Below are 144,179 nucleotides of genomic sequence, written 5' to 3' on the forward strand. Positions count from 1 at the left end.
GAGATTTTCCTAAGTCATGACGTAAAGTCATGATTTTATTAAAGACACGGAGGCGAGTATTTGCTTAACTCTTTCTTTACTGAAAAATAGCAGCAAAGACAATTGAAGAAAAAACCATAAGAATATCCATGGTAACAGCTCCACCCCTTCTACCCCTATATAAGGGACATCACTGGCTGGACACTTCCTCTTTCTTTGCAGTCTTCAACGGCGAAAACTGGACTCTGGAACGGACAGTAACAACCGGAACAGCAGCCGTAGAACAGTCAAACGGAACCTCTGGAAGGTGAACATCAGACGATGGATGACCAAAGTGCATCAACCTGGAGGGAAGAGAAAAACAAACATCATGGCAGCAACTCACCCAACTGCATTGCTTCCGAACAAGCACCACAGCCCAAGTACTTCACATGCCGTAACAGACAGATAAATAATATGGAACAGTATAAAGACTCTAAAAACCCAGCAGGGAGGGTGAAACAGCAATGGGCGGGAAATACTCGCCTCCGTGTCTTTAATAAAATCATGACTTTACGTCATGACTTAGGAAAATCTCTAATTTTATTACAAGACACGGAGGCTCATATTTGCAAGTTTAAAGCTGGGCAATAACTGAAGCAAACACGTGAGGATCTGGCCTGAAATAGAATTCCCGAAAGGTAGAGACTCGGGACCAATCTGCCAACCGCATGACATCCTCCAAACGGGCACCAGCCACCGACAAAGAAGTAGCCGCTGCTCCCCGCACCGAATGCGCGGTGAAGATGGAAGTATCAACACCAGAGAGGGAAAGGATCCACTTAACCCAACGGGAAAGCGTAACACTGGTAACCGGGGAAAAAGGGCGACGAAAAGAGATGAACAACTGCGGGGAATCCCGAGAGCGAAAAGCTACGGTGCGAGACTCGTACTCCCGCAAACAAGCCACGGGGCACAGCTGCAGAGAAGAAGGAAAAGACGGGTAAGTAACCGACTTGATACCCGTCTTAGTGCGACGGGATATATTGAACAGTACCCCATGAGGCGTAAAATAACGCGCGTCAATATCTAAAGCTCGTACGTCCGAGACGCGCTTACAAGATACTAAACAAAGAAGGGTCACCAACTTGGCAGATAACTGCCGAAGAGACAGCAATGAATTGACGGGCCAACCCTCCAGAAACCGGAGAACCGTCGCCACGTCCCAAGTGGTAAAAAAACGCGGCCTAGGAGGACGCGACAATCGAGACCCACGCAACAGACGACAGATCAACGGGTGTTGACCAGCGGGGCAACCATCAAATCCGGAATGTCTAGCAGAAATCGCCGAGCGGTAGACGTTCAGGGTACGGTAAGCTTTACCCGCCTCAAAGAGAGAAGTGAGGAACTGAAGAACCGCGACTACAGGGGCGTGAACGGGATCCAAGTCCCGTGGATCGCACCAACGAACCCAGACATCCCAAGCCGCCTGGTAGGCTCGTCTAGTGCCTGGAGCCCAAGCCGACTCCAACAGTTGTCTGGTTGCTGTGGAAAACTCAGAGGAATCCCAGGGCCCCCTGAAACCCGGCAAGCTAGAAGCTGCAGAGAGCCGTCTAGCAGAAGAGGGTGAAGGCGACCAAAAGGGTCGAGCAAAAGCTGTGGAAACGACGGTAGGAGTCGAGGCTCCTCCGCAAGAAGATGCAGCAACTGAGGAAACCACGATTGTGTTTGCCAGAAGGGAACCACAAGGACCAACTGAGCCATCTGGCGACGGACCTGGGCGAGCACCCGAGGGATGAGAGCGAACGGAGGAAAGGCATAATGGAGAGGACCCCCCCAGTTCTGGAGGAAAGCATCCACGGCCTCTGCCTGAGGATCCGGACGCCAACTGAAGTACCTGGGCAGTTGCGTGTTCAGGCGAGACGCGAACAGATCGATGCAACATGGGCCCCAAAGAGACACAATATCTCGGAAGACCCCCGGATCCAATCTCCAGTCGCTGGAGTCCGAAATGCAACGAGAACTCCAGTCGGCCAATGTGTTGTGGAGTCCAGGAATGTACTCCGCCACCACCGAAATTCCCCTGGAAAGACAAAACTCCCAAAAATCTTTGGCCAGATAGGCCAAAACCCTGGACCGCGTTCCCCCCAGGCAATTCACATAACGGACCGCAGAGACGTTGTCCATACGAAGGCGAATACACGCCCGTACGGACCCCTGAGCAAAGCTGCGGATCGCGAAAGAACCCGCTAAGAGTTCGAGGGCATTGATGTGAAGATGAGCCTCCTCCGGAGACCATGCTCCACCCGTGGATACTCCCTGACAGTGTGCTCCCCACCCCCTCAGACTGGCATCTGACTCGATGACCAGATCTGGAAGAGGACCGAATATCGCTCGACCATTCCATACCGACAAGTTGTGTATCCACCACGTCAATTCGTCCCTGGTCTCCGTGTCCAAGACAAGAGTGTCTGAATAAGAGGCCCCTGCCCGAAGGTGAGCAATCTTCAGCCTCTGTAGAGCCCGATAATGAAGAGGGGCAGGGAATATCGCCTGAATGGAGGAAGTGAGGAGACCGATCAGTCGAGCAAGGTGACGGAGAGATAACTGAGGAAGCAAGAGAGCATGCCGAATTTCCTTGCGTATTGATTTGACCTTGGCTAAGGGCAGACTGAGGGACTGATCCAAAGAGTTCACGGAGAAACCGAGAAACTCTACCGAGGTGTCCGGGACCAGACATGATTTTTCTAAGTTGAGAACAAAACCCAGCCCCTGAAGCAGGGACTTGGCCATCTCTAAATGATACAACAGAAGGGAAGGATTCTGGGCCATGATCAGGATGTCGTCCAAATAAATAATTAGACGCACCCCTCTCGCCCTGAGCCAAGCCACTACCGGCTTCATGATCTTCGTAAAGCACCACGGGGCGGATGACAGGCCAAACGGGAGGCACGTAAACCGCCAAGTCTGGCCGTTCCATAAGAACTGCAGGAGATCTCGAGATGGAGGAGCTACAGGGACCGTTAAATACGCATCCTTCAGATCCAGTTTGACAAACCAGTCTCCCGGCAAAAGCATATCCCGGAGCAGATGGATGCCCTCCATCTTGAAATGCCTGTAGCGAACGAAGACATTGAGATGTTTGAGATTTATGACTGGCCGAAACTGGCCACCTTTCTTTTGTACCAGGAAGATACTGCTCAAAACCCCCGAGAAGGGATGGGGAGACAATTCTATGGCCCCTTTGAATAGAAGGGATGACAGTTCTGAATCTAGGAGCGACTGGTCCGAGGTCGGACCCCCCCAAACAGCGGGAAGGCCCTGAGGGGTGGATACTAGCTCGATGGTAAAACCCCGGACCGTAGACAAGACCCACTGGTCTGAGGTGATTCCTGACCACACATGGAAAAAGTGACGGAGTCTTCCCCCAACCTGCTGGGAACTCAGGGGCGGCACACAAGGAGGACTTACCATATGGGCGCCTTGAGCCCGGAGTGCCACGGAAACCTCTGGAACGGGAAGGACCTCCGTGAGACGGAAAGAAGGTGGGTTGGTACCTGGAGTCCTGCAGCGACTGTCGATAAGTATAGGAGCCACGGCCCGTGCCTTTGGGCTGAAAGTTGGAGCGGCCGGACAATCGGCCCCTAGGATTGCCGGCCCTGGAGGAAAAACGCGCCTGAAAGACGCGGCGCATGGAGCTCTGCGCTTTATCAAGGGCCGTAAAGGCGCCAACATACTTCCCCAACTCTTTTATGAAGGGGTCCCCAAACAATAGGCCTTGCGCCTCTTTCCCGGATTCAGTCAGGGATAAATTTTCATTAAAATGGCCTTTCTTCTTTCAATGGCTATAGAAGTATTAACATTGCCAGCTAGGCAAATTGCTCTTTGGGCCCAACCGCTAAGATCCTCAGGATCTACCTGGGTGCCCGCTGCCTTAGCAGATTCGGCTAGGTCAAAAATTTTGGCCAGCGGACCTGTCATATCCAGTAATTTATCCTGACAGGCCTTTAATGCAGAGTCTAAGCCTTTACGCGGGTTGAATCCCGTTTTGGCTAGAAATTGCACCACTTTTGGGTCCACACTAGGTGTCTCACAAATTTTGTGGGGGATCAGGGGACGTGGGCACTCTGCCCGAAGCTTACTGCGAGCTTCCTTGGAGAGGGGAGTACGAATCCTTGCTTCCAAATATTGCGCCACATGAGTGGCGGGAAGCCATTCTGAGGACCTAGGATGGTGTAACTGGTCCGGATTAAATAGGGGGTCACCCATGGGATCCAGAATAATGTCCTTGCCAGACTCTAAAGGGTCTGTATCGGTCCCCGCTGATTTAGACGTGTCCTCCTCAATAGCAGGATCCACTGCCACATCATGTAAATTATCTTCCCCAGAGTAAAGGGGGTAATCATCATACGCCTCCTCAACGGACTCTGCGTCCGAATCAGATACCTGCTCCGGTAAGGACCGGGCGGTCTTCCATGCACGTGCCCTTTCTGCCGGGCGTGAATTAGCTCTTTTGCGCGATTTGACTGCGCATTCATTGGATGGGCCAGAACCCACATTCACATTTGTTCTGGAGGCAGGAGGGGGCATTACAGGGTTAGTCTGAGCCCTTAGGGCCTGGGATATAGTGTGCGATAAGGACTCTGAAACTGTCCCCATAGCAGCAACTATTGCATCAGAAATAGACTGCTGGAGATTAGCAGCCTGCAATTCCTGAACAGGGGCATCATTAACCCTATGAGGGGGGGAAGGTGAGACCTGACTGGATCTTCTCACCGGTACCGAACTGGCAGGGGACACAGGGACCAAAGACATTCTTTAGATATGTACCTGAGGAGTAGGTCACCCCAACAGATAGCAGAAAAAACGCTGGTAAGAGAGCAGGAACCCGAACGAGCGATGCGGACAGCACTGTGGAGCAATGTAGCCGACGAGGAGCGCAGGAGCAAGAGCCCTCCCCTTCCACAGAAAGACCAATAGGAAGAGAGGGAGGAGAAAGATGGCGTCCGAGAATCTCGCCAAGAAACGCGAGATCTCGGCGTCTGAGGGGAGAAAAAACAAAGATGGCGCCTGAGAATCCCGTGCAACGAGACGTGAGGCGCCGAAGCCCGGGAAAACAGCGCGGGAAGGCACAGGTAAGGAGAAGGAACAATGGTAGTTAAAATGGCCGAAATATGACTAAGGGCTATGAAAAAGCGGCACCGAACAGCCGGAGACTGACCCGGTGTCACAGGGGTGAAACGGAGGGGACCGCAAGCGGCACGATTAACCCCTACAAGTCGAGACAGACCGACAGGGTACACAATAAGAAAATGGCCCTGAAAGATACCACTAGGACCCCTGTTCCCAAAGGGACTGGGGTAAAGGATATAATCCAAACACAATCTCCAAAAGGGGTACCCCTCAGAAACTAAAAAGGAGAAATCAATAAGACAAATAACATGAAAGAAATTGTAGACCACTTATCTGAGCTGGAGCAGCAAAGAAAGAGGAAGTGTCCAGCCAGTGATGTCCCTTATATAGGGGTAGAAGGGGTGGAGCTGTTACCATGGATATTCTTATGGTTTTTTCTTCAATTGTCTTTGCTGCTATTTTTCAGTAAAGAAAGAGTTAAGCAAATATGAGCCTCCGTGTCTTGTAATAAAATTTTAAATTCTCAATGCACAAGATGCTGATTTTTTCTGTGCGGATTTTAAAATCCGCAACATGTCAATTTATTTTATTTTTCCTGACCGGATTTTCTTCATTCACTTAGTAAAATCTGCATGCGGAAAATCTGCACCGAATCCGCACGCAAATACGCACCAATTGATTTGCCTGCGAACACCTGCGGATTTCAGTGCGGATTCGTCGCACATGAATCCTGAACGTGTGCATGTACCCTAAATAGTGCCTTTAGAAAGTGCCATCTCCCTTGTAAAACAAGCCCACGTGAACGGAGAAAAGGTGGGGAGGAAAAAATGAAAAATAAAAAATAAAATAAGATATAATAAAAAAAATGTTTGTCAGGAAGGGGTTAACTTGGGCTACTACAAATGTATTCTACACAAGTATTATAATTCTACATATTACAGACCCTAATTGTCAGCAGTGAAAAGGTTAAGTTTGCCCTCAGTGCGGGGCAGCTTCACTATCAGCTCTCTGATTGGCTGGATGGTCTCTCCTTTCTCTCGCGTACTTTCTTCCTATTGGTCCGCTGTCTGGTCACTCTTCGCTGCGCCCCGCCCCCTATGGACGGGCTATGAGGGGACAGATCACACAGAACAGAACATGGAGCTCTCCTATCAGGCGATAAAGACGGCGTCCCAGACCAGAGAGGCGGTAAGGCACCAGCGGCCATGGCGGCTTCTTATCTGTATGGACAGCAGGGCGCTCAGCATCTCTGCGGCAGATGATGTACTACCCGGGGCAGGCTGGGGCTTGTAGTCCCACAAGTGCTGCGGCGCTGGAGGCTTTTTTTTTTTTTTTTTACCGGCCTCTCATTTAGTTTCTGTTTGTTTGTTTTTAACCTCTAATGTTTTCTCTGGTTGTCATGGTAACGGACCGGCTATTTGCCACTCTTCCGGCCTGGCGCGCATGCGCGCTCTGGTCACGTGACCGTACAGGAGGCGTCACTGAGCCTGCGGCTCGGCTGGGAAGTGGTTAGATATGGACGTCTGTCTCCACTTTCTTTTTTTTTTTTTTTTTTGCGAAAGCCATTTTTATTGAAATTTTTTTTTCCACTATTCTCTGAATATTATGCCAGTTACGTCTGTGAATAAACAATATATCTTTTAAATTACACATTTAGACACATAAATGTGGACATAGATTTCTAGACAACCCCTTTAAGCTTCGTGTCATATGTCAAATGTGACAGGGGGAGTCCTACTGCCTATTACAAGTATGTGCAGGGATCAGCAATCTCTGGCTCTCCAGCTGTGGGGAGACTACTACTCCCAGTGTGCTCTATTTACTTCTATGGGCGTTCCAAGCACGGGTGCATGCTGAGAGTCGTAGTTTTTAGCGCTGCTGGAGTGCCGCAGGTTGTAATAGGCGGCAGGACTCCCCCTGTCACATATGACAGAAAGCTTAAAGGGGTTGTCCAGAAATATTCTCCAGTTCCATCTGACATCGGAGGTGGAGAGACGGAGCTGCGCGCTGGTTGGTCAGGTTGCCATGGCAACTTTCCGAAGCGCAGCGAGTATTGTGCACTGGTCTGCATTAAATTGAAGCTATGTACAGTACTTGCCGGCTGCGGGGCGGTTGCCGTCAGCTGAGAGTACGCCCGCTTAGGGTGTACCGGCTGAAGATTTTCCATTGCAGATGGAAAATCCGCAGAGTTTCACACGTCAGAGGGTCTGTGGCCCCCCCTATTGATAGACTGCCCCTGCTCTCTACAGCGCCACCTAGTCACGCCACTCTGGTTGCGACAGAGCATTCTAATTTTTTCACGGACGGAGGTCGTACTGATGCCATTTGCGCGGAAATAAAGGAACAGACGGAACGCAGTCGGCGACAGTACTGATTCCAGACGGAACACAGAGAAGTTTTACGTTGCTTGCCTGAATAAGCCCTTAGGCGGTGTTCACATGTTGCACACGTCACCTGTTTTGTTTCCCACGGTTTTCTTCAATTGTGACTGCAGTGCATCCAGAAAGTCTTCAGACCCTTGTTATGTTTCTCCTTGAGCTAAAATTATAAAAATTCAATCTTCAGTCTGCACTTTGTCAGTGCCTGATAACGAGAAAGTGAAAACAGAATTTTAGAAATGTTAGAAAATTTGTTAAAACGGAAAAACAAAAAATCATGCATGGACATAGGTATTCAGACCCTTTGTTGTGACACTTGACATTTATCTCTGGGGGCCTTCCATTTCTCTAGATCATCTTTGAGATGTTTCTACGCCTTGATTGGAGTCACCTTGTGGTAGATTCAGTTGATTGGACAGGATTTGGAAAGACACAGCCCTGTCTGTATAAGGTCTCACAGCTGACAATGCATATCAGAGCGAAAAACCAAGCCATGAGGTGGAAAGAACTGCCTGTAGAGCTCAGAGACAGGATTGTGTGCAGGCGCTGATCTGGAGAAGGGTACAATTTCTGCTGGAGCACAGTGATCTCCATAATTCTTAAGAAGCTTTGAACAATCAAGACTCTTCCTAGAGCTGGCCGCCCCACCAAACTATGTAATCAGGGGAGAAGGGCCTTGGTAAGAGAGGTGACCAAGAACCCTAATTCTGGTTGGAGCAAAGTACAGAGATATTCTCAATGAAAACCTGATCCAGAATGCTCTGGACCTTAGATTGGGCTGAAGGTTCACCTTCCAACAAGACAATGACTCTGAGCACCCAGCCAAGACAACACAGGAGTGGCTTAGGGACAACTCTGTGAATGTCCTTGAGTGACCCAGCCAGAGCACAGATTTGAACCCAATCGAATATCTCTGGAGAAACCTGAAAATGTCTGTCCACCAAAGGTCCCATCTAGCCTGAGAGAGCTTGAGAGGATCTACAGAGAAGAACTGCAGAAAATCCCCAAATCCAGAGGGTGCAAACGTTGTGGCATCATCTCCAAGAAGACTGGAGGCTGAAATCACTGCCAAAGGAGCTTCAACTAAGTCCTGAGTAAAGGGGCTCGATGCAAGATTTTAGTTTCTCCTTTTCAATAAATTAGCAAAGATTTTAAACATTCTGTTCTCACCTTCTCATTATGGGATATTGAGTGTACAAAGAGCAATGTAACAGCGTCTGCTTACTGCCGCGGTCCCGGGCGCCGTGTTCAGTGTTAGTGAAATATCCTTCACCTGTAATTGTTGGAATCCAAATTAAAAAGGATACGAGCGCTCGGGAAACTGACACAAACATTGGATATAGTTATATCAGATTTCTCTTTATTTAAAGACAAGCTCACAATAATATAGGCTCGAAACAGAAAAAAACATCACATGACAAACATGACATTTTCGGTGTCAAGGTTCTTGTGTCCTGCTAAGGTTCCTGATAGCCGCTTGTGTTCCTGGGCTCTGCTACCTGTTTGATCCCTGCCTGCTTGCCTTGACTCTGCTGTTGCCTATCTGGATTGCCTGACCTGCACCTGTGCCACCTGCCCTGACCTATTGCTTGTCTGACTTCGCCTCTGCCTCATCCTTTTGGTCCTGCACTGTTGCTCCTGGTAACGCCTGCCGACAACGCCTGTACCTCTGGTACCTTTCTCAGGTGCCTCCTGGTCCCACTGGACCAGCTGCCTCGTGTGGCTATCCTCCTTAAGAGGTAGCGACCTGGGGTTCCTTTCGGGAAAGTATATCCCCACCATCAGGAGTTTTGAGAAAATTGAGGGGTTCACTTAGACAACGCCCTTAGAGGAAGTAGGCCACGTGGCACAGTGGGTTCACACCCTCTGGTTCGTGACAAGCAACATAACAAAATGTGGGAAAAGTGAAAGGGCCTGAAGACTTTCCGAATGCCCTGTACACATGTCTCAGTGTCAAATATTGCTAAGTGTGCAGTGCAGCCACTGACCACAAGACGGACTCCTGCTCTCCACGGTGTCCTAGGTTCTGTTGGCTCTTCCTATGCGGTCAGATTATTTGTATTTCTTTTGGAGTGTAGCTTGGCTACAAGAACGCGGCCTCCATTGTGTTGTGACAGTCGCCTTGGGCCTCGAATAATCATGAACGTTTGCAATTCTTGTGTTTTATTGATTCTACCACATGAGACTTGTAGACGGAGATGACTCAGACTCTGCACCATTGTAACATGGCGAACAAAGGATAGAAGATGTATGTGACCTCAATCCAGTCATATGCACCAGTGTCAGCTGAACCCAACTGTCAGGGGAGAAGGACGAGGCTGATGGATTGCAATATGCCTGATCCTTTTGGTCTTGGGGGAGTAGAGTCACCACCAGGGGTATCTGGCAGTGGGTTCTTCCCTTCTGTCTATTGAGAACACATGCACACTCGGCTGAGCCAAGGGTGCATGTGTATGGAGGTGTTGGGGAGATAGCTGTCAGCCAAATCCAGCGTTTCAGCCTCACCCTTTGCAAACTGTTGGAAAAAAATCCAGCGCACAGTCACGCAGTCTACCATTGTCAAACACTGGCGGTGGTCTGGGTCAGTACTGAGGAGCTCAGTGAGCTATAAAAGTAGCACTATCATAGGATGCCATCTCTGCCACTAGTCAAATTTCCAATATCCTTGGAAGTGGAGTCACCTCGGTGTAGCAACAGACCTTGGAACTAGTCTTGAAATGCGTGGCACTTAAAAATTCTTTATCCTCTACTCTATCACTTACTACAGAGATCTAAACTGCCCCTGGAAGTAACATCAGCACATGAACTGAGCGTCAGGAGCTTCATCCATGGTCAACAAAGGTGCACAATGCCAGGTGTCTGGTGTAAAGCGTGTTGTGACTGGAGCATTGGAAACATGTTATCTGGAGCAATGAATCACCTTCGCTGGCAGTCTGATGGACGAGTCTGGGTTTGGTGGAGACCCAGGGAAGGCTACCGACCAGAATCCACAGTGCCTACTAATTTGAAGGGGGGGCGGGTTAATGTATGGAGATCAGGATTCAGCCCCTTATGTCCAGTGAAGAGTAATGTTACTGCTACAGCATGCACAGACATAAGGCCCTTTCCTGTTCCAGCATGATGTTTCCCCTGCGCACGCAACGAGCTCCAGGAAGGGGCAGATGCGCCCGAATTCTAGTGCACAGGCCTTGCATTACTTTTAATAAGTGGCTTAGATGGTTTAAAATGCGCCAGTTTGCACCACATTTTGCGACAAGGTCTTCACTTTGGTGAATGTGGGCCAAGCTGTTCTAGGTCTGCATGGGAGCTGTATACACAAAACTGTGGTAGATTTCTGATGAAGATCGCAGAGTTGCTTTTTTCTACGTGAGAAGCACTGCAGCCTCTCCAGTGAATGTACACGGCTCAACGAGTGGCTTTTTGTCCCTTTCTGCCTAATTTTTGTGTGCTAATTATTGGTAGCAGTTCTGTTTAGTGGCTTCATTAGTTTCTACACATATTATCTTAGTTAACGCTCACACGTTTTAGCATCTATTTTCACCGTAATCATTACTGCTCTCGTCGCGCTCGTTACACACGCTGATTGTACAGTAGCTCAAATTGGTTTCTTACAGTTAAGGCAAGACAGAGATTTCCTGCCTCCAACTGCATCTAAAATAAACCCCCTGAAAATCGGAACCCCCCCCAGAAATGAAAACCCCCCTAGTTAAGAAACCCTTACCATAAAAATGTTCCTCTAGAGCTGTGCTGTCGCTGCGGTCCCCAGCGCTCTCCGATTCCTGCTTAATTGGCAGTGATGACGTCACATTCGTCAGTCCCCTGACTGCTAAAGCCAATCACTGCCCCCAGTGGTCATGTGCGCATACATTTCACTTCACCACTGAGACCAATGACTGGCTGCAGTGGACACGGGAACAACTGATGCCACATGTCCACTGCAGACCCAGCAGGGATTAGAGCGGTGGGGACCCGAGAGGTGGTGGAGGACATTTTAAAGCAAGAGTACTTTTTTTTTTTTTGGGTGTTTTTTTAAGCTCTACACAGCCCACTGCCAGATTTCTTGCAGAACCCCTTTAATTCTCTGGGAAACCTAGGTGGCAGCCTACACAGCCGCCATTAAATCTTATCCTGAGACTGTCATCCAGCTTTTCTATATTCCTAATGGACAAATCTACCAAAGTTATGCTGCAATGAGTCCCCTGTCCCAAATCACTGCTGAACTAGGAACACATTTTGTAGTGCTCTGGAGCAGGGACACTCTAAAGTCTGGACATTTGCCTGTTTCTCCTATGCAAAACAGGTTATTGAAGCTCTACTCTATGACAGACGAGAGTGGTAACTTTGTAATTGCTTGGTCTGAGTTTCTCCACTCCACCCCTCCCACTAGAAGGTTCTACCTCAGCCAGAAACTGTATATAAGGAGAGCGGTCAGAGCCCCTAGTGTTCTGCAATTGGGGAACAGTGCTTAGAAGAGGAGACTCTGCCAGACTACTGAGTGACCAGAAGAAGACGCTGAGACCGGGATACTCTGCCACAGACCCTGGACCATCAGCCTTTGTGTCACGGATGGTGTAACAGAAAACAAGAAGTTACAAATAAGGATCCGACTGGCTTGATCCGAAACTAAGGAACAAAAGGGTGACCCCTATTAAAGCCCTGAAGCTCTCCCTGTCTTCTCAGCCCATACAAAGATCTCTATGATAGATAATTGCATGCCCTCGTGCCTCGACTGTATGACACCTGAACACCCTATAATAGTGAGGGGACACGACCACCGGCTCCCTACACTTAATACAGAGGGAGTCAGGATCACCTAGGATCAAGGCAACAGGAAAACACAAATAAATGAACAGACTTATCTGTAGAAGCATCAGTTGCAGCTTGCAGCATGAGCACACTCCAGGAAGTTGTATAAACCGCAAGGTGAGGCAGTATGGGGAGGAGATATATAGGGAGGCAATCACTGCTAATAGATGACAGCTGGGAGAGGGAGGAGAGTTGTCAAAACGAAAGCAAAACAAAAGAAGATCATGCAGGAGGTACTGAAGAACGTCTATCAGAACTTCTCAAAGATCTGGTGGTGACACTTTGGCCAGGGACCAGCTTTCTGAGAGAGAGAGAGAGAGAGAGAGAAACAGCTAACTTAGGCCTTTCCTCAGCATGAAAGCCTTCTTCTGCCAGGGAGGAGACTGGAGAAGCCAGCCCTATGCCTTCGCAAGCAGCAACACGTGGTGACACCTCAACGGTGTCCGGGGACCCAGCATAGCATTGGGGCCACCCCAAACCCGGCCACTGCAACTTTATTTGCGAGTCTATATAAGACTCTGTTCACATTTTGCTCCGTGACAAATTCTGTCATATTTGCCCAAAAAATGAAGTGTGTGTGTGTGTTTTTTTTTTTATTTTTATTTTTTTCTGTAAAATTATGGACATCATGACTGAAAAAGATACCCCATCATAAATCAGTGGAGTCATGTGACTGATCCGGTTCACCATCATTTTATTTTATTTTAAATTTTGTGAAGGAGCAGAAAATTTATGTGAAAAAGATGTGAATAGAGCCTCAGCTTTGCGACTGTACTAACAATGTATCTGATGTTCTTCTAGGATGAGCAGCGGACGGAGGCTCGGAGGAAGAACCTGCTCATACTCGTCATGCACTACATGCTGCAGGAGGGGTGAGTATTGCACTGTAGTCACGTATACGTACTGTAGGTTCCTGCAGTGCAGTTTTTGACGTGGATATATTGCACCCAGCTGTACTCCCGTCTCACTATGCCGTTATTTGCTGTTTTTTCACAGTGTTTTCCCTTCCATTTTTTCTAGCTCAATGATAAGTTTGTTACAATGTATCAGTGCAGGTAAAATGCACCCTGTTTAGCTCACAGATGATCGTCTAGACTGGATACAACAGTAGCAGACCTTCAGCTGTCAGAAGTATTACGTCTCTACAGGGATTTTAGCCTCTGGATGTGCATAAGATTGTTCCCACTTACTGACAGCAAGCAGAGATCTTAAAAATAGTGAGGAACTGAAATGCATTGGGGCATGTTTTTCACTGGAGCACAGTCATCCCCCACCTTGTGATACAAATCTCTGCCCTGATCCTGCGGCATCACCCCTAGTATTCATAAAGGGGGGCAGGTTTTCTCACACTGTAGTGCTGGACACAGGGGTGCAACTAGAAGGTGCTGGGTCTCTTAGTGGTTTACCCTGAATTGGTTTCACCTGTACTCAGGGGCGTAGCTATAGGGGGTGCAGAGGTAGCAGTCGCTACTCAGCCCAGGAGCCTGAGGGGGCCTAATGACCCTTGTGGTGCATAAGAAGACACCGGTATTATAGAAAGTGCATGCTGGTCAAGTTACACCTCTGGCTGGAGGGAAGGGGTTAGGTCAAGAATTTAGCATGGGGCGGGTGGGTGGGTGGGTGGTGTTCTGTCGTTTTAATTTTCGCCTTGGGCAGCACGAAGGCCATGTGCTTCCCTGCCCCTGGCACAAAGCACTGAGGGAAGGGGGACCCAGGCTGAACTCTTGCACCAGGGCCCATGAGCTTTTAGCTACTCCTCTGCCTGTACTTCACCATAATCTGCGGTAAGACCAATTGCGGTTTTTGCGATGTAGTGTTTGTGCAACAACCAGTCGCACTGTGTGACTATAACCACAGGACTGCACCCAGACATGAAGGGCGAGCCTTAACAGAGTCATGCCATCCTGCACACAGTAATACGATATGTTGGCCTTTCTTCTCAGACCACTTTACTGTGTTCACTTCCACAGACCCCCCAAATCTCTGTAACCTTCTGTCTCCAGCCTATAGAAATTGCTGTTCTAGCTGCGTGGGTTCTTGATCCAGCCATAGTCTGTTCTCTTCATGCAGGAGAACGTGGTGGCTGCTCGTGTCCCGCTCCATCTCCAGGGCCCATACACCTGCCAGTCCGGGTATACCAGCGCAGCATTAAAGGGAACCTGTCACCTTGATTTTGGGTATAGAGCTGAGGACATGGGCTGCTAGATGGCCGCTAGCACATCCGCAATATCCAATCCCCATAGCTCTGTGTGCTTTTATTGTGTAAAAAAAAACGATTTGATACATATGCAGATTAACATAAAAGAGTCATATCTTACTTGTGTGACCAGAGAAGAGTCATATTTTCAAGCTCTGACTCATCTTAGGTTAATTTGCCTATGTGGGGACTGGATATTGCGGATGTGCTAGTGGCCATCTAGCAGCCCATGTCCTCAGCTCTATGCACAAAATCCTGATGACAGGTTCCCTTTGAGTAGTAGCATCTACACATAGTCACTGCTCCACAGAGAGTTGCTGCCCCTCCAACATCATCCATGTCAGGTTTTTATTTATTTCATGCATTTATATAGCGCTGACATATTCTGCAGAGCTGTACAGACATTAGCATCACTCTGTCCCCAGTGAGGCTCACAATCTAAGTTTTCCCTATCAGTATGTCTTTGAAGTGTGGGAAGAAAGCGGAGTACTCAGAGGAAACCCTCGCAAACACGGGGAGAACATACAAATTCCATGCAGATATTGTCCTTGGTCAGATACGAACCTAAAACCCCAGCACTGCAAGGCACCAGTGCTAACCACTAAGCAACCATGCTTTTCTCCAGGAGAATTCTTTTGTTCTGTTCCCGCCTCACACAATGCGCCAGCTCCCGCTCCATCTCCCTTGAATTGGCTGCCAAATCCGAAGAAATCCGCTGATGCAGGGGGCGTCGAGACAAGCAAGAAGCCCTCCAGACCCAGCGTGTCTAAGCTCGTCACCAAAGTCGTGTCTGCCTCCAAAGAGGCAGGAGGATGTGATGTAGACAAGAATAATAGCTGCCTCAAGCTGGCCATCAAGGTTCTTGTCGCCAAGAGGACCATCACCCAGGTGAAAGGCAGCGGCACCTCCGGCTCCTTCAAGCTCAACAAGAAGGAGCAGGAGACCAAGGACAAGGCGGCCAAGAAGAAGAAGCCGGCACCCAAGAAACCTGCAGCTACTGCGGCCAAGAGAGTCGCCAAATCCCTGAAGAAGCCCAAGAAGGCTTCGGCCAATAGCCCGAAAAAGATCAAGAAACCCACATCAGCCGCAGTCAAGAAAGCAGCCTCAAGAAGCTGAAGGCTTCCCCCAAGCCCAAGAAGCTGGTCAAAAGTCTGGCTAAGAAGGCGGCCAACCCAAAGTTGCCAAGAGTCCGGCTAAGCCAAGTAGAGTGTGGCTAAGAAATGACCGGTGCTGCCCTACACTTTTCCCACTCAGATCACCACTGGATGACATCCACCACCCAGGAGGAGGGGATGCGAAGCAGCTTGATGTGGTAGGGAAGCCTGAGGGTCATCTGGATTATGAGAAACTGTTGCAACTGCTTTGACACCTATAGTTACACTACTGGCTGGACCTAAAGAGCATTTACCCCCAAAATCAAGCTGTCATGAGTGGTCCTGTTAAACATTTATGCAGCTGTTTCTTAGTCATATGTGTTTCTGGCAGAGCAGTGTGCCAACTACTATGGCTGCCATTACAGGCGTTGTCACCCAGCTTTTTCTCACATCTTCTGCAGTAGGTTCCATATCACCCCATAAAACAGACAGATCTTCATTTCAGGCTCTAGGAAAGCCAGCTGCATCACATCTCACATATTATAAGCCGTCAGTATATTTCTGGTCCCTGTCCTACAACTGTCCCCATATAACTGTCCATTGATTTCACTCTGTTCCAGTTACGTGGATTCGGCAAATGCTCTAGAACAGGAGAGCAAATTAAACCTTAGAAGATTTGAAGTCTGTGATAACATCGACCTGGAAACCATTCTCCAGGAATATGAAAGTTACTATTATGTCAAATTCCAGAAATACCCGAAGATCACCAAGAAAGTTGGAGATAACGGTGAGTTCTGTGGAGGAAGGACTCCTGCTCGTTATGTGTCATGGCTTAAAGTGAATGTCCCTTCTTTGAAATCCTTGGGCATTAGAAATTTGCTTTTAATTAATTTATATCGGAGCTTTGTTGTTGCAGAGCTCCAAATCCTCTGCCTAACTACAGAGTTAAACTATAACATTCTGCCACCACTAGATGGAACTCATTGCATTCTGTTTACACATCGGACTCCAGTACTAACGCAGTATGCTCCTACAGAGCTCCCTCTAGTGGTGGAAGAATGTTATAATTTAGCTCTTTATGGCTGGGCAGAGAAATTTGAAGCTGATGGTGTTAAAATATCGATAGTCCGGGGGTGTGTGGCCAGCAGCTAAGATGGCCAGACGCATGTAGAGAGAGCTCCGTGGCTGGCAGCACAGACTAGGATAAATCCTGGCTAATCCGTAGCCATCTGTACCCAAACAACCTCCTGATTGAGCCCTGCAGTGCACAGTCTCCGGTGCGGTGAGGACTGAACGGGTATAGCGCAAAGGAGACGCGCGGAGAGCCGCTCGGAGGACCTGAACAGGAGCCGCTCGGAGGACCTGAACAGGAGCCGCTCGGAGGACCTGAACAGGAGCCGCTCGGAGGACCTGAACAGGAGCCGCTCGGAGGACCTGAACAGGAGCCGCTCGGAGGACCTGAACAGGAGCCGCTCGGAGGACCTGAACAGGAGCCGCTCGGAGGACCTGAACAGGAGCCGCTCGGAGGACCTGAACAGGAGCCGCTCGGAGGACCTGAACAGGAGCCGCTCGGAGGACCTGAACAGGAGCCGCTCGGAGGACCTGAACAGGAGCCGAGTGCAAGGTCAGAGTAAAAGGCCCGTGGCATGCTCTACTGCACTAGACCTGGCGAGGCACACGGGGATAGGAGCGGGAGTCGGCAGGCAAGATACCTGGGAAGCAGGGAAGGGAGGCCATCCTCAGAGACTGCTCGTTGATATTTCCCGCCAGGCAGCCATCTTGACGGCATCTCCGCCACGCTGGAGAGAGAAAACACTCAAACCCCTGTGGCAGTACATACAGGACTCCTCCTGACTACCCCTAAGCCTAGATATAGTTCCCTGCATAGAAATCCAAGAAGGCAGGATCAGATTGAGACAAGTGCAAAAGTGTCAGACATCCTGGGACATTATAATCCCTAACTCTGCTATCAACCTTACTATAAGTATATAGTATGCTACATCTTCAGGGCCTTGAAAGCTGCTCAGATTATTGCAGAACTGTTTACCCTTTTTGATACAACAATGGGGCCACAAATGAGTCAGAGCGCTGCTGATAAATTGCGTGAATTTGCTAGACAACCGGAAGATGGAGTGCGGTCACCATTACCACAACGGAATACGCACACTAGAGCAAGTACAGCGTCGGACGTACCGACTCAAGCAACTTCCCGTGATAATGAAGAACCCACTCTTAAACAAGTAACCGCTCAGGTTCTGGAAGCCATTACTGCGTTTAAGACTTCCCTCACAGGAAAACTGGACGAAGTTAAGATCTAGGACTATTACGTCAAAACCTGCATAATCTGCGAGAAAGGGTTCAGCACACTAAAAAACGCATATCTCACATAGAGGATTCCACCGCCTCTGTCCCAAGAGCCATTTCTGAACTTAATACCAAAGCAGAGCAATGGAGGCAGAAAGCAGACGACTTAGAAAATGGGCATCGCAGAAACAACATCAGAATCATCGGATTGCCTGAAAGAGCCGATGGCCGGGCACCAGATGAATTTGGATGAAGGAGCTTTTTCCAGATGCAAATTTTTCTTCAGCATATGCGGTAGAACGGGCACGTAGACTGCCAGCAAAACCCCCTCCACCAGGGGCACCACCTAGCCCCATGCTTGCAAGATTCCTCAACTGCAAGGACAGAGACAGGATACTGGCTCTGACTAGAAGGCGACAAGAAATTAAATATGAAAATGCGAGAGTCTCCATCTTTCCAGATTTCTCTATGGAATTACAGAAACAACGCCCTACTTTCATGGATGTCAAGAGACATTTTGAGAGAAGCTAACATCCCGTACTCCATGGGCTATCCTGCCAAGCTCAAAGTGTTAGACGGCGACAGAGTGGTCTTCTTTACCTCCCCTGGAGAAGTCTCTGAATGGCTGGCCCTACGGTGAAGATCTCCACGACGCTGAGACACCGAGCTCCTCTAGACCCCGGTCACCATACAACATCAACGAACTACCCCCAGGTTCCATGCAGGTTTTACATATGGCGGCTACTTTTGCAGCCACGTATCCACAAGCTAGGGTCATCTGCATGGGAGATCTCAACATGATGCTGGACCCCTCTCTTGATCGCTTTTTGGGACAATGCAGATCCAATAACCGCAGGGAAATCCTCCCGACTCAGCAGGTTTGTGATGGAATTTAGATGGTTGGACCACAGACAGGGTGTACTCCTGCCACAGTAGTGGTCACAACTCCCTAACACGTATAGACTATATGTTAGGTAATGAGATAGTGATGTTAAACCTTTGTGCGATAACATACCTACCCTGGGGGATATCAGATCATTTGCCGATACTGGGCACTCTGATGCAGGGCGCACCCTCAATAATGTATAGGATGAATATACATCCATTCTGACTGAACCTTTTGGGATCAGCGGATGGAATCCCTTACCAATTGCAAGAGTTTCTGGAACTACACACAAACGAGTCTAACTTAGCACTTGTGTGGGACACCTTAAAGGCATTTCTTCGAGGGTCCTTGCACCTTTTAAAAAAGGATACCAAACGTTCAGAGGTGGAGCTGAAGGCCTTATGTACTACATTAGAAAAGCAATATACAGGGAGTGCAGAATTATTAGGCAAGTTGTATTTTTGAGGATTAATTTTATTATTGAACAACAACCATGTTCTCAATGAACCCCAAAAACTCATTAATATCAAAGCTGAATATTTTTGGAAGTAGTTTTTAGTTTGTTTTTAGTTTTAGCTATTTTAGGGGGATATCTGTGTGTGCAGGTGACTATTACTGTACATAATTATTAGGCAACTTAACAAAAAACAAATATATACCCATTTCAATTATTTATTTTTACCAGTGAAACCAATATAACATCTCAACATTCACAAATATACATTTCTGACATTCAAAAACAAAACAAAAACAAATCAGTGACCAATATAGCCACCTTTCTTTGCAAGGACACTCAAAAGCCTGCCATCCATGGATTCTGTCAGTGTTTTGATCTGTTCACCATCAACATTGCGTGCAGCAGCAACCACAGCCTCCCAGACACTGTTCAGAGAGGTGTACTGTTTTCCCTCCTTGTAAATCTCACATTTGATGATGGACCACAGGTTCTCAATGGGGTTCAGATCAGGTGAACAAGGAGGCCATGTCATTAGATTTTCTTCTTTTATACCCTTTCTTGCCAGCCACGTTGTGGAGTACTTGGACGCGTGTGATGGAGCATTGTCCTGCATGAAAATCATGTTTTTCTTACCTTGCAGACTTCTTCCTGTACCACTGCTTGAAGAAGGTGTCTTCCAGAAACTGGCAGTAGGACTGGGAGTTGAGCTTGACTCCATCCTCAACCCAAAAAGGCCCCACAAGCTCATCTTTGATGATACCAGCCCAAACCAGTACTCCACCTCCACCTTGCTGGCGTCTGAGTCGGACTGGAGCTCTCTGCCCTTTACCAATCCAGCCATCTGGCCCATCAAGACTCACTCTCATTTCATCAGTCCATAAAACCTTAGAAAAATCAGTCTTGAGATATTTCTTGGCCCAGTCTTGACGTTTCAGCTTGTGTGTCTTGTTCAGTGGTGGTCGTCTTTCAGCCTTTCTTACCTTGGCCATGTCTCTGAGTATTGCACACCTTGTGCTTTTGGGCACTCCAGTGATGTTGCAGCTCTGAAATATGGCCAAACTGGTGGCAAGTGGCATCTTGGCAGCTGCACGCTTGACTTTTCTCAGTTCATGGGCAGTTATTTTGCGCCTTGGTTTTTCCACACGCTTCTTGCGACCCTGTTGACTATTTTGAATGAAACGCTTGATTGTTCGATGATCACGCTTCAGAAGCTTTGCAATTTTAAGAGTGCTGCATCCCTCTGCAAGATATCTCACTATTTTTGACTTTTCTGAGCCTGTCAAGTCCTTCTTTTGACCCATTTTGCCAAAGGAAAGGAAGTTGCCTAATAATCATGCACACCTGATATAGGGTGTTGATGTCATTAGACCACACCCCTTCTCATTACAGAGATGCACATCACCTAATATGCTTAATTGGTAGTAGGCTTTCGAGCCTATACAGCTTGGAGTAAGACAACATGCATAAAGAGGATGATGTGGTCAAAATACTCATTTGCCTAATAATTCTGCACGTAGTGTATTAATCACCCGACAGACGCCAACAGAACTGCTGACAATATTTAGCGACACTTAAGGACAAAGCCGATAGGAAACTATTTTTCATGAAGCAGACAGCGTTCCCGCTGGGTAGTCAGTCAGCTAAATTACTGGCTCAATTAGTTTGTCAAAATTCATCCTCCTCAACGATCTTAGCAGTTAGAGACCCCGCAGGACACTTACACAACACACAAGAGGCGATTCTCCGCACCTTTACACACGTCTCTCAAGATTTATACAGATCTAGTATAACAGCGAGTGGGGCAGAGATAACTGCATATTTGGAGGGCATATCTCTGCCCACTCTTACTACATCACAACGTGCCCAATTGTATCAACCAATTAGCTTAGAAGAAATAACGCAAGCAATATCAGACCTTAATAATGGGAAATCGCCTGGCCCAGATGGCCTCCTTTAAAGAAGTGTATGCGAAATATGTGGAGGTACTAGCCCCTCAACTTGTATCCACTCTCCAATTCTCCTTTGAAAGGGGACTCTTGGCCGAGACTTTTATGGAAGCCACTATTGTACTATTACTTAAACCTGATTAGGACCCTTTAGAGTGTGGTTCATATAGACCCATAGCATTATTAAATGTAGATTACAAAATATTGACCAGAATTTAAATAAGGTAATCCTATCGTTGGTTCATCCGGATCAGATGGGATTTATGCCTGGGAATTCCACCACTGAGAACATCAGACGGGTTCAGGTAGTTACACAAGTTGGATTCTCTCTAAATGAGGATTGGGCCTTGGCTTCGTTAGACGCTGCCAAGGCATTCGATTCTATAGATCTGATTAACTGCCTGAAACGGTTTGGGTTTGGCCCACAATTCCTCAAATGGTTTACTATACTGTACAGTAACCCAATCAGGGACTGGTGAATGAAGATATCTGGGATCATTACATGACAATATTTTTGAGAGAGTCATTGTTCATGGCCCGTAAATGAGATGGTACGACCCCTATACACCGACCCCATCCATGTGGAAACTACAGATAAATCAAATCATGTGTTGGTGTTTAAACACTGTAACTAGCCTCAAAAATTTGAAAATGTCTGGGGCTTGTGGTGCAACTCTCCAAATACGTTATACTCAGCCTCGAGATTGCGACAGGAGTTGTGGGATCAGCCGGTATAGTGGAGTCACAACAATGCTTTATACAAACTTCCAACAAAGGATGAGGAATTCTACAGTAGTGCAGTGGATGACTAAAATGTATTTGCAATTTACATTTTTTCTACCCGTGTGTATTATGACATGCAATATAATTGTATGCTGTTGATGTTATTTCTCTTGTATCAATAAAAGAGTTAAAAAATAATATATCGACAGTCATGTGCAAAATAGTCATCTGAAAATCCAGTGAACCTCTGGTTTCTTCCTTGGGTCTGCATACTGATAAGCCCCATTGAATAGGGCTGATCAGTGTATGGCCACTCGCTGCGGTCTCAGCACTGGTCCCAGCACATAAACTGCAGCAGTTTTTCCACGCTGATTATAAAGTGTCGTAAACAGCATAAAATTATCTGTGTGAACTAGCCCTGTAGCCCTGTTGGCCCCAGTGCAAAATCTGTATCAGGGTCCATGTCCTGTTAGTTATGTGCTGTATGTGCATGAGGGATCCAGAGTATCTGGTCACATACCGCTCCCCCCAACTATTCAGCAGAGATGAGGGGGGTTACATACTTCCTTGCAGCCTCTGTTTTAGTAGTTTTTTTTATCAGCTGCACTTTCCTATGATTCCTTCCTACTTGTTTCAAGATAATCTTTACATTCATTATATTTTTGTTACAGATAGTAAAGTGTATGCAAAGCCTCGAAGTGGAGGAAGACTGAGAAGGTAACTCTTGTTAACCAGTCCTGTACAACAGAGGCCATTATCAGCACCATAAGACACACTGGACCATTAGACGCACCTAGATTTTAGAGGAGGAAAATAAGAAAAAATATTTTCCATCAGACCCCCTAATCTTCATCAGACCCCCTAATCTTCATCACACCTCACATCAGACCCCCTAATCTTCATCACACCTCAGATCAGACCCCCTAATCTTCATCAGACCTCACATCAGACCCCCTGCTCTTCATCAGACCCCTAATCTTCATCTAGACTTCAGATCAGACCCCTAATCTTTATCTAGACTTCAGATCAGACCCCTAATCTTCATCTAGACTTCAGATCAGACCCCTAATCTTTATCTAGACTTTAGATCAGACCCCCAATCTTCACCAGACCTCAGATCAGACCCCCAATCTTCATCAGACCTCAGATCAGACCCCTAATCTTCATCAGACCCCTAATCTTCATCAAACGTCAGATCAGACCCCTAATCTTCATCAGACGTCAGATCAGACCCCTAGACTTCAGACGTCAGCTCAGACCCCTAATCTTCATCACACCTCAGATCAGACCCCCTAATCTTCATCAGACCTCAGATAAGACCCCTAATCTTCATCAGACCTCAGATCAGACCCCCAATCTTCACCAGACCTCAGATCAGACCCCTAATCTTCATCAGACCTCAGATCAGACCCCTAATCTTCATCAGACCTCAGATCAGACCCCTAATCTTCATCAGACCTCAGATCAGACCCCCAATCTTCATCAGACCTCAGATCAGACCCCCAATCTTCACCAGACCTCAGATCATACCCCCAATCTGCATCAGACATCAGATCAGACCCCTAATCTTCATCAGACGTCAGATCAGACCCCCAATCTTAATCAGACGTCAGATCAGACCCCTAATCTTAATCAGACATCTGATCAGACCCCCAATAAAAGAACTTCTCTCTCCTGCTCTGGACGGCACCGCCACCCAGGAGATCAGCGCGCTCTTCTTGCTCTGCAGCACTGACATTGCACAGCATCAGGTCACACTGCGCTTTTATGCACACTACATTCTTATGCTGTCAGGGCACAGAGTGGCGTCTGGAGAACCAGGGAGAGGTGAGTAAAGCCAGTGTCGGCTATATTAATTGCTCCCTGGTCCTACTGTACTAATGAGTGCTTCCAAAATGGATGCGCTCATTAGTTTTCCCATTATAAGACGCACTGCCATATCCCCCCACTTTTTGGGGGAAAAAAGTGCACCCTATAGTTTGGTAGATAATTTTATGTAGCATACTGTTATAGGCCTAAAGCAGCACAGAGTACTACAGCTGAGGAGTATGCTGGCCTTGTTGGAAGCACTAACCAATCTACTCATGCGTTTGTGTTATTGAGGACAGGATTTCATGTGAAAGGGGCCGATTCTCCAGAACAGTGCAGAGTATTTCAGGAGAGGAGTGTGCTGATCCCTAAAACAACAATAATGATACAAACCTACAAAAGTCATTTAAAAATCAGCTGTAAATAGATAGAAATAAGTTTATGTAAGTGACTGTGATGGCTATATTACATCTGTCTCCTTTCTTTCCTCAGAACAGCCAGTAACTCTTCCCAGGGGCTTCCAAGAATCACCAACCATAGTATCATCCAGCGCCCAGTGTCCAGAACGTACCCAAGGGCGGCAGAGAGAGTGTCAAACAGAGAGATCGCCAGACAGGTGTGGAAAAGTAAAACCATGAGGGGGCGCTCTGTTGTCGGGTATATAAAGCAAATGCTTTATATAAATATAAAGAGTTCAATCGAGAACCTGATTATTTTGTGCAATCAGTAAAACAGGGTACAAGCGTCTATGCAAAAATATAAATGCTTTATTATGCAATAGGTTAAAATACAAACAAAAATGAATCAACATAAATTTCAATAATATACAATGATATGTAGTACCCAGAATTCGCCACTATATGATACCAACAAAACACTACTCAACCAACACAAGAATATTATGCAATACAGCTTTAAATCTGTGAGAGATATACAATCAATGGATTATGCGGAAAACTCAATCAAGAAGATGACAGATACCAGCCCTTGCTCCGCCCAAAAATGATGACCAATCTCAGATATGGGGTAGTATTGCAACAAAACTTATAAATTATTGGCTTGATATCAAACTAGGGAATTCAAAGATTCCCAACAAAGAGTTTCTCCAATATTATGCCCTTTTTTCAGTTATATGCATCGTAACTGAAATCAGAGAAAATACTGATGTAGCAACTAACGTTACACGTCCGCAAGTGAGCGGGTATCTGGCTAAGTATCAAGCCAATTAATTTAGATCAATACTACATAAAACAAAATATACATTACCCAAGGGTCAAGTGATGTGCAGAGTCTTGGGGCAGCCAGCTCTCAAGAGTTTTTCCCGATAATCCAAATGATTTTCCAGAGATCTATAATCCAAATGTTTGTTTCTCTTTTTTTCCTTTTTCTCCTCTTTCTTTTTCTTTCTCGTAACTGGTTTCTTAACCCAAAACTTATCAGATGAACACGCCCTCCGAGTTTGGAACTTTCCAATCATTGTTGGAGGGGTGTGTGCATGGATAAGGAGCATGGCGTCATAATACTACCCAGAATGCAATTTTGCTACTGATGTAGTATTAACCGCTTATATCTAGATGGCACTGTTGTATAAGCAATAAGCATCATACCATTAAGGGTTAACTCATACATGCCTAATATTTTCAACACTTCACACCTCTGACATCTGGGGCCTTGTCTCAGGGCTGAGGGACAAACTTTGATACATGCATATATACTTTGAGGAACATCTAGACCATTCTCACACTGTGGAATTCATGTTCAGATAGGAAAAACAATAAAGCCTCAGAATCTACAGGTGCGGTGTATCTTCTAACTTTCTAAATGTATAATATATTGATACAATAACAGTAGCTTTTGAACGGCACAGTAATCTTCTCATGGACTTACTTTGGCCTACATGAAACTTCATACAAAACAGTGAATATAAACCAACATTGCTCTTAAAGGCAATGAATACCCATTATAACTAAAATAAGTAAATATAACTGTTTAAACTTATGAAAAAGCACAACACTGTAGACCTTGCATTGTTGGGATGTGTTGATGGTTCAAAGGGGTTCACTGTTCATCTTCTATGGCATGGGCACCAGATTGATTAGTGGTTGGGGTCTGAAAATGTTAGAGTTTTTTTGTGAAATTTTTAGACTGATATTTTAATTCTTATCCCATTTTGCAGGAGAATGGAAGTAACAGTCCTCCGGAGGTCACTGAATTTGGGTTGAATGTTTCTGCCATAAATAAAAATGGCGGAGGAGAAGGCGTTTCACAAAGGCGGGTCAGTCAGAACATGGAATGACTATAACTGTAACTTGTATTCTCAAATATATATATATATATATATATATATTGTGAGATAGTGACAGATCTCACAGAGGCGAGAGGCAAGGAAGGGGTGGATAGTGCGGTCCACACCCCTATTCCACCACAGGTGAGACCAGCTGGAGGTGCTCGGGCTGGCATAAAGCACCTCCCAGGGGGTCAGTCTAGGGCGAGGAGATTCATTGTGCAACAGGGTCCTGCTGGAGGCTCTGTATTAGTGGTCTCTGCCGGGCTGGCTGAGGGCCCACAGGGCTAGGTGCTAGCCGGATCATTGGGGGACGCTGTGACGCCTGTGCGCAAGGGTCACAAGGCCGGAGTCGGAGGGACTACTGGGCCACACTCCCCCATAAAGGTACTGGATGTGAGACCGTGTGTGAACAGGGCTCTGTACAGCCAGGCGGCTGTGGGACACTGGGCTGGGAAAGCCGCTTGTAATTACTGTGTGCGAACGGTCCTTTAAGTAAGATAGGAAGATGCCTTGTTTAGTTAGAGCCCAGCCGGGCAGGTGTTTACTTTGACTGGCGAAGATACTTGTGTGAATGACCCCCGGAGAAGAGCTAACCCCCTTCCCCCCACACACACACAATATACACTGGCGTGTTTTTTTGCAAGCAGTGTAACCACAGTAAATTTCTAGAGATGCCATCACTGTCCAAGCGGTGGCGGTCTATGACCGTAGACACAACAAAAGTGTCATAGTTGACCACCAGTCTATCATTTACCCCTTAAAGTGGCATTCCAACTTTTGGGTATTGATAACCATCCAGATTGGTCATCAGTATCAAATTGGTGGGGGTCTGACTCCAGTCACCCCCACCATTTAACTATTTTTGGCAGGTGCCAAAAACTATACAGTGGACAGAGCCAGAAGCAGTGGCCCTACTGGTGTATGGCTGCCGAAAACAGCTGATCAGTAGGGGTGTGTTGGACCCGCATAGGCCTTGTTGTAAAATGCACCACAATTTGATGCGTCTACTTACAGAAAAATCCACTCCACCTAGCTCACCAAGGGGGTGTGGCTTAGCATAAAATGGGTGTGGCTTAGTGTTTAGGGGTGTGGTTTAAGATGCAACATTTAGTGCAAAATTGCAGCAAAATCTTGGCACAAAATTGTGTTGTAAAGTAAAGTCAGCCAGTAGGTGGTATAAACAATAACTGTCCGAATTTCTTGTCACGGTATCAAAGGGGATTTCCACTCTGATGCAAGTATCCAAAGGCTGAGAACTCCTTACAGCTGGGAGTTTGCTACACTTGCATCCAGTCCAAGAAGTCTTCAGTAAGGCAAGCGGTCTGGACTTCACGACGATGCACTCTAGCAAACTATTAGGACATGTGTAGAGCCCTCTGGATGTATGTATGTAATGTTTCCATTCAATGACTGAAAACATAGATCTTTATAATTTATTTGTTATAATTATAATAACGATTATTTCTTGAAAGCACATTTTTTTTTTTTTTTTACTGTTTCCGTTCATTGCACAGGGACAGATCATTGACTTTCGTGGAATGATCCAAGACGCAATAAAGGGCGCATCGAATGAAATCGCTATAAATACCCTAAACTACAACCCTGACCCTTCCGTAAGTTGTTCCCAATCTGAAGTTTAGAAAAGATGATGGTATATTCGACAAACAAGTTAACTTCAGATTATATTAGGCAGTTTATAGGACTTGTGCCCGCTCGTCCACAATGTCCTGTATCTGGGTTGGACAGTGGTGAAGGACACTGTGTGTTTTGCCATTCGGCAGAAGAACCCACTACCAGTCCCAGGACAAGAAATGTTCCAGGTCTCATCCACTTTGCTCTTAGGCTAGTTCCACACTAGTGCTAAAATGTTCCAGCAGAGGAAGCGCCTGCCGGAGCTCATCACATCTGGCAGAACCAGAAACTACCCGCCTCTTTGCAGCATAAGTGTCCATTCACACGTCCATAAGTGTTTTGCGGATCCGCAAAACACGGACACTGGTAATGTGCATTCCGCAATTTGTGGACCACACATCGCTGGCACTATAATAGAAAATGCCTACTCTTGTCCGCAATTGCGGACAAGAATAGGACATGTTCTATTTTTTTTGCGGAAACGGAAGCATGGATGCGGAAGTTCGGATCCGCGGATGCGGACAGCACATTCCGGCCCCATTGAAAATGAATAGGTCTGCACCCGTTCCGCAAAATTCGGCCATACAAATACTGCCGCAAGCAGACTTTTTTTATCCAGCCGAATCCCAGCACCAATGCCGTAAACGAGCCGGATCCCCAGCAGATCCCATTATAGTCAATGGGGCCTGTCGGTGCTCCGGCAGAACAGCATGCCGGAACATTTTAGCGCTAGTCTTTAGATTTGACTCCACTTTCTACACCACGACTTTACTGGAGTAAGATTGTGACCATTTTGGCAGCTTGTTAAAAAATTTGTAGTTGCTAAATCTGGCTTATATCAGCTTGACAGGCTAAGGGTGGGCTCACATCACTTTTGATGCCTCCGTTTGATGTATACGTTACAAAAAAAAGATACAAAAACGCAGCCCACCACTTTCTTGTATCCTGCACAGTCCGGTAAAAAAAAATTGGAACTCTATGGTGAAGGATGCCACTGTATGGCATCAGTCTGAAGCATCCGTTTAACGTATAAGTTTACGTTTTTTTTGTATGCTTTAAGTGGATGGGAAAAACGTGATGTGAACCCAGCCTAACCACGACCACGTTCCCACCTTCTCTAAGCTACAGTGAGTGGTGTAAAACTGCTGCGCATATAAACCCAAATATTTGCAAAACCCATTTTTGCCACTTTTTGAAGCCAGATTTCTGATCAATTTTTGTGTCCATTATATGAACCAGTTTTATGCAAAGAAAGTAAACAGTGAAGGTTCCTATTAAATGACAGCAAGTGGAGGTATTGAAAACATGAGGCACTGATATAGAAAGTATATCGGAAACTTGTATTTATACATTATAACTTTTATTTGCCGAAACCATAAAGGCTCTATACTTCTTACTTTTATTCCATTTCATAATTCATCTGAATTATGGATAGTAACCCTTTATTTCCCAGGAAAGACTGCTGAAGCCGGTCAGCGCTTTTCTCGGCGCCAATAGCGAGATGAGAGAACTGGCTGCAGTGATAAGCCGGGTGAGTTTATTCTTGTTATTATAGAATAAAATAGTAGGGTATTATATTGTATGCGGTATAGATGTTTGTATAGATCAGGGATGGCCAACCTGAGGCTCTCCGGCTGTTGCAAAACTACAACTCCCAGCATGCCCAGACTGCCTACAGGTATCAGCCTACAGCAAAGCATGGTGGGAGTTGTAGTTTTACAACAGCTGGAGAGTCACAGGTTGGCCAGCCCTGGTATAGATGGATGAATAGATATAAGAGAGCGATACAGTCGAGTCCCATTATTATGACCACTTCCTACTTTCGATGTCTGTAGCGCGTAAGAGGTCACGTGTGCTGAGCTGGCTTGGTGGGTATATTAGGTGTGCGATAGGCTGTCTGCCACATATCCCTCGCTGCTGTCATAGATAAAAGCGGTGATTTAACAGAGTTGCAAAAAAGGATGATTATTGGCTTTCGGGCCGAGGGTGGGGGTATTTCTGAAAGTGCGCAGTGTGAACTGTACAGTGCTACTGTGGTGAAAGTGTATCATGAGAGGACAAATGGCACCATTGTGAATAAGAGATGTGGAAACTGCAGAGCACCACGTGCCACTGATGTGAGAGGTGATGGTTAGCGAGGGTTGACCGACACGCTACAGTGGAACAGCTCGCCAGCAAAATGAACCAAGAGCTACGAACAGTTTAGCGAACCAACTGAGTATAGGGCTCCGAAGCAGATAGACGGTCCCTGCACCTCTGCTAGCGAAATTGCATTGGCGGAAAAGGCTTCAGTTTTCGTGGCAGTATCTCGCTGATTAGTAAAGGGTTGTCTTCTCCCATGAGTCACGTTTTCTGCTTCATTGAACGGATGGACGTTGGTGGGTCAGGTGAGAAACATCAGAGAACAAACACCCTGCAGCCATTGCTGGTGGTGGCAGTGTTATGGTCTGGGAAGGTTTTTGTGGTATTCTCTGGGCCCACTTATCCGTGTAGATGGCACTCTCAACCAATCTGGGTATGAATCCATTCTTGCAGATCAGGTACACACACCCATACATGCTGATTGTCTTCCCTGGGGCAGATGGGATCTTTCAGTAAGAAATTGCGACTTGCCATATGGCTAGAAATGTCTCACATTGGCTGGAAGAATATGACTAAGACTTCCACGTACTACCCTGTCCTCCTAATTCCCCAGACCAGAACCCAAATCGGCATCTGTGGGACCACCTCGATCATCGTGATCGCTCTTTGGATCCCTCCCCCTCACCCGCTCCAGCAGCTGTGGGATGCACTGCAGTCAGCATGGCTCCAGATACCTGTGAAGACCTACCAGGACCTTACTGAGTCACTCCCAGCCCGTCTACCCGCTGTCCGTGCTGCACAAAGTGGTTACTCTGGATATTAGCTGGTGGTCATAATAATGTGACTCTGTAGATAGATAGATATAAGTTAGATTAGATATATACACTGTACACTCTCAGACATTAGAAGGATACATGAGTTCCCTATTTTGGCAAAAGGTGGGGGCCCCACCAAACTAGCATTAATCACCTATCCAGTGGGTGAGTGATAAATGCTTCAGGTTGGAATACCCCTTTAGGCATTACTATGTTTTGATTGTATTTTAATTTGTTCAATGTTCTGTGCTGCTTAAAGAGGACCTTTGGGTCCAGGGATTATAAAATAAGTAGCAGGTTATGTAGGGCATAAAGCAGGGATCTAATAGCGCTTACTATTTTTCCTGGGTGCCGCTCCGTTCGGCCTGGTATGCTAATGAATAGCACCGGTACAAGGAGGAGGAGACTGTCCTGTTTCTCATTGGGTGTCCCCTTCTACCTGGCTGTAGCGCTGTCTAATCACAGCAGAGAGCGTCACAGGGAGAAGGTGAGCTTTTTTTCTCCCTGGCTGTGACGCTCTCTGCTGTGATTGGACCGTGCTACAGCCAGGGAGAAGGGGACGCCCAATGAGAAACAGGACAGTCTCCTCCTCCCTGTACCGATGGTACTCATTAGCATACCAGCCGGGAAAACTGCTTGGGGCACAGCGTGCGAACGGAGCGGCGGCCCCACACAAACTAGCAAGCGATCTAACATCCCTGCACTATGCCCTACATAACCTGCTAGTTATTTCATAATGTCTGGAGCCATGAAAGGTCCTCTTTAAAGGAGCTTAATGGGAAATCATTTTTTCTTTCTTTCAGGACATTTATCTTCAGAACCCCAATGTAAGGTGGGATGACATCATTGGGCTTGATGCAGCAAAGCGATTAGTAAAGGAGGCAGTGGTGTACCCTATTAGGGTGAGACAATGGCACAATCCATTTTTATTAATTCCTATAATTAAAGTGGTTCTCTGGGAATTAAAAAAATGAAAATACTTAAATATTACTTTATTATAAATATATTCTCAAATACCTTTCATTATTTATAATGGCTTGTTTTGTCTAGGGAGCAACCTTCAGAAGAAACAAAATGGCCGCTGTCCCATTAGTTCACACAAAACCTGTCCCGATCACACATAAGAACAAGTTACTTTACAACACTGAGATAAAGAGCTGCCTCATCCTCCTCTCTACTCTGCTTGTCAGGGATTATGATCCTGAATACAGCTGATAAGATCTTTAGCTGAATCTCTGGTGAATTTAGTTCATGAAGAGACATGAAGTACAGAGAGGACGGACAGGAAAGGCTGTGGTAATGGAGACTGTATACAAGAGCTGCTTCTCAGTTGCCACACCTCACCTCCTCTCATGTCTCCTCATCTTCTCCATTCCCACAGAGATTCACCTGTATTCCGAACCATGATTCCTGACAGGCAGAGCAGAGAGGAGGATGAGGCAGCTCTATGGCTCATTGTGGTGAAGTAACTTGTCCTCCTGTGTGATTAGGACAGGTTTTGTGTGCACTGATAGGACGGCGGCCATTTTATTTCTCCTAATGATTGCTCCCTAGACAAAACAAGCCATTCTAAGTAATGAAAGGCAGTTGTGAATATATTTATTATAAAATAATATTTTAAGTATTTTCATTTTTTTAAATTCCTGGAGAACCCCTTTAACTTAAGAATCCCACTCAGTGCTTAATTTATTTTGTTATTGTCCGTAGTACCCGCAGCTCTTCACTGGAATTCTGTCTCCTTGGAAGGGGCTCTTGTTGTACGGCCCACCGGGTAAGGTATACGTTGTTTATTGGCGCAATATTACTGTGCATCACACCTGGTGTTGATGAATGATATAGCTGCACAGAGCCAGTCTAAAGCAGGTTCAATAGCTGTTGGCCAAACGCTGATTTGGCTGATGGCTATTCTCCCTCTTTTTCATACCGCTCTGCTCGGCCAAGAGTGTATTTATTTTAAATGGTGAAACGGGAAGAAGCTGCTGCAAGACACCTGTGGTGGTGACTAGGGATGAGTGAACTTGTGTTTTCATGTTGGGCGTACAAGGTTTGGGTTAGGGTTAGCTAAGAATTCTGTTATGGATTCCCCTACCACGGACCATAACTTATGGTCCTTGGTAGCGTCATCCATAACGGAATTCTTAGATAACCCGAACCTTGAAAACACAAGTTCGCTCATCCCTAGTGGTGACATGTCTCCTGGAGAACAAACATCAGACGAACATTTCATACACATTAGATTGTCAGCTGGTCCTGTCTACAGTCGTGGCCAAAAGTTTTGAAACGTGACAGAAACTTTGGTTTTCACAAAGTATGGTGCTTCGGTTTTTCTAGTGGCAACTTTGTTTTGAAGAGTGACTGATTCACAAAAACCTCATTTCCACTACATTTCAGCCCTGCCGCAAAATGTCCTGCTAACGTAATTTCAGTGATCTTCTCGTTAGCTCAGGAGAAAGTGTCAAAGAGGACCTGTCACAACAAAATTCAGTGCAGTCTGCAGGCAGCATGTTATAGATCAGGAGGAGCCGAGCAGTGATATATATTGTTCATAATAATAAATTCAGTCAACTTCCTTCAAGAGCAACTTCTCCCAACCATCCAGGAGAAATCTAGTGATGGACAATGCTTTTACTAGCATGATGTACACCATGACAGAAGGCAAAAGTGAGAACGAAGTGGCTCGATGAACAAAAAAATTTAAATTTTGGGTCCACGGACAGAAAACTCCCCAGATCTCAATCCCATAGAGAACCTGCAATCTTCAAAAAGTGGATGGACAAAAACACTGATTAGACAAGAGTAGGTCACCATCGGTCAGGATTTTGCCCAGATGCTGATATCCAGCATGCCAGGGCGAACTGCAGAAGTCTGGAAAAGGAAGGGTCAACTCTGGAAATATTCAGCCTTTGCATAAACGTGATGGCTTTGTCAACGACATCTGACAAAAAACTCCAAAAATACTGAAGCAGCAAACGCTGTGAAAATCAAAAAATTTGTGTCAGTCTTAAATCTGGCCATGACTGTAAATCGGCGAGGTCAGCCACAGTCTGATGTGTGTGGCCAGTCTGGACAGAATAGACATGAGTTATTTGCTGGCACATCTAGTCAACTTCCTTGGGATGTGGACAGTCTAAGGCAGGGCATGCTGGGAGTTGTAGTTTTGCAACAGCATGAGAGCCGCAGTTTGGTCTAAGGTATATGACCCATGTGCGAATTCCTGCCCTTTCAGGAAAACCACAAGCTGTACTCCCCAAACCCTGTGCCCTTATTACATAACTGTACCCCAACAGATTGTCCTATGCTGGAATTTACCCTCATTTTGAGGCAATTCAATTTGGTAGGTCATTCTTAAAGAGGAGCTGGTAACACCCAGTTGTCCGTTTATTCAGACATTTCCAGGATGAATAATAGAGGAATGACACAACGTAGAGAGAAAAGACGCTTCATAGTTTTTATTTCATGGGGAATACAAGTATTTTCTAATCCAGACACGTCAGGAGAGGTGACAGGTTCTCTGTAAATCTTGGAATGTTTCTAATTTCACTTTTATAGGTATATTTTATATGTTGTCTTTTAGGCACTGGAAAGACCTTGCTGGCTAAAGCGGTGGCCACTGAATGTAACACCACATTTTTCAACATTTCCGCTTCTACAATTGTCAGCAAGTGGAGAGGGGATTCGGAAAAACTTGTTCGGGTAGGAAGGTGACCCTGTTATCACGAAAGCCCTCTGTATATGTTGTTTGTAGGCTATTAGTTGTGTCTGTCCAGTCATTTTATGGCTGAGCCTGCCACGGCTGATGGCGGTTTTGCACATGTTGTGCTCCGGTCCAGAATCCGTTGCTGGATATAGCTAGACAGAAAAATGCGGCATGCAGCGTTTTTCGATATGGCGCAAGGGAGAGATCCGTTGTTACAACTGATGCACAGGATTCCCGAAAGGATCCCATAGAAAACCATGAGATCAGTTCTGACATCAGTTTACCTCCTTGTTTCTGTACCATGCCAGCAGGAAAAATCAATGGATGGCCGGGTTTATGGAAACCCAGCCTTAAAGGGTTTTGCAAGATTTAGATATTTATGATCTATCCTCAGGAAAGGTCATTAATATCAGATTGGTGGGGATGTGACACCTGCAGCGGACAGCAATTTGGGTATACTCCGCACTAGAAAATCTACAGGTTCCCTTTAATATTTGCTGATACATACATAGACACTGTGGCAGCAGTATGTCCACGGCACTCTGCACCCCAGGAGCTCACAATCTAGCCTCCCTGTACAGTATACCACACACGTATACACTGGGGACAATTAATCTCTGCGTATACAAGAACTTTGTAGAGCCTAGAACATATAAACTACATAATGCAATTTGCTGGTCCAGCTATCGCCTTCATTTACAAAATGTATTAGTTCACATATTATTTTCAAAAATTCCTAATGAAGTGTTTTGTTTTTTTTGTTTGTTTTTTCATTTCAGGTTTTATTCGAACTTGCCCGATATCATGCTCCGTCCACCATTTTCCTGGATGAACTTGAATCTGTGATGAGTCAGAGAGGAGCAGGACCGGGGTAAGTAATTTTAAGCCTGTATTACACCTGCTGATTTTTCGGCAAATGATTGCTAATGAGCGTTCGTATGAACACTCATTAGCGAGCGATTATCTGGCAGTGTAATACTGCCGCCGATTGCCTGATGAACACGCTCGATCACCGGGCAATCCAAATCTTTTGACAGGTTAAAAAATAAACGTTTGCAGCTGGCAAATCGTGGTGTCTAATAATTATCTGCCACCGGGAAACCACTATACAGCATGGGGATGAGCGATGGCATAGTGATCGCGCCTACAGACGCTGCGGAAGAGATCGCTGCATGTAATGGCAGCGGTCTACTCCACTAGCAAGCAGGTGATTGTCACATTGGGCTGCCTAATACAGCCTTAAAGGGGTTCTCCGGGAATTGAGAAAATTTAAAAACAAAAATTTTACTTTATTATAAATATGTTCCCAAATACCTTTCATTAGTTACAATGGCTCATTTTGTCTGGGGAGCAATCATTAGGAAAAATAAAATGGCTGCCATCCTATTAGTGCAAACAAAACCTGTCCTAATCACGCAGCAGGACAAGTTACTTCACAACACTGAGCTAAAGAGCTGCCTTATGGGTATTATGATCCTGAATACAGTTTAATATGATCTTCAGCTGAATCTCTGTGGGAATGGAGTTCATGAGGAGACATGAAGGACAAAGAGGATGGATAGGACAGACAGTGGTGATGTGCGGCTGTGGTAATAAAGACTGCATACAAGCGCTGCTGCTCATTACCACATCCCCATCTCCCCTCTGTATTTCATGTCTCCTCATGAACTCCATTCCTACAAAGATTGAGCTGAAGATCTTATCATCTGTATTCAGGATCATCATTCCTCACAAGCATTGCAGAGAGGAGGATTAGGTAGCTCTTTAGCTCAGTGTTGTGAAGTAACTTGTCCTACTGTGTTATTAAGACAGGTTTTGTGTGGACTTATAGGACAGCAGACAATTTATTTCTCCTCATCATTGCTCCCCAGACAAAACGAGCCATTATAGCTAATGAAAGGTATTTGAGAATGTATTTATAATAAAGTAATATTTAAGTATTTTCATTTTCTCAATTCCCGGAGAACCCCTTTAACCTCTTCCCGACCTTTGACGTACTGCTACGTCATGGGAACCACGGAGTTCCCGCAAATTTGACGTAATAGTACGTCATAGTGATCGCGCGGGCATCGGAGCGGTGCACGCGCGATCACTGCAGGGGCCCGGCAGTCTGTGGTAGCCGGGCCCCTGCTGTATCCACCGGCATCGCTGTAAAAGCCGATGCCGGCAGATAAACCCCTTCTATGCCGTGGTCCGCGCTGACCGCGACATAGAAGAGGTTTGCGGCAGGTGAACAATTGCATCGAGTCCCCGTGCTGCTCTGGTGGGGACCCGATGCGACACAAGGCAGCCCGATGCCGTGCAGAGGCTGCCCAATGCCTTGCACGGCATCCGGAACTGCCTTCTACGGGAGCCGAGAAGATCCAGTCTCAGGCTGGGTCTCCTAGGCAACCTGTTAGTGTATGACTCAGAGTCAGGCACTAACAGGCAATGAATTACAATACAGATGTATTGTAATGCATTGCAGAGGGGATCAGACCCCTAAAAGTGAATGTCATAAATAAAGTAAAGTAAAAAAAGTAAAAAAAAAAAGTGTTTTTAATAAAATTAATAAAGTAATAAAATTAATAAAGTAAAAAAGAAAAAAAACGCCCCTTTCCCCTTATTTTATAAAAAAAAACATGATCTACCCTGTCCGATAAACACCATAAAAAATAAAAACAGTGTTAAAAAAAAAGCTATTTTTTGTCACCTTACATCACAAAAAGTGCAACACCAAGCGATCAAAAAGGCGTATGCCCCCCAAAATGGTATTAATAAAACCGTCACCTCATCCCGCAATAAATGAGCCCTTATCTAAGACAATCGGCCAAAAAAATTAAAAGACTATAGCTCTCAGAACATGGAGACACTAAAACATCATTTTTTTTTGTTTCAAAACTGCTATTATTGTGCTAAAGTGAAATATATACATATTGGGTACCGCCACAAATAGCTCTATAAAAATATCACATTACAATGTTACAAGTGAGTCTATATCTGTAATCACTTTTTGATGATTATATACATTCTCTGTATTTGTTGTATTGATAACAACTTACTCATTGTTACTTTATTCGCTGGACCCTAATGGTTCTATTGTAATACTCTTGTATGTCAAATGTCACTAGCTATTTTTGAAATTGGTATTTCCAATAAACTAAGAGTAAACATAAAAATATCACATGACCTAACCACTCAGATGAACACCGTAAAAAAAAAAATAAGGTATTTTTTGTCACATTACATCACAAAAATTGCAACAGCAAGTGATCAAAAAGGCGTATGCCCCCCAAAATAGTACCAATCAGACAGTCACCTCCTCCCGCAAAAAATGAGACCTAAGCGAATCGGTCAAAAAATTAAAAAGCTATGGCTCTCAGACTATGATTGTGTAAAACGTAAATAAAACCAAATATTATAAAGATAAAAACAAAATAACAATAATTTTATTAGGTATTCTGCATTAAAATAAAGGGTGTCCACCTATCAGTGCCACGGTCAGCACTGACTAAAGTTATTAGCTGTGAAAACCTGCATCTAAGTCCAGGATATCAACCCGGAAGGTGTGCAGGCGTCACACACTAAACCCACCAACACAAAGGGGGCTTATTTCACCAAGGGGTCTAAAGCAAGCAACCCAGGTGAAAAACTATCTAGGAGGATCCGTGGTGCTGTGAAACCACCCAAAGACACTCCTAACAGTGAGTGTAAGCGCGCATGCACTCACTGCACCAAGATAGTAACGGTGCAGGATTGTGGCAGAGCATTAACCCTTCCTCCAAAGTGGTGTATGGAGAGGGGATTGCACTGACACACACCTATATGTTATCAGCTCATAACATCTGCACCGTTACTATCTTGGTGCAGTGAGTGCATGCGCGCTTACACTCACTGTTAGGAGTGTCTTTGGGTGGTTTCACAGCACCACGGATCCTCCTAGATAGTTTTTCACCTGGGTTGCTTGCTTTAGACCCCTTGGTGAAATAAGCCCCCTTTGTGTTGGTGGGTTTAGTGTGTGACGCCTGCACACCTTCCGGGTTGATATCCTGGACTTAGATGCAGGTTTTCACAGCTAATAACTTTAGTCAGTGCTGACCGTGGCACTGATAGGTGGACACCCTTTATTTTAATGCAGAATACCTAATAAAATTATTGTTATTTTGTTTTAGCGCCTATCTTTATAATATTTGGTTCAATTGTATAAATAGGCGTACACTAAGTATACCACAATAGTTTTTTGTTAAAACGTAAATAAATAAGAAAAGTAGACATATTAGGTATTGCCACGTGCGTAACGATCTGCTCTATAAAAAAAGTCACATGAGCTAATCCCTCAGGTAAACGCTGTAAAAATAAAAAATAAAAACGGTGCTAAAACATCAATTTTTTTGATACTTTGCCTCACAAAAAACTTAATATAGAGCAATAAAAAATCATATGTACCCCAAAATAGTACCAATAAAACTGGCACCTTATCCCGTAGTTTCCAAAATGTGGTCACTTTTTTGAGTTTCTACTGTAGGGGTGCATCATGGGGGCTTCAAATGGGACAAGGCATCTAAAAACCAGTTCAGCTAAATTTGCCTTCCAAAAACCATATAGCATTCCTTTCTTTCTGCGCCCTGCTGTATGCCCGTACAGCAGTTTACGATCACATGTGGGGTGTTCCTGTAAACCGCAGAATCAGGGTAATAAATATTGAGTTTTATTTGGCTGTTAACCCTTGCTTTGCTACTGGAAAAAATGGCCCAAAAAAAAAGAATCTGCCCAAAAAGTGAAATCATCTCCATTTTCCATCAATTCTTGTGGAACTCCTAAAGGGTTAACAAAGTTTGTAAAATCAGTTTTGTATACCTTGAGGGGTGTAGTTTCTAAAATGTGGTCATTTTTGGGTGTTTTATATTATGTAAGCCTCACAAAGTGACGTCAGACCTAAACTGGTCCTTAAAAGTGGGTTTTGGAAATTTTCCGAAAAATTTCAAGATTTGCTTCCATACTTCTAAGCCTTCTAACGTCCCCCAAAAATAAAATGTTATTTTCAAAATGATCCAAACATGAAGTAGACATATGGGGAATGTAAAGTAATTACTATCTTTGAAGGTATTACTATGTATTATAAAAGTAGAGAAATTGAAATTTGTAAATTTGCTAATTTTTTAAAATTTGGTAAATTTGGTATTTTTTTATGAATAAAAATGTTTTTGTTTTTTTTACTTATTTTTACCACTGTCATAAAGTATTATATGTGACGAGAAAACAATCTCAGAATGGCCTGTATAAGTAAAAGCGTTTTAAAGTTATCACCACATAAAGTGACACATGTCAGATTTGCAAAAAATGGCCTGGGCAGGAAGGTGAAAACAGGCCCGGGGTTAATGGGGTTCTGCAGTTTGTTTAAACCAGGCATCCTCAAACTGCGGCCCTCCAGCTGTTGCAAAACTACAACTCCCAGCATGCCTGAACAGCCTACAGGTATCAGCCTACAGCAGGGCATTGTGGGAGTTGTAGTTTTACAACAGCTGGAGGGCCACAGTTTGAGGATGCTTGGTTTAAACTGATGATCTATCCTCTGGATAAATCATCATCTGATCGGCGGGGGTCCGACACCCAGGACCCCCGCCGATCAGCCGTTTGAGAAGGCAGCGGCGCTCCAGGAGCGCTGCGGCCTTCTCACTGTTTACCGCAGGCCCAGTGACGTCACGACTAGTATCAACTGTCTTGGGTGCGGCTAAGCTCTATTCACTTGAATGGCAGTCAGCCCAGCCCAGGCCAGTTGATACTAGTCGTGACGTCACTGGGCCGCTGCCTTCTCAAACAGCTGATCGGCAGGGGTCCCGGGTGTCGGACCCCCGCCGATCAGACGCTGATGATCTATCCAGAGGATAGATCATCAGTTTAAACAAACTGCAGAAACCCTTTAAGTCTTGGACATAATCCCTCAGGATGTTGATGACCCTCAGGATAGGTCATCAATATCTGATCAGCTGTTAGAAGAGGGCAGAGGGCCTCTTCTTAGGCTTACTTCAATGCATAGTTCCAGTGAGTTACTGTATTTGTCTGTATTTTGCATTTGTTTCTTCCATTTCTCACGGCGTCATGTTTATTTGCGGTAGAGGTGAGCACGAGGGAAGTCGCAGGATGAAAACAGAATTGCTGGTTCAGATGGACGGCTTGTCCCGATCAGACGACCTGGTGTTTGTTCTCGCCGCCTCCAATCTGCCCTGGTAAGAGGTCCGCACGGTGGAGCCGAGCGAGCGCAAAGCCTCTCGGATCAGCAGAAAGGGCCTTAGTTTTGCTTAAAACATTTAAAGATTAATTGTGAGCTCTTCCCTCTAATGTTTATTCCTCAGAATAAAATATAATCTTTAATAACCTCGCGGCGGCGGCCATATGCCAGTATTTACCGAGCCTCCTCCAACTTTCCAGCCAAGTTATTTACTAGGGTTTTAGCTGAGAAGGGTTTTAACTTCCAAGTGTAAAGTACTTAAAGCTGTAGAAGTAGAAGCTAAATGTGAGGGCGGCTGTAATCTGATTTCTAGCTCTGTACATCTGTACGTAGCGGGGGAGGGGGGTCTCAGCCGCCCTATGACCCTGATCATCTCCCTATAATCTTATGTGGCAAATATGCTTTCTATAAGCAGCGGAGAGATGTCATTTATAAAAAGAATCCATTGTTCCCCTCCTATGACTAGGAGAACGATTACTGTGAATTTGTGAGCCCTGGGATTTAGAAAACCAGAGTATTCTGCGTCAGGGAGGGGTCCCCCTGTTAAGGATCTTCATGTATTGATCAGAGTGGACAGTGGTTACAAAGAGCTTCTGCAGGAGACCTGTCTTGTCCTGCATTACACAGACTGCCCCTCGATGTGTAATGCTTAGTTTACCCTGTGGTGGCGCTGCAAATTTAAAGGGGTTGTCTGCATTTTTTATATTGATGGTCTCTCCTCAGGATAGGTCATCAATATCAATCAGCGGGGGAGCCGACTCCCGGCACCCCCTTAATCAGCTATGTGAAGAGACCGTAGTGCTCATACAAGCGCTGTGTTCTCTTCAATGTTTACCTACTCGCCATTGCAACTGCAGCGGAGAGCAGTGTAATTAAGACTCCGCTGTCCAATTCACTTCCATGGGAAGTCCTTCCTGTTCAAGTGAATAGGAGGGAGCCTTCCCATTGAAGTGAAAGGGGAAGGAGCAGTTGTAATTACGATGGCGAGCAGTGAAGAGAGCACAGTGCTCGTATGAGCGCTACGGTCTCAGCTGATCTGCGGGTGCTGCGAGTCGTTCCCCCGCTGATCTGATATTGATGACCTATCAAAAGAGGACAACCCCTTTAACCCTAGAGTTAACAGCTGGTTGACACTTTGCAGTTAAAGGTCAGGGGACGCTTCACCTAAAAAGGGATTATTCAAGCAGAGAACCCCTTTAATGTTTCACTTCTCATAAATGACTTCACACAGCCCCAAGGTTATTATGATTGTGTTCTGTACTAAATATTAAAAGCACCGCCTGAGGACAGTAAAAATACCTCTTGGAGACAGGTCATGTACCCCCTGGGCTTACAGGTACCAGACCTGGAGAACCTAGGTTCATCCCATCATCATGGATGCCGTAGTGGCTCCCAATGTGACAAACATCTGCATGCGTGAAATAATGCCACCATACTATGCGTAGAGGATTTAAATAAGGCCAGGGCTGTACAGCGACTTTGGCTGTGATACACGTACGGCCTAAGATCGCTGCCTGCCAGCTAGTGAAAGTGAATGCGGTTGTGCCGCGACCCATAACTTACCATCGCCGTCACAAGAAACCAGACCCAGCAGTGCATTCCCATTCCCTTTCATTAGTTGTGCAGCGCTACGTTGAAGCCAAAGTACAGCCCTAGCCTAATGCTGCCATATAGTACCTAATAAGACCACCATCCAGCGCCCACATAATACTGCCGTACAGAGGCAGGAGACAGAGGACTGTGATTTCTCTATTGCTGGGCACACTGCTCGTCGTACTCTCCAGACGACTGGAATTGTCGCTCCTCAAAATGATGTTTGATTGCTTTGTCACGAGCAGCAATAACATCATCTTTATTATAGGGAGCTGGATCATGCCATGTTAAGGCGGCTGGAGAAGAGGATTCTGGTGGATTTACCCAGTAAAGAAGCACGAAAGTCCATGATCCAGCACTGGCTGCCACCAGTGAGCAATAGCGGAGGAGTGGAGCTGAGAACCGAGCTTGACTACAGCGTGCTGGGAGAGGTAACTGCACAACCAATCAGATTCCACCTTTCATTTTTCAGAGCTCCTTTGGAAAATAAAAGATGGGATCTGATTGGTTTCTAAGGGCAACTGAGCTACTTTTCCGTTATACCAGTTTAATAAATACCCCCCAATATCTTTGACTGCTGCTGAACTAGAGGGAGTATAATCATAAAGGACAATTTCAATTTATTTGAATGATTCTTTTCCTTTAATTATCTTTAAAGGAATATTTTTCTCACTTCACACCCAGAACTAGGGCTGCAGCTATCGATTATTTTAGTAATCAAGTATTCTATCAATTAATCCAACAATTAATCGAGTACTCTAATAAGAAAAACGTGAATTAAAGGAACATTTTCCTTTATAAAAACTCATCAGCCCCCCGTGCCATCAGTCCTCAGCGCCATCAGCCACCTCCATGCCATCAGCTCCCCCCAGTGCCAACAGTCCTCTGTTCCATCAGTTCCCCCAGTGCCATTAGCTCCCCCCAGTGCCATCAGTCCTCTGTGCCATCAGCCCCCCATGCCATCATGTCCCCCACTCCCCCAGTGCCATCAGCTCCTCCATGCCATGTCCCCCACTGACATCAGCCCCTCCATGCCATTCACTTCACTCACTCTCCCTGTGGTCATATGATTAAAACGAATCCTCGATGCAGGGAAATTGAGGATTTTTTTGTATCGATTACATCGAGTAATCGTTGCCGCCCTACCCAGAACTAAAGTAAAAATTGTGCTGGACCTTACTTTGGGTGCTCATGCCCACGAGCGTACTGGCTCAGTGCCCGTATTGCGGACTGTAAACAGCCAGTCCGCAATATATGGGCACTGGTAGTGTGCACTCCATGGTGGGGATGCAGCCCCATTGACTTGAATGGGTCCACAATCTGCAACATACAGCCAAAGATAGGACATGTTCTATCTTTTGTGGAGCGGTGGCACGGATTGGAAGCCTATGGAAACACTACGAAGAGATTCCGTGGGCTTCCAGTTCATGCCTCCGCACCGCAAAAAGATCTTTGGCTGTATGGTGCGGACCGCGTACCCATTCAAGTCAATGGGTCCATGTCCGCACCACGGCCAGTGGCTGGGCACTGCGGACCAGGCACTGAGCGCTTACACTCTTGTGCATGTGCCCTAAATATGTATGTAGGTTAGGCCGGGTTCAAATCTGCGTTGTGCACTTTGGATCTCTGATTCGGTCACGCTATTTGGCATATATGGCGGCTTTTTGGGCAGAAAAAAAAATACTACATGCAGCATCTTTTGTCCAGCCGAAAGACTGCATATATGCCAGGAAGTGGCCGGCCACCACCACAACAGACTGCCGGAGTTCACATCGCATATGTGAACGCGGCCTTATCTGATTCCCGATTCTCCCTGAGAGAAAAAATATGCAAGTGAGCTCTTCACTAAAGGGAAAAAAACTGCCTGCGCGCTAGAGCGAGCAGCCGAGCTCCCACAATGCACTGCTCTCTGGTAAAAGAAACCCAGCAGAATTGTAAATGTCGCTTTCTGTGTGAATGGAGAATAAAACGTTTTTATAAAGCCACACAGGATTAGAAAAGCAAAGTATTTGCAAAGATATTCAACGTTTTATGTAGATTATAACTGTAGAATGCTAGACTAATGCAGAGATGGGATCGGATCTTTATCACTTACATATTACATACATATATATTCATACGTGGAAAATATTGTACAGGGAGTTTCACTTTTGTCATAAAAGTTTGATTATCTAAAGAGACAGTTTTCTAGATCTCTGCTTGTTGTCGGTCTTACATCCTAAGGGTGGCGTCACACGTTGCAGAATTTTCAGTAAAAAAAAAAAAAATCCACAGGTGCAGATTTTTCAAAGTTGCGTTTTTTGTTGCGGATTATGCTGCAGATTTTGTGTGTGAAATACTCAAGAAAACTTTATTTGCGTTCTGAATGCGGAACACATGATCCCCATAGGCTAATACCTGGGAAGCCTTTATGGTGCGCATTTCGTTGCGCAAAAGTGTGAAGGCACCCTAAGGCCTCTTGCACACTAACGTATTTTCATTCCGTGTCAGTTTCGTTGTTTTTTTTGCGGACCGTATACTGAACCATAAATTTCAATGGGTCCGTAAAAAAAACTGAAGGTACTCAGTGTGCATTCCATTTCCGTATGTCCGTTCCGCAAAAAAATGGAACATGTCCTATTATTTTTCGCATTACAGTCAAGGATAGTAATGTTCTATTAGAGGCCAGCTGTTCCGTTTCGCAAAATACAGAATTCACACGGATGTCATCTGTATTTTTAGCGGATCGCAAAATACATACGCTCGTGTGCAAGAGGCCTAAGACTGCACACCTGCCCTTGCCCTGATCATGTCCAGGTGACACTGGTGCAGGACACGTTACAATTTATCAGAGACTCCCTTGTAATGAGTCGTGACGCTGTCAGTTGGACATAATCAAGATTTATTTTCAGGTCTTGGTTGGACAAATTCACTGACAGCAAGCCAGAAATCTTTGCTGTCAAAAGTAGAAATACAAATGACATATGAAATGTGTAGAAAGAATTTGGAAACTGTGTCTCGGGGCATTAACGTGTGCAGGCCGTGCCGTATTGCAGTCCGCAATACATGGGCAGCGGCCTTGTGCGCACCGTATCACGGATTCGGACCCATTCACTTGAATGGGTTTGCAATCCGGAAGGCCACAGAAGCGCTTCCGTGGCATTTCGGTCCGTGCCTTCGCACCTAAAAAAAAAATAGAACATGCCCTATTAATTTTTTTGGCGGTGTGGACAGATCGCCGACCCATTCAATTGAATAAGTCTTCATCCGTCAGTGCAGATCACACGGACAGTGCGCGTGCATTGGGGGAACGCTCCCATGGTCCCGGCCACCAGAGAGGCCATCGCCTTATCCTATAGTGTGCACGACCACATCTACTGGATTGCAGGGTGGTCACAACCATGGAAATGACCTTTATATGTTAATTGTTGCTGCAGTAATGTGTACAGTATACTGCATGACATTTTATCCCTTTACTCTTCTGTCCTGTGTGTAGGAGACTGAAGGTTACTCAGGATCAGATGTTAAGCTGGTGTGTAAAGAAGCCGCCATGAGACCCGTGAGGAAAGTGTTCCACGCCCTAGAAAATCACCAACAAGGTAAAGGTGTGCGGCACTGTCTGAAATACTGCACCTCCAGCGATCCCCCATAGATACACATACGCTGCCCAAAGAGTCCAAATAGAAGATATGTTTAAGGGCTCATGCACACGACTGCAAACACTGATCCGCAAAAAGAAACTGATTACCTCCGTGTGACGTCTGTGTTACATCCGTTCTGTTTGCGGATCCATTGTAACATTGCCTGTCCTTGTCTGCAAAATGAACAAGAATAGGACATGTTCTATTTTTTTGCGGAATGGACATGCAGACATACGGATACGGAATCCACATGGAGTCATTTCCTTTTTTTTGCGGCCCCATTGAGATGAATGGTTATGCACACGGGCTGCAAAAAAAAAAAAACGGAACAGACATGGACAGAAAATACATTCATGTGCATGAGCCCTAAGCCTTTTTTTTTTTTTTCCAGGGTGCCAGGACTTGCCCTTCATTCGTCTGGACACAGTGACCACATCCGATTTTCTGGACGTTTTAGCACACACAAAGCCATCAGCCAAAAGTCTGGTGGAAAAATATAGCGCCTGGCAGAAAGAGTTTGAGTCGGTGTGAGAAAGAGAGGCTGGCGGACACAACTGCTGCTGCACTACACAGGGACCAAACTGCCCTCAGACCTGGAGCCCAACATGCTCTGTGGCATGGACGTTTATTGTGGCGAATTTTGCACTGTATGAACTATATAAAAAAAGGGAAAAAAAAAATACATAAAATAAAACATTATTTTCCTGGGTTGGATTTGCGAGCAGGAAATAAGTTGTCAGCAGCTTTCCTCCCACAATGTCACAGGGCCAGGATGAATTGTGCTGACAAGGGTGCCTGCAGAAATTTGGCAAGGATGGTATGTTCAGGTCCTTAAAGGGGTTATGCCATGATTAATGTAAAAAAATGAAAATCAGACACCAAATAGTACATTAAAGTCTCTTTCTAACAAAGCTAGAACCAGCCCTGTACCTCACATGGATCCAGAGATCTTCACATTCAATGTTCCAATTGTTCTGGTCAACCCTCTTCAGGTTGGCAGCTGAGGGGGCGTGTCCTTTCTGCTGTAGCTCTTTCTCCGTAACTGCTACAGCATCACAGAATTAAACTGAGCGCGTGTGACCATCTCAGTGGGGTAGATAAGTAATAAGGAAAATAAAACAGCAGGTGGCGCTATACCTATATTTTATTGCAGGGATGCTCAACCTGCGGCCCTCCAGCCGTTGTAAAACTACAACTCCCACCATGCCGTAGATATGTAGTACGATAGCTGTATGCTGCCAGAGCATGCTGGGAGTTGCAGTTTTGCAACAGCTGGAGGGCCGCAGGTTGAGCATCCCTGTTTTATTGAATAGCTCAGCGGCTATACAAAATTTTTCATGACATGCAATTACAAAAGTATTCAGATCCAGTTGCTGGTTTGAAAAATTTAAAGTGTGTTTCGTGGCACAACAACTTTAACTGAAAGATCTAGTAGGCAATACTTGTGCCCACTAGATGATCCCCTTTAACACGTTAAGGACCCAGGACAAGAATGCTCGTCCTAAAGGGCTGGTACTTAGTACCCCAGGACGAGCATTCTCGTCCTGAGGTCCTTGCTCCCCCCCCGCGTGCGGTGCCGTGATTAGTGGCAGAGATCTTGCTGTTACTGACAGACTGATCCCTGCTGTTTCCACCAGCATCGTTGATGACGCCGATGCCGGTGGATTAACCCCTCATATGCCGCGGTCAGCGCTGACCGCGGCATATGGGAGGTTTGCGCTCCCTCACCTCATCCATTGGGTCCCCGCGCTGCTGTGGTGGGGACTCGATGGTTGCCATGGCAGCCCCAAGCCGTTCCGGCATGTACAGAGGCCCAGCCCCCAGGCTGGGTCTCCTAGGCAACTGTTAGCATCTTAGAGTGTAAGACATTAACAGTTCAATACAGCACAATACAGATGTATTGTGCTGCATTGAAACAGGGATCAGACCTTGTAATGTTGAAGGCCCAGAGTTGGACAAATAATAAAGTGAAAAAAAAGATTTAAAAAAAATAAAGTTTCAAGTAAAAAAAAAATAAATAAAAAAAAAAGTCCTTTTCCAAAAATAAATAACTTTTTTTTTTTTAAATAGGGGGGAAAAAGAAAAGTAGACATATTAGGTATCGCCGCGTCTGTATCTAACCAGCTCTATAAAAATATCACATGACCTAACCCCTCAGGTGAACACAGTCAAAAAAATAAAATAAAAACTGTGCTAAAAAAGCAATTTTTTTGTCACCTTACATCACTAAAAGTGCAACACCAAACGATAAAAAAAGGTGTATGCCCCCCAAAATAGTACCAATCTAACCGTAACCTCATCCTGCAGAAAATGAGCCCCTACCTAAGACAAGTCACCTTAAATAAAATAAAAACTATAGCTCTAAGACTATAAAATATAATTTTTTTTGTTTCAAAAATGCTTTTATTGTGTAAAAAAAAAAAAAAAAGGTAGACATATTAGGTATCGCCGCGTTCGTAACAACCTGCTCTATATAAATATTACATGACCTAACCCCTCAGGTGAACACTGTAATTTTTTTTTAAATAAAAACTGTATCAAAAGCCATTTTTGGTCACTTTACATCACAAAAAGTGTAATAGCAAGCGATCAAAAAGTCATATGCATCTCATCTCGCAAAAAATTATACCCTAAGACAATCGCCCAAAAAAATAAAAAAAAACTATGGCTCTTTCAGACTATGGAGACACTAAAATGTTTTTTTTGTTTCAAAAATGCTGTTATTGTGTAAAACTTAAATAAATAAAAAGTATACATATTAGGTATTGCCGCGTTCAAAGAACCTACTGTATAAAAATATCACATGACCTAACCCATCAGGTGGACACTGTAAATATTTTTTTTTTAAAGTGTGTCAAATAGCTATTTTTTGTCACCTTACATCACAAAAAGTGTAATACCAAGCGATGAAAAATTCATATGCACCCTAAAATAGTGCCAATCAAACCGTCATCTCATACTAAAAAAAATGCCCCTACATAAGAGAGTCGCCCCAAATTTTTAAAAAAATTATGGCTTTCAGAATATGGAGACACAAAAAAAAAAGGAAAAAAAAAAGCTTTATTATGTAAAACTGAAACAAACAACCAAAAAAAGGCATATTTGGTATTGTCGCGTCTGTAACAACCTGCTCTATAAAAATACCACATGATCTAACCTGTTAGATGAAGACTGTAAATAACAAAAAATAAAAACGGTGCCAAAACAGCTATTTTTTGTTACCTTGCCTCACAAAAAGTGTAATATAGTGCAACCAAAAATCATATGTACCCTAAAATAGTACAAACAAAACTGCCACCCTATCCCGTAGTGTCCAAAATGCAGTCTTTTTTGGGAGTTTCTACTCTAGGGGTGCATCAGGGGGTCTTCAAATGTGACATGGCAGCTTAAAATTATTCCAGTGAAATCTGCCTTCCAAAAACCATATGGCGTTCCTTTCCTTCTGCGCAATGCCGTGTGCTGTACAGCAGTTTACAACCACATATGGGGTGTTTCTGTAAACTACACAATCAGGGCAATAAATATTGAGTTGTGTTTGGCTGCTAACCCTTGCTTTGTTACTGGAAAAAATGAAAAATCTGCCAAAAAAGTTAAATTCTGAAATGTTATCTCCATTTTCCATAAATTCTTGTGGATCATCTAAAGGGTGAACAAAGTTTGTAAAATCAGTTTTGAATACCTTGAGATGTGTATTTCTCAAATCGGGCAACTTGTTTGGAGTTTCTACTCTAGGGGTGCATCAGGGGGTCTTCCAATGTGACATGGCAGCTTAAAATTATCCCAATGAAATCTGCCCTCCAAAAACCATAAGGCGTACCTTTCCTTCTATGCAATGCCGTGTGCCCGTACAGCAGTTTACGACCACATATGGGGTGTGTCTGTAAAATACAGAATTAGGGTAATAAATATTGAGTTATGTTTGGCTGTTAACCCTTGCTTTGTTAGCAGAAAAAATTTATCAAAATGGAAAATATGCCAGAAAAGTGAAATTCTGAAATTTAATCTCCATTTTCCATTAATTCTTGTGGAACACCTAAAAGGGTTAACAAAGTTGGTAAAATCAGTTGTCAATACCTTGAGGGGTGTAGTTTCTAAAATGGGGTCATTTTTGGGTGGTTTCTAATATGTAAGCCTCACAACGTGACTTCAGAGCTGAAATGGTCCTTAAAAAGTGGGTTTTGGAAATTTTCTGAAACATTTCAAGATTTGCTTTTAAGCCTTCTAACGTCCCCGCAAACTAAAATGGCATTCACAAAATGATCCAAACACGAAGTAGACATATGGGGAATGTAAAGTAATAACTATTTTTTGAGTTATTACTATCTATTATAAAAGTAGAGAAATTGAAATTTGAAACTTTTTACAAATTTTTGGTAAATTTTGTATTTTTTCTATAAATAAAAATGAAATTTTTTAAATTCCATTTTACCACTATCATGAAGTACAATATGTGACGAGAAAACAATGGCCTGGATAAGTAAACGTGTTTTAAAGTTATTACCACATAAAGTGACATGTCAGATTTGCAAAAAATGGCCTGGTCCTTAAGGTGAAAAATGGCAGGGTCCTTAAGGGGTTAAGTGCCCATTTCAGGGTCTCAGTCTGCACTGCCTTTTGGCAAGAAGTAAAACAAAAGCAAATGCCAGCAAATAAAAGAAAATTGTCCTGTCTGGGACTTTACAGATACTGTATTTTCCTTGGCCCTTGAAGAGATCCTGTGGGTAAAATCTATTTACTGTGATACATCTAGCTCCAGGCCATGAGGAGGCACTGCATGACTCCAAAATTCTCCCTTTAGCTTTTTTCAATCCCCATGTCATGCTCCGTCCCCACAGGTTCTGCACTAGGCATAACACAGTGTATGAGGTTTATACAAAGCAAAGGGGGCTGTAGCATTTAAATTTGAGGCAAATCAGTGGCACTCTCTTTCTCCGCACAGTGGTTTTAATTTACCAAGATTCCTTCATGCTCAATTTACCTTTAAGTTTCGCTCCACTGATGCACTTACAAACCTCTTGAGATACGCACTTCATAGTGTGTAAATTCACATTTCCAATGCAGATATATAAAATGAGAGCTTGCTGGTGTTTATTTGCTTTATTCACTTACAGGCTGCACACTCCATTTATGTCAATACGTGGCAGAGAAGGAAGAGCCCTGAACTACTTCCTCTGTGCTGCGATAAGAACATGCTAGCCAATGAAGTCCTGTGATTACAGCAGCATCAGCACTTATTCAAGCAGGCTCTCTCTCTTTCTCTCTGAAGTCCGAAAGAGAAGAAGGAAGTGTAATGTGCAATGTCTCTGTTCTGAATTAGTTGTGACTATGAAAAGAGAAGACGGTCTTCACAGCAGATTCTTCAGTATGTGATCCACAGCCTGAGGAAAGCTGTCACAGGTCAGATGAGGTGCTGGGTTAATTTTGGCTTCATCGCCAACCCTGTACTTCCCTGTTTAAGATAGAGGATAAAAATATTTTTATTGCTCTACATCAGTTGTCAACAATATGTGCTTTACCAACCTACAACTGCTGGATTGTCACCGAAGGCATGTGCCATTAGTGGGGGTCTTGTAGGCTTATAAAGCCATAAAAAAAGTGTCTGCATGTGTCTGAATACAAACCAGATGATGTCACCATGATCAGAAGTAATGATCATTTTCATTATCTTTTCCAGCACTGTGCTGCACCTTTGTTTTAATGCTGCCACAGCTTGCTCAGGGTGGGATTACCATTTAAAGAAATACAATTCCCAGGATTCCAGGATTTTTATTTGCCTGTTCACATAGCCATATGAGGGCGTGTTTTTTGCAGGACAAGTTGTACTTTCCAACGCCACCATTTAATATTGCATATGATGTAGTGGGAAGTGGAAAAAAAAATCAAAATGGGATGAAACTGCAAAAAAATAAAAATAAATGCAATTCCACCACAGTTTTACGGGGTTTTTATTTACAACATTCGATGTGCAATAAAACTGACAGTTACTTTAATTCTACAAGTCAGTACGAATCTAGCAATACCTTATATGTATAGTTTTTCTTGCGTTTTGATATGATAAAATAATAAAGTGGGGAAAAAAAGCTGTTTTATTTTTTCATCGCCATATTTTGACCCCTATAACTTTTTTGTAATTATGTGTACAGAGCCATGTCGGGGCTCATTTTTTGCAGGGCGATCTGAACTTTTCATTGATACAATTCTGGGGTGTGTATGACTTTTTAATCACTTTTTATTTAATTTTTTTGTAGAAAATGAAGCAACCAAAAACAGCGAATCAGCCATTTTGATGTTTTTTTTCCCCCGTTCTGCTGTTTGCCGTATGGGGAATATATTTTTATACTATGGGTGTTTTCGCACATGGTGACACCCATGATGTGTATTTTTATTTTTTTTACTTTATTTTTTTTACACTTTTTTTTTTTTTTATAGTTCCCATAGGGAACTATAACAAGCACTCATTAGATTGCTATTCTCATAGACCCCAATGCACTAGCATTGAAGTCTATGAGAAAATTGCTAGTTTCCTATGGAGTCCTATTACAGGCAAGGGCTCCATAGGAAATACTATGCAGCAGCCTCCTGTCATTCACAAAGAGAGGGGCTGCTGCATACACGCTCCGGCTCCTCTGATCGCTGCACTGGGGAGCCAGAGCATCTGTGTTTCATGCGCTTAGATGTCCTGACCACGGGATCTGACGGGTTACATGTCCACGATCGGCATTACTGCCATTGCAGACATTAGCCGCGGGTGTCTGCTATAAGAAACAGCAGGCCAACCCGCAGCTATGGCACCCACTCTGCTCAGGAGCGGGCGCCATTTTAAAGACCCGGCCAGCGCCGCACTATTAAAGGGTTAAAGAGGACCTTTCATGGGTCCATACTTTATTAATTAAGTAGTAGGACATGTAGGGCATACATGGGGGATGTCCCTGCACTTACTATTATTTCTGGGCGCCGCTCCGTTCGCCCGCTGTGGCCCCCGTTACATTCTCCCGCTCTGTATGCTAAGTAATAGCATCGGAGCAATGGGGAGGAGACATCAGCTTATCTCCCTGGGCGTTCCTTCTCCCTGGCTGTAGCGCTGTCCAATCGCTGCGCAGAGCGTCACAGCCAGGGAGACAAAAAAAATAATCACCTTCCCCCTGGCTGTGACGCTCCCCGCTGCGATTGGACAGCACTACAGCCAGGGAGAAGGAACACCCAGGGAGAAAAGCTGATGTCTCCTCAGTTAATAAGGTATGGACCCATGAAATGTCCACAATCTTAACCAGCAGAGCAGCAGTGTTAAGCATAAGGCCCAATGGATCAAACTGAGCCTCTAATGCAGGGATCAGCAACCTTCAGCACTCCAGCTGCTGTGAAGCTACAACTCCCAGCATGCACACTTACTCAGCTATTCTTGTAACTCCCCTAGAAGTGAAAGGAGGATTCTGGGAGTTGTAGTTTCAGAACAGCTGGAGTGCCGGAGGTTGCAGATCCCTGCTCTAATGGATTTCAGACTCCCACCAGAAATAGCTGTGTCCTTACAGAGACCTAGAACACAGCGGATAGATACATACCAGTTTTCACTAGTATCCCCAACATGCCGGTGTCCTGTGCGCCCCCAATATCATCCCTGCAGTCCTGTAAGAAAAGAGAAAGAATATAGAAAAAGGTATTTTACATCTCTCCTTTATTTACCTAGGATCATAGCGAGCAGGGGTGTTGCTAGGTTAAAACATTTGGGGCCTGGGCCCCTGATGCTTTGTCCCAGGCCCGAATGTCCTCAGGAGGGCAATACAATTCAATCTAATGCACAGGACGAGCTGAAGGACCTGTGATGACATTACAGATCATGTGACCAATAAAACAGGCAGTGGTTGAGGACCTGCGATGATGTCACCATCACGTGAAAAGGGCAGGAGAGGACGGCAGGGAAGAGGAGAAGTCCTGGGGGGAGAAGCTGTGGTGATGTCTGCTACATGAGGAGAGGTAAGTGAAGGGAGAGGCAGAGCAATGCTGGGAGTTGTGGTTATTTAATTAGGACTGTATGTTAGGGCTGAAGGGAGTGATGTTATTTACATGGAACTGTGTGTTGGAGGTGGCTGGGGGAGGGAGTGATGTTATTTACATGGGACTGAATTATGGAGGGGGCTGGGGGAACGAGTGATGTTATTTACATGGGACTGTATGTTGTAGTGGCTGTAGGGAGGGAGGGATGCTATTTACATGGGACTATATGTTGGAGGGGGCTGGAGGAGGGAGTGATGTTATTTACATGGGACTGCATGTGGAAGGTGGCTGTGGGAGGGTATTATGTTATTTACATGAGATTGTATGTTGGAGGCGGCTGTGGGAGGGGATTATGTTATTTACATGGGACTGTATGTTGATGATGGCTGTGGGAGGGAGTGATGTTATTTACATGGGTTTAAATGTTGAGGTGGTGATGTTTACATGGGATTGCATGTTGGAGGCATCTGAGGAGAGGGTGATATTATTTACTTGGGACTATGTTGAAGTCGGTGATGTTATTTACATGGGACTGTGTTTTGGAGGGGGCTGTAGATAGAGAAGGGTGTTATTTACATGGGAATGTATATTGGAGGGGGCTAGAGAGATGGTGTGATGTTATTTACATGGGACTGTATGGTGGAGGGAGGAATATAACTACAGGGGGCATTATAAATACTCAGGGCACTTCAGGGTGAGCGTTATAACAGTAGGGGGCAGTATAAATACTGGGGGAAGAGGTTGCAATAACGCCTGTACAAGCATCAGACGCCTGTACAAGCAGTACTCCCTAAAAAATGTCTAATGCGTAAGAATACGCATGATGATTTCACTGCCATTTATGAGCGCACAATGAGCACTGTGAACAGCACAGGCAGCACAGCAATACCGCTAGTGTCTGAAAGCTCCAATAACAGAGCTCCGCACAGTACAGACTTTGCCAGTATCAGCGGGCTGCCGTGCCATTGGCCGGTCCTCTCACACCCCCTTCTCCCGCGCGCTGAACACAGCAACTTTCTTTTTTAGTTATTATGAAAACGGGGAGCGTGCGCCACCCTGCGCCACTGCCGGCTGCGGATGAAGTGCCAGGGACAGCATGGCGGAGCCTCTGCTGAGCAAAGACCATGTGCCCAGGTGATGTCACACCAGAAGTCCCAGCGTGCCCTGCAGGCGTCTATCTGCTGCTGGGAGCTCAATGTGGAGGTTTATGAATGGAAAAACTAACAGCCAAGAGGCTAAACAAAACCCTGTTTCTGATCCTTATGTTAAAACATAACTTTCATTTGATTGCTCCGATACCTAAACGGAACAAAAAAATTTATTTAAAAAACCTGACGTTTCTCTAGATGACCTTATGTTGATAGTAGTGTTAATAGAGTCTCAGGGTCTATAAAAGCAGGTACCCTACTTTAATAGACCGTTGAGACTATTAACACTACTATCAATGTAAGGTCATCTAGAGAAACGGCAGTTTAAAAAAAAAAAAAAATCCGTTTAGGTATCGGAGCAATCAAATGAAAGTTATGTTTTAACATAAGAATCAGAAACAGGGTTTTGTTTAGCCTCTTGGCTGTTGGTTTTTCTATGTAAGTACCCTGGGCCACCGAGAGGTCTATTTCCCCGTATGGTTTATGTACGGAGCGCAGTGTGCAGAGATCACAGAGATCACAGAGAGGACTATACGGTAACACTATAGTGTGCAACAGTCCGATATACTGTGTACAAGACTGTCCTATAACTGTCTCCTGTGCATTCGTCCCAGAACCCACCCAGTGCCACCAGTCTACTGCTCCGATCCCTACGTGACAGATTTGATGCTTCAAGAAAGGTAGGGATTCAGTCTTCTGAGAGAGACATTTTAAATGGTCAAAATTTGCTATTTCTGCATGGAAGACATTATAGAGGAGACTGGTAATGGTTTACCTGCATAAATAGCAACCCCTTAATGTTATGTACCACTACGTATTATATATATATGAATAACTGCAATTTTCGTACTCCTCCTCAGCTAAAAATACTCCAATGGTAAAAAATGTAGTGCAACCTTTGCTGGGGGCACTGTAGGGGTATTATAAATCCAGGGGACATTATAGGCATTCTTATTACCACTGGGGAAAAATAGGGGGCCTTATTTCTACTGGGGGCTCTGTGAGGGTATTGTTAATACTGGAGGGCTCTTCTACAAAATGGGGCACTCTTGGGGAGCATTATCACTGTTGGGGGCACTGTAGGGGGCAGTATTACTAATGGAGGCACTCTTGGGGAGCATTATCACTGTAGGGGGCAGTATTACTAATGGAGGCACTCTTGGGGAGCATTATCACTGTTGGGGGCACTGTAGGGGGCAGTATTACTAATGGAGGCACTCTTGGGGAGCATCATCACTGTTGGGGGCACTGTGGGAGGCAGTATTACTAATGAAGGCACTCTTGGGGAGCATTATCACTGTAGGGGGCAGTATTACTAATGAGGGCATTCTAGAAGGGAATTACTATTGGTGGGATTATGAGGAGCACTATTACTGGGGGGCACTGATATTTCTTCAGGGTAGTATTTGGAGGTATTGGGGGCACAGCGAGCAGCAGGAGAACACTGTGGGGTCTCCAGGTTGGGAGATGATGATAGAAAAGTGAGGACACTATGATGTCTGTGTGTCACACTCTGGTGAGACGAGGAGCGGCTGAAAGAAGTTGTACGGACCAAATGTCGAAGATGATGACAGAGAAGTGCTACATCAGAGGAGACGTCACCTGGAGGCACCGGATGTGACAGGTATGTGCTGCTGTATAGCAAGTACAGCAAAATGCGGTGTGTGGGGGGACTTATAGAACTGGGCCATATTCATTGGGGCTTGGGCCCCGGATCTTTTGAGACTCTAGCAACGCCCCTGATAGTGAGCGTATCTCATCCCACCGGATATCCGCCAGATGCCAAGTTGCCAAACCATAGCCAGTACTAGAGACGGGTTCCAATCGTTACCTTACAGAATTAGAGGGTCAAAATAAAACTGAGTGAGACAATCAGGTGTAAGGTCACTATGTTGAATCGTCATGTTTTAGCGTAGCTCTGATGCATGGCTGCCAAATCTTTCATCGACCATAAACGACCGTAAACCTGCAGCTCTGCCAGCCGGAAAGTAAACTGCTGCATCCGAAATCACTTGGCTCCGACGCCACAAAAAAATGGCTTGTGTACAAGAAACATCTTCCCATCCCTGGTGTACAATGTAAAGGTCTACGCTATGGAGTTGGCTATGATTTCATTACCAGGTGAGTCCACAAGAGGGCAGTGCTGCATTTCAAATGCTCTAAAAATAAAATGCATTTATTTGTTTTGCTCACCGATATAGCGCCAACATATTCTGCACCGCTTTTCAGACGTCATCTCTGCTTGCTGTCTCCAGTGGAGCTCACAATCCAAAGCTGGGTTCACATCACCGTTTCATTTTCCTTTCTTATGATCCGTCAGAAGAGTAGGAAAAAAAAACGGATCCTGAGCATACCATTAAGCACATTTTACATCTGTTTCTTTGCATGCAGGACTTTTTTTTTTCTGTCTAAAAAAAATGGATCTCAGACAGAAATGGATGCTCAGGATCAGTTTTTTTTACAGGATACATTTTTTTCTGCTCTTTTGACGGATCAGAAGAAAGAAAAATGAAACGGTAATGTGAACCCAGCCTAAGGTCCCTATCAGGAAACCAGAGCAATCCAGAGGAACCCCACCCAAACACGAGGAGAACATACAAACTCCATGCAGATGTTGTGTTTGGTCGGATTCAAACCTAGGACCTCAGCTCTGCATGAGACCAGTGGTAACCACTGAGCCACCGCCATGTGCACTAAAACGTAGCCGAGTTACATGACCACAATGTCAAAGCGTGTTCCCAGTGGTTTACCGCCGGCCAATCTACTGCACTTCACACAGTAAAGTTATCAGTGTAGACAAGAAAGAGTTGAATGACAAACTCATGTCTGCTACATAGGTTATGATAGATTAGATAGATGTTAGATAACTAGCTTAGATCAGGGGTCAGCAACCTTCGGCACTCCAGGTGTGGTGAAACTACAACTCCCAGCATGCACACTTGCTTGGCTGTTCTCAGAACTCCCATAGAAGTGAGTGGAGCATGCTGGGAGTTGTAGTTTCACAACAGCTGGCGTGCCGGAGGTTGCTGATCCCTGGCTTAGATAGATCTCACACAAACTTACATCTCCTATCATCACAGCTTCTTCCGGGCAGCAGCCTGTGCTCCTCAGGGCTTCGAGGAAGAAAGTTTTCTCCGGTTTTCCCACCACGGTGGCTTTTGTGTCTGTTGCATATTCCAGAGCCGTTACAAATGGGCCAGGACCCAGTGCTAAGCCGTCTTTCTTTTTGTAATACCTGGCCTTGTGTATGGCTATGAGGGGGGCGCCATCCAGCGCCAGTCTGGAAAGAGATTACAGAGAAGGTTAAAATGGACGTTCACTCTTTCATTCTTTGCTCTGGAGGACCCAAAACATTTGCATTCCATCAAGAGGAACTGTGTAATGCCTCATCCGTCCTGTGGGGGTGCTGCAGGGAAATCGAACACTTGTTGCCAGGTTGCCAAACAGATTAGAACTCATTCCTGGGAGTTATAGAACCAGGACATATTGTCGGAGGACCCTTCTAACACAAAGGCATTGTGGAAAATGGAAAGTGCATGCTAGGAGTTGTTCTTCTGCAACAACTGGAAAGCCACTTGTAGAGTCTAGGGTTAAGCCCAGGAAGAAGGAGACTCCTGATAAGTTGGCAGTGCCCACAGACACTGCACACACAGATCTTTATGACCCCGGCTCAGATCAGATATCAGGGCACCGCTCTGATAAGAAGCAGGTGCAGCAATCTATGGCTACCCTTTCTCTATATACACACACACACAGGAAGAGGATGGTAGTGGTAGTGCCATGTGTGGGTCAGTGCAGGTTACATAAGATACATATAAATGCTCATCGAAGCAGTGAAATAATGCCACCCACTCAAAGAAGAAAAACTGCTGCAAAACATGGGCGGACATATTGCCTGTGCAGCTGGTTCAGCTGCACAGGGGCCCAGAGAGGGAGGGGGCCCTTCCCACCGCCAGCTGAGGTGTTTTTTATTTTATTATTTTTTCCCTCCCTTCCTCTGCCAGAGTAACCTGGTCACCTTGGGGTGGAGGTCGGGAGGTTGGGGCGTTTGGGGTGTGTGTGTGTGGGGGGGGGGGGGGGTAGGACCTGTGGTGAGGTCACCGTCATGTGACCAGTGCAGAAAGAGGCAGCGCTCAGCAGTGGAGACCTGTGAACGTAAGTGCCAGAGAAATGCTGGGAGATGTGGTTCACCCCATTATACCTCCTCCCTGCTTAGTGGGAGGAAAATATGTTATTTAACTGGGACTGTATGTTAAAAGGGCTGAAGGGAGGAGGTGTCTGTTACTTACATGGGACTGTATGTTACAGAAGATTGGGGGGAGACGACTGGTGTTATTTACATGGGACTGGATATTATGGAGGACTGGAGGGTAAGGAGTGATGTTATTTACATCGGACTATGTGTTGGACGGGCTGAAGGAGGGGATTTATTTACATGGGACTGTATGTTATAGAAGACTGTAAAGAAGAGAGGTTATTTACATGGGACTGTATCATATAGAAGACTGGAGGGAGAGGACTGGTGTTATTTACATGGGACTGTATCATATAGAAGACTGGAGGGAGAGGACTGGTGTTATTTACATGGGACTGTATCATATAGAAGACTGGAGGGAGAGGACGGGCATTATAATGTATGGGGGCACTACAGAGAAGATTATAACTCCAGGGGGTACGGCAGGAGGTATTATAATTACAGGGGGCACTGGAACTTTATCAATACTGTGGGCAGTGATGGCGGCATTACTACTGAGGGCTCCATAGCTGCCTTAAGAATTGGCCTTATTTCTATTACGGATGCCTTATTAGTAAAGCCGCCCATCAGTCACCGGGAACACTGCTAGGGCTGTAAACCAAACAGCCCCTGCCCTACTCTTTACAATGCAGACCAAGGGAGAGCATCAGAGTATGAAATGTCAGAGGGGATGAGTGGGGGGGAGAAGGGAATATGTCCGGGGTCAGCTCTGAACCCAGACAACTGCTTTAAAAGGCATCTGTCAGCAGCTTTGTACCTATGACACTGGCTGACCTGTTACTTGTGCACTTGGCAGCTTAATACATCTGTGTTGGCCCCATGTTCACGTATGCCCGCATTGCTGAGAAAAATTATGTTTTAATTTATGCAAATGAGCCCGTAGGAGCAACGGGGGCGTTGCCATTACACCTAGAGGCTCCGGTTTCTTTGCAACTGCTACTCTCTGTCTAATTTGACTGGGCCTGCCAGTGAAAATGTCATCACAACTAGCCGCGTCAAAGTGCAGAGGGCGCGGCAGTTACAGAGAGAGCGGAGCCTCTAGGAGTAATCGTAACGCCCCCGTTTGCATATAATAAAACATTTTTCTCAGCAATGAAGGCAGATATCTGGACATAACTACTGTGAGGGGGGCATCTCTGGTCATAGCTACTGTGAAGGGGGCACATCTGGGCATAGCTACTGTGAAGGGGGCACATCTGGGCATAGCTACTGGCACAAAGGGGGAATAATTACTATGTGGGGGCATTAAGGGGACTGGTTGTGTATAGTTATGCTTTGGGCAGAGGCATGACCTACTATGAAAAAAAATAATATACATACTGTAAACATATTGATCCATATTCACAAGATGTTTTTTTATTTGCACGTATATGTTTATATTTGTATGTGTGGTTTGGGGGGGGGGGGGGGGGTACATTCCTTGCACAGGGGCCCCCTGCTGTCTGTGTCCTCCCCTGCTGCAAAAGGATAGGTGAAGTAATTCCCCTGGCATCCAATCAGATTCCACCTCTCATGGGCAACTATTCCACGTTTCATTTCCATCACTTTCGATACATCGCTTAATACCTCTCTAACAGGCATATCTACAGTTGCAAGAAAAAGTATGTGAACCCTTTGGAATTATATGGATTTCTGCACAAATTGGTCATAAAATGTGATCTGATCTTCACCTAAGTCACAACAATAGACAATCACAGTCTGCTTAAACTAATAACACACAAAGAATTAAATGTTACCATGTTTTTATTGAACACACCATGTAAACATTCACAGTGCAGGTGGAAAAAGTATGTGAACCCTTGAAAACATTCACAGTGCCCTATAAAAAACACACACCAGTTCTAGGTTTGCTTTTCACAAGAAGCATTGCCTGATGTGAATGATGCATCGCACAAAAGAGCTCTCAGAAGACCTACGATAAAGAATTGTTGACTTGCATAAAGCTGGAAATGGTTATAAAAGTATCTCCTAAAGCCTTGCTGTTCATCAGTCCGCGGTAAGACAAATTCTCTATAAATGGAGAAAGTTCAGCACTGCTGCTACTCTGCCTAGGAGTGGCCGTCCTGTAAAGATGACTGCAAGAGCACAGCGCAGACTGCTCAATGAGGTGAAGAAGAATCCTAGAGTGTCATCTAAAGACTTACAAAAGTCTCTGGCATATGCCAACATCCCTGTTAGGGAATCTACGATATGTAAAACGCTAAACAAGAATGGATTTCATGGCAGGATACCACAGAGGAAGCCACTGCTGTCCAAAAAAACATTGCTGCACGTTTACAGTTTGCACAAGAGCAGCTGGATGTTCCACAGCAGCACTGGCAAAATATTCTGTGGACAGATGAAACCAAAGTTGAGTTGTTTGGAAGAAACACACAACACTATGTGTGGAGAAAAAGAGGCACAGCACACCAACATCAAAACCTCATCCCAACTGTGAAGTATGGTGGTGGGGGCATCATGGTTTGGGGCTGCTTTGCTGCGTCAGGGCCTAGACGGATTGCCATCATGGAAGGAAAAATGAATTCCCAAGTTTATCAATACATTTTGCAGGAGAGCTTAAGGCCATCTGTCCACCAGCTGAAGCTCAACAGAAGATGGGTGTTGCAACAGGACAACGACCCAAAGCATAGAAGTAAATCAACAACAAAATGGCTTAAACAGAAGAAAATACGCCTTCTGGAGTGGCCCAGTCAGAGTCCTGACCTCAACCCGATTGAGATGCTGTGGCATGACCTCAAGAAAGCGATTCAAACCAGACATCCCAAGAATATTGCTGAACTGAAACAGGTCTGTAAAGAGGAATGGTCAAGAATTACTCCTGACCGTTGTGCACGTCTGATCTGCAACTGCAGGAAACGTTTGGTTGAAATTATTGCTGCCAAAAGAAGGTTCAGCCAGTTATTAAATCCAAGGGTTCACATACTTTTTCCACCTGCACTGGGAATGTTTACATGGTGTGTTCAATAAAAACATGGTGACATTTAATTCTTTGTGTGTTATTAGATTAAGCAGAATAAGATTGTCTATTGTTGTGACTTAGATGAAGATCAGATCACATTTTATGACCAATTTGTGCAGAAATCCATATCATTCCAAAGGGTTCACATACTTTTTCTTGCAACTGTATATCTGGTCCCCCATTTCTCCCATGAAGCCAAGCAAAAGTGATACATGCATATGTAAGCATTTTTTTTTTTAAGTGGAATGCCCCTTTAAGGGCTCTTTCACACGAACGATATGGATTGAGGGTCCATTCACACGTCCGTAGTGTATTGCAGATCCGCAATACACCCGGCCGGCATCCCCCATAGAACTGCCTATCCTTGTCCACTCTTGCCACCAGGGTATTTGGAGAAGAGAAGGGTTGGGCAGAATAAAACTTCATATTTATACTACTCATGATGAGAAAAATTCTTCCCAGCTCTTACATAGTGTTAGTATAATCAAAACTGCTGACAGATTTCCTTTACTGTATTACTACTTATTCCAAGTATTGAATATTCTCATTAATGCGATTATTAGTCAACCAATCACATGGCAGTTGCTTCAATGCATGTAGGGTTGTGGTCCTGGTCAAGACAATCTCCTGAACTCCAAACTGAATGTCAGAATGGGAAAGAAAGGTGGGCTACAACAGCAGAAGACCCCACCGGGTACCACTCATCTCCACTACAAATAGGAAAAAGAGGCTACAATTTGCACGAGCTCACCAAAATTGGACTGTTGAAGACTGGAAAAATGTTGCCTGGTCTGATGAGTCTCGATTTCTGTTGAGACATTCAAATGGTAGAGTCCGAATTTGGCGTAAACAGAATGAGAACATGTATCCATCATGCCTTGTTACCACTGTGCAGGCTGGTGGTGGTGGTGTAATGGTGTGGGGATGTTTTCTGGGCACACTTTAGGCCCCTTAGTGCCAATTGGCCATCGTTTAAATGCCACGGGCTACCTGAGCATTGTTTCTGACCATGTCCATCCCTTCATGACCACCATGTACCCATCCTCTGATGGCTACTTCCAGCAGGATAATGCACCATGTCACAAAGCTCGAATCATTTCAAATTGGTTTCTTGAACATGACAATGAGTTCACTGTACTAAAATGGCCCCCACAGTGACCAGATCTCAACCCAATAGAGCATCTTTGGGATGTGGTGGAACGGGAGCTTCGTGCCCTGGATGTGCATCCCTCAAATCTCCATCAACTGCAAGATGCTATCCTATCAATATGGGCCAACATTTCTAAAGAATGCTATCAGCACCTTGTTGAATCAATGCCACGTAGAATTAAGGCGGTTCTGAAGGCAAAAGGGGGTCCAACACCGTATTAGTATGGTGTTCCTAATAATTCTTTAGGTTAGTGTATATGACTCATGGTTGTCCAGAGAGCATAAAGCTGGCCCTAAACTTCAGACAGCTGTTGACAACTCTGTGAGAATTCTGAACATAAAAATGTTGCATTATTAAAAAAAAATATATATATATATTTTTTTATTCCTATAAAAGAATGAATATAAACTGAACAAATACCACATGAACAAGAGATCTGAAAAAATAACAAATGTAAAACGAATAAAAAATAAATAAATAAATGTTGCATAAACAAAAAATGAATACATATAAAATAAAGAGAACTAAAACTTAAACAATCAAGTAAACACAAATTGCAGGATAACAGGCCGAACTGGATGGACAAATGTCTTTTTTCGGCCTTATAGACTATGTTACTATATTAAAATGAACAAAAATAAAAAAATACTACACGTGAAAAATCAATATAATACAAAATAATAAACAATCATGGAACAAAATATAGAAATCACTTTTTTGTAATGGTACAAAGTTCTTTGAAAATAAGGTGCCACCTTCAAGTATTGAAGGAACTAATAGATATGACTCATGGTTGTCCAGAGAGCATAAAGTTGGCCCTAAACTTTAGACAGCTGTCGACAGCTCTGTTGCCCAAATTCCTCTACCCCAATACACATGAACACTCATGTTGGCCGAGGTGTTTTCAGTGAGGAGAAGTGAGCACCCCTCTGGTGGAGAGTTTACGTGTATCTTCCTCGAGAACAAAAAGATTGGGACTGGTGAAATCTACCATGCCTGATCCTTCTCTCAAGGGCAAATCAAGACAACCCCATGCATGGTAGTTGGTGGATTCATCAAACATTCATTAAATGTGTATGGTTAGCTCTAGAGGTGAAGAACGAATATCCCTGGTGACTAGGATAGCAAAGTGGTCAATATGGAACATCTCTGGGTCATGAATGGGGGCAAGGGGCCTTTGCGGGATAAATATTCTTCTGGTAATAAATACACAGAATGGTGGTGGAAGCATTCCAGGGGCAAAAGTCAGAAAGACAGTGACCTGGGCAACACATGTCTATGTCGTGCTATTATAGAGAAAGGTGAAGATGTGGAGGATGCAGCATATACGTTATAGAGTGCAGCAATGTGACGGAAAACACGGCTTTATGTCACCTATAGATGCTGGGGGTGATAAGATAGATGCTGGGGGTGATAAGAGCAGCAGGGAGATTAGATAAAACTGGTCCTGATGTCCCTGACCTGCACCTGGTGACCTCCCTCAGCCTATGCTATACCACGGCGGCGATAGAGAATACTTTGTGAGAATTCTGAACCTAAAAATGACAAAGTATGAAAACATAATTTTAATAAAAAAGTAGCATTATAGCATTCAAAAAAAATTATAGGAATTAAAAAAATATGAATATAAACTGAAAAAATATCACATGAACAAAAGAGATCTGAAAAAATAACAAATGTAAAAAGAATTGAAATAAAAAATAATGTTGCATAAACAAAAAAATTATAAATAAAAAATAACAAAAATTTAAACAATCAAGTAAGCAAAAATGAATTAAAAAAAATACAATATATTAAAAGGAACAAAAATAAAAATACGACACGTCAAAAATAAAAATAATACTAAATAATAAACAAACATGAAACAAAATATAGATATCACTTTTTTGTAACGGCACGGGTATTAGCATTTTAACTACAGCAGTCCCATACAGTAGATAGATAGACATTGATATGAGATAGACAGACAGATGGATAATAAGGAGATAGATAGATAGATAGATAGATAGATAGATAGATAGATAGATAGATAGATAGATGAAAATATTAGACTGATGTACCTCCCTATGTGGTAGCTCTGCCTGCAGTCAGGGCACCATCTGCCCCCTTCCTACCCATGGAAGCTTCAGTGATATGTACAGGTATGGACGGCAAGATAGTGGTATAGCGGAGGACAGTGATGGAGGCCATACATTTGCATCGGTCACCCATAGACTAATATGGACTTCGGTAAACTGAAATATTTTTTTTAGGACACCATGGGATGGACAAGCGTCGTCTACTACACTATTCCACAGCCTTTCTTTGGCGAGATACTGACATACACCGACCAGGCAGAGGGCAAAGGACACTCCACTACATCAGTAACAACCACTGGTTACACACATGTACTGGATCTTCATCCCTGGACACCCCTACCGCTGTGTGTGAACAAGGCTTCAACAATAGTGATGCATCTGTAAAATTTTCGATTGCTTTTACGGTAGGTTTTGCACGACGGAAAGCCACCATGTAGCCCTCTAAATCATCCGTTTATCCCAGAACACAAAATAAATAGCTTGATGACAAACCCAGCTCTGCTACGTCTGTCCCCTTTTAATTTCAAAAATGAAGTGAAACATCTGTTCGGCTGACAGATAATTGGAGCACGGCCGCGTACGTCTTTTTTGCGCGTTCCTTATTAAAGTCGTGGCGCGGATGGAGGCGCTTTTCCACGCGCTTTAGCGATTCCCTCCGGAGCAAAAAGGATTAATCCGTCTGTTACCAGCCAATTACACGAGCCATAAAATGCAATCAGGCCAGGACTCACCTGAAGGCCTGATTCATGCTTTGGTAGTTGAAGTGTTCCGGAGCTAATCCTATCAGCACCGCGTTGGGACTGTCGGTGGCGATTCCTACGAGCGGAGAAGAGAGAGGTCACAGCCGGAAGACGCTGCCTTAATTGAATTGTACACTGCGTCTATAATTTAGTCATGCTTCAATACAAAGCCCAAGGAGAAAATTCTCATCAATGCAAAACCTTTAATTCTCACGCCGGAATTAACATACCTGTCCTCCATCTATACGGTGGCCATTACCAAACTTTCTGTAACCCTTCTCTTTCTGAACCTCCGCCGAATCGGACTGCTTTCCTCCAATTTGGGCTCATGCACCCTAACATATTTTTCTTCCGTTCCGTTTTTTCACAGGTCCGTATACGGAAGCATTCATTTCAATGGGGCTTGAAAAAAAAAAAAAAATTACTCCATGTCCATTCCGTTTCCTTATGTCCGCACTTGTCCGTTTTGTGGAAAAGGACAGGGATTGTTACAATGAATCGAAAAAAATGGATGCAACATCACCAGTTTTTTTTTCCGCGGAACGCAAAATACATACGGTCTTGTGCTGGTGGCTGAGCCAGTGGTCAAAAAGCTCAGGTAACCCAAAGGGTGAAAAACACAACGGGCAGATTTACTAACGCCTCATAGGCCAGTGTTAGTAAAAAGTCAGCACGAGGAAGAGGGGACTAAATTATTGTGATGAATATGCTGCATCCTGTGCTGCCCGGCACACCTCAAACTTCCAGCTATAGGCTGATGATCTGTCCCCTGGGTAGGTGATCAGCATCTCATCATCGGGGAGCTGACGCCCGGGAGCCCCGACGATCAGGTGTTCGCTTCTCACAGCTTCCTGCAGGCTAGTGATGTCACGATTATGTCACGTGGCCTGGGTGCCGCTGAGCCCCATTCACTTCAAGGGAGCAGTAAGAAGGCCACGGCACTACTACGTGCGCCGCTGATTGGTGGGACCCCTGCCGATCAGATGCTGATGACCTATCCTCTTCCCCCAGCAGTATGGATAGTCTCTCTACCTCCTCCATCGAGTTGAAGTCTGGGCAGAGATCAGACAGTCTCCTGAAGCGAGTGTCCCTCACTGCTGAGTATTTGGGGCACCGCAGCAGGAATTGAGCCTCATTCTCCCACAGCCTCCTGGTCACACTGTGGGCACAGTCTGCCCCTCTCTTGGCATGTACCCCTGTCGGTGTCGCCCAGATTCTATGAGCAGCATGTGGGTGCTCAGTCTGTACCGGCTCAGGATCTGACTGTCTCTGAGGTTTGGGAGTTTCTCCAGATATGGGGCCAGTTTGTACTCCCTCTGCAGGCTCTGGTAGATTGTCAGCTTTTGTGACGTTCTTATGTCGTTCCTCCAGATGCTGATATATTCCTATTTGCTCTTGCATATCATCTTCTGGATTTCACCTTTTGTCGGGCTCTACTGGTTGGTGGCTTGGGTCAGGCTGGGTTGGGTGACTTGTTGCGGGGTGCTTTGTTTTTCTGGGGCTTTTTGGTGCAGCAAGGCTTTGTGGTGGTAGGAGCTGGGACTGCTGCTATGCAGATGGGCTCTGAATGACAGCGCCCTCTTCTGTACAGCAAGGTATAGTGGGAATCTGCCCAGCTCTGCTGTTGGAGGTGCTCCTGTGGACCTGGAGAAGGTGGAATATTTCCGTTTGGCCAGAGTCCCACTTTGACCATTCTGGATATGTATTTGGGACCCAGATTTCACTGCCATACAGGAGATTTGGGGCAATGATGCTATCAAAGATTTTAAGCCAGGCGGTCACTGGTGCTTTGAGATGATACAGACGGCTTTTGATGGCATAGAAGGTTTTGCATGCCTCATCTTTAAATATCTCCAAGGCTTGCTTAAAGCGTCTTGATTTGCTTATCGACAATTGTTTAGCAGGAAGGGAGGATGGCCGGCTGGTTTCTGGTTTCTTTTCTGGTACACCATGATGTTGGTTTTCTTTGGATTGATGGGCAGTGCCCACCTGGTGCTGAATATTTCCAGAATTTCCAGGTTATCTTGGAGACCTTTCTTAGTCAGGGATGGTAGGAGCAGACATTTCACCTTGGTGTCATGGAGGGTGAGACCTGGTCCCGAGGAGGACTCCAGGGGGGAGATTTATCAAAACTGGTGTAAAGGAAAACCGGCTTAGTCGCCCGTAGATTGATCGTATCATTTTCCAGACCTTCTCTGGAAAATAAAAGATGGAATCCGATTGGTTGGTTTGGGCAACTTAAGCCAGTTTTCTTTTGCACCAGTTTTGATAAATCCTCCCCCAGGACTTACTTTTACACCTAAACATTGATATTTTTGTTTCTGGTGTAGATGACAACAGCCTGAGCCCTCTTGCACTCATAAGAGCATAGCCCCGCGGGCAGCCCGACGTGCACAGCATCATTGTAATCTAGAATGCTGTGCACTCCCGTGCGCATGATCAATGCCGCTATGGGACATATGGCCCGCTCACGGAGTGAATGTCTCGGAGGGCATGTACGGTCATGTGCAAGAGGCCTAAACCGAAGTTCAGACAATCTTCACATATTTTATATAAGAATACGATACTTTATCCAGTAAAAAACACAACCTCATACCGCTAGGTCGGTAGAAAAAAAAATAAAATCATGGTTCTCAGAATGTGGTGAAACCAAAAAAATATTTTTTTTTCCTATAAAACCAGTTTCTATTTTTCAAAATTACTAAAAAATTAAAAAAATACATATCCTGATTGATAGAATACAAGTAACATATATTTACCACATGATAAACAGGGGGGGGGGGGGGGGAGGGGGGGGGGGGGAAACGCACAGAATAACGGTGGGGCTGTTTGCATTCCTTCCCATAATAAAAAAAGTTAATAAAAGTTATGTGTGTCCCAAAATAGTGCCAAAGTCTGAAGTTATGGGTCTTGAAATGCGATGATGAAAAAACAAATTGGGTCCATAATAGGCGGTCACTAAGGGAATGAATGTATATGTAGCTTTACTGGTAGACAGGAATTTGTTGCTTTTTGGCAGATTGTAAATCTAGTCTTAAATTATTTTCGGGGTTTTTCCGAGATTCTGTTACTGATAACCTAACCTCATCTCTGGTGGGTGCTGCTACTCCCTGCAGCTTACCAAGCACAGCGCCATCCACTGGATAGTGGCTGTGTTTGGTACTGCAGATCAGCCCCATTCACTTGAATAGGACTGAGCTGCACACAGGGCAAGAGACCTCACCTGCCAAAGAAGATTCTCAGAAAACCTTTTAAAGGCTCATGCACACAAGCCCGCAAACAGCGCATCCACAATATACGGGCGGACCCATTGACCTGAATGGGTCCGCAATCCGCAAGATACGAAGCGGTGCAGAGCGAAGGCACGGATCAGAACCCATGGAAGCACTATGAAGGACTGCCGTGGGATTTCGGTCCGTACCTCCGCTCTGCAATAAAATAGAACATGCCCTATATTTTCGCGGTGCAGACCGTCTCTTGCGGATCACGGATCCATTATAGTCAATGGGTTCACAAACAGCGTGCACATGGATGGTGCCCGTGCATTGCGGACCACTTTTTGCAGTCCACAGTACGGGCGTACACGCTCGTGTGCAAGAGCCCTAATGGATATGCAGGGTCACCACCGTAATTTGCACTTCGCTCCCAGACCTAGTAACTACCAAATACCTGACCGCTGAATAACCCATTACCTTCAAAATCCGGCAGGGCGCCATCGTCCACCATCAGCATGGGGCGGACATTCTTCTGCTCCAGCAGGTTCCTCGCCGCAGTCAGTGATGTGAAGATCTCATCCTCACTGATATCGAACTGCAGCCTCCTCAGTCTCTCCAGCAGCGTCTGCTTACACTCCTTGGTCGTATTGGTGACAAACCGTATGGTAACAGGAGCTTTGCGTAACCTACAGGAAAACACAAAGTGTCAAACAGCGGCATCTCTGGACGACCTGATGTTTTTTTTCTTTTTTTTTTCCTTTAAAATGGGATAAAGGGTTAAAAATAAATAAAAAAAGCAGCTGCTCTCTTTTAGAAACAGCGCCACACCTCTCCACTGGCTGTGTCTGGTATTGCAGCTCAGCTCCAATGAGGTAAAGGGGTCAAAGCTGCAAAACTGCATACAACCTGTGGACAGCTGTCGAGCCGTTTTTGGAAGAAAGCATCTGTTTAAACACAATGCAAAATTACACAAGGTGTTGAGTAACTGCAGATACTTTGCTTTACATTTACAAGGCCAGTTTTCTGTAGCATTACGTCTTCTCAATTTACATTCAAAGCACCAGTCTGACACTGGTGTATCTGTATTCTACAGGCAGTTATGTGACCCATTAGCGAAGCCCTTAGTGGTCAGCTGTCATTTCATCTCCCGCCCACTAGGAACAGAGAACCAGCGCAATCGTGAATGTTGCTTTAGATATGACTGGAGTAGAAAACATCATGTAACTCTCAATTAGTAAAGCAAAGGATTTACAAAGTGACCCCATATTTTGAGCAAAGTTATATAACTACTGTAAATGCCGCCCTTACCTCTTTAGAGCCTCCTGAGCGCCAGGTATGGCGGTGTCCTCGATATGGAGGGTTCCACTTAGATCCACCAGCACAGCCTTAAGGGCACGCCGAGCAGCCATTCTATGAAGATCAAGGAGCAGGTTTATACTTTTTCATTTTCTTTTTCAATTTTCCTTAGGCCTCATGCACACGACCGTTGTTTTATTCTGTGTCCGTTGTGCCGTTTTTCGTGATTTTCTGCAGACCCATTGACTTTCAATGGGTCCGTTGAAAAGTCGGCTAATGCACCGTTTGCCATCCGCGTCCGTGATCCGTGGTTCCAGTCCGTCAAAAAAAATATAACCTGTCCTATTATTTTCGTGGAAAACGGTTCGCGGATTCAAGTCAATGGGACCACTAAAAAACGCGGAGGCACACAAGATTGTCGTCCGCGTCCGTTTTTTTCCTATCATTTGCATGGCAAACCTGTCTTAGACTTTTTTTTTTACTTTCCTTTATCTCTGGTGATCCTCCAAAAATAAAGGAAGACGCACGGAAACAAAAACAGAAACGGATCACGGAACAACGGAACCCCATTATGCGGAACGGAACACAACAACGGTCGTGTGCATGAGGCCTTAAAATGATATTATTCCCATACATTGCCCAAATAATAGTAACACCGTAGTGTATATGTAATAGTGCCACTAGAACATGAAAATATCCCAAACTACGGTGTCACAGTACATGATACCGCCATACACTTCCCAGATCATAGTGCCATAAATTGCTGGCAAATATAAAAAGTCCAAACATAAAAACCAACTATAACATTGCTCATAAATCAGGGTCAGCCTTAATCCCATGTAAAACGGTGTCTGTAGAGGGGATGTAAATCTCACCTAGAATGCTCAGATGGGTGAGGTAAAAAGAATCCAGGGACGCTGGGTTGTTTCAGTTTGATGGGATGGGAATTTTATGGAAAGGTGGGTAAGTAGAGGGACTAACCATTCCCTCCCCACTCCAGTACAATATTTTCTCCTAGCTTGATGTAATCCCAGGCGTAAATGCTGGGCTCAATACTGTGGGGATAATATAGGCCTGAAAATCTCATTGTTGGTCAGAAGCCTGGAAGCTGCCTGACCTTTTGGCTGTGCAAAGCCTGATCTCCCATTTGGTACTGAGTGTTTTAGGTGAAAAAACTTATGTTTAGCTAGAGTCCAAGCAAACTAGTGTCAGTCACAAGGTCCCTACAGTAATTTCATCCCCAGGGCCCAAAAAGGTCTACTCACCCAGGTCATCTAATTGCAATTTATTGCTGTATTTACCGTAAAACTGTAGCAAACGCGGCATTGTGCAGTGGTAATTTTGGCAAGAAACTGCAAACTGAACTCACCATGTGAATAGTCCCTTATAACACTCCCAGCCATACATCCCCTATAATAGTGCAAGCCCCGGAGTCCTTATAACAGGTCGTCTCACTCCCTTCCCATCACCACGCCATGTTCTTTTGTGACGAGGTTCTGATATAAAGTATCTGTGTGACTGATACATTGTTTCCTGTTGCTGCAGGTTCTATAAACTCCTTTGTCGTCCACTTCCCTGTCGTTTGCGCAGTGAGATTCCTGCGGTTATCTTATCAGTGCTGATTACAGAGCCCAAGTTATCAGTCTGTGTCATCTGACATAACTCCAGATTGACCTTGATGGGCGGCATCAGCAGTCATGACAAGTGCCCATAATGCTGTTATCACCAAGACATCAGCCACAGCTTCAAGGTGAAGGCTGCAATCTTGTCCTTGGGAACATTGGATGCTGATGATAAGCTGACTGCACCCGCACTCCCATCCTGCCAGGATCTGCTTGATGGCTGCTGCATTCTTGGGTCAAATTATTGCGCACATGTGTGCAAAAGTATTCTCGTTATTGCATGCAGTGTTGGCCTGTGGGATCACTTTTTTTGTTTTTTGCAATTATTGCAGAAATTACATTACAGCCCCCTCTGTGCCGCCAACCAGGGGCGTAGCTAAAGCTCATGGGCCCTGAGGCATGTTCATGCTCAGTGCTTTGTGGAAAGGGGCAGGGGTGCACCTAGCCTTTCTGCTGCCTAATGCAAAAATTTAAACGGGGCCCCCCCATGACAAATTCTCAACCTAATACCTTCCTCCAGCCCTACTGTTAGGCCTCTTTCAGATGGGCAAGATTTCCACGCAGGTGCAATGCGTGAAGTGAACGCATTGCACCCACACTGAATCCGGACCCATTCATTTCTATGGGACTGTGCACACGAGCAGTGATTTTCACGCATCACTTGTGCGTTGCGTGAAAATAGCAGCATGCTCTACTTTGTGCGTTTTTCACGCAACGCAGGCCCCATAGAAATGAATGGGGCTGCGTGAAAATCGCAAGCATCCGCAAGCAAGTGTGGATGCAGTGCGATTTTCACGCATGGTTGCTAGGAGATGATCGGGATGGGGGCCAGACCATTATATTATTTTCCCTCATAACATAATTATTTATAAGGGAAAATAATAGCATTCTTAATACAGAATACTTAGTAAAATAGGGCTGTAAAAAATTAAAACATTAAAAAAAAAATTTAAATAATTTAACTCACCTTAATCCACTTGTTTGTGCAGCCGGCTTCTCTTCTTTCTTCTTCTTTGCTGTGCAGTAGGAAAAGGACCTGTGGTGATGTCACTGCGCTCATCACATGATCCATCATCATGGTGATGGGCCATGTGATGAGCGCAGTGATGTCATCAAAGGTCCTTTACCCAGGTCCTGAAGAAAGAAGACAGAAGAGAAGCAGGGCTGCGCGAACAAGTGGAATAAGGTGAGTTAAATTTAAAAAAATTAACCCCTCCAGCCCTATTTTAGTAAGCATTCTGTATTAATGAATGCTATTATTTTCCCTTATAACCATGTTATAAGGGAAAATAATTACATCTACACAACCTTGAACCCAAACCTGAACTTCAGTGTAGAAGTTCGGGTCTGGGTACCACATTCAGTTTTTTATCACACGTGTGCAAAACACACTGCCCCCGCGCGAAAAAAACTGAACAACGGAACGCAATCGCAGTCAAAACTGACTGCAATTGCGTACCTACTCGCGCGGGTTTGCCGCAATGCACCTGGGACGCATCCGGAGCCAAAACTTGACGCCCGTGTGAAAGTCGGCCTCTGCCCACCAAGTACCTACAGCTCCAAGCTGGAGAACCACAAAGCAAGGAGTAGCAGATGCACACTCAACAGCTGGGGACCTACAGAACAGAGCCAGGCCCCAAAATTCAACAGGTCCAGTATTTTGTTGTGGGTGGCCTGCCAGACTAACTCAGGTACTGACCGGCGTGAGGTCAGGTATCTGGTTAGTCTTCCCTGGGGGTGTGAGATGTGTGGCGAAACCAACCTCGCCACTGGGTTTTGGAGGGGGCTGTTTAAAAGCCTCTTGCCTCAGGATTATGGCCCCTACTAACTTTTAAACCCCTGAACCTATTCCAGGGAATTTTGGATAGGTTTGTCCCCCAAGTTATACTGTTTAAATTGATGTAAGTTATATGTATGGACAATGTAACCTCACAAAGTTGTAACAATTTATAATAAGTGTAACTTGTCAGCTTGGGAGGAATATGCTGGGTGTGGTTCTATTGTCCCATTGTGTGTTTGAATGGTGATGTCTGTCCTGTTGTCTCCACATGTGTATTGGCGATCTCCCCTTTGTCCTGAGAGATAATTGGATTGCCCTCGGTTGTCTCCCAGGCAGAGAGGAGGAAACCATGATGCATTGTGGGGATATGTTGTATCTGTCCTGTGTCGCAGTCTCCCTTCTGGGGGCGGGAACGATTGGTTGCTGTACTTGCATTGTGTGTTGTAAGATATTGATTGGTTGGATTTCAAAACCCTGTGGGCAGTACTATGTTTGTTTTTATGAATAAAAGGGGCTGTACCTGAAGTACAGTCAGAGCACTGCTTGACCCTCAACACGGAGCCTTGTCTCGTTATTGGGGGGATTCCATGTATGCTGTTGGAGACTGATTGCCAGGAGTGTAAGCCGATTGTATGCTTTTCCTGTTCGTCTGCCGGCAGCTATTTGCGAGGTTCCAGTTTGGAGTGCTATTTTGTATCCAGTTCGGGAGGTTGGTGTTCTGCAGTAGCTGTGCCCGTCTCTCAGAAAGGGGCATATCGCCTAAACGGATCTTAACCCCTTGTCTGCTGAAACGGTCCGTCACAAGGCCTTAATGATATACTTGGAAAACATCACATACAGAGCTACAAGACATACAGGGTAATACAGCCCCACATACCTCTTACATCCAGTGATGTCTCCTCTGATGTAGACTCTTTCCTCATCTTCTCCATTCAGACCAGACCGCCATGATGATTTCTTTCAGCCATCTCTAGTCTCTGCAGAGTTCATCATCCTCCCACCTTCTGAACACCCAATCCTGCCACCTCTAATACTGTGCCATCTGTGCTCCCCATACTATACTGCAGAAACAGATAATCCCCCTGAAAATACAATTACCATACAGATAGTGCCCCCTTCAATAATTATTGGCACACAGTGCCCTAAAAAATAACTGTGCCCAGCAAATAGTGTTCCTGACACTAATAGTGCTGTAAACATAGCGTCCCCAAAAAATATTTCTGCTAAGCTGATACTCTGCCAGCGCCCCCCACAGTAATAGTGCTCCCCAGAATCCCACCAATAGTAACACTCAGTGTTAACAGTGCCCCCAATAGTAATAATGCCCCCATTGTGCCCATACGAGTAATCATGTTCTCCATAGTCCCCCAGTAGTAATAATTCTGCCTATAATGTGCGCCAGTACAAAAATACCCTCTTACGTGCGCCAGTACAAAAACCACCCCCTTATAATGTATTCCAGTGGAAGTAATGCCCCCTTATAATGTATTCCAGTGCAAATAATGCCCCCTTCAAATGTGTGCCAGTACAAAAATGCCAGTTTCTGTTTGTCAGTACAAAAATGCTCCCTTAGTCTCCCCAGTTGAGCCAATGTCCCCATAGTGCCCTCTCATAATGTATAACAGTACAAGAGCATGCCCCCTTATGTCTGCCAGTACAAAATACCCTATTTAGTGCCCCCATAGTGGCCCAACACCGTAGTGCCAAATAAAAAAAACAATACATTCAAATACTTGCCTCCATGTGGCTGTCAGCGATGTGGTGCAGGCCTCTTCTGGCCTGTTTCCTGAGCTGTATGATGCCCTGTGGGCCCCCGACTTAATTGCGTAATCGACCCATATAGTTACGCCACTGTCACCAACCCTAGCTCACATACTGCATTCGAGTCTGCCCTGTGAACCTGCAAGAGATCACAATCTGGGCAATATACACCATGGGGTCCTGGCCAAGACGTCTATTTAAACACTGCCAACCAGCTTATGACGAATTGTGTCAAAAACTGTGACACATTGACATTGAAGTGAATGGGTCCGCATCAGAGCCGCCAAAACTGCGGCTCTGATGCGGACCAAAACAACGGCCGTGTGCATGAGGCCTTATACACACATTTATTAAGGCCTCATGCACACGGCCGTGCCATTTTTTGCGGTCCGAAAACCGCGGACCTGCAAAAAACGGAAGCCGCCCGTGTTGCCTTCCGCAATTTACGGAACGGGCGCCGGCAGTATAAATGCCTATTCTTGTCCGCAAAGCGCGGACAAGAATAGGACATGTTATATTTTTTTAACGGGGCCGCGGAACGGAGCCACGGATGCGGACAGCACACGGAGTGCTGTCCGCATCTTTTGCGGCCCCATTGAAGTGAATAGGTCCGCATCCGAGCCGCCAAAATGGCGGCTCAGATGCGGACCCAAACAACGGTCGTGTGCATGACGCCTAAGACCGGCGTTTTAAGCCCTATAGCTGGCGGTGGATCGCCGAAGTTATGTACATCCGCCGGCCTTTATATAACTTTGACGCATCCACCACCGGTCTAAATGTAAGCCAGCTTCCGAGCTGTGTAGGCTACACTCCTGGTTTGGGCTCACAATCACTGATCTTTTTTATCAAAGACGGCATTTGATTTCCCCTGCGCGGCCAGAAACTACACTTACGAGGAGCAGGCCAAATCATAAATTAGGCACATCACCCTAATGCGTGTGCGCAAACTGCAATCCACGCCAGCCCCTAGTTCTCTGGTCTAAATGATGATACATTTTCCAATGGCCCCGCCAAACAGTAGACCATTTGCCCCTAGATTTATGCACACTGGCCGTTTCTGGCATGGGTGGGATAATTTATTCCCCTCCATGTGTTTTTTAGTCTTGTCTCATATACCGCTGAGGCCGGTGACTGGCTGCTGCGGTCACATGTCGTATGCAGCCTGTATAAGGAAACCAAAGCAGCAGCACTGGAGGAGTTTTCTAACTTGGACAAGCCGTTAAAGGGGTTCTACGGAAATTCAGAAAATGAAAATACTTAAATATTACTTTATTATAGATATATTCCAAAATACCTTTCTTTAGTTATAATGGCTTGTTTTGCCTAGGGAGCAACCATCAGGGGAAATAAAATGGCCGCCGTCCTATTAGTCCACACAAAACCTGTGCTAATCACACAGTAGGACAAGTTACTTTACAACACTGAGGTCAGGGCCGGACCGGGAACTTGAAGAGGCCCTGGAAAAAATAATAAAAGTGCCCTTGTTTTTTAGTCAGGTCCAAACTGATAGAGGGCAGGGTCAGCAATACCATATCGTGGCACATTATACCACCCCAACAAAGCCAAATACCACAGTGCATCAAAAAATACTGCTGCCAGCAGCACAAAATATATCCCCAAAAACTTCCACTGGCCGACCGTGAGGAGGGCTCTGGCAGGTCCCCTGGGCAATGGCCCACCAGGAAATTTCCCTGTAAGGTCTATGGCCAATCTGCCCCTGACCCTGCTTTCACACCTGAGCTTTTCTCAAACGCGCGTTTTACGCGCGTTTTTTGTAATAGTAAACGCGCGTTTGACGCGCGTTTGTGTCATTGACTGCAGTGTCCTATGGCCACAAACGCGCGTCAAAACGCCCCAAAGAAGCTCAAGTACTTGATTATGCGTCGGGCGTTTTACAGCGCGATCGTACGCGCTGTAAAACGCCCAGGTGAGAACCATTCCCATAGGGAAGCATTGGTTTTCATGTGTTGAGCGTTTTACAGCGCGTTTGAACGCGCTGTAAAACGCTCAGGTGTGAACTTAGGGTGACTGAGCTAAAGAGCCGCCTCATCCTCCTCTCTGCTCTGCTTGTCAGGGATTATGATCCTGAATATAGTTTAATATGATCTTCAGCTGATTCTCTGTGGGAATGGAGTTCATGAGGAAACAGCTGAAGTAAAGAGAGGACAGACAGGACAGACTGTGGTAATGTGGGGATCCGGTGATGCAGACTGCATACAAGAGCTGCTGCTCATTATCCACATCCCCGCCTCCTCTCTGTACTTCATGTCTTCTTATGAACTCCATTCCTACAGAGATTTAACTGAAGATCTATATTCAGGATCATAATCCCTGACAAGCAGAGCAGAGAGGAGGATGAGGCGGCTCTTTAGCTCAGTGTTGTGAAGTAACTTGTCCTCCTGTCCGATTAGGACAGGTTTTGTGTGTACTAATAGGACAGCTGCCATTTTATTTCCCCTGATGATTGCTCCCTAGAAAAAATGGGCCATTATAACTAAAGAAAGGTATTTGGGAATATCTTTATAATAAAGTAATATTTAAGTATTTTCATTTTCTTAATTCCCGGAGAACCCCTTTAAAGATGTTTTTTGTTGTTGTTGCAACTTTCTTGATTTTTAAACATTTTTGCAATGTTTTCTTAGCGTTGTTTTATTTTGGAAAAAGGCTGCACTTCCAGATGTTAGCCTGGTAGTGGCGCTTTATTCACATGTGGTGTTTTTTGTTTTTTTATAGGTCCATGGCGTTTTGTTTTTTTTATCACAGCTGTGGTGGGTGTTTTCCCACAGACTTCTCCATAGGAACAGAAAAACTCTTGCAAAAAAAAAAAAAAAAAAAAAAAAGCATGAATTTCATGAAAGTAGGACTTAGGGTGAATTGAATTTGGCTCTGGCATTTACCTGTAAAAAAAAATTAAAAAAAGCATCAAAATGAGAACTTTTTTTACTGCGCTTTTCATGGCATTTTTTCTGATGGTTTTTTTTTCACACGGCGGGAGTAATTTCGGAACATTTTTAGACCAGTTTTTGGGCAATTATATACCATCCCCGCCAATTGGGGGGCATGTCCCCAGCAAATTTACTATCACTTAGGCCTCATGCACACGACCGTTGTTTCATTCCGTGTCCGTTGTTCGTGTTTTTCTGCGGACTCATTGACTTTCAATGGGTCTGTTGAAAACTTGGCTAATGCACCGTTTGTCATCCGCATCCGTGGTTCCAGTGAAGTAGTTTTTACTGCCGGAGGTGCACCTAATTTGGAGAGGTGCAATCCTCGTTATAAATAAGTCGAAGGAGGGAAACAAAAAATGGCGTAAAAAGACGGTCTTTGTAAATGACTCCAGTGTGTCTCACCACTAGCGTTTTATTCAAGGTATTTATTTTTCACCTATAGAGAAGTTGATGTGAAAAAGCCAATAGCTCCAGCGTGCTGAGATTTAAAAAAAAAAAAAAAACGCCACTTAATGAAAAAACATGCCAGGAGAAAAAAAAACATTTTTGTGTCCTGTGTTTCATGTTTTACATAGACCTTCAGCTAACATCTGGAGCTGCCGTCTTAGGCTACTTTCACACTTGCGGTAGAGTGATCCGGCAATCTGCATGCAAACGGACAGCATTTGTAGACGGATCCGGATGCGGATCCGTCTCACAAATGCATTGCAAGAACAGATCTGTCTGTCCGTTTGTCATACGGACAAACGGATCCGTTTCTATTTTTTTTACATTTTTAAAGGTCTGCGCATGCGCAGACCGGAAGGACAAATCTGGCATTGCGGTATTTTAAATCCGGCACTAATACATTCCTATAGAAAAAAAACAGACAAGTGTTCAGTTTTTTGGGCCGGAGATAAAACCGTAGCATGCTGCAGTATTATCTCTGCCCTGAACAGTCAAAAAGACTGAACGGAAGACATCCTGAACGGATCGCTCTCCATTCAGAATGCATGGGGATATACCTGATCAGTTCTTTTCCGGTATTGAGCCCCTAGGACGGAACTCTATGCCGGAAAAGAAATACGCTAGTGTGAAAGTACCCTTACCCTGCTTTCACACCTGAGCGTTTCTCAAACGCGCGTTTTACGCGCGTTTTTATGCGCGTTTTTTGTAATAGTAAACGCGCGTTTGAGTGATTGACTGCAGTGTCCTATGGCCACAAACGCGCGTCAAAACGCCCCAAAGAAGCTCAAGTACTTGATTATGCGTCGGGCGTTTTACAGCGCGATCGTACGCGCTGTAAAACGCCCAGGTGAGAACCATTCCCATAGGGAAGCATTGGTTTTCATGTGTTGAGCGTTTTACAGCGCGTTTGAACGCGCTGTAAAACGCTCAGGTGTGAACTTAGGGTTAGCCACACTCTTCTGCAAGCATTTTTCAAGTCCTATAAAGAAGTCAATGCATGCTGAATAAAAAAAATAAAAAATAAAAACACTCAACTGCAATGCAAAAATACATAGGGGAATTTTTTTTTTTTTAAAGGCAACAGGAGAAACATCTGTAGAAAATTTCACAGAATAAAAATGCCAAAAAAAATGGAAAAAAAAAAAATGCTAGAAACACAAGTTGTTTTTATTAGTTCTTTACATGGCTGAGGGGAAAAGGGTGTGTGAAGAAGGCCTTAGGCCTCTTTCACACGAGCGTGACGGATTAGGTCAGTGAAACTCGCACCATTTTGCAAGCAAGTTCAGTTTTGTCTGCAATTGTGTTCAGTTTTTTCCGCGCGAGTGCAATACGTTTTGATGCGTTTTTCACTCGCGTGATAAAAACCTGAAGATCTCTTAGCAACCTTCAGTGAAAAACGCATTGCATCCGCACTTGCTTCCGGATGCAATGGGCCAGATTTATCATGACTCTGACAGCTCACTCCCCTTTTTCATATGGCTAAAGTCAGTTTTAGCCAAGTCAGATTTATGATCGGCCCTTTAAGACTGTAATAAATGTGGTTTGACGGTAGCAGTTTATCCGTCAGTAAGCAGCTTTACAAAAGTCGCACATCTTTACAAAAAAGTCGCACGTTCTATTAAAAAGTCTCATAAGATAAGCATGGTCCTCACTGGAGTGAAATTGCGCAATTTTTTGCGACTTTTTAAATAGTCCCAATAGTAAATCTGTCTAGAGATTCATTTACATAAGAAAACACGCCCACTTTCAGAAAACTGGCGAGCATAGTGCAGAGCAGAAAAAAGTCGCAAATTTTTGCGCAGTTTTAGTGATTGCGCCAAAATTTGCGACTTTTTCACTCCATTATTCTGACTTGAGCTAATGATAAATCTGGCCCAATGTGTTTTTTACTGAAGCCCCATTCACTTCTATGGGCCCAGGGCTGGGTGAAAAGCGCAGACTATAGAACATGCTGCGTTTTTCACGCAGTGCAGAACTGATGCATGAAAATCACCGCTCATGTACACAGACCCATTGAAATGAATGGGTCCGGATTCAGTGCGGGTGCAATGCGTTCACGTCACGCATTGCACCAACGCGGAAAACTCGCTCGTCTGAAAGGGGCCTTATTCTATAGCATGCTGCCCTCTTTCATCCAGTAACATACAAAAAATAAAAAAAAATAGCAGACCACAGGATCAGACCTCATGGGGTCTGTAACCATGGAGACACAGATCTGCAGAGGAGCTGTAGACTCTAAGGTGATAGAACCACAAGTCTCAGCATGCTCTCAACCCACATTTATGTCACTGCTGCATTCTAGCGCTTGCCTTTCTTATCTATCACTTCCCATTTCTCCTATTTTAATGCAAACAGCAAATACAATGGACTAGTGCAAAGAAGAAATGCAACTGTATATGTGTATGTATAACAGTGCCAACTGCTGAAGTAAGAAGAACTGAGCCCAATGGAAGACATGTCTACTCCTTCTGCCTTACCTCCTATGCAGCAGCACAGCAGTCCTTGCACTGACAGTACATAGCTGCCCGCTATAAAGCCTGCCCTATTGTAGCGGCAGTTTCATATTTTCTACAGTCAGGCAATTCCGAAGGCAGCGCAGTTTAAAGAGGCCCCCTGGCCTTGTATTACCAGTGCGTTCCACGCCTCAATGCTGTTGTTATTGCTGTAAAGGCTGATGCGGAAGTGAAGCGTGGAACGCATAAACTTGTATCAGGATGTGTCTCTCCAGGGAGCATAGAACTACAATTACCAGCATACCCTGCAAAGAACTAGCCTGAATATTATATCATTACACCTGGCATAGCATTTCCATCAAAATAGATATTTACAGGAGGTTAATAATGTCCTGCGCCATAATAGGATTATAAATGGAGTGTATAAATTATACAGTGGTTATATACCAGGTCTACACAGTCTGAGTATTATAACACTGCAGACCATACGGCACTGATCAGAGGTAGTCATAATACATAAGGGCTCATGCACACAAACGTATTTTCTTTCCGCTTCCGTTCCGTTTTTGTGTGTGGACCGAATGCGGAACCATTTACTTCAATGGGGTTGTAGAAAATACAGAAGTTAGGCCTATTGCACACGACCGTATGGCTTTTTCAGTGTTTTGCGGTCTGCAAAAAACTGATCCGTAAAAAAAATGGATGACATCCGTGTGCATCCCGTTTTTTTGCGGAAAGGAACATCTGGCCCCTAATAGAACAGTACTATCCTTGTCCAGTATGCGGACAATAATAGGACATGTTCTATCTTTGAACGGAAACGGAATGCATACGGAGTACATTCTGTTTATTTTTGCGGACCCATTTAAATGAATGGTTCCGTGTATGGAACGCAAAAAACGGAACGTAAAGTGTTTTGTGGGCCGTTTTTAACGGATCCTTTTTTCAGTTTTTTGCTTCAGTAGTGTTTCCGGTTGCGGTCCGTTTTTCCGTATGGCATATACAGTATAAAGTAATTACATAGAAAAAATTGGGCCGCAGTCTGCTCTAATTAACCCATTCCTGACATCAGGTGTACATGTACGCTAGATATCAGGTCTTTAAAAATGGCGCCCACTCAGGAGTTTTACACAGCAGACACCCGGCGATAACACCAATCACAGACTTTTAACCCCTCAAATGCCATGGTCAATTGCAACCACAGCATCTGAGTGGCCTTTTTGCCGGAGTTCTCCGCTCCCAGGGCCAAGGGTTGGCACCTTTCCCAAGAAAACATACTGGCCAAGTCTACACAGGTAAAAAGGGGGTGTGGATTTGGGTGTGTAGCTTAGTTTTGTATTTATTTTTTGTAAATAAAACACATTTTTATTTTATTTTATAGTCAGTGCGGTCTGTCAGGAAGAGTTCATTTTATAGTCAGTGCGGTCTGTCAGGAAGCGTTCATTTTATAGTCAGTGCGGTCTGTCAGGAAGAGTTCATTTTATAGTCAGTGCGGTCTGTCAGGAAGAGTTCATTTTATAGTCAGTGCGGTCTGTCAGGAAGAGTTCATTTTATAGTCAGTGCGGTCTGTCAGGAAGCGTTCATTTTATAGTCAGTGCGGTCCGTCAGGAAGAGTTCATTTTATAGTCAGTGCGGTCTGTCAGGAAGAGTTCATTTTATAGTCAGTGCGGTCTGTCAGGAAGCGTTCATTTTATAGTCAGTGCGGTCTGTCAGGGAGCGTTCATTTTATAGTCAGTGCGGTCTGTCAGGAAGCGTTCATTTTATAGTCAGTTCGGTCTGTCAGGAAGAGTTCATTTTATAGACAGTGCGGTCTGTCAGGAAGAGTTCATTTTATAGTCAGTGCGGTCTGTCAGGAGGTGTTCATTTTATAGTCAGTGCGGTCTGTCAGGAAGAGTTCATTTTATAGTCAGTGCGGTCTGTCAGGAAGAGTTCATTTTATAGACAGTGCGGTCTGTCAGGAAGAGTTCATTTTATAGTCAGTGCGGTCTGTCAGGAGGTGTTCATTTTATAGTCAGTGCGGTCTGTCAGGAAGAGTTCATTTTATAGTCAGTGCGGTCTGTCAGGAAGAGTTCATTTTATAGTCAGTGCGGTCTGTCAGGAAGAGTTCATTTTATAGTCAGTGCGGTCTGTCAGGAAGAGTTCATTTTATAGTCAGTGCGGTCTGTCAGGGAGCGTTCATTTTATAGTCAGTGCGGTCTGTCAGGAAGCGTTCATTTTATAGTCAGTTCGGTCTGTCAGGAAGAGCTCATTTTATAGTCAGTGCGGTCTGTCAGGAGGTGTTCATTTTATAGTCAGTGCGGTCTGTCAGGAAGAGTTCATTTTATAGTCAGTGCGGTCTGTCAGGAAGAGTTCATTTTATAGTCAGTGCGGTCTGTCAGGAAGAGTTCATTTTATAGTCAGTGCGGTCTGTCAGGAAGAGTTCATTTTATAGTCAGTGCGGTCTGTCAGGAAGAGTTCATTTTATAGTCAGTGCGGTCTGTCAGGAAGAGTTCATTTTATAGTCAGTGCGGTCTGTCAGGAGATGTTCATTTTATAGTCAGTGCGGTCTGTCAGGAAGAGTTCATTTTATAGTCAGTGCGGTCTGTCAGGAAGAGTTCATTTTATAGTCAGTGCGGTCTATCAGGAAGAGTTCATTTTATAGTCAGTGCGGTCTGTCAGGAAGAGTTCATTTTATAGTCAGTGCGGTCTGTCAGGAAGAGTTCATTTTATAGTCAGTGCGGTCTGTCAGGAAGAGTTCATTTTATAGTCAGTGCGGTCTGTCAGGAGGTGTTCATTTTATAGTCAGTGCGGTCTGTCAGGAAGAGTTCATTTTATAGTCAGTGCGGTCTGTCAGGAAGAGTTCATTTTATAGTCAGTGCGGTCTGTCAGGAGATGTTCATTTTATAGTCAGTGCGGTCTGTCAGGAAGCGTTCATTTTATAGTCAGTGCGGTCTGTCAGGAGATGTTCATTTTATAGTCAGTGCGGTCTGTCAGGAAGAGTTCATTTTATAGTCAGTGCGGTCTGTCAGGAAGAGTTCATTTTATAGTCAGTGCGGTCTGTCAGGAAGAGTTCATTTTATAGTCAGTGCAGTCTGTCAGGAAGAGTTCATTTTATAGTCAGTGCGGTCTGTCAGGAGGTGTTCATTTTATAGTCAGTGCAGTCTGTCAGGAAGAGTTCATTTTATAGTCAGTGCGGTCTGTCAGGAAGAGTTCATTTTATAGTCAGTGCGGTCTGTCAGGGAGCGTTCATTTTATAGTCAGTGCGGTCTGTCAGGAAGAGTTCATTTTATAGTCAGTGCGGTCTGTCATGAAGAGCTCATTTTATAGTCAGTGCGGTCTGTCAGGAGGTGTTCATTTTATAGTCAGTGCGGTCTGTCAGGAAGAGTTCATTTTATAGTCAGTGCGGTCTGTCAGGAAGAGTTCATTTTATAGTCAGTGCAGTCTGTCAGGAGGTGTTCATTTTATAGTCAGTGCGGTCTGTCAGGAAGAGTTCATTTTATAGTCAGTGCGGTCTGTCAGGAAGCGTTCATTTTATAGTCAGTGCGGTCTGTCAGGAGGTGTTCATTTTATAGTCAGTGCGGTCTGTCAGGAAGAGTTCATTTTATAGTCAGTGCGGTCTGTCAGGAAGAGTTCATTTTATAGTCAGTGCGGTCTGTCAGGAAGAGTTCATTTTATAGTCAGTGCGGTCTGTCAGGAAGCGTTCATTTTATAGTCAGTGCAGTCTGTCAGGAGGTGTTCATTTTATAGTCAGTGCGGTCTGTCAGGAAGAGTTCATTTTATAGTCAGTGGGTCTGTCAGGAGGTGTTCATTTTATAGTCAGTGGGTCTGTCAGGAGGTGTTCATTTTATAGTCAGTGCAGTCTGTCAGGAAGAGTTCATTTTATAGTCAGTGCAGTCTGTCAGGAAGAGTTCGTTTTATAGTCAGTGCGGTCTGTCAGGAAGAGTTCATTTTATAGTCAGTGCGGTCTGTCAGGAGGCGTTCATTTTATAGTCAGTGCGGTCTGTCAGGAAGAGTTCATTTTATAGTCAGTGCGGTCTGTCAGGAAGAGTTCATTTTATAGTCAGTGCGGTCTGTCAGGAAGAGTTCGTTTTATAGTCAGTGCGGTCTGTCAGGAAGCGTTCATTTTATAGTCAGTGCGGTCTGTCAGGAAGAGTTCGTTTTATAGTCAGTGCGGTCTGTCAGGAAGCGTTCATTTTATAGTCAGTGCGGTCTGTCAGGAAGAGTTCGTTTTATAGTTAGTGCGGTCTGTCAGGAAGAGTTCATTTTATAGTCAGTGCGGTCTGTCAGGAAGAGTTCATTTTATAGTCAGTGCGGTCTGTCAGGAGGTGTTCATTTTATAGTCAGTGCGGTCTGTCAGGGAGCGTTCATTTTATAGTTAGTGCGGTCTGTCAGGAGGTGTTCATTTTATAGTCAGTGCGGTCTGTCAGGAGGTGTTCATTTTATAGTCAGTGCGTTCTGTCAGGAAGAGCTCATTTTATAGTCAGTGCGGTCTGTCAGGAAGAGCTCATTTTATAGTCAGTGCGGTCTGTCAGGAGGTGTTCATTTTATAGTCAGTGCGGTCTGTCAGGAAGAGTTTGTTTTATAGTCAGTGCGGTCTGTCAGGAAGAGTTTGTTTTATAGTCAGTGCGGTCTGTCAGGAAGAGTTCATTTTATAGTCAGTGCGGTCTGTCAGGAGGTGTTCATTTTATAGTCAGTGTGGTCTGTCAGGAAGAGTTCATTTTATAGTCAGTGCGGTCTGTCAGGGAGCGTTCATTTTATAGTTAGTGCGGTCTGTCAGGTGGTGTTCATTTTATAGTCAGTGCGTTCTGTCAGGAAGAGCTCATTTTATAGTCAGTGCGTTCTGTCAGGAAGAGCTCATTTTATAGTCAGTGCGGTCTGTCAGGAAGAGTTCATTTTATAGTCAGTGCGGTCTGTCAGGAAGAGTTCATTTTATAGTCAGTGCGGTCTGTCAGGAAGCGTTCATTTTATAGTCAGTGCGGTCTGTCAGGGAGCGTTCATTTTATAGTCAGTGCGGTCTGTCAGGAAGCGTTCATTTTATAGTCAGTGCGGTCTGTCAGGAAGCGTTCATTTTATAGTCAGTGCGGTCTGTCAGGAGGTGTTCATTTTATAGTCAGTGCGGTCTGTCAGGGAGCGTTCATTTTATAGTTAGTGCGGTCTGTCAGGAGGTGTTCATTTTATAGTCAGTGCGGTCTGTCAGGAGGTGTTCATTTTATAGTCAGTGCGTTCTGTCAGGAAGAGCTCATTTTATAGTCAGTGCGGTCTGTCAGGAAGAGCTCATTTTATAGTCAGTGCGGTCTGTCAGGAAGAGCTCATTTTATAGTTAGTGCGGTCTGTCAGGAAGAGTTTGTTTTATAGTCAGTGCGGTCTGTCAGGAAGAGCTCAATTTATAGTCAGTGCGGTCTGTCAGGAAGAGCTCATTTCCATCATCTGATGGAGATGGTGCTTTCATGATTTTAATGGTTCTCCTCCTATATTGGACGGTTTTGTGATTTTTTTTTTTTGTAATTACTAATTTATCCTATAATAAAACACCCATACAATGTCCTGGTATATATAGAGAGATAGATGTAGATACCAGTACATTGTGTGAAAGAATACATTACACATGGGAAGAATATTATTAGGTTTTTAGCCAGAGAAATCCTCCTATTAATAGAATTGGGCTCTGTTGCTCAATGCTTAGTGTTCGCCTTTAATACAAATATAAAGAAAATTTAAATATACAAGGGTATCCTTAAGCACTGTCCTGTGCTTGGAGATACTCTCCTTCTTCAAACTGCTGACTCCATACATGGACAACCAGAGTGAAATCAGGGGACTCACAGACTCCATATATGAACACAGATTAGATACCAGCAGCACAGGAAAGATACCGCACTGCCACAGGAGGTCACAAATGTTGGCTAGGTTAGTGGTTTACCAGTCCAGTGGCAATCCATCCTACCAGGACAGAGATTGCAGGAGCCATTCAGTTGCTATGACAGCCTGAAGCCTCCGAGGCTTGACATAGTGAAGTTCCTATAAAGCCTGGCATGCGGCAGCGCTTGGCAGTAATTTACAGATTCTCCCATAGACTATGGGATAAGCAATCATACAACAACTTTTAAAGTTCCATAGGGGGACTAAAAGTGAAAAAGTTTTTAAAAAGATATAAAAATTCAAATCACTCTTTTCCCCATTTTAAAAATAAAAAATAAAGATTATTGGTATTGCTGAGTCCCTACAGTGCCCAAACTATTAAAATAAGGCCTCTTTTACACGGGCGTGTGGGCCCCGTGGTTGTGCTGCTGCCCGCGAAATGCAATGCACGAGCACAGTCCGTGGGGCAGCCGCAGCGGATTGCGGACCCATTCACTTTAATGGGTCCGCGATCCGGCCATTCCGCAAAAAGATAGGACATGTTCTATCTTTTTGCGGAATGGAAGTACGGGACGAAACCCCACGGAAGCACTTCGTAGGGTTCCGTTCCGTGCTTCAGTTCCGCATCTCCGGATTTGCGGACCCATTGAAGAGAATGGGTATGCATCCGTGATGCGGAATGCCCACGGAACGGCACCGGTGTATTGCGGATCCGCAAATGCGGTCCGCAATACGGCAACGGGGCGCACATGCCCGTGTGAAAGAGGCCTAAGTGTTTATCTGTGAATTGCTTAACAGAAAAAAATCAAAATGGCCAATTCACCGTTTTTTGTCGCTTTACCTCCCCCAAAAATTTTTATTAAAAAATTATCATACACAACCCAAAATTGTATTAATAAAAACTACAGATCATCCCGCAAAAAAATGCTCCCTAGATGTAACTAACTACAAAAAAGTTATGGGGAAGGGGTGTCAGAGTATGACGATGCAAAGAAAAATAAGTTATGGCTCCAGGAAGGCAAGGAGTAGAGAACGAAAAAAACTAAATCCCTGTGACAGGAAGGGGTTAAACTAATTAGGACCTCAGTTTTGTTGGTCTGCATTGTTAAAGGGGTATTGCCATCTGAGACAATGGGGGCATATCGGTAGGATATGTCCCTATTGTCTGATAGGTGCCGGTCCCATCCCTGGGACCCACAAGTACTCCGAGAACAGAGCGGGGAAGGTGGTGGTCGGAGGACCCCGGCTTTCACCGGGTCCAACCACAGCCAATCACTCTGCCCATAGTACTAAATGGGAACGCAGCGCAATTGCAAGGTCACAGCTCCAATTAATTTATATGGGGCTGACAGAAATAGCCGAGCCAGTGCTCGGCTATTTTCGGCAGCCCCATAGAAATGAATGGAGGGCGGCTGTGCATGCGCAGTGCTCCCTCCACAACTTTTGGGCCTCTGTTCTCAGTGTAGGTGCGGGTCCCAGCGGTGGGACCCTCACCTATCAGACAATGAGGCCATATACTAGCGATATGTTCCCATTGTCTGTGATAGGAAAACCCTTTCCGGACCTTGACATTTCCTGTTTTTAACTCCCTGGCTTACCTTTTTTATTTTTTCATTTACGTAGCCATATGAGGGCTTGCGTTTTGTGGGACAAGTTGTACTTTCTAATTTATTACTGTGTATGATGTAGTGGTAAGCTGGAGTGGAAAGAATGCAATTCTGTCTGTGTTTTATGGGTTTTGTGTTTACAACGTTCTCTACGCAGTAAAACTGACCTGTTACCTTCATTCTCCAGGTCAGTATGATTATAGCGATTCCATTTTTATAGTTTTTCTTGTGTTTTGTTTTTTTTTCATTTTTATAGTTTGTCTTGTCTCTGTAGTTTTTTAAAGTCAAATATTTTTTATTGAAATATCTGGATGAACAGAGATATGTATTTTCATACCCATACATAGATTTGTACATGGTGTAGCTAGGACTGCTCAACACACGCAGGTGAGCGCAGTCTAGGAGGGACAAATAAACGCCCTACAGAGGGCATGAAAGCATAAGACTACATAGGTATAAAGGTAATACCATAAGTGATGCAGAAATAATATATATAAAATCAAATCAAACAGTAAAGAAAAAAACATAAAATTCACATTCACAATTCCTCAGAGTGTACGAAGAGAAACAGGGGGGGGGGGGAGGGTGTTGAGAAGACATATGAGAGTGAGGATCATCCTCCAACATTTAGCAAGGGAGATCAGGGGAGGAGCATGTAACTAGACGACTTCCACACATTCCACGTTCTTTCGTATTTCTTTGTGTTACAGGCTATGGTGTTGGAAGCTGAGGCCATGATTTGTTCATAGAGACAAGTTTTGTTGACCCTTTGAGTGACTTCCAGACTAGTGGGCGGGTATGGAGATTTCCATTTTGAGGTAATAGCCAACTTGGCTGAGAGGAGGATATGACAAACCACACCCCTGAGTGAATTATGTATATCCATTATATCTATCAGTAACAATGCTAAAGAGGGGGATGGAGAGCACAAGGTTGGCTCTGCATTCGGGAGCTGGGAGATTATGGAGAAAACTTCAACCCAAAAAGGCTTAATTATTGGGCAGTCCCATAGAATGTGAAACAACGTGCCCTTATTACCACAGTTCCTCCAGCATAATGGGGAGACCGATGGGTAAATGATGTGTAGCCTTTCCGGGGTGAAATACCACCTCAAGACGGTCTTTACATATGACTCATATTGTGTTACGCACGTTATGTTCTTTGAAATGTATTTGAAGGCTGATTTCTATTGTAGCGGAGAGAATTCAGACTTTAAATCCGTTTCCCAGGACATCAGCGGTGCAGATTTATGAAAGTTATCCTTATTACTGAGCTGGGCATATAAGGGGCGAAGGGTTTTCGGGGATTGAGTAGGCAATGACCATAACTCTAGTATCTGTCTGTTAATGGATGGTAAAGTGGGGTTTTCGGTCAGGAAATGCCTGACCCTAAGATATTTATAAAATTCAGTATTGGGGACCTTAGACGTGTTATGAAGGCATTCAAAGGATCTCAGACCATCAGTCTGAAAAAGTTGGGTAATCTCTGTCAGGTTATATCTTTTCCACGTACTGACACCTAGATCAGGAATAAGATGGTCAAGAGCCGCCAGTGGGGTTGGGACCGCCTCGACGAGGGGGTCCTTGTTAGTGAGGGAGTGGTAAGTTATCCAGCAATTTAGGGCATTGGAAGCAAGGAAGGACAGTTTTGGCTTAATAAACTTTCCTGATAGCGAGGCTATGAGTAAGGCCTTAAGGTTTCCTCCTGCCACCTCTGTGGAGTCAATGTGGGTCCATTGCTTGGAAAAGTCAATTTTCCACCAACTCTCAAGGGAGCCTACTTGTGTCGCTAAATAATAATCATGAATGTTTGGTAGACTGATGCCTCCCATTTGTTTCCTGACTTGTAGGATTTTGGATGCAATTCTAGGCTTTTTGCCGTGCCACAGGAAGGCATTTAATACCTTATTACATTGCGAGAAATATGATGTAGGGAGTTTGATGGGTAGGACTCTAAACAAATAGAGGAGTTTGGGTAGTGCGAAACATTTGAAAGGTAGGCCAGTCTACCAATCCAGGACACCTCAAACTTATCATACTGATCAAGTTCTTTTTTAATATTAGATAGCAATGAGGGGTAGTTAGCTAGAAAAAGTTTATGAGTTGAGGAGGTAAGGTTGATACCTAAATATTGAATTTGGTTAGGCTGCCAATCTAAGGTGAATTTATCTCGAAGGAGTTGGACCGTTTGGGGGGACAAGTTAATGGGTAGGGCTTGGGATTTAGATGAGTTAAGCTTATAATAAGATAGTTGGCCAAAATTAGTGATAGTGTCTAGGGCTGAGGACAGGGAGGATTGCTGGATCAGTAAGCGTGAGTATTACATCATCAGCGTACAAGCTTAGTTTATGATTGCGATCTGCTATCTGTACGCCTGATACATTACTCTCCATCCTCAGGGCCTGGGCAAGGGGTTCAATAGATAAAATAAACATTAGGGGAGAGAAGGGGCATCCCTGTCTGGTTCCATTGGAAATGGAAAATGGCTTAGACAGGGACCCGTTTACCCAGACTCTAGCAGATGGATCTTTATATAAGGCCTGGATAGAGGCAAGGATAGGACCCGCAATCCCCATTTTGGACAAAACCGCGAACGAAAAAGGACCAGCAAATGCGGTCGAACGCCTTTTCGGCATCTAGTGTGACAAAAAGCGCCGGGGTTTTGTGTTTTTGAATATGGGAGAGAAGATTTAGCACCCTCCTAGAGTTTTCTTGTATTTGGCGGCCTTTGACAAAACCAACCTGGTCAGGATTCACCAATAAAGGAATGAGGGGGGCTAGTCTGGATGACAGGATCCTGGCAAATATTTTTATATCTGTATTAAGGAGGGATATGGGACGGAAATTTTTTGGGTCATCTGTCGGTTTATTAGGTTTTGGTATAGTCACTATCAAGGCTTCGAGCATCTCCTTGGGGAAGGATCCTAGCTCTCTGGCGGATTGGAAAGAGAGTAACAAGTGATTGGAGAGCTGATCAAAGAAGGCTTTATAATAGGAGTTAGATAGGCCATCTGGGCCTGGGGCTTTATGCGGGGGGAGTTTTTTGATAATGGCTCTAAGCTCGTCAATGGTCATTGGGGCGTTGAGAGTCTGTAACTGAGCCGAGGTCAGTTGTGCGAGGCCCAACTTATCCAAAAAGGCTTCGATGTGAGCCGCTTCTGGAGGTGAGGCTCGTCCTTGGGGGGCTAGATTATAAAGGGAGGCGTAAAAGTCCCCAAAAGCATCCGCTATTCCTATTGGAGATATTATTTTCTTCCCCGATGAAGGGTCTAGGAGATAGGGGATCTTAGCTTTAGCCGCTCTTTGTTTTAGGCGGTTAGCCAGTAGGCGTCCCGCCTTGTTATCTTGAGAATAAAATTTGGCCTGCATTCTTTTTAGGCTAAATTCATATTTATGTAGAAGGCACGCGGAGAGTTGGGACCTCAATGATTTGAGACTGTCTGAGTGTATAGAGGAAACCAGGGACTTGTTAAGGGTCTCTACTCTCCGTATCTCATTCAGCAGCTTGTTTATCTTCTCTTTACGTTCCCTCTGGAGTCTACTACCTATTTTAATAAAAACACCCCTTATGAACGCCTTGTGGGCGCACCACAGAGTAGAGGGATTACTGACTGAACCAACATTTAAGCGGAAGAATTCTGTTAATTCGGATTTGAGCTCTTGAGACAATTCAGGATGGTCTATAACATACGTATTATTTCTCCATGGAGAGTAAGGTTTGGAAACATGAGATTCTTTCAGGAGTAGGGAGACCGGGGCGTGATCTGACCATGTAATCGTGTGTATGGACGATGAGATCGTGTTTGCAATTACCTGACCTGCCAGTTAAGAACATGTCAATTCTGGAGTAGGATTGGCAAGCCGGTGAGAAGAAAGAAGTAGTCTCTTTCAGAACCATGTTGTATCCTCCAGATGTCATACAGGTCTTCCTGTAGGAAGAGGGAATTAATGGCTCCAGGGGTCTCTCTGGAGGGAGTTGTGGTATCTACTTCTGGGTCTAGAATAGTGTTAAAGTCACCGCACCAGATCACATGGCCAGACCGCACCCCACCTACTTTAGCAGCTAGTCGGCGAAAAAAGGAGCATTGATGTCTGTTGGGGGCATAAATAAAAACCATCGTGTAGTCAACGTTATTAACAGTGCAGACTAAAATGATATACCTGCCATTAGGGTCTATAACTGAAGACTTCAAAGAAAAGGCCACCGATTGGCTTATGGCCACTAGAACTCCTCTTTGTTTCTTGCAAAAGTGTGACTGGTAAATATGAGGGAACCTAGGGTGGTGTATCCTGTGACCATCCGATTGGAGTAAATGAGTTTCTGTGGCGCAAAAGATATCGCATTTCAGCTCACGGATTTCCTTCCACAACATGGATCTCTTAAAAGGGCTATTCAGTCCCTTGACGTTTAAAGCGGCGATTTTTAGAACCATGTTGCAGAAGGGAATGGGAGGTCTGCAAGGCGAGTCATATGTATGGCAAACAGGACAGAATAAATCCGAGTCAGGTCTTTTATCAGAGTGAACCTACCCCCTCGACCCGTCAGAATACTTTCAGGTAGCAAATATAGAGGAATTGTGAAAGAACAACAAAAATTTGGCATAGGGAATAAACAGAAAAGAAAGATAAAACTGTAACAATGAAACGACACCTGATAGCCATCAGGCACCATTGTGTGGGCTTGTGAGGCGGTCCAAACGAACTGACCGGCCGAGCCCTAAAAGGAATCAGGTAACCGTTCAACAAGTTGACCCATTAACAGTCAGCGATGCGGTCTACGCCTGGTCGGGACCGTCTGCCAGTCCGAAGCAATGGGTTCCGGGCCTTTTGTTGGAATGGCAGGAGGATCCTTAATGGAGATGTTCCACCCCTCCAGTAACTTTTTTCCTGAGTCCAGGGAGAGCACTGCGTGCAGAGTTCCTTGGTGCTGGAATCAGAACTTTAGTGGGGAAGCCCCAACGGTAAGGTATATTATGATCGCGTAAGGCCGCAGTGAAGGGGGCCAATGCTCTCCTCTGTTGAAGGGTTGGAGCAGACAAATCAGCAAAGATTTTGATCCCTTCGTATGGGGCAGGTAACGGACCCATCTTCCTAGCCGCAGTCATCAGTAGTTCCTTTACATGGAAAAAGTGGACCCTAGCTAGGACGTCCCTAGGAACCGAATCGGGAAGGATGTTTAGGCCGGGCCACTCTGTGTGCCCTATCTAGAGTGAGATCTTTATCATTCATGTTTATCAGAAGCGACCTCATTAGGTCAAGAATGTAGGCCTCCAGCTCCTTGGGCGGGATATCCTCAGGTATGCCCCTCAGCTTGATGTTATTACGGCGGGACCTGTCCTCCAGGTCCACCACCTTGTTTTTGAGCCTCTCCACTTCAGCTGTAAGCTCTTCATGCGCATCTACAAGCTGGTTATGCGATGCGGCGAAATCCCCCATTTTAGATTCAACATGAGTGATCCGCTTGTCCGCCTCAGTGATGGAGGCGTGCAGGGGAGATAGCAAGGCCGCTATTTCCGTATGCATAGAGCGACTGAACGCTACCAACATTTCTTTTATCATACTGCCAGTCGCTAGATCATCTGTAGTGGGGTAAATCCACTAGAGACAGAGCGCTGCGGTCACTCACCCCTGCAGGTCCTTGTGCGTCTTCATGTAGCCGCGGTCTCTGCTTTTGCGGGCTTTGGCAGGGGGAGATGTCTGTATGTTCCCGGGAGCCGGGAGGATCACTCCGGTCAGGTAAGCGCGTCTCAGGTCGGGGTGAGGGGGACTCGACCACTGGAGAAGAGTGGGAGGAGGAGGGTTGAGAGACTTGCGGGCTTCTCCGCTGTGCTGGAGTAGACGTAGGAGAGACTTGCTCTGCAGATCGCGAGGAGCGCGTGGAGGCCGGTGAGCCGGCGCCATCTTGGTCTTTTATTCTCTCCACGAAAAAATCCAGCTTTCCCTGTTTCTTGACTGATCTCGACCCTCTGACCATCTTGGGTATAGAGAGGGGAATCTTTGTGTGGGTTTCAGTCTGGGAATACCAGTGTCAGCTTGCTGTAGCTTGGTAGTCGCTGTATAGGGCTCGGGAGCTCACTGCTCAAGCGGCCATCTCTCCCGGCTGGCAAACCACGCCCCTTGTCTCTGTAGTTTTTATTAATACCATTTTGGAGTGTGTATGACTTTTTGATCACCTTTTATTTTTTTGGGAAGTGAATCGCCCCTTTTGATTTAGATTTTTTTTCCATTGGGCGTTCAACATACAGGATGAATGCATTTATATTTTATTAGTACAGACGTTTTGGGACTTGGTAGTGAAAATTATCATTTTTTATATGGGGAAAGGGGATGATTTGAATTTTTAAACTTTTTTGTTCCACTTTTTTAAGCCCCTCTAGGGGACTATAATATGCAGCCTATGGGAATTTCACTATATTCTTATGGAGCACTGCCACCTACATACCTCCAAAGGAATATACTTGTGGTAGGCATGGTCCAGGCTACCGCCATCAACAAAATGGCTTCTATGATCTCAGTAAAGGGAAGCAGTTTAGGCTCTGGGAGCACAGTGCTCCCAGGGAAAGCCATCTCCATTAACCATGGAATCTGAGGAGTTGAATGTCTGCGATCGCTGTTATTAGCCTAGGTTGTCTGCGGTTTAAAAAAGCAGACCAAGAGGCTATGGCGCCCGCACGCAGCCACCATTTTTAAAGCCTGGGCTTGACTACATGTACGGCGGAGGTCCGAAAAAGGCTCAAAGGGACTGTCCAGGAATAACTAAACAATGCAACAGGTGAAGGATTTCGTGCAACTGTAGACTATATAATGTAACAGAGAAGAAGGCTCTATACTCTGTGTATTTTCTAGCACCAGCTCAACACAGATTCGTTTGAATAGTAGCTGAGCTGCAGTACCCCAGCATAGCCACTACACGGTGTATTGAGCTGTCCGCTTCCAGCACTGCAGCCTCCCGAAACAGCTGATCGGTGGAGGTGTCGGATGCTGAACCCCCACCATTCTGATACTGATGACCTGAGGGTAGGCCATCAATATCTGTAGCTAGGACAAGCCCTTTAAGATTTGCCAATTTCATATGAGCGCATTCTGGACATATTTATGCACCCGACCTGACCGCACCTCCAATGACCCAAACGCAGCCCGTCATAGATACCTTTAATCCGCTCGTGTGAAACTGCTCTAAGTGTCTATGGATGTCTGCTGCAGCTCCTTATTTAAAGAACCCAACATATTTCAGACAAGTTTTCGTGACACATTTTTATTCCCCCCTCCGATCTACATATAAAACAGGATAAAATACAAAAATCCAGTCTGCTGCGGTAGTCAGGAAAAACGCAAGTGCGCGTACTGAAGGCTGTGCGCCCATCCTATCAAATTCACTGGCCTCATACTATGGTCTCTATAGCTATATACTCTATATACTGTGGCCGCCTGTCAGGCAGTCGAGGACTTTCTGTTGAGAAGTCAAATGTAAACCTGTGTAGGAATTTATAGGCTGAGGACCCTCACAACAGGGCCATATTCACAGAGTATAGCCTGTGTCCAGCTAGAAGTAAAGCTTAACTAACCTACCAGTCTTAGTCTACCAGTCAGGCACTTACAGGTAAATTCCCATGGTAGATCCACCAGAGATGGGATGATTTTTATAAGCACTGTCTGTCAGGGCCCCCACAGATACATCAAAGCCAATCTACATTGGGAGGTTCTCTTTAAAATCGGGCAGAGCTATCCAACATGGACAAGACATACAGACAACAGGTCCTTCAGGTCTCAGGTGCTTCCATTCTCCTCCACGAATTGGAATGTACATCGGCTTATGGCAAGTATACAGTGAAATAGATTGTAACTATGGAAGTGACGGCTGATAATACTGTAGACTACCCCCCTCTAGGAAACCTCTACCAAACCTTATCTTTCTGAAAGTAATATGTCATTAGTAAGGTCATGATGGGGGAAACTGATGGTTCTGAACTTAAACAGTGGCTTATGACTCGTGGAAAACTTTGATAACCCACCCCTCAACATTCTGTACGTCATAAATAATCAAAGGTTGGAAACCAACTGCAGGTGTCCATTGTATGTTCAAGTGAGATAAAAAAAAAAACACGTATGCAACCATTGCCTAGTGGCGTGCAACTTTAGGTTTCTTAAGCTCTTGCTAAACTACTACTCTCAGCATTGTAGTTTTGTAAACAACTGGAGAGCCACAGGATACAGACCATTACCACAGAAGATAAATGCTATGATCTGGTCAAGGTCATCAGAAGGTGTTGTTTATGATGAGGAGTCTGCACACCGGCACCAAGTCCCATAAGCGGCTACACACGGGGGTGCGGTACACGCCAATCGCTATCCACTGCGTGGCAGGTGGGCACAGTGATCGTACAAGCACATGTAGATACCAGTAACGCTCAGTCTTCAGATAATACGCTTATTGATGAGACAATTTACAAAAATGCATCACATCAGTTTTTGTTGTTTTTTTGTTTGTTTTTTAAACTCCACAGAGGGCTCAGCAGTCCAGTCGTGGGGGAATATTCAGGTGGTGGAGTCATCAGTCCGGTCGGTCTTCGCAAGAGGTGACAAAAGAGTCTTCATCCGAATAAGAGAAGTAGCACGATCGTTATTGAGTTGACGATTATCAGAGGAACTACAAAAATAAAAAATATATCATAAAAAACCTATTGTTTAAATTGAGTCTTTATGTTAAACATTTTCAAATGCACTGACCAACCAGACATACGTGCGGACACGAGAGATAGATAGATAGATAGATAAAGAGAAGACAGGTTCCATCATTCACAATAGGTGTCGGACACAGCTTGTATATTCACCCTCCCTGCACAATGACCTCTGCACAGGTTACTACAGAGCATGCCCAGAACTCTCCCCAGACTACAGATTCCAATGGTCTATGTGGCTGCTGTAAAGTGTATCTCTAGACTGCTGTTAAATGCACTTCAAGCAAGCTGGACACTCCCATACTGATGTAGGGAAAACAAAATATAAAAAAAAATCCTATTCCTACTAAGAGATTCTTAATACTTTTTCTTCTACATGTTATAATACTGGTGGAGGTGTAAGCCACAGGCTCAAGAGCTGAACGTCAGGTGCCAGTTATACCTTTGCCACAACCATGTTCCCAGAATTACAAAAAAAAACACCACTACTGTTTGTTTTTTTGCGATTCTGGGGTCACGGGAAATATGTGAGTTGTGCTGTGACTCCATTTATTTCTATGCTAGCACCACTACTCTGTGATCCTTGGGAGCAACCAAGATCGCTATGTAGCTGAACCATAAAACAAAAAACCAAGTCCCATTTATTTAGTCCTATACGAACAGATACCAATTATGTTATGTCGCATCCAAAACACGTCTGAAATAATACAATAAGACATGTGCCTGAACCACAGGTGTCGCTTGGTGCCAACATGAAGGACTGCTCTGGATAATGATGATTACACTTACCGGTAATCGGATTTTCCAGACCCCCACGACAGCACCACAGAGAGAAGATTGGTCCCCAGGGACAGAAAACCTACAGAACAAAAAGGTGGAGCCTCTCTACCCTGTCAGTGGATTTCAGAGCAAGAGAGGGAATCCTACCTTAACAATAAACCTTTCATATAATTATTATTTTTTATTTTTATTTTTTACACCCAGTGCCTATAAGAGGAGAGAAGTAAGAAACCCAGGGAGGGAATAAGAAAGGGTGCTGTCGTGAGGGTCTCGAAAATCCAATTACCGGTAAGAGTAATCATCATTTTTCCCTTCCCCCACGAAAGCACCACAGAGAGAGAGAATTACAGAGAAGAATATCCTTCCCTAGGGAGAGACCACCGCTTGTAAGACCTTTCTACCAAAAGATAGATCAGAGAAAGAGTTTAGGTCCAAACGATAGTGCTGGAAAAAGTTACAGGGAGAAGACCATGTGGCAGCTCTACAGACTTGTTCAATAGTAGCACCAGATCTCCAAGAAGTGGAGACAGAACGAGTGGAATGAGCCTTCACCGAGATTGGAGGAGAAAGACCAGCCTCCAAGTAAGCCTGAGATATACCAAGTCTGATCGATCTAGACAAGGTACCTTTGGTAGCCTTTTTACCCTTATTTGGCCCAGAGAAGAGGACAAACAAGGATGAAGATTTTCGCCACCCCTCCGTAGATTTGAGATAATGTAATAAACATAGTCTTACATCCAATGTATGAAATTCTTCTTCTTTTGGGGTTTTAGGATTGGCAAAAAAAGAGGGAAGCACAATTTCCTGTGATCTATGAAATTTGGAGGAAACTTTGGGTAAGAAGGCCGGGTCAGGTTGAATAATCATTCTATCCTCTAGAATAGTATTGAATGGAAGATTTTCAGAAATGGCATGTAACTCGCCTACTCTCCTGGCCAGGGTGAGTACTACTAGTAAAATCATTTTATAGGCAAGATGTTTGATATTGGACGATTCAATGGGCTCAAAAGGGGGCTGCGTCAGAGCTCCTAGAACTAGATTCAGATCCCACGAGGGAACTTTCAGGGGGGAAAAAAACTGGGGCCATCCTATCTACTGCTCTAAAGACCATAACTACCCAAGGATCAGAGGCAAAATTGTCTTCAAAAAGTACCGAAAGGGCAGAAACCTGCACCTTTAATGTGTTTTTAGCTAACCCCAAAGTCAGCCCTTTTTGAAGAAATTCCAGAACATAGGAAATAGGAATCGAATCAGGCAGGTTATCAGGATCAATTTTACAAAATTCTATAAATTTCCTCCATATCCTGGAATAGATAGAAATAGTCACCGGTTTTCTACTCTTAAAGGGGTTCTGCAGTTTGTTTAAACTGATGATCTATCCTCTGGATAGATAATCAGCATCTGATCGGAGGGGGTCCGGCACCCAGGACCCCCCGTCGATCATCTGTTTGAGAAGGCAGCGGCCCTCCAGCAACGACGCGGCCTTCTTACTGTTTACCGCTGGCCCAGTGACGTCACGACTAGTATCAACTTGCCTGGGCGCAGCTAAGCTCTGTTCACTTGAATGGAGCTTAGCCGCTCCCAGGCAAGTTGATACTAGTCGTGATGTCACTGGGCCAGCAGTAAACAGTGAGAAGGCCACTGCGCTGCTGTAGCGCCGTTGCCTTCTCAAACAGCTGATCAGCAGGGGTCCCGAGTGTCGGACCCCCTCCGATCAGATGCTGATGATCTATCCAGAGGATAGATCATCAGTTTAAACAAACTGCAGAACCCCTTTAAGAAGTGTAGCAATCAGCTCCTGTGAAAATCCCCTTTTTTTATTAATAGACCCCTTTCAAATTCCATGCTGCTAAATGCAGACCCTTTACTGCTGGATGGAAAACCAGACCCTGGGACACCAGATCGGGAATCTCCGGAAGTATCCAAGGGTCTGATACTGACATTATTCTGAGAGGAGTGAACCATGCTCTCTTCAGCCAGAATAAAGCAATCAGAATTACTCTCGCCCTGTCCTTTCTGAACTAATGGTAGTAACTGGAAAAGGGGGAAGGCGTAGGCCAGTGTGAAGTCCCATTTCAGGAGAAGGACATCCACCCCATAAGGGGATTCCCTCGGATCCAAGGAACAGCATAGATCTACTTTTTTGTTCTGACGAGAGGCGAACAGGTCTATCAGGGGCATGCCCCATAATTTTGTGATCATGGAGACGACCGAATTGTTCAAGGACCAGTCTCCCTGTTTTAAAGGACACCTGCTCAGGAATTCCACTTCAATATTTTCTTTCCCTCTTATATGTAGGGCTAAAATATGACTGACCTGCCCCTCTAGTTTTTTTCAACAACCGATTCGCCTCCCGCCCGAAGGTAACAGACTTTGTCTCCCCTGGTGATTTATATAGGCTACTGTAGTCCTGATAGGACTGTGACATGGCCCGAACCTATTAGGGATTGAGAAGCTTCTATAGCCAATCTCACTGCCAAAAGCTCTTTTATGTTGGAGGAAAAGAGTCTTTGACTCTGTGACCACTGACCCTGAAAACTGTGACCCTGGACATGCAGGGGCTTGCATTCGTAGTTATGACTGTTGGATCTGGATAGGTCCATGGTACACCCTGTATCAGATTTTGTCTGTCCTCCCACCAGGCTAGACTCTTCGTTGTTGTTCTTGAGATTTGCAGCTCAACATCTAGAATTCCTTTGCTCTTCTTGAAGGCCGTCAATATTTCTCTCTGTAATTGACGAGAATATAGCTGAGCCTATTCGGAATACAGGATACTAGGGAACCCAGGACCGACCATCGCCTTCCGAATTGTCAGAGTGGGAGATGCAAGGGATTTTATTTGAGTGGAAATTCTGCTTATCTTTTCCTCTGGAAATTAGGCATAGAAATCTCTGACACTTTTCATGCTTTGGTTTGGATTTTTTGTTGTTGATCATCCAACCCAATTCCTGAAAGGTGCTTATCACCATCTGTACTGCTTCCCTGCAACTGTGATGGGATTTTGCGATTATTAAAGTCATCCAGATATGGCGCTAACATCACGTTCTTTAGTCTTATGAATGATACCATTTCTGCTACCACGTTACTAAAGATCCTTGGGACCATAGACAGGCCAAAGGGTAATGCCTGAAATTGGAATTGCTGTAGCTGACCTTCCAAAGAGACTGCAACTCTGAGAAACTTCTGGAACTCCGGGTGCATTGGAATGTGGAAATAGACATCTTTCAGATCTATCACTGCCATGAAACAATGTGTAAACAAAAGCGGTATAATAGTTTTCATTGTTTCCATCTTGAACTTTCTGAACACTAAAAACTTGTTTATATCCCACACATTGATGATGGTTCTGAAGGAGCCGTCTGGTTTTGGAACTAGAAAAAGCCGGGAGAAATATCCTTCTGATAGTTCTTTTTAAAAGGGACCTGAATTAAGACCTCCTTTTCTATTAGTTCTTGAATTTCCTTTATTATGGGGAATGACCCCTTTACAGCACAATTTTTTGTAATAACAAATCTTTGAGGCGGCAAGGTGCGAAATTCTGGTTTTAGGCTGTGACGAATGACCTCCAAAACCCATGGCCCTGCCACCTTTTCCCATGCTGAGAGGAATAATTTTAGTCTTTCTACCACTTTTGGCTTGGCGTCATTGCTGAGACTGTTTATTTGACGAGGAAGAGTTTCCAAAGAGGAACCCTTTCCCTGCCAAATTTCTGCCTTGCAAAACTATTCACCTCCCTTGAATTTTTTCGTATTTTGGTGCCTTACAACCTGGAATTAACATGGATTGTTTGAGGATTTGCATAACATGCCCACAACTTTGAATTTTTATTATTATTATTTTTTTATTTATTGTGAAGCAAACATTTAGGACAAAATAACAGAAAAAGTCAATGTGCATAACTATTCACCCCCCTAAAGTCAATACTTTGTAGAGCCACCTTTTGCGGCAATCACAGCTCCAAGTCGCTTTGGATGAGTCTCTATGAGCAGTTGCCTCATCTTACCACTGGGATTTTTGCCCATTCCTCCTTGCAAAACTGCTCCAGCTCCTTCAAGTTGGATGGTTTGCACAGCAATCTAAGTCTGACCACAGATTTTCTATTGGATTGAGATCTGGGCTTTGTCTAGGCCATTCCAACATATTTACATGTTTCCCCTTAAAGGGACACTGACAGGCCCAACAAGCATATTTAGGTATCTATATGACAGTACAGGTCTTATAAGGGGTATTAAAATCATCTAAGTATCCCCCCTGTCCACATTCTAAATACAGTAAACTGAAGTTTTATAACTTGCTTGAACCGTCTTCAATCTGCCCAAGGGGCGGCGTTTCACCTCCACTTGCGCCCAGCCAGCCGCCCACAACTGCCGTTTTGAAGCGCCGCCCAGCTCATCAATATTCACTTCGCTGGGCGGCTACTACTGTCCCCGACTTCACAAGATCCGGCGCATGCGCCGGGCACTGTTCAGCGCAGCGCTTTAGAGCGGGGACAGCAGAAGCTGCCCAGCAAAGTGAATATTGATGAGCTGGGCGGCGCTTCAAAACGGCAGTTGGGAGCGGCTGGCTGGGCGCAAGTGGAGGTGAAACGCCGAGCCCTTGGGCAGATTGAAGACGGTTCAAGCAAGTCTAAAACTTCAGTTTACTGTATTTAGAATGTGGACAGGGGGGATACTTAGATGATTTTAATACCCCTTATAAGACCTGTACTGTCATATAGATACCAAAATATGCTTGTTGGGCCTGTCAGTGTCCCTTTAAACCACTCAAGTGTTGCTTTAGTCAGTGTGTTTGGGGTCATTGTCCTGCTGGAAGGTGAACCTCCGTCCTAGCCTCAAATCACGCACAGAGTGGGACAGGTTTTGCTCTAGAATATCCCTGTATTTAGCACCATCCATCTTTCCCTCAACTCTAACCAGTTTCTCAGTCCCCCACAGCATGATGACTGCCACCACCATGTCTCACTGTGGGGATGGTGTTCTTTGGGTGATGTAATGTGTTGGGTTTGCGCCAGACATAGCGTTTTCTTTGATGGCCGAAAAGTTTAATTTTAGTCTCATCAGACCAGAGCACCTTCCTCCATACATTTTGCCTTTTTGTTTTTAGCTGAAAGTAATGGCTTTCCTTCTGGCCACTCTGCCATAAAGCCCAACTCTATGGAGCGTACGGCTTATTGTCGTCCTATGTACAGATACTCCAGTCTCTGCTATGGAACTCTGCAGCTCCTCCACGGCACAGCGCATGCCTCCTCTCAAACAGCTGATCGGCGGGGGTGCCGGACCCCTGCCGATCTGATAGGATAGGTCATCAATATTAAAAGCCCAGAGAACCTCTTTAATGTTCTAGCCGTCACTGTGGCCACAATGTTGGGACGAAATAAGGAAGCACCCTTCAGGAAGGACTCAGCCTTCTTGTCCTCAAAGGGAAGAGAGGATCTTTTAGAAACCTTAGAAATGGCAACATCTATTTTGGGAATCTTGCCCCAAGAAGATGAAAGAGAGTCTTTCACCTAATCTGAGCGTTTTAGACCGCTCAGATCAGGTTATAGACTCTTTAACCCTCATTACGATCATACCTTTCTCTTATGTGTCCCTCGCCCAGATAATGAAAATAACACTTTTTAAACTTATGCAAATTACCTTCTGAAGGTGCCCAGGGGCGGCGTTACTGGGCGATGTGCCCAGAAAAACACACCTCCAGCCGGCGGACGTCACGAGCGGCACCAGAGGACGGCGGGCTGGGAACTGGCCCGCACCTGCGCACTGCTCTGCCCATTATGGGCAGATGAACAGCTTTTCATATTGCGCATGCGCCGGCCAACTAAAGACAGCCGGCCGGCGCATGCGCAATATGAAAGGATGTTCCTCTGCCCATAATGGGCAGAGCAGTGCGCAGGTGCGGGCCAGTTCCCAGCCCGCCGTCCTCTGGTGCCGCTCGTGACGTCCGCCGGCTGGAGATGTGTTTTTCTGGGCACATCGCCCAGTAACGCCGCCCCTGGGCACCTTCAGAAGGTAATTTGCATAAGTTTAAAAAGTGTTATTTTCATTATCTGGGCGAGGGACACATAAGAGAAAGGTATGATCGTAATGAGGGTTAAAGAGTCTATAACCTGATCTGAGCGGTCTAAAACGCTCAGATTAGGTGAAAGACTCCCTTGAAGTTTTGGAAATAAAAACCTTCCTACATGGTTTCTTCCATTCCTTTTGAATTAGGGAAAGAACACTATTATGCACGGGGAAACAGCTACCCCTTTTTTTTCTGCAATCCCTCAAACAAAGAGTCTGCTATTGACTTATCTACCATAACATCTTCAATGTTCATAGTGGATCTAATACCTTTTAAGAGTCTATCTGTATCTTCAGGAGGAAAAAAGGATCTTTCTACATTTTCTTCTTCTGAGGAAGAAGATTCTGAAGAAAAGGTATCCAGAGGGGAGTCACTGTTACCAGAAGAATACGTTGTCTCCTTCCGTCACTTTAAGTTTCTTACTGGTTTTAAACGTATTTTTAACTTCAATCCTAATTAGTGTTTCAATATTCTCTAAGAGGGATGGGGATTCGTCCGAAATAGTCTTATCAATACAGTGCTGACATAGCTTTTTGTCATAAGATGACGAAAGAGCCGTTTTACATAAGGCTCATTCCTTGTTCTTTCTTTTAGTCAGCATTTTCTTAGGTAAAACAATACAAGGGAACCATAGTGTGAAAAAAAGTCGCAACCATATAACTCACACAGAAAAAGAAATGTGTCCAAGTACCGAAACTGGTGCTACCATCTCTCTCTCTGCAGATTCTTGTGTCTTTTCTTCTTCTATCATAGCGGGTAACAGCAAGGGAAGAAGCTTTAGGGTTAAAAAATGAAATTACTCAGACCGTTATTAAACTCCAAGATACTTCCACTGGCAGAGCCTTGGCCATGGAGAAGGAGAGAGACAGAGGGACACAAGCGTTCATCGGTCGCAGTAAGCCGCCTGTCAGAGCCTCGGCATCCCAGCGGTAAAACACATCCTTTTGAATATCACGGGCCAGAAGTACGTCTCCCGCGTTTTCCAGAAGTACATCACCCGCTCCGCTGGCTACCGGAAGTAGCCACGCTATTCCGTAGCCTCTCGTCCATCCTGAAGCAGCGTGGCAATACCTTATCGAAAGGATACCCACGCACCTACCGCCCCGTTACCTGGAGCCACCTCCTGATACCGCGTGGCAATGCTTCACCCAGAAAGATGCCCACGCATCTTCTGTTCAGTTACCTGGAGCCACCTCCTGACACCGCGTGGCAATGCTTCCTCAGAAAGATGCCGATGCGCCTGCCGCAAGACCCAGAGGAGCCCCTTTAGCCCCCCGGATCCTAGGGTCCTGTCAGCCTGCAACCACAGCGCGATGGACCCCGGCACGATACCGCCAGTCCTCTAGGGACCACCTAGAATACACAGACCGGCAGTAAGTACCTGGAAGAAAAACTGTAGGTCTCCTACTCCAGGGACAGGAAACCAATGAAGGGGTAGAGAGGCTCCACCTTTTTATTCTGTAGGTTTCCTGTCCCTGGGGGCAGATCCTCTCTGTGGTGCTGTCGTGGAAGGAAGGGAAAAATATACCAGCACCTTCTATGTATTTTTCTTCTGTTGATAAATCTCAATCGGTTAAAGGGATTCTGCAGTTTGTTCAAACTGATGATCTATCATCTGAGTAGATAGTCAGCATCTGACTGGTGGGGGTCCGACCCCCGCCGATCAGCTGTTTGAGAAGGCAGCGGCGCTCCAGGAGTGCCGTGGCCTTCCCGCTGTTTACCGCAGGTCCAGTGACGTCACGGCTAGAATTAAATGGCCTGGGCGGGGCTAAGCTCCATTCAAGTGAACAGATCTTAGCCGCGCCCAGGCCACTGATACTAGTCGTGACGTCACTCGGCCAGTGAACAGTAAGAAGGCCGCGGCGCTGCTGGAGCCACTGCCTTCTCAAACAGCTGATCGGCGGGGATCCCGGGTGTCGGACCCCCGCCAATCAGATGCTGATACATCATCAGTTTAAAAAAAACTGCAGAACCCCTTTAACATGTTATGTTTTTATAAATGCAGCCGTGATGGCTACCTCTACCAAGCCTACACACAGAGCCCTCCTTTATACTTGTAGCACTGCACACGGTGTATAGACCATTGAGCGCACTGTTCTGTGACAGCACTGTGAATCCTGAACACGGATCTACGTCTGGGGCGGATTCACGTTGGGAACTGTCACCAGGGTAAAACAGATTCCTGACAACTTCAATGCATCTCCTCCATCGCAAACCATTTTGGATTTTAACTTTTGAAAGCCGGTTCCCCAAATGCAGATTTCTATTTCTTTTGCTAGTTCCTGCCCTGTCTCATTGGATGCGCTCATACGGTACTGTCCAGTTTCCCAACACGCAACCACTATTGTATGTTGTGCTATGACTTTGGCTACTTTCACACTTGCGTTGTTGTCTTCCGGTATTGAGATCACGCAGATCTGAAAAATGAGGTTTCCGTTTACTCCTCATGCATTCTGAATGGAAAGAGATCTGTTCGGGAGGCATCAGGACGTCTTCCGTTCCAGTAGCATGCCGTTTTGTGACCAGTCAAAAAAACTGATCTGGCACAGATATAATATTGCCCCCCAGTAATAGTAATGCCCCAGTAGTGCCCCCCAGTAATAGTAATGCCCCCAGTAATAGTAATGCCCCCTTCTCTGTGCAAACCAAACAAAACATTTGCTCACGCCGTGGTGAACACTCGCTGCTGACTGGAGGCTCAGGACAGGACCTGCACCGCAGCGTGATGTTTCCGCAGGTCCTGTCCAGTGAGCAGCTAGTGTCCACCGCGACACAATCAAATGGATGGAGTTTTTTTTTCTTTCTTCTTCTTCACACAAGGGGGGCGGTTTAAAGGCTGTACTAATGAGCGCTCCACAATAGAATCGCTCATTAGTAACAGGCAGTATAGAAAAATACTGGCAATTATTATTAACGGTAGAAAAGAAAATATTATAATATCGGCACCTGCACTAAATTACCGGCCTGGCCAGTGAGATACCGGCAGGATGGCAACCCTAGCTCCACCACACACTATAGTATAGGGCAGTAGCAGCACTTTTAGCAGAGAATGCAGTGCTACAGGTCCACAGCTCAGCACCTATGTGCCGCCATACGTCTGCCTGCCTCTGAGGCGACACGTCCCGGGCACTCACCTCTCATCACGGTCCGTACGGAGCGCACCAGGTTCATCAGCTGTGACTTGATTCCAGGCACTTCTCCAAAACCTCCAATGCCCTGTTCGGCCCCCCAGCCGACTGCGGAGAGACAGAGGAGACGAGAGTAAGAGACCAGTTCACACTATACAGAAGTGACAACGCATGGTGGACCCCCGCTGGAGCTTGCAATCTTATGCCTATGACCAATGGTTTGCAACCTGCTAGTCTCCAGGCGTGGTGAAACTACAACTTCCAGCATTTCCTGGCTGCCACAGCGTGCTGGGAGTTGTAGTTTCACAACAGCTGGGGTGTCTCTAAGCCAATGATTTGCTCCTGGCTCCCCAGCTCTAGTGAAACTACAACTCCCAGCGTGCCCTGACAGCTTCAGACTACTGCTGTAAGCCCAGCATACTGGGAGTTGTAGTTCCCCAGCAGTGGTTGCAGACGCCTCATACTGGCTGTGGGCTATGGCCGCCCCCTCTGAGGGCTCCCCCGGTCCCCGGAGCTCTCACTCTTGCTCAGGAAGCGCTCCTCATGCAGCACGGCCACGGCATTCACACACAGCAGGGCGGCCTGCAGCAGCGAGTACAGGGTGAACGCCATCTTGTTGGTGGACTCCCTGCGTGACGTGGCGGCGACTAGTGGAGAGCTGAGGCACCAGCTGGGACGGATCGGAGAGTGGGACAAACAGGATGGAAACGCGAGCGCGCTGGAAGTATAGCTGGCCGCTCAGACTGGTCTGCTGTAATGTGCCCATATAGAGAATGCACACAATGTACGTCCAGTCAGGAGGTGACCAGGGGTGAGAGCTGCTCTTTGGAAGAGGTCTGTCACCTGACTGAGAAAATCCCCTCCATGATGTCCTGACACAGGGATCAGCAACCTCCAGCAGTTTAGAAACTACAATCCCAGCATCCTCCCTTCACTTCTATGGGAGTTACAAGACCAGCCAAGTAAGTGAGCATGCTGGGAGTTATAGTTTCACAGCCGCTGGCATGCCAAAGGTTGCTGATCCCTGTCCTAACAGTTCATGGGTTGTCGCCACAATCCCTTTAACCCCTTCAGGACGCAGCCACTTTTCACCGTCCTGACCCGGGCTAATTTTGCAAATCTGACGTGTCACTATATGCGGTAATACGTTTGGAACGGTTTTACTTATCTAAGCTATTCTTGTTCTTCATGTTAGTGGTGAAATTGAATCAATGTGTTAACCGAAAATGTGGAAAAATTTGTAGTTTTCTAAATTTGAATTTCTCGGCTTTTTTTTTATAATAACAGATAGCGATACCTCATAAAATAGCTATTAATTAACATTCCCCGTATGTCTAGTTTAAAGTGGACGTTTCACCAAAAAACATGTATAGAAACAGTTACATTACCTAACAGTGTGGCCCCCAGTGATCTATTTCCGATTATAATTTTTTTAGAGGACCCCCCCTTTCGTCCGCTGTGGTCTCCGGTAGTTCTGGCGCCTCATATGCTAATTAGGCAGTGACTAGAATTTGTACAGGGCGCGGTTTTCTTCTCCCTAGCTAAGAGCTCATCCAATCAGAGCGCGGCGCTCTTAGCCATGGAGAAGGAGCTCAAGTTCTCGCGAGCTTTTACACTTCCCGAGGTGTGCGCCATCTTGGAGTCCCCGGCGGAGAGGATCACAGCAGCAGCAGTAGCAGCAGCATCCTGTCAGTAAGTATGAAAACTTACTGACAGGATGCTGCCTAAGCCGCCGTTGCAATCCTCTCCGTTGGGGACTCCAAGATGGCGCAAGCCTCGGGATGTGTAAAAGCTCAAGTTCTCGCGAATCTCGAGAGAACTTGACCTCCTTCTCCCTGGCTAAGAGCGCGGCGCTCTGATTGGATGCGCTCTTAGCTAGGGAGAGAAAAAACGCTCCCTGTACAAATTCTAAGTCACCATATGATGCGCCAGAACAACCGGAGACCACAGCGGACGAAAGGGGGGGTCCTCTGAAAAAATTATAATCGGAAATACATCACTGGGGGCCGCACTGTTAGGTAATGTAACTGTTTCTATACATGTTTTTTGGTGAAAGGTCCCCTTTAAGTCGGCATATTTTGTAAATGTAGTCAGAAGGCTTAGAATTTCAGAAGCAATTTTTCAAATAAAAATAATAATAATCCAAAACCAACTTTTTTAAGGACCTATTCGGTTCTAATGTGACTTTGAGGGGCTTGTATAATACAAACTGCCTATAAATGACTCCATTTTAGAAACTACACCCCTCAAATTATTCAAAGCTGATTTTAGAAATATTGTGGAATTAAAGCAAAATGGAAGAGAAATAAAAAAATGTAATGTTTAGTTTTTTTTGCAGATTTTCCATTTTAATCGATTTATTTCTGTAGCAGAGCGAGGATGAACAGCAAAAGAAACCTCAATATTTATTTCCCCGATTCTGCAGTTTATAGAAACACCCCATATGTGATCGTAAACTACTGTATGGGCACATTGCAGAGCTCAGAAGAGAAGGAGCGCCATATGGCTTTTGGAAGGAAGATTTTGCTAGAATGGTTTATAGGTGCCACGTCTCTTCTGAAGAGACCTTGAGGTACCCGTCTAGTGGAAACCCTACAACAGTAACCCCAAGGAATTTATGGTAGGAGTGTAGTGAGCTGTAGTGACGCCACAGGCATTTCATAGAATTTAGAAACACTTGGCTATGAAAATGAAAAATGTTATTTTTTTCAATAAAATGTTATTTTAGCTCCAAGTTTTTCATTTTCACAAGGGGTAACATGAGAAAAAGTACCCCACAATTTGGTATGCATTTTTCTTGATTATAACATTACTCCATATGTGGTTGTATCCTGCTGTATGGGTGCACTGCAGGGTTCAGAAGGGAAAGAGCACCATATAGTTTTTGCAGGACAGATTTTGCTGGAATTCTTCTTAGGCCTCATGCACACGACCGTTGTTCTGGTCCGCAGGTTTGCGGCTCGGGTGCGGATCCATTCACTTCAATGGGGCCGCAAAAGATGCGAACAGCACTCTGTGTGCTGTCCGCATCCGTTGCGTAGCCCCGCAAAAAAAATATAACATGTCCTATTCTTGTCCGTTTTGTGGACAGGAATAGGCAATTCTACAATGGGCCGCCTGTTCCGTTCTGCAAATTTGCGGACCGCAAAAAATGGAACGGTCGTGTGCATGAGGCCTCAGGTGTAATGTCACATTTGCAGAGCCCCTTAGGTACCAGTACATTTTAAAAAATAAAAATAAAATTATCCTATTTTAGAAACTTAACCCTTCAAGAAATTCACCTATAGTGATTAGATTGAGCCCATAAGAGTTTTAAATAATTTTTTAACACGAAGAACAACATTGTATTTCAGTTTTATGTAATTTTAGCCTCAAATGTTTCATTTTCACAATTGGTAATAGGAGAAAAAGCAACCCAAATTTTGAAAATAAATTTTTTTGCACAGATATGCCATTTCAGTGTCCTATATGTTGTGCCCATCGTGTGCCAGTGTGAAACGCATGCCCTCTTATTAATATGCTGTGATTTCTGGTTTTATAAACACCCTACACATGGACATGGCCCTTATCTTTTGCCTGGACATACAACAGGACTCAGGAGTAAAAGAGCACCATGCGTGTTTGAGGCCCAATGTGGTGATTTACGCATCTTGTGCTGACAACTGTAGAGTCTGGGGTGAAATAATAAATGGAACCCCCGAGAAGTGACACATTGTAGAAAGTATGCCCCTCAAGGTAATAAGAGGCAGAGTGAGCACTTTGACATCACAGGTAATTTTCAGAAATGAATGCACAGCGGACGTCCAAAGTGAAAATTGCATGTTTTACACAGATATGACATTTCAGTGCCCAATATGTTGTGCCAAAGTGGTGCCATATGAGACTCGCACCACAATTCATAGGCGGCTTCTACTGGGTACAAAATGTTATAAATGTGGACGTGAGCTGCTGTATGGGTACATGGAAGGGCTCAGAAGGGAAGGAGCGCCATTTGGCTTTTGGATGGGAGATTTTGCCAGATGCCTTTCAAGTGCTCCATCACATTTGAAGAGCCTCTCGGGTACCCGTATAGTGGAAACCCCCAATAAATGACACTATTTTGGAAACTACGTCCCTGAAGTTATTTATCAAGGAGTGGAGTGAGCATTTTGACTCCACATGTATTTTGCAGAAGTTTTACCGCACATTTGGCATTTCAGTGCCTAATATGCTGTACCCAGCTCATGCCTTCTGAGACTCACCACAACCCTCAAACTGTTAGGTGGGTTTGACGTAATGTCGACATAAACTGCTGTGTGGGTACGCTGCAGGGTTCAGAAGGGATAGACCACAATTTGGCTTTTGCTGCACAGATTTTGATGAATTGGTTTACTGGATCCATTTGCGGTACAGGGCTCGTTCTAGGTTTGTTAGAAAAGTAAGTATTGTCATGTACTAAATGATGTCTGATTTTCATTTTTTTACATCAATCATGGCAGAACCTCTTTAAGGGGATGTATGATATGGGCTCACGCACTGAGCTCGCTCCATATGTAGCGGGTTCCAGCTGTTTAATACAGCAGATTCCCACCGGCATTGTCCGGGATCCGAGACTCCAATCCCGGTAGTTTATCTGTCTTCAGATGTCGCTGTCAATAGCGGCCGTGGCATCTGTAAGGTTTGACAAGGGGAGGGGGCTCCCTCTGCCCTACGATCAGAGCCCTCTGATGAAATTACGGGTCTCCAGTTGGTTGCCATGTGGCCTTCTGAAAACTCCCAGATCTGTCATAGTGAGCTGTCTGAAAAGCTGTTACCGAGGCAGAGCCTGACAGATAGGTAGTTAAAATCCCATAGACTGAAATGGGACAAGCAGTCTATGGGACAAGTGATCAGAAGATCGAATGTTCAATTCCCCTAAGGGGACTAAAAAGCACAGTAAAGAATAAAGCATTTTAATAAAGATGCACAAAAATATTTTACATATAAAAATAAATAGACAATAAAAAATAAACATAACAGGTATCACCACGTCTGAAAATGCCTGAACTATTAAAATATAAAAATTGGTAATGTGTGGTAAACGCTGTAACGGAAAAAAAATTGCTCATTTTCTGTTCTTTGGTCATGTTGCCCCTCTTGTAAAAAAAAATAGAATAAAAAGTAATCAAAAACTCACGCAGCTCTGTAAGAGCAACAAAAAAAAAAAAAAAAAAAGAGTCATGGCTGTCAGAATATGACTATGCAAAGTACTGAAACAACCGACCTGCAGAATAGCATTGTAATATCAGTTTTAGAGCAATGTGAACACCGTAATGACAAAAGCCAACCATGGCAAAATTGCGTTTTTATTTTTTTATATATATATCAGTTTCACCCCACAAATTTTTTTTTTACCCCATTTTACAATACAAGCTAAAAATATATGCCCTCATATGGCTATGTGAACGCAAAATTTAAAAAATTGTCATAACTCTCTTGAAAGGTGGGAAAATGGAAAAAAGAAAATTGGCATTGTCCTTAAGGGGTTAACATTGGACACATGGCAACTACAATACCGCATGGCCATTAAGGCTTACATGCACACGATCGTGTCGTATTTTGCAGTCTGCAAATTGTAAATCCGCAAAACACACATGCCGCCCGCGTGCATTCTGCAATTTGCAGAACGGAACGGGCCGCCCATTATAGAAATGACTTTTTTTGTCCGCAAAACAGACAAGAATAGGACATGTTCTATTTCTTTTGCGGGGCCACAGAACGGAGCAACGGATGCGGACAGCACAGGGAGTGCTGTCCACATCTTTTACGGCCCCATTGAAGTCAATGGTTCTGCATCCGAGCAGCAAAAAATGCATCTCGGATGCGGACCCAAACAATGGCAGTGTGCATGAGGCCTAACAATGTAGACTGACTGAACAGTGTGATCCTAATTATTTAAATTAGACCCCATTGCGGCTCATACAGTCGGCCGGTACTAGACCACAGTGCAACCACGTCGTGAACGCAACACAAATTATCCTGATGTCCGTACCCTAAGGAAGTGGGTATGTGAAATATTTGCTTGTTTTCATTCAGTTGATTGTTTTCATTCAATGACAGCAAGCTGAGATCTTGAAAATGGTTTGTAGTTGAATCGCAATGTACATTAGAAACGTTTACAATGAATAAGCCTGCGATGAGCCTTCAACGATGCCACATTGTACACAACATACTATACCGCACACGTGGCATCTGCGATGACAGCGGCGCATTATTTCCTGGCGTCCGCAGGGAGACGACACAACCTCATCATATTTTTTTTTGTTTGATTTTACCTGCAATGTTCTAATAATAAGTCTGAAAACTGTATATAAGAGACGCTGTATCTTCATATGTAGAGCGTGTGCAGTGGACCGGACGGTATGAATTACCCAGCATTCCCTCACAACCGCATCTCACCTCCCGGCCCTTCCCGTGGGAAATATGTCCCTTTCTCCAATATGACATTTTCCAGTTTGCATTGTTTTCCCGATTCTGTGACGGTGAAATGAGTGATTTACATTCATCATTTTATTGCACAGTGCCTTCAAAGTCTCATTGCCCGCAGGGAGTCAGGGACAACCTTGTGTGTCAGCCCTCTAATTGTGGTCATCGCCCAAACCATTTGCTTATTTTCATGGTTTTGCCATGATTGTTGTAAAAATGATAATCAGACATCATACAGTACATGCTAGAACCGGCTCTGTATCTCACAGGGGTCCAGAGATCGCCCCATTCACAGCTCCAATTGCTCTGCTAGACTAACTTCAGCCTGGCAGCTCAGTGGGCGCGTCCTTTCTGCTGCAGCTCTCTCCCTGTAAATGCCTCTACTTCTAACAGAACACATGGCTGGTGCCAGTTGAAGATTTAAACTGAGCAAGCACAACACTGTGTTATCACAAATGGGTTTCATTTCAGTTAGGGCTCATGCACACGACCGTGCCGTTTTTTTGCGGTCCGCAAATTGCGGATCCGTAAAAACGGATGCCGCCCGTGTGCCTTCCGCAATTTGTGGAATGGAACAGGAGGCCCATTTTAGAAATGCCTATTCTTGTCCGCAAAACGGACAAGAATAGGACATGCCTCATAATCTTTGCCGGGCCACGGAACGGAGCAAACGGATGTGGACAGCACACAGAGTGCTGTCTGCTTCTTTTGCAGACCCATTGAAATGAATGGTTCCGTATACGGAATCAAAATACGGCCTGTATACGGAATGCAAAAAACATTTGTGTGCATGAGCCCTTATGCTGTAATCACATCACAAGTGGGTTTCAGTAATGTATGCTACTGTGACATCACAAGTGTGCTCTGGTAATGTATACTACTGTGACATCACAAGTGTGCTCTGGTAACGGATGCTACTGTGACATCACAAGTGTGCTCTGGTAACGGATGCTACTGTGACATCACAAATGTGCTCTGGTAACGAATGCTACTGTGACATCACAAGTGTGCTCTGGTAACGGATGCTACTGTGACATCACAAGTGTGCTCTGGTAACGGATGCTACTGTGACATCACAAGTGTGCTCTGGTAATGTATGCTACTGTGACATCACAAGTGGGCTCTGGTAATGTATGCTACTGTGACATCACAAGTGGGTTTTGATAATGTATGTGTCACGAGGCGCCAGCTTCACGTTTCCCCTCCTCAGTGCCGCCGGCGCTAGTACGGAGCCAGGACGTGCACTGTGTCCTCGTCTCCACAGCAACGGAGCGAGGTCAGCGTCCTCCACTCCCATGGCAACTGTAAGGAGTCCGAGCGCCGAGCTGAGCACTCTGTGCTCGGCTGGTTGCAGGGGAAAGAGTCATGTGGCGCTGGCCATGTCACATGACTCCTCTTGCTGGGAATGAGTCATGTGGCTCTGGTCACGTCACATGACTCCTCTTCCCCACTATATATACAGGCAACCTGCTGACCACAGGTTGCCTGTGAATAAGGTCCTATCTAGAGTTCCTAGTGGAATTCCGTGGCTTTTGACTCCTGACTTGTTGATCGTCTCCGTCCTTGCTTGCTCCTTGTGTCTGCTTCGCTTCTCCTGGTTTTTGACTTTGGCTTGTTTTTGACCCGTCTTTGCTTATCCTCCTTGTACTGTTGTTACCTCCTGGTTCTGACTCGGCTTGTTGACCATTCTATGTTTGTCTGTCTTGCTTGTCCCTCCGCACTCACCGAGGCTAGGGAACGCCGTCCAGTTGTGCTCCGTTACTTAGGACGGATAGTGCAAGTAGGCAGGGACAGGGGTGTGGGTGGAGTCAGTGGTGCAGCATCCCCTCCCCCTCTTTGTGACAGATTCATAGGCCCACTTTACCACTATGAATCCCCTGCAAAATCTGACAGATCATGTCCTGAACCTGGCCCAGGTCAGGTCATTCAGGAGCTAGGAGAGAGGTTACAAGTTCAAGAAGCTGGCCGTAACCTCACTGTCTCCTCTCAGTCCGCCTTACAGGTGGAACTCTACGTTAAACTTCGTGAGCGGTTCTTGGGGGACCGCAAACGTTTTCAAACCTTTAGGGAGAGTTGCAAACTATATTTCAGACTGCGACCCCATTCTTCTGGCCTCGGGCCACACGAGTGGGAATTCTAGTATCCCTGTTACAGGGTGACCCCCAGGAATGGGCGTTTTCATTACCCCCGACTCGCCGTGTCTTGAGTCAGTTGATGCGTTTTTTCAGGCCCTAGGGCTGCTATACAATTAACCAGACAAAGCAACCGTAGCAGAGAGTCAGCTGAAAGCTTTGGTGCAGGGTGACCAACCTGTAGAGGAATACTGTACTCAGTTTAGAAGGTGGTGCGTTCCACCTGGTTGGAATGAACCTGCTCTCAAAAGTCAGTTCAGATCTGGTTTGTCTGAGACTCTTAATGATATGCTTGTAGGTTATCCTTCGCCTGAGGCCTTGGAAGAAACCATGACTCTTGCGGTAACACTGCGGGAACATTTGTTTTCTTCCAAGGTTATGTCCAAACCAGAGGTCTGTCCTGTGGGAATCAAGTCTGAGCCTTTTGCTGATGAACCCATGCAGATTGGTATGACCAGAAGAGACCAACGCCGCCGCCATGGTACATGTTTTTACTGTGGTGACTCAATGGATATGGCAGTGTCCCAAGATCCCTCCTTCCGGAAGATCACCCAAAACTGAGGGATCTGAAAGCAAAGGTACTCCCTGGGGTGGTTAAAAGTAAATTATTAGTACCGGTTACTATTTCTTTAGGGCCTAACAAGGGTCCAGGAAATGCGTTTATCGACTCTGGATCTGCCGCTAACTTTATTGATCTCAAGTTTGCTCTTCAGGTGGGGATCCTCATGTTTACCCTTCCCAGCCCTGTTTACATGGTAGCCATAGATTCCACCCCATTATCCAGAGGAATGATCAAGTTTTACACCCCCGAAATTACTTTAACTGTAGTGGTGTGCCATACTGAGAATTGCTCTTTGTTGATCTTGGAAAATGTACCCGTTGATGTGGTGTTAGGTATGCCCTGGCTCCAATTGCATAACCCGGTGATAAATTGGGCCAGAGGGGAGGTTGAAAAATTGGGCCCTAAATATGATTCTTATTTATCTTTTGTGCAAGCAGGGGTCTCAGCAGAATCCAAGACATTACCTCCATTCATCGAAGAATATATGAATGTATTCTCCTCATCTGACCCCGAGAGCTTACCCCTTCATAGATCATATGACTGCGCTATTGAACTAGTGGGAGGGTCTAGGTTTCCTAAGGGGCGGATTTATAATTTATCTGGTCCAGAACGTAATTCCATGAGAGAATATGTTAAGGAAAGTCTTATTAAAGGACTCATTCGACCCTCTGTGTCTCCTATGGGGTCGGGTTCTTTTTTGTAAAAAAAAAACAAAAAAAACAAAGGACGGAGGCCTTAGACCCTGTATCGGGAATTGAACAAGATCACCATTAAGAATCAATATTCTCGTCCTTTAATCCCCGATCTGTTCAATCAGGTTCTGGGGGCTTCATGGTTTTCCAAACTCGATTTGAGAGGAGCATATAATTAAGTTCGAATTAAAAAAGGGGGCCAATGGAAAACTGCTTTTAACACCCCGGAAGGACATTTTGAATATTTGGTCATGCCTTTTGGGCTTACTAATGCTCCTGCAGTTTTTCAAAATTTCATGAATGACATTTTCAGGGAATTTATTGGCAAATTTATGATTGTGTATCTTGATATTTAGATTTTTTCTTCAAGTGGGGATTCTCATGTTATGCATATAAGACAAGTACTTGATATTCTATTCTTTTTGGGGTACAATAAATGTATCTTGGCTATGTCCTCAATCCACATGCATTTAAAATAGATCCTGGTAAGGTATAAGCTTTTTTAGACTAGGTGAGACCGTCATCCCTAAAAGCCTTACAGCGCTTTTTAGGGTTATCCAATTATTACCGTAAGTTTATTTTAAAAAAAATCGGTAATTGCTAAACCCTTGACCGACCTTACTAAGAAGGGGGCGGATCTTGTTAACTGGCCTTTGGAGGCCATTGAAGCCTTCAAAAACCCTTAAAAGATCTTTTAGGAACGCCCCAGTCTTGATTCAGCCAGATCAAGAGAAACCTTTCATAGTGGAGGTGGATGCTTCTGAGGATTGGGTGGGGGCTGTTCTTTGCCAGGGACCCTCTAACCTCACTAATTTAAGACCTAGTGCATTTTTCACACGGAAGTTCTCTCCCACTGAGAGGAACTATGATATTGGTAATCAGGAATTGTTAGCTATCAAATGGGCTTTTGAGGAGTGGAGACATTTTTTAGAGGGGGCCATACATTGTATCACTGTTGTCACTGACCATAAAAATGTATTGTTTCTTGAGTCTGCGAAAAAGGCAGAATCCTCGTCAAGCTAGATGGGCATTATTCTTCACGTTTTAACTTCTCTATTACTTTTATGTCAGGAAGTAAGAATGTGAAGGCTGATGCCTTGTCTCGAAAGCTTTTGTGCATTTCAACCCCCTGACATTCCTCCTGAACCCATCTTACCGGCTAACATCATTGTGGCAGCATTATCCGCGGATCTTGCGTCTCATATTGAGGCAGAGCAACATCTAGCTCCAGCACAGACACCTACAGATAAGTTTTTTGTTCCTGGGCATTTCTGTCTCTGGCTGCTTGGTGAGTGCCATGATTCTGTTTTTTGTGGGCATCCCGGTATTGAGAGCACCAAAGAACTCGTGTCCAGGTCTTATTGGTGGCCCATGTTATCTAGGGATGTCAGGTCTTATGTCTTTGCTTGCGAGGTATGTGCTAAGTCCAAGACTCCAAGAACGCGTCCTGCTGGTGAGTTACAACCACTACCCATTCCTAGTAAACCCTGGTCACACATTTCTATGGATTTCATTACTGACTGGTCAGTGGTTTAGGTAGTGGTCAATAGATTCAGTAAAATGGTACACTTCGTTCCTCTAGCCAATCTCCTGAATGCCAAGACTCTGGCCTCTGTGTTTATGGAATAAGTGGTATGATTGCATGGAGTTCCTGAAAATATCGTGTCTGACATGGGTGTCCAGTTTGTCTCCAAATTTTGGAGAGCTTTTTGTCAGAGATGTGAGATATCTTTGTCCTTTTTGTCAGCTTTTCATCCCGAGACCAATGGACAAACCGAATGGCCTAATCAGGCTGTTGAACAATTTCTAAGATCTTACATCTCTGATAACCAGCAGTTATGGGTAAAATACCTCCCTTTGGCGGAATTCTCTAATAATAACCGTGTGAGCTCTTCCACTGGAGTGTCTCAGTTTTTCTGCAATTTTGGTTTCCACCTTCGATTAAATTCTGGTTCATCTGTTCCTTCACCTAAAAAGAAATTTGTTTCGCCCGTAATTCCATCGCAGGCAGCCCCTCCCCCGGTACAGGTAAATTATCAAAATGAATTAGTCGTTTCTAAAATCATTGACGTCAGGAGAGTTCGAAACTCATTTAAATAACTGGTTCATTGGAAGGGTTATGGACCTAAGGAAAGGTCCTGGGTACCATTTAATCGGATTCACACTAGGTTGATTAAAAAATTTCATCATCAACATCCTGACAAACCATCTCCGGTGACTTTGGGTCCGGTGGCCCCTCGTAAAAGGGGGGGTACTGTCACAAGGTGCTGGCTTCACGTTTCCCCTCATCAGTGCCGCCGGCGCCCTGCGGCTAGTACGGAGCGAGGACGTGCGCTGCATCCTCGTCTCCACAGCAACTGGGGGGCGGGGAGGACCCGACTGCACTCACCTCATTAGCGAGGTCGACGTCCTTCACTCCCATGGCAACTGTAAGGAGTCCGAGCGCCGAGCTGAGCATTCGGCGCTCGGCTGGTTGCAGGGGAATAAGTCATGTGGCACTGGCCACGTCACATGACTCCTCTTGCTGGGAATGAGTCATGTGGCGCTGGCCACGTCACATGACTCCTCTTCCCCACTATATATACAGGCGACCACAGGTTGCCTGTGAATAAGGTCCTATCCAGAGTTCCTAGTGTGATTCCTTGGCTTTTGACTCCTGACTCGTTGATCGTCTCCGTCCTTGCTTGCTCCTTGTGTCTGCTTCGCTTCTCCTGGTTTTTGACTTTGGCTTGTTTTTGACCCGTCTTTGCTTATCCTCTTGTACTGCTGTTACCTCCTGGTTCTGACTTGGCTCGTTGACCATTCTATGTTTGTCTGTCTTGTTTGTCCCTCCGCACTCACCGAGGCTAGGGAACGCCGTCCAGTTGCGCTCCGTTACATAGGACAGATAGTGCAAGTAGGCAGGGACAGGGGTGTGGGTAGAGTCAGTGGTGCACCATCCCCTCCCCCTCTTTGTGACAGTATGCTACTGTGACATCACAAGTGGGCTCTGCTAATGTATGCTACTGTAACATCACAAGTGGGTTTCAGTAATGTATGCTACTGTGACATCACAAGTGGGTTTCAGTAATGTATGCTACTGTGACATCACAAGTGGGCTCTGGGAATGTATGCTACTGTGACATCACAAGTGGGGTCTGGTAATGTATGCTACTGATACATCACAAGTGGGCTTCGGTAATGTATGCTACTGTGACATCACAAGTGGGTTTTAGTAATGTATGCTACTGTGACATCACAAGTGTGCTGTGGTAATGTATGTTACTGTGACATCACAAGCGTGCTCTTGGAATGTATGCTACTATGACATCACAAGTGGTTTTTAATAATGTATGCTACTGTGACCTCACAAGTGGGTTTCAGTAATGTATGCTACTGTGACATCACAATTAGGCTCCAGTAGTATATGCTACTGTGACATCACAAGCGTGCTCTTGGAATGTATGCTACTGTGACATCACAAGTGGGCTCCAGTAGTATATGCTACTGTGACATCACAAGCATGCTCTTGGAATGTATGCTACTGTGACATCACAAGTGGGTTTCAGTAATGTATGCTACTGTGACATGACAAGTGGGCATTGGTAATGTATCCTACTGACACATCACAAGTGGGTTTCGGTAATGTATGGTACCATGACATCACAAGTGGGTTCCAGTAATATGCTGTGACATCACAGTTGGGTTGCTTTAATGTATGTTGTTGTGACATCACAAATGGGTTTCACTGAGGTCTTACTCAGGTAAGCTGTTGTGAAATCACAAGTGATTTTCATTTAGGAAAGCTATGGTGACATGAAAATTGGGTTTCAGCCTGGTAAGCTGCTGTGACATCACAAGTGTGTTGCAGTCTTGAACCCTCTGTGATATCACCAGAGGGCTCAGCACTAGTGGTCTTCACTGTGGTACACTGCTGTGATAGCACAAGTGATTATGACTCAGGTAATCTTCTGTGACATCACAGTTAGGTTCCAGTACGATGCTGTGACATCACATATGGACTTCAGTCAGGTATTCTGCAATGACATCACAAGCGGGTTTCAGTGACATCACAAGTGGGCTTCACTGGGGTTTAAGGGTTCAGCTACACTGCGACATTTCATGTAATTTTTGTTAATTCTGTCGCAATGTGACATACAATAAGATGCAACTGCCAGATGTCAGATTGTGTGTTGCAGATTGTGTGCAACTTTTACTCCGTTGACTTCAATGTAAATCGAACACAACTCCCGACTCACCAGCAACTTGGCTGTATTTTCACAGCAAAATCACAGTTCTAAAATAGTCGTATGACAGCAAGTTGTAGACAAGTCAGACATACATTTTCTGCATCTTGATGTTGCTGGACACATGTCGACATGGAGCCCAACCCTTACTCACATAGACTGTAGTGTAATCACACGAGATTTTCAGTTAGTAAACTACGGTGACATCAAAATAGGGTGTCAGTTCAGCTGCTGTGACATCACAAGTGTTCTTCGGTCTGAAACTCTCTGTGACATCACCACAGGACTCCAGTCAGGTACACCAGTGTGGCATCACAACTGGGTTCGAGTCAAGCACACTGCTGTGACGTCACTAGGGATTATCATTCAGGTAAGCTGCTGTGACATCACAAGTGGGTTCCAGTACGATGTAGTGACATCACAAGTGGGTTTCAGATACGTATGCTGCGGACATATCACAAGTGGGATTCACTCAATTACACTGCAGTGTAATGACAAGTGAGTGTGCTATTATGATGGCACATATGTGCCCGTGAGGTAAGCTATTGTGACATCACAAGTGGGTTTCAATCAAGTAAAGTATTTTGCCACCAATGTTCGTGAGAGGAGTCTCTGAGGAGTGTCACAGGCAATCTCTTGTTCAAGTAGTGGAAGATAGTGAACTCGCTGTAATCATTTCCCTAGTGACACTAGTTGGGGGAGAAGCAATTGATATGCCTTTAGCTAAATTTATTGAATGTACCTTGAGAAATGATGGTAGAGGTCAAATGGAAATCCTCTCTCCATCTCTGTAATGCATGTCTGACAAAAAAGAAGTTATAAGATAAATGACATAATGAATTACAACCATAGATAACTTACATAAACCATATATAAAAATGGAAACTAGATGGCAGCAAAGTACACAGCTGCGCGCAGCAGTATTTGTTTGGCTGATTCTCTGCATATTTGCCGGGTTACGGCCGCATCTCCGCCTGTTCCCATTATAGATAATGGGGCCAACGGGCATTCAGGCAGCGTCTAGCAATGCCGGATCCAGAAGGCTCTGAAACGCTAGTGTAAATCTAGCCTTACTCTTTTACATGAGGTATAGGAGTGCTGGAAAACTCCCTTTAAGGGGCCTATCCAACAAGGACTGCTCCTCCATTGATGAGCGGAGTGATTGGGATTTGGCTTTTTTCATAAGTCCCTTAGCAATGAATGAAGAGGTGGCTGTGCATGCGCATCTTGCTCTCCATTCACTTCAGGGCCCTATTTTTGAGAAAGAAGCGGGCCCCAGAGGTGGCACTTGTACCTATCAGATAATGATGCCATATCCTATCGATTTGCAATCAATGTCCAGATGAGAATGCCCCTTTAATAACCAGTTTATGGTGATCCCGCTCCATGTTTTCTCTCCAAACTCTGACCAAGAGATCCTGGACTGAGGACCCTCCTTAAGTCAGAAATCCCTAATAGGGTGTATGAAAATGGATTTCTAAATTGTACTATTATAATTTTTTTTTATTATACAGTATATGATATAAATTGTACTGTATTCAAAATGGAAAGCCCCGTCATTTTTCAGAGTCATGCTTTGTTCATGTACAATCAGTAGGTGTTGGGACCGGCCTTCTGGAACGGTGGCTGTCTATTATAATACAGTGCATTCTTGTATGTGGGGATATTGGGACATGAATCACGGTTAACAACATTATCAAGATGTAGACTGTCATTAAACCTCCTAGTGCAGATGCTCAGCTCCCTGATGTCCACATGGTGACACATGGAGATGGAGCAGCCCACGCATACCATTATGTTCACTATCAGGAATCACGATGATACGAATACATATTGCACAATGAACCACTTCTGAATGAACTTTGTAATGTTTGACATTTGCAAGACTTGGAACCCGTCTACCAAGTGGTGCGTGCCAGGCATAGAGTGCTGCTTAAAAGTCCTAAATGTAGATAAAGATTACCAAATCAAACAAATGAGTAAAAAATATTAGACCTGGTTATTTAATTTATTGAGGAAAATGATCCAATATAGCATGTCTGTGAATGGCAAAAGTATGTGAAACTTTAGGATTAGCAGATTATTTGAAGGTAAGAGGTGAGTCAGGTGCTTTAAATCAATGGGATGATAATCGTGTGTGAGAGGGTGAACTGTTTTATTTAAGGAGCAGGGATTTATCTAATGTTTTTAGCAGTATTGTGGCACCAACAAAGGACCTCAGAAGAAGAGTTGTAGATGTTCATCCTAGGAGTGGTCAACCAACAAAAATCACACCAAGAGCAAGGCGTGTAATAGACACGAGGTCAAAAAGGAACCCGAGGTATCCTCTAAGCAACTAAAGGCCTATCTGACATTAGGAGGACACTCAACAAAAGTGGCATTGCTAGGGTCTCAAAAGATTCGGGCCCAAGCCCCAATGAATATTGCCCAGTTCTCTAAGTCGCCCCCCTTTCCCACACACCACATTTTGCTGTACTTGCTATACAGCAGCACATACCTGTCACATCCAGGGCCTCCAGGTGACATCTCCGATGTAGATCTTCTCTGTCATCATCTTCTCCATTCTGTCCATACAACTTCTTTCAGCTGCGCCTCGTCTCTGCAGAGTGTGACACACGGACATCTTAGCTTTCTCACATTTCTATCATCATCTCCCAACCTGAAGTCCCCACATTGTTATCCTGCTGCTCGCTGTGCCCCCAATACCCCCAAATATTATCCTGAAGAAATAATAGTGCCCCCCATAGTAATCGTGTTCCTCATAGTCCCACCAATAGTAATTCCCCTCTAGAATGCCCTCATTAGTAATACTGCCCCCTACAGTGCCCCCAACCGTGATAATGCTCCCCAAGAGTGCCCCCATTAGTAGAAGAGCCCTCCAGTATTAATAATATCCTGACAGAGCCCCCAGTAGAAATAAGACCCCCTATTGTTCCCCCAGTGGCAATAAAACTCTCTACAGACCTCTCAGTAGTAATAAGGCCCCCCCATAGTGCTCTTAGTAGGAATAAGACGGATCTATAAGTCCCTCCTATAGAGACCCCAGTAGTAATAAGAATGCCTATAATGTCCCCTGGATTTATAATACCCCTACAGTGCCCCCAGTATTTATACTGCCCCTACTGTTATAATGCTCACCTGCAGTGCAACCAGTTTTTATAATGCCCCCTGCAGTGCCCCCTGTAGTTCTATTCCTCCCTCCACCATAGAGTCCTATGTAAATAACATCACACCATCTCTCTAGCTCCCTCCAATATACAGTCCCACGTAAATAACAGCCCTCTCTATCTACAGCCCCCCTCCGACATACAGTCCCATGTAAATAACATCACCTCCTCCCCAGCCGTCTCCAACATGCAATCCCATGTAAACATCACCCCCTCAACATTCAGTCCCATGTAAATAACATCACTCGTTCCCCCAGCCCCCTCCAACATACAGTCCCATGTAAATAACATCACTCCCTGTGATGAATACCACCCCTCGGGTCCGCTGACGTCAACCACGTCGAGCTCACGAGACCTGGTATGATCACGGGGTTTACCAAAAACGTGAAGTTACGCCCTCCAGAGGAGCACGTAAGGTCAGGCTGGTATAGTTTACACACACACCTCCTGTCCACGCGGGCACAGAGAGGCAACAAGCTGGAAGGGCCTTTTCACTGCCGCAGTGAAAACAGCCCACACTCAGCCTGGGTAACTGCCACCAGTTTCTCGTTTGATATAAGCCCGGTCCGCTAACGGGATTATATAGGGTCAGAAACCAACCCACGGTAGCTTATAACTAGGCCAAAACACGGACGTGGGGATTCGTGATCGAGATACAAGATAGCACAAGATTAAATTATAGATTTAATCGCTATAAGAGCACACTAGATATAACACACTATACACAGACAATATATATACAGTGGTCTGAGGTTACAGATTACAGGGTATATGGTTACAATAGGATTAAGCAGGGTGAAAGTAAGTTACCAAGTATGATGAAAGTTCCTTGGCGATGTCCTGAATCGGAGGCCACACGAGGGGCTGTGCTCTCCTGCTATTTCCTGGGTCCCTCTAAACACATGTGTAGCATGTGACCCCTCTTCAGAAAAAGACGCCCCCTACTTGCTGGCACCAGGCTTTTAACCTGGAGCTGGCCCACCCCCTCCCTGCCTCAGGGAGGGGTCAACTCCCCCTCTTCTGGGCTGACGGTGAATGACCCACAAAACCCTTTAGGGGTCATAGCTCCAGACCAGAGGGTCACAGGGAGATGATTCTGGGACTAATGGACCTGCCTGGGTTCCGGCTACAAGTAGAGCCCAAACCTGGTACCGGTAGGTGGCTTCTATGGGGAGATATGGGTATCTCCCTACCCCGACTGGGTACGAGTAAACCAAGACCATGGGACCGTACCTCGTGGCCACCGGGACACAAATATGTATCCGGTTTGCGCCTGCGATGGCCAGGTGATTCATAATTCCTTATGAGAGGTAGGTGCCAATATGTCTAGGAAATCTCATTGATCCAGGCCAAAGCAGATACCCCCTGCTGGGGTTTTTTCCTGCAGATTCAGGTGGCTCCCAACTGCTGCACAGAGGTGTGAACTTCTCCTTGAAGCTTGGACCCCCTGAGGGGTGTCTTCCTGGCCAACTGACATTCAGTTGGCTGGGGGGGGGAGTGGAAACTTATTTGGCATGTACACAGAATTACCATCAGAGCTGGGGGCTTTGAAGCAGGGAAATCCTGTCAGCAAATGGGGGGTGTGAGGACATGGCTGACAGTAAATATTAATCCATATTCCTCACACCTCCCCCTTTTAGAGGGCGCCAGGGGGCAGCACATTCCTGTGCTCCCCCGTGCGCCCATCCGCGCCCTCCCTGGTGGTTAATGGCAAAGTGGTACGGCCGGAGAGCCAGGCTCCTGCGTACCAACCTCCCATTCGTTCCTGACCCAGGTGGTCACCTGGATTGAGCCTGACCCTGAGGCCACAATGGCTGGCCTCAGACGGTACCATAAACGGCCGCACGCAGTCGGCTGCCTGTAGTACCGGGAAGCTGGAAAGGGCATGCTCCAGCGCCTGGAAGGCCGTCTCGCAGTCGTTGGTCAAATCGACTGCGGAGGGCAGCTTCTTCCTGGTGCGGTCCGTCAGGGGCCTCGCCAGGCTACTATAGTGGGGTGCGAACTCCCTATAGTACCCGGCGGAGCCCAGGAAGGATATCGCCTGGTGCTTGTCCCGGAGGGTGATCCAGGATGAGCTGGCATCCCTTCTCCCAGGTTCCGGTTCCGAGGCTTCCCTGCCTACCCGGGGCCCCTCACTTATGCCCAGCTGGCACTTTCCTGGCGTAAGGGTCAAGCCTGCCTGGCCGATCTGCCCGAGCATCTGCGCCAGATGCTCTCGGGGATTCTCCCATGTAGGACCGAAGACGGCAATGACCTCCAGGTACGCAGCCCTTCCATGCTTGTTTGCTAACATTTCCCGGAAGGGGTGGCCTTCTGGGAGGGCACCTGCCTCCCGTGCCTTCTGCCTTCCCCGGGCGTGGTCCAGGGTGACCAGGTGCATCCTGGCATTGAGCTGCTGGTGTGCGAGGTACGGTCCCTCCCAGGCCGCCTGAAGCTTAGTCTGAGGTACCGAAACCAGTATCCATGCTTGCGGACCCACGTGATGGGTCCTCTCACAAGCTAACTGGTCGTACCCCTGCTTCTGGACGGTCTGGGCCTGCCCCATACTGTCGTGCACCAACCGCGACAAGGCCGGCGCTTTTTCCTGGAAGCGCATGACACACTCGATGACCGACGCCCCAGGGGTGGCTAGGTCTCCACTCCAAGCCTCTGCCTTAGCGGCCCCTGGGTATCTGGTTACCGGAGTCTCATGCACAGCCCACAGAAATTCTGCCCTGTACGGATAGGATACCACAAATGGTCGGTCCCTAGGCCACGCCCCTGGTGAGCCCTGTGGGACCGTTTCCTGGCACAACCGACCTTGGTCCCAGACCGCCCTCTGGAGGTCTGAATCCAAGGGAGGCCGTGCCATATGCTCTGTGAGAGCTTTCAAGCTGGCGTTAGCCCCTAACGCCCCCTGAAACCCCTGGTGGGACGTGGTCAGAATGGATGAGACTGCCACGTCCCCTGCCAGTTCTACTAACTGCTGGTCCCTAGGCCACTCCTCCGGTGAGCCCTGCTGGATCGTGACCCGGCACAGCCTTCCTTGGTCCCAGACCACCTGCTTGAGGTCTGAGTCCGAGGGAGGCAGCGCCGCTTGCTCCCTGAGAGCGTTCAGGCTGGCGTCAGCCACTAACGCCACCTGAAACCCCTGACTGGACGTGGTCAGAATAGATGAGACTGCCACGTCCTCTGTCAGGTCCCTGGGACCTGTCTCTGGGCCTCCATCTGACTTGGCAGACACTTGGTCGGAAGGGGGAAAGCCATCAGACCCCTGAGGGGCCCCTAGGGCCCCAGCACTCCCACTGCGCGTGACAGCCGCTGCCACCGCTGGTAGTGCCTGCTTCCCCTCAACTCCCGACCAAGTCGCCAGTCCAGGCGGACTAACCTGGCCCCCTGACATCCCAGTGGTGGAGGAACACTGCACTGAGGCTTCACCTGGCAGTCCCACTTCTCCTGGGACAGCCCTGACCTCATTTGCATCCTCCCCCCCTGCAGCTGTCTGCCCCCTGCTTGTCCCCCCAGTCACCACACTGGAGGACAACAGGTCCCAGCATGCTTGCTGGCTACATCCTGGGGCTTCAGCCCAGCTGACAGGAATGACCCCCTCCCCACTGAGGGGAGAGGCACACATTACATCCCCCACATCCCCATCAACATGCATAATAGGTACATTCACAGTATTATCCGGGGGGGACATTGCATCACATTCTGGGGAATCGGACCCTGGGGCGTCAGCGGCCACATACTTAGACACAAGCCGCCCCAGGTCCGTCCCCAGCAAAACACTGGCAGGGATATTTGCGGATACCCCCACCTCCCTTACTCCTCGACCGGCACCCCAGTCCAGATAAACCTTGGCGACGGGCAGCGCCGGGTCCACTCCTCCAATCCCGGAGACAGTGAGGGATCTCCCGGGCAGTAAATCATGGGGCGTCACCAGTTCAGGCCGTACCAGTGTCATTTCAGCGCCGGTGTCTCTAAGTCCCATGGCCACGGCCTGGCCCACGGTGACCGGTTGAACATTGTCAAGGGACCTCCCACCACCCCCACCCACACACAACACAGTGGACGGTTTCCGGGTTGATGACTGGGACGGATCCCTCGGGCGCTGGGGACACATGGCTTGGAAGTGTCCTGGCTGCTTACACAGGTGACAAAGTCGGGGTTCCCCCACCGACGTGGAAAGTGCAGCAGGGGCCGGTGCCCACTTGGGCCTAGGGGCAGGGGTAGCAGGTGCAGCGTGCGTCTTACCCCCTCTCCAGCCGACAGGTTTCCGGGCCTCTGAAGTCCTGTTGTTGGTGTATTCATCGGCCAGGGCTGCGGTTGCGGAGGCCCCCTTTGGCTTCCGGTCACGGAGGTACTGCTGGAGATCCTCTGGGCAGTTCCACAAGAACTGTTCTGTGGCGATGAGCTCCTTCAGCTGCTGGCCGGTGGAGAGCTCCAATCCTGTGGTCCATTGGTCGACCGCTCTCAGCAAGGCCCGCATGTGATCGGCCCAGCTCTGGGTAGAACCCCGGTGCAAATTCCTGAGCCTTTTCCGGTACGACTCAGGGGTTAAGTTATACTGCCTGACCAGAGCCTGTTTGATGTCCTCATAGCTCAGGATGGTCTCGCTGGGCAGGTACCCGAAGATTTCAAGGGCTTTTCCCCTGAGCCGTGGCGTGAGGAATCTGACCCACTGGTCCTCTGGCAGCTGGTATTGATGGCAGGCTGTCTCAAATGCCAACAAAAAGGTGTCCAGGTCCCCATCTTTGTCCAGTAGGGGAAAGTCCTCCGCCCGCAGTTTCGGAATCCGGACCTCTGGAGACTCACATTGGGCTGGGGATGGCTGCTGGAATTGGAGCTTTAGCTGGAGCATCTGTAGCTGGTGCTCACGCTCGGCCCGCTCGCGACGCTCTGCAGCCTCTGCTTGCTCGCGACGCTCTGCAGCCTCTGCTCGCTCGCGACGCTCTGCAGCCTCTGCTTGCTCGCGACGCTCTGCAGCCGCCAGTAGGAGCTCAGAGGCTGCCTGGTCTCCAGCCTGGAGACGGTCCATGGCAGCTTGTAGGAGAGCAGCTGAGCCAGCTTGGCTGGGGGGAGGGGCAGGTGGAGCGAGGCCCGCCGCGGACCTCACCTCTGGCGACTGGCTCCTTGGGGAGCTTTGGTTGTGCTCCCCCTCGCCTTCCACCTCCTCTCCGCCCCCATTTAAAGCATCGGCCATCTCCTTCGATTTGCTCCTTGTGATACTGGCCGTCATTGCAACGGATGGTCACTGACACCACTGCAACCTGATGCACACACACCTTATTGTATCTGCCCTCAGACAGTCTAGTGTTGAACTGATCTTAAGACTCCAGCAGCAAGAGCTACTGCTGGTCGTCTTTAGTGTCTGGAAGTATGGGTCTCACACTCACACACACTAGTATCTCGATCCCACTTTGCTGCCACCAATATGTGATGAATACCACCCCTCGGGTCCGCTGACGTCAACCACGTCGAGCTCACGAGACCTGGTATGATCACGGGGTTTACCAAAAACGTGAAGTTACGCCCTCCAGAGGAGCACGTAAGGTCAGGCTGGTATAGTTTACACACACACCTCCTGTCCACGCGGGCACAGAGAGGCAACAAGCTGGAAGGGCCTTTTCACTGCCGCAGTGAAAACAGCCCACACTCAGCCTGGGTAACTGCCACCAGTTTCTCGTTTGATATAAGCCCGGTCCGCTAACGGGATTATATAGGGTCAGAAACCAACCCACGGTAGCTTATAACTAGGCCAAAACACGGACGTGGGGATTCGTGATCGAGATACAAGATAGCACAAGATTAAATTATAGATTTAATCGCTATAAGAGCACACTAGATATAACACACTATACACAGACAATATATATACAGTGGTCTGAGGTTACAGATTACAGGGTATATGGTTACAATAGGATTAAGCAGGGTGAAAGTAAGTTACCAAGTATGATGAAAGTTCCTTGGCGATGTCCTGAATCGGAGGCCACACGAGGGGCTGTGCTCTCCTGCTATTTCCTGGGTCCCTCTAAACACATGTGTAGCATGTGACCCCTCTTCAGAAAAAGACGCCCCCTACTTGCTGGCACCAGGCTTTTAACCTGGAGCTGGCCCACCCCCTCCCTGCCTCAGGGAGGGGTCAACTCCCCCTCTTCTGGGCTGACGGTGAATGACCCACAAAACCCTTTAGGGGTCATAGCTCCAGACCAGAGGGTCACAGGGAGATGATTCTGGGACTAATGGACCTGCCTGGGTTCCGGCTACAAGTAGAGCCCAAACCTGGTACCGGTAGGTGGCTTCTATGGGGAGATATGGGTATCTCCCTACCCCGACTGGGTACGAGTAAACCAAGACCATGGGACCGTACCTCGTGGCCACCGGGACACAAATATGTATCCGGTTTGCGCCTGCGATGGCCAGGTGATTCATAATTCCTTATGAGAGGTAGGTGCCAATATGTCTAGGAAATCTCATTGATCCAGGCCAAAGCAGATACCCCCTGCTGGGGTTTTTTCCTGCAGATTCAGGTGGCTCCCAACTGCTGCACAGAGGTGTGAACTTCTCCTTGAAGCTTGGACCCCCTGAGGGGTGTCTTCCTGGCCAACTGACATTCAGTTGGCTGGGGGGGGGAGTGGAAACTTATTTGGCATGTACACAGAATTACCATCAGAGCTGGGGGCTTTGAAGCAGGGAAATCCTGTCAGCAAATGGGGGGTGTGAGGACATGGCTGACAGTAAATATTAATCCATATTCCTCACACTCCCTTCCTACAGCCACCATCAACGTACAGTCCCATGTAAATAACATCACTTCCTCCTACAGCCACCATCAACATACAGTCCCATGTAAATAACATCACTGCCTCCCCCAGCCACCTCCAACACACAGTTCCATGCAAATAACATCCCTCCCTTCAGCCCTAACATACAGTCCCAGTTAAATAACCACAACTCCCAGCATTGCTCTGCCTCTCCCTTCACTCACCTCTCCTCATGTAGCAAACATCACCACAGCTTCTTACCCTAGGACTTCTCCTCTTCAATACCGTCCTCTCCTGCACTGGTCACATGATGACATCATCGCAGGTCCTTCTCAACCACTGCCTGTTTTACTGGTCATATGATTTGTGATGTCATCACAGGTCCTTCAGCTCTTCCAGTGCAGTACATTCAATTATATTGCCGTCCTGAGGACTTACAGTTGTATCTAGGTGGCAGGCAGGACATTCAGTGTTTTAACCTAGCAACGCCCCTTCTCAACAACAATGGTGCGCATAGCAGGATTGCAAGTAGAAAGCTGCTGTTCTCCAAAAAAAGAACATTGCTTCCCATCCGCAGTTTGCTAAAGATGACCTGGACAAGCCAGAAGGCTATTGGAATAATGTTTTATAGACGGAAAAGACCAAAAGAGAACTTTTTGGCTTAAATGAAACTGCATTCCAGCCTAAAAACCTCACCTCATGTGTGAAACATCGTGGTAGTATTATGGTATGGCCTTGTTTTGCTGCATCAGGGAAGGACAGCTTGCCATCTTGGAACACGGAATTCTGAATTCTATTCTAAAGGAAAATCTCAGGACATCTGTCAATGAGGTGAATCTCATAAGAATGTGGGTCATGGAGCAAGACAACGACTCCTCTACCAAAGGATGGTTAAGCACTTCACATCCGGGCCATTTGCCCCCTTCCTGACCAGGCCTGATTTAGCAAATCTGACATATCTCATTTTATGTGGTAATAGCTTTGGAACGCTTTTACTAATCCAAGCCATTCAGAGATTGTTTTCTCGTGACACATTGTACTTCATGATAGTCATATATTTGAGTCAATATATTTCACCTTTATTTACAAAAAAATCCCAAATTTACCAAAAGTTTAGAAAAATTAGCAATTTTCAAAATTTTAATTTATTTGCTTTTGAAACAGAAAGTGATACATCCTAAAATATTTATTACTTAACATTCCCCATATGTCTACTTTATGCTGGCATCATTTTGGAAATGTCATTTTACTTTTTTTAGGACGTTAGAAAGCCTAGAATTTTAGAAACAATTCTTAAAATTTTTAAGAAAATTGCCAAAACACACTTTTTAAGGACCAGTTCAGGTCTGAAGTCACTTTGTGGGGCTTACATAGTGGCTAGCCCCATAATTGACCCAATTGTAGAAACTACACCCCTCAAGTTACTTAAAACTGATTTTACAAACTTTGTTAATCCTTTAGGCGTTCCACAAGAATTAAAGGAAAATGGAGATAACATTTTTGAATTTCACTTTTTTGGCAGATTTTCCATTTTAATAAAAAAAAATCTTTAACACATCGAGGGTTAACAGCCAAACAAAACTCAATATTTATAACCCTGATTCTGCAGTTTACAGAAACACCCCACATGTGGTCATAAACTGCTGTATTGGCACACAGCAGGGCGCAGAAGAAAAGGAGCGCCACATGGTTTTTGGAAGGCAGATTTTTCTGAACTGGTTTTTAGATGTCATGTCCTATTTGAAGCCCCCGTGATGCACCGTTACAGTAGAAACTCCCAAAAAGTGACCCCATTTTGGAAATAGGGGACACGGTTCCAGTTTTATTGGTACTATTTTTGGGTACATATGATTTTTTGATCATTCATTATAACACTTTATGAGGCAAGGTGACCAAAAAATTGATTGTTTTAGCACAGTTTTTATTTATTTATTTATTTTTACAGCATTCACCTGAGGGGTTAGTTCATATGAATTTTTATAGAGCAGATCGTTATGGACGTGGCGATACCTAATATGTATACTTTTTCTTATTTATTTAAGTTTTCCACAATAATAGCATTTTTGAAACAAAAAAATATGTTTTAATGTGTCCATGTTCTGACAGCTATTTTTTTTACATTTTTTTAGCGATTTTCTTATGTAGGGGCTCATTTTGTGTATGCAGCGATCTAGAAGGCCGGTACACCTGGGAACTGTCCCTGCCTTCTCTAAGGGTTGCCCTGCTGTCACTGACAGCGGGCAACCCGATCTGCAGCTGCACGATTAGCGTGCAGCTGCGATCTCTGGACGTTCAGAAACGTCCATTCAGAGATAGAGAACCTCCTCTGGACGTTTATAGTCAATGGGCGGATAGGAGGTGGTTAAAGAAGAATACAGTTAAAGTTCTGGAATGGCCAAGTCAAAAACATGACCTTAAGCCAATAGAAATGTGCTTGAGGGACCTGAAGCGAGCAATCCATTGGAGGAAACCACCAACATAACATATGTGAAGCTGTTTTATAAGGAGGAATGGGCTAAAATTCCTCCAAACCGATGTTCAAGACTAATCAACAGTTACCGGAAACTTCTTATTGCAGCACAAAGAGGTCACACCAGATACTAGAAGCAAAGGGTCACATACTTTTACCATTCATAGAATGTGATATTGGATCATTTTTCAATAAATAAATGACTACGTCTAATATTTTTGACTAATAATGTCCACTAAAATGTTACCCGTGATAAAAATTCCCCGCACTGTGCTCCCAGTAATAATGCCTGTATAGTGTTCCCAGAAATAATGTCCGCTAAAATGCCCCTAGTAATGAAAATGCCCTACAGTTCCTCTGCCATATTGTACCTCCAGTAAAAATGTTATTATAGTACCCTCATTAATAATAATGTCCCCATTACAAAATTGTTCTATTGTGTACCTGTATTAAAATGCCCCCTATATTAATAAATGACCCCGGTAATGCCCCCTTTAGTGGCACATTATTAATAAGGCCCTAGTGCCTCCAGTAAAGCCCTTATACTTTCCCCAGTATAAAAAAATCCCTTATAATTTCTCTCATAGTACCCCCAAGTAGTAGTGTCCCTCTCAGTGCCTCCACATTAGTAACGCCCCCCCACAGTGTCCCCCAAATAGTAATGTACCCCCAAGTGGAAATGTCCTCAGTGCTTCCACATTAGTAACGTCCCCCACAGTGCCCCCCAATAGTAATTTCCCCCCCACAGTGCCCCCAGTAGTAATGTCCCCACAGTGCCCCAGTAGTGTCCACAGAGTGCCCCCCTAGTAAGTAAGTGCCCCCACACATTGCCCCCCAGTAAGTACTAATACTTACAGATTGTTACATACCCAGCCAATGGCTGTACGTACGAGAGTGCTGCCCCTCAAGTTCCTGGTGCCTTAGGGCTCATGCACACGAATGTATTTTCTTTTTGTGTCCATTTCCATTTTTTTGGCGGACCATATGCGAAACCATTTATTTCAATGGGTCCGCAAAAGAAACGGAAGTTACACTGTGTGCATTTTACAGCAGCCGGGCCGTAGGAGCAATATGTGAGTGTTATGGTGTAATGGTGGGCCGATGGGGGTAGTAGTATTACTCACTGTTCTGTACCTCCCTGGGCCGGCGTGCAGTGACGGGAAGGATGACACAACAATCCTTCAGGGCACTCTCTGTTGCACAGGGATCACCAGCCAGATGGAAGTTGAGGTGCCCTGGGTGATATGGGTATTTAGGGGGCCTTGGAGGCCGGATCCCTGGTGTTCATGACGCCAGCACCAGTTGGTGCGTTGAGAGTTGGTATAGAATAAGGAGAGAGTCAGGAGTTGAATCAAGAACTTTACTTGAGGATATTGGTTTTGAAGGTAGACAGCATCCATATAAATAATGCCTTGGTACATAAGATGGAGGCGAGCTGCGATTCCAGACAACAGGCACGATGGAACAGTGAAGTGCAGGTTCCAACTCAATCTGAGAGAGAGGGTAATACTTTACTTAGCTTGCTCATCTTACTCTGACAACCCATCCTTTAGGTCCTTTGGATCTTCTGATTACTAGAACTTGGCAACCAACAGGGCGGTCCCCCTAGCGGCAGGCATTACTCATCTGCTCCATTATCTGAACAGGCTGCTTCAATAATAGTAAGTCCACTTTGTCTCTGACTCCAGGACAGTGGCACCTCAAGAATAAATCCAGTAGTCCTAGGGCTTGGTTTCCTATCTATCCTGCCCTATCTGGGGGGTACCCAGGAGCACACAACACAAGTTACATGCTCTCCTCTCCTAACCTCCTCCCGACTACCTGTGTGTGCCTGCCTTCTGCTATATACAGTATATTACGTAACAGCTACATCTAGTGGTGAAAGTGTGTAAATGCGGTTACCAGCCTGTTGTGAGGAATTGGTAGCTATTACAGAGTAAATAGAAAAATGGCATAAAATGGCATGACATATACAAAAGTTTAAAGTGTCCCCTTTTCACACGTAGTGGGACACTGCACATTCCGTTTCCATATGTCCGTATTTCCGTTCCACAAAAGAATAGTACTGTTCTAATAGGGGCCAGCTGTTCCGTTCCGCAAAATATGGAACGCACATGGACGTCATCCGTACTTTTTGTGGATCCGTTTTCTGAGGACCGCAAAATACATACGGTCGTGTGCATGAATCCTTAGGCAGTTGTACTTCTATTCTGCAGGCTTCAGAGCCGAAATCTCCAAGCCTTCTCAGCTCATTTACTGACTAATACATAATCTATTAAAATGCTAATAAATAAATAAGAAATAACCCCTTCTTCATCTGCCATATCTGAAATTTATGGGTAGTCTGTCACCAGGACATTTACTGATAAACCAGGGCCAGCATAGCTGAGAGTACTTTTAATCCATGTGCAAATGAGTAGTTAAGTGCACCCAGGGGCGGACCCAAGCCACTCTGTGCACCCTTGCTAAGTGGAAGTATCTGAGATCTGATCTTCTCAGATGTCCTATCTGCCAGACTACCCCTGGTCTGACTTATTTTATATCTGGGAACCATGTCATGAACTGATTTATTGGGACAAATTCTTTGCAAAAAGTTTAAACTTTCCTTATGATCAAAATCATTTCTTCCTGCCACCTATGGATTTCATAGTGGACGTCTACTGTTCAGGACCCCTTCCCACTTGTGTGACCTCGATGGGCATTCCGTAATACTCATAGTTGTCTCTACATCTGATGGGCAGCAACCGACTCGTCCTGCAGGGACCAAGGTGGAGGATACCTTTAATTTTTGGGGTGCTGGTCTGGTTGAGAGCGGCTCATGTCGTGTAGGTTCAGACGCCTGGGTCAGGAGAGGTATAGAGAAGACCGGAGTGAAAGGAATGATAACATCAAGATGTGAGGAGCTTATCTGATAGGGGATCTGTTATCTGCACAGCCTGAAGATGATTCATAGATAAAACACGTTATAGAATGTTCCGAAACCCGTGACCTCTGAAGCCGGTTACATTTACCCTTTTATGACATGACAATCGTGCCAAGGAAATTCTTCCAGAGAAGAAAGACATGAAGTCACATTGTCCTCGGCTTCCTCCAAATACACATAGGCCTAGCCCTATGTTGCGGCTGTCTGCATGCTGCCAGGCCATGCCCACCGGCTGCCTGTTGCGTCTGTGGGTGGTAACAAACAGATATCAATGTATTCAAACATTTTTGTGAGGAACAGCAAAGTACTAACGATGTCCTAAGTAGAGATGATTCAGAATTGTTATTTTATGGGCAATACAACTATCTACTAAAATAGCTATGCCAGGAGTTCCCTGTTCCCAGTCGCGCCACTGTAAAAAAGGGAAAGCTCGAGGAACCTGAGGCCCTTTTTTCTTAGTACCCATGAGCAGTGGCGTAACTAGAAATGACTAGGCCCCACAGCAAATTTTTGCTCCATCTGTTTCCTACGGAGTCTCTGTATATAATGTCATTGTATAATACTGTTGGGGGCCCTAACTATAAATCTTTCAGTCCTCCTCCTGGATGGGCCCCTTCTGAGATGGGGCCCCAAAGCAGACGCTTCCCCTATAGCTACGCCCCTGCCTATGAGGGTCCTGGAGGTCTGTCTTTGATTATAATGTTATGGCATATGCGATAACATTCTATGATGACAATACCCCTTAAAGGGGTTATCCCATCTTAGAAAATGGGGGCATATCGCTAGGAGGTGGGACCCGCACCTACATAGTGCTCCTTTCCCCCCTTCTCCATAGTGCCCCCATGTGTGCCAGTATATGATAGGGCCCCCATATTGCTCCCCCCATCCATAGTGCCCCCCATATGTGCCAGTATACAAGATAGGGCCCCCCATATGTCACTTGCTCAGATAGGCCTTCATATCTTTTGCTCAGGAGGACCCCATCCCATATCAGTTGCTTATTCAAGCCCCTCATACGTCAATTGCTCAGATAGGCCCCATATCTGTTTCTAAGGACCCCCCATATCAGATGCCCATTCACCCCCCCCATATCAGTTGCTCAGACCCCCCATATCAGTTGCTCATTCAGGCCCCCCCATATGTCACTTGCTCAGGACCCCCACCCATATCAGTTGCTCAGGGGGACCCACCTCCCATATCAGTTGGTTATTTAGGCCCCCCATATGTCAGTTGCCCAGGACCCCTCCCCAATATCAGTTGTTTATTTATTTAGGCCCCCCATATGTCAGTTGCTCAGGCCCCCCCATTTGCTCATTCAGGCACCCCAAATGTCACTTGCTCAGGAACCCCAGAGTCTGGCACCCCCATATGCTCATTCAGGCCCCCCATATCGATGTGACAGACCCCCAGGGCCCCCATCATACCTCAGATCAGATTAAAAATAAATAATTAAAACTTACCTCTCCTGCTCCGCTGCTTTCCGTGTCCTGATGTGAGTGCCTGCCCTGCTGGTCTCCAACAGCCCGCGCTGCACAGTCATGTGACCTGACTGCGTACAGCGTCAGGTCATAGTGCGCGCTGTACGCAGTCAGGCTGAAGGAGACCAGGGAGGAAGTGGAGCCTGAGGGGTAAGTAAGCGCCAATCTCTTGCATATTAGTGAGCGTTTCTGGATGCGCTTACTAGTATGAATGGGCCCCCTCACACGCCGGGCCCCTGTGCAGCTGAACAGGCTGCACCGGCGATATGTCCGCCCCTATCAGACAATGGGGCATATCCAGTGGCGGATTACAATAGGGACGTTCGGGTCGGCAGCCCCGGGCCCAGCACCGCTGGGGGGCCCAACGCTAACCCGAACGCCCACATACTGCGGCAGGGCACGGGAGCGCATAGCTCCCTGTCCCGTTGCCGATCACCGGCATTCACCGCATAGGTCTCAGGCCCTGACTCATCCTGCCCGCCTTCCTCTGCGAGCAAGAGCCTGGCCCTGGGCATAGGTGAGTATTTATTTTTTCGATTTATTTTTGTTCATTTTTTATTTTTTATTTTATTTTCCTACTTGGGGGGGACACAGGAGGACCTATTAGGGAAGATAAATCGATTACATGGGGGGGAATGTGGGGGCTGTATGGGGCCAAATTATTATGGGAGGGAATACTATGTGGGGGCAAATTACTAGATGGGGCAGTGTGGGGGGCAAATTATTATGAGGGAATACTATGTGGGGGCAAATTACTATGTGGGGGCAAATTATTATGAGAGGGACTACTATGTGGGGGCAAATTACTAGATGGGGCAGTGTGAGGGAAACTATTGTGTGGGGGCAAATTATTATGGGAGGGACTACTATGTGGGGGCAAATTTCTATCTGGGGGTAGTGTGGGGGAAACTATTGTGTGGGGGTAATTGCTATGTGGGGGCAAATTACTATGTGGGGGAAACTATTGTGTGGGGGCAGTGTGGGGGAAATTGCCATGTGGGGACAGTGTGAGGTAATTGCTATGTGGGGACAGTGTGGGGTAATTGCTATGTGGGGGCAAATTACTATGTGGGGGCAGTGTGGGGAAAACTATTGTGTGGGGGCAAATTATTATGAGAGGGAATACTATGTGGGGACAAATTACTATGTGGGGGGAAATTATTATGAGAGGGACTACTATGTGGGGGCAAATTACTAGATGGGGCAGTGTGGGGGCAAATTGCTATGTGGGGACAAATTACTATATGGGGCAGTGTGGGGAAATTGCTATGTGGGGACAAATTACTATATGGGGCAGTGTGGGGGCAAATTACTATGTGGGGGAAACTATTGTGTGGGGAAATTGCAATGTGGGGACAGTGTGGGGTAATTTCTGTGTGGGGTAATTTCTATGTGGGGACAGTGTGGGGTAATTGCTATTTGGGGCAGTGTGGTGGAAATTACTATGTGGGGGCAGTGTGGTGGAAATTACTATGTGGGGGCAGTGTGGTGGAAATTACTATGTGGGGGCAGTGTGGGGAAAATTACTGTGTGGGGGCAAACTACTATATGGGGCAGTGTGGGGCAAATTACTGTGTGGGGGCAAACTACTATATGGGGGCAGTTTGGGGGAAATTACTGTGTGGGGGCAAATTACTATGGGGGGATTACTATGTGGGGGCAGTGTGGTGGAAATTACTTTATGGGGTGTTGCTATTGGGGAGGGACTGTAGGGGAAATTCTATTATTTCTGGGGACACTATACAGGGATTATTGCCTGGAGCACAATAGAGGGTGGTATTATTACTGGGGGTCTCTAGGGGACATTATAGCTGCTGTGGACACTATAGGGACATTTGGGGTAATTTATCAAACTGGTGTAATGCAGAACTGGCTTAGTTGCCCATAGCAGCCAATCAGATTCCACCTTTCATATTTGACAGCTCTTTTGGAAATCCAGTTCTACTTTACACCAGTTTGATAAATTACCCCAATTATATCTATCAGGGTCACTATTTTTTCAGCAGTATAGTTCCTGGGACATTGGGGAGCACAACGGGCACAGTATTGGGGGTGGCAGGATGACACTGTGGGGACACCAGGATGAGGAGGTTGATGGAAAAATTGAGAAATCTAACGTGTCTGTGTTACAAACTGTAGAGACGAGATGCGGCTAAAAGAATTTGCCATGGTGGTCTGGGTCAAATGGAGGAGAAGAGGAAAGAGAAGGTCTACATGACAGGAGGTGTCACTGGATGTAAGAGGTATGTGGTGCTGTATTCTCCTCCATGTCTTTTTTATTACAATTATATGTATTTTAAATTTGACAACCAAATTTTTCAGTTTAGGACCCAATTTGGGGTATTTTTTTTGGTCTGAAGATGTCATATGGCCTAAGAAGAGACTGTGGCGCTCATAAAGCACCGCAGCCTCTTCATACAAAAAAAACAAAAACTAAACTAAAATGGAGGGAGGGGGGGGGGGCCCAAGTTGGGTAGACAGCCCCGGGCCTATCATGCACTTAATCCGCCCCTGGGCATATCCTAGCGATATGCCTCCATTGTCTAAGATGGGATAACCCCTTTAAAGGGATTGATCAGTTTCATAAAAATCAATCTTCATTATTGTATAATGAAAGATTTTTAAAGGGGTTATCCCAGGATTAATGTAAAAAATGAAACGCACCGCATCCGCACTTGCTTGGAGATGCTTGCGATTTTTACGCAGCCCCATTCACTTCTATGGGGCATGCATTTCGTGAAAAACACAAAATATAGAGCTTGCCGTGATTTTCACGCAACGCACAAGTGGATGAGGTGAGTTTAATTTAATTTTTTATTTTTTAACCCCTCCATCCCTAATTTACTTAGCATTCTATATTAAGAATGCTATTATTTCCCCATATAACCATATTATAAGGGAAAATATTAAAATCTACAGAACACCTAAACCAAATCTGAACTTTAGTGAAGAAGTCCGGGTTTGGGTCTGGGTACCACATTCAGTTTTTTCTCACGCGCTTGCAAAATGCATTGCACTCGCGCAGAAAAAACTGAAGTACGCAACACAATCGCATACAAAACTTACCCCACTCGCAGGCAAAATCGCACAATTTTCCCGCGACGCACCCACATCCTATCCAGCCTTCACACGAGACGCCCGTGTGAAAGAGGCCTAATAAAGAGCCTTTTTGATGTATAGGTCGGTGCTGTCGTTGGTGTCTGGGTCCTCTCTGCGTGGGATGCCAACCCTCAGGAGGGAGGGAGGGACAATAAACGTACGTACAGTCATGTGAAAAAATTAGGACACCCTTTGAAAGCATGTGGTTTTTTGTAACATTTTTAATAAAAGGTTATTTCATCTCCGTTTCAACAATACAGAGAGATTAAAGTAATCCAACTAAACAAAGAAAACTGAAGAAAAGTCTTTTCAAGATCTTCTGTAAATGTCATTCTACAAAAATGCCTATTCTAACTGAGGAAAAAGATAGGACACCCTCACATGTATTCCCTCTTAAATTGGCTCAGATCTCACACAGGTATATCACACCAGGTGCACATAATTAGTAGATCGTTACTCTGCATGTTGAATGAGGCTTGCCCTATTTAAACCTCAGACATTTAGTTTGGTGTGCTCCTGACTGTTGAAGTGAGAGTGAGCACCATGGTGAGAGCAAAAGAGCTGTCAGAGGACTTCAGAAAAAAGATTGTAGCAGCCTATGAGTCTGGGAAGGGATTTAAAAAGATCTCAAAAGATTTTGAAATCAGCCATTCCACTGTCCGGAAGATAGTCTACAAGTGGAGGGCTTTCAAAACAACTGCCAACATGCCCAGGACTGGTCGCCCCAGCAAGTTCACCCCAAGAGCAGACCGCAAGATGCTAAAAGAGGTCTCCAAAAACCCTAAAGTGTCATCTCGAGAACTACAGCAGGCTCTGGCTACTGTTGATGTAGAAGTACATGCCTCTACAATCAGAAAGAGACTGTACAAGTTTAACTTGCATGGGAGGTGTGCAAGGAGGAAACCTTTGCTTTCCAAGAGAAACATCGAGGCCAGACTGACATTTGCCAGAGATAAAGTTGACAAAGACCAGGACTTCTGGAATAATGTTCTTTGGACAGATGAGTCCAAAATTGAATTATTTGGACACAACAGCAGAGGACATGTTTGGCGTAAACCAAACACAGCATTCCAAGAAAAGAACCTCATACCAACTGTGAAGCATGGAGGTGGAAGTGTCATGGTTTGGGGCTGCTTTGCTGCAGCAGGACCTGGTCAGCTCACCATCATAGAATCCACGATGAATTCTACTGTGTATCAGAAGGTGCTTGAAGAACATGTGAGACCATCAGTTAGAAAATTAAAGCTGAAGCGGAACTGGACCATGCAACATGACAATGACCCAAAACATACTAGTAAATCAACCAAAGATTGGCTGAAAAAGAAGAAATGGAGAGTCCTGGAATGGCCAAGTAGAGTTGAGCGAACACCTGGATGTTCGGGTTCGAGAAGTTCGGCCGAACATCCCGGAAATGTTCGGGTTCGGGATCCGAACCCGATCCGAACTTCGTCCCGAACCCGAACCCCATTGAAGTCAATGGGGACCCGAACTTTTCGGCACTAAAAAGGCTGTAAAACAGCCCAGGAAAGAGCTAGAGGGCTGCAAAAGGCAGCAACATGTAGGTAAATCCCCTGCAAACAAATGTGGATAGGGAAATGAATTAAATTAAAAATTAAATAAATAAAAATTAACCAAAATCAATTGGAGAGAGGTTCCATAGCAGAGAATCTGGCTTCCCGTCACCCACCACTGGAACAGTCCATTCTCAGATATTTAGGCCCCGGCACCCAGGCAGAGGAGAGAGGTCCCGTAACAGAGAATCTGTCTTCATGTCAGCAGAGAATTAGTCTGCATGTCATAGCAGAGAATGAGGCTTCACGTCAGCCACCACTGCAACAGTCCATTGGCATATATTTAGGCCCAGCACCCAGGCAGAGGAGGGAGGTCCCGTAACAGAGAATCTGTCTTCATGTCAGCAGAGAATTAGTCTGCATGTCATAGCAGAGAATGAGGCTTCACGTCAGCCACCACTGCAACAGTCCATTGGCATATATTTAGGCCCAGCACACACACAGGCAGAGGAGAGAGGTCCCGTAACAGAGAATCTGGCTTCATGTCAGCAGAGAATCAGTCTGCATGTCATAGCAGAGAATGAGGCTTCACGTCAGCCACCACTGCAACAGTCCATTGGCATATATTTAGGCCCAGCACACACACAGGCAGAGGAGAGAGGTCCCGTAACAGAGGATCTGGCTTCATGTCAGCAGAGAATCAGTCTGCATGTCATAGCAGAGAATCAGGCTTCACGTCAGCCACCACTGCAACAGTCCATTGTCATAAATTTAGGCCCAGCACCCAGGCAGAGGAGAGAGGTCCCGTAACAGACAATCTGGCTTCATGTCAGCAGAGAATTAGTCTGCATGTCATAGCAGAGAATGAGGCTTCACGTCAGCCACCACTGCAACAGTCCATTGGCATATATTTAGGCCTAGCACACAGGCAGAGGAGAGAGGTCCCGTAACAGACAATCTGGCTTCATGTCAGCAGAGAATCAGTCTGCATGTCATAGCAGAGAATGAGGCTTCACGTCACCCACCACTGCAACAGTCCATTGGCATATATTTAGGCCTAGCACACAGGCAGAGCAGAGAGGTCCCGTAACAGACAATCTGGCTTCATGACAGCAGAGAATCAGTCTGCATGTCATAGCAGAGAATGAGGCTTCACGTCACCCACCACTG

The 144,179-nt window shown here is 45.5% G+C and overlaps 3 protein-coding genes across 6 annotated transcripts; 1 reads left to right on the forward strand and 2 right to left on the reverse strand.

The window, feature by feature from the left end:
- Nucleotides 1-5,016: 5,016 nt before the first annotated feature.
- LOC122924835 (katanin p60 ATPase-containing subunit A-like 2) lies at nt 5,017-46,805 on the forward strand. Of its 4 annotated transcripts, none has more exons than XM_044276310.1 (16): nt 5,017-5,093; nt 13,077-13,147; nt 16,187-16,353; nt 22,554-22,599; nt 24,184-24,307; nt 25,868-25,966; nt 27,493-27,591; nt 29,064-29,141; nt 31,311-31,409; nt 32,215-32,278; nt 34,082-34,200; nt 34,984-35,075; nt 40,300-40,410; nt 42,274-42,436; nt 45,481-45,583; nt 46,017-46,805. In XM_044276310.1, the coding sequence occupies exons 1-16, from the start codon at nt 5,022-5,024 to the stop codon at nt 46,154-46,156; spliced, it is 1,647 nt and encodes a 548-aa protein (XP_044132245.1). In that variant the 5' UTR covers nt 5,017-5,021; the 3' UTR covers nt 46,157-46,805. The 4 variants fall into 4 exon arrangements, with proteins under 4 accessions (XP_044132245.1, XP_044132248.1, XP_044132247.1 ...); XM_044276311.1 differs by lacking the exon at nt 5,017-5,093 and adding an exon at nt 6,185-6,279; XM_044276313.1 differs by lacking the exon at nt 16,187-16,353 and having other exon boundaries at nt 5,026-5,093.
- A 3,302-nt stretch (nt 46,806-50,107) lies between these two features.
- On the reverse strand, nt 50,108-81,529 carry LOC122924836 (haloacid dehalogenase-like hydrolase domain-containing protein 2). Its single transcript, XM_044276315.1, has 7 exons — nt 81,494-81,529; nt 70,471-70,572; nt 69,640-69,848; nt 65,939-66,023; nt 57,829-58,045; nt 53,185-53,248; nt 50,108-51,074 (listed from the first exon to the last, which is right to left on the reverse strand). The coding sequence occupies exons 2-7, from the start codon at nt 70,569-70,571 to the stop codon at nt 50,971-50,973; spliced, it is 780 nt and encodes a 259-aa protein (XP_044132250.1). The 5' UTR covers nt 70,572; nt 81,494-81,529; the 3' UTR covers nt 50,108-50,970.
- Nucleotides 81,530-96,152: 14,623 nt separating this feature from the next.
- LOC122924837 (immediate early response 3-interacting protein 1) lies at nt 96,153-108,237 on the reverse strand. Its single transcript, XM_044276316.1, has 3 exons — nt 108,084-108,237; nt 107,569-107,670; nt 96,153-97,560 (listed from the first exon to the last, which is right to left on the reverse strand). Exons 1-3 carry the CDS (start codon nt 108,172-108,174, stop codon nt 97,505-97,507), a joined length of 249 nt encoding a protein of 82 aa, XP_044132251.1. The 5' UTR covers nt 108,175-108,237; the 3' UTR covers nt 96,153-97,504.
- Between the last annotated feature and the right edge of the window lie 35,942 nt (nt 108,238-144,179).

The sequence above is a fragment of the Bufo gargarizans genome, chromosome 1 (genome assembly GCF_014858855.1).
Source record: "Bufo gargarizans isolate SCDJY-AF-19 chromosome 1, ASM1485885v1, whole genome shotgun sequence".
Classification (NCBI taxonomy): Eukaryota; Metazoa; Chordata; class Amphibia; order Anura; family Bufonidae; genus Bufo; species Bufo gargarizans.

What these genes read in the sequence shown, in the direction of transcription:
- LOC122924835 (XM_044276310.1), top strand. Translation starts at nt 5,022, where the DNA reads ATGGCGCCTGAGAATCCCGTGCAACGAGACGTGAGGCGCCGAAGCCCG. An exon ending in ACAGAGAGATCGCCAGACAG is followed by an intron (nt 24,308 to 25,867) that starts GTGTGGAAAAGT and finishes CCCATTTTGCAG; the next exon opens with GAGAATGGAAGTAACAGTCC. An exon ending in ATTCGGAAAAACTTGTTCGG is followed by an intron (nt 34,201 to 34,983) that starts GTAGGAAGGTGA and finishes TTTTCATTTCAG; the next exon opens with GTTTTATTCGAACTTGCCCG.
- LOC122924836 (XM_044276315.1), bottom strand. Translation starts at nt 70,571, where the DNA reads ATGGCTGCTCGGCGTGCCCTTAAGGCTGTGCTGGTGGATCTAAGTGGA. An exon ending in GCTCAGGAGGCTCTAAAGAG is followed by an intron (nt 69,849 to 70,470) that starts GTAAGGGCGGCA and finishes GTTTTCCTGTAG; the next exon opens with GTTACGCAAAGCTCCTGTTA. An exon ending in AAGCTGTGATGATAGGAGAT is followed by an intron (nt 53,249 to 57,828) that starts GTAAGTTTGTGT and finishes CTTTTCTTACAG; the next exon opens with GACTGCAGGGATGATATTGG.
- LOC122924837 (XM_044276316.1), bottom strand. Translation starts at nt 108,174, where the DNA reads ATGGCGTTCACCCTGTACTCGCTGCTGCAGGCCGCCCTGCTGTGTGTG. An exon ending in GGAGCGCTTCCTGAGCAAGA is followed by an intron (nt 107,671 to 108,083) that starts GTGAGAGCTCCG and finishes GTCTCTCCGCAG; the next exon opens with TCGGCTGGGGGGCCGAACAG. An exon ending in CGTACGGACCGTGATGAGAG is followed by an intron (nt 97,561 to 107,568) that starts GTGAGTGCCCGG and finishes TTATTTTTGTAG; the next exon opens with TTCCTCTGATAATCGTCAAC.